General features: G+C 41.8%; 4 protein-coding genes across 6 annotated transcripts; 2 read left to right on the top strand and 2 right to left on the bottom strand.

Annotated features, from left to right (window-relative positions):
* Nucleotides 1–1,113: 1,113 nt before the first annotated feature.
* Nucleotides 1,114–4,874, bottom strand: ccnj (cyclin J). Its single transcript, XM_070977941.1, has 6 exons — nucleotides 4,745–4,874; nucleotides 4,439–4,530; nucleotides 3,542–3,752; nucleotides 3,162–3,461; nucleotides 2,161–2,320; nucleotides 1,114–1,907 (listed from the first exon to the last, which is right to left on the bottom strand). The coding sequence occupies exons 2-6, from the start codon at nucleotides 4,505–4,507 to the stop codon at nucleotides 1,526–1,528; spliced, it is 1,122 nt and encodes a 373-aa protein (XP_070834042.1). The 5' UTR covers nucleotides 4,508–4,530; nucleotides 4,745–4,874; the 3' UTR covers nucleotides 1,114–1,525.
* A 4,597-nt stretch (nucleotides 4,875–9,471) lies between these two features.
* LOC139341351 (uncharacterized) lies at nucleotides 9,472–15,352 on the top strand. The gene is made up of 3 exons (XM_070977847.1): nucleotides 9,472–9,754; nucleotides 10,678–12,915; nucleotides 13,072–15,352. The coding sequence occupies exons 2-3, from the start codon at nucleotides 10,692–10,694 to the stop codon at nucleotides 13,734–13,736; spliced, it is 2,889 nt and encodes a 962-aa protein (XP_070833948.1). The 5' UTR covers nucleotides 9,472–9,754; nucleotides 10,678–10,691; the 3' UTR covers nucleotides 13,737–15,352.
* On the bottom strand, nucleotides 15,335–34,191 carry blnk (B cell linker). 3 transcript variants are annotated; one of them, XM_070977849.1, is made up of 25 exons: nucleotides 33,868–34,056; nucleotides 33,522–33,584; nucleotides 28,232–28,287; nucleotides 26,748–26,794; nucleotides 24,193–24,258; nucleotides 23,592–23,638; nucleotides 22,473–22,501; nucleotides 22,275–22,392; nucleotides 21,862–21,965; nucleotides 21,625–21,697; nucleotides 21,431–21,514; nucleotides 19,312–19,337; nucleotides 19,193–19,221; nucleotides 19,010–19,066; nucleotides 18,829–18,856; nucleotides 18,666–18,717; nucleotides 18,443–18,503; nucleotides 18,319–18,346; nucleotides 18,123–18,153; nucleotides 17,681–17,756; nucleotides 17,505–17,533; nucleotides 17,308–17,363; nucleotides 17,120–17,203; nucleotides 16,876–17,031; nucleotides 15,335–15,661 (listed from the first exon to the last, which is right to left on the bottom strand). In XM_070977849.1, the coding sequence occupies exons 3-25, from the start codon at nucleotides 28,277–28,279 to the stop codon at nucleotides 15,545–15,547; spliced, it is 1,446 nt and encodes a 481-aa protein (XP_070833950.1). In that variant the 5' UTR covers nucleotides 28,280–28,287; nucleotides 33,522–33,584; nucleotides 33,868–34,056; the 3' UTR covers nucleotides 15,335–15,544. The 3 variants fall into 3 exon arrangements, with proteins under 3 accessions (XP_070833950.1, XP_070833949.1, XP_070833951.1); XM_070977848.1 differs by lacking the exon at nucleotides 28,232–28,287 and having other exon boundaries at nucleotides 33,868–34,191; XM_070977850.1 differs by lacking the exons at nucleotides 26,748–26,794; nucleotides 28,232–28,287; nucleotides 33,522–33,584; nucleotides 33,868–34,056 and adding an exon at nucleotides 24,647–24,775.
* A 6,783-nt stretch (nucleotides 34,192–40,974) lies between these two features.
* dntt (deoxynucleotidyltransferase, terminal) lies at nucleotides 40,975–120,211 on the top strand. The gene is made up of 11 exons (XM_070978067.1): nucleotides 40,975–41,168; nucleotides 46,825–46,999; nucleotides 49,647–49,757; nucleotides 61,900–62,070; nucleotides 65,597–65,668; nucleotides 65,866–65,989; nucleotides 68,582–68,714; nucleotides 79,014–79,116; nucleotides 89,608–89,856; nucleotides 90,312–90,395; nucleotides 120,117–120,211. The coding sequence occupies exons 1-11, from the start codon at nucleotides 40,975–40,977 to the stop codon at nucleotides 120,201–120,203; spliced, it is 1,503 nt and encodes a 500-aa protein (XP_070834168.1). The 3' UTR covers nucleotides 120,204–120,211.
* The last annotated feature ends 1,685 nt before the right edge of the window (nucleotides 120,212–121,896 follow it).

The following is a 121,896-nucleotide window of genomic DNA, read 5'->3' as shown; positions in this document are numbered from 1 at the left end:
ACAGCTCTGCCATAACATCTATCCTTATGAAGCTCAAAATCAGTTTTTGGGGACATTGGCAGCAATGTGTAAAGCTGACTTTGTTCCTTTCTGAGGAAAATAATGACGATGCTGTGCTGGGCTACATTATGTTTAGAGGTATTTCTATTTCTTTTGGTCCTTTCCATTTACATACATGAGTGTGACAGAATATTAGAAACACTGCTGAATATAATGTAGTCCAGTAGAACACCATCAAATATGAGCTCAGTGTGAAAATATAGAATTGAATGAATGTCTGTATGACAGCATAAACAACATTCATTGCAGGCATCACAAATGTAGATTTTAAGGCAGAACTGTTGTACTGGATTGCATTAGACTGCACATGTGTACTTAATAAAGTGAAAATTAGTGTAGTTAGTTGGTTGTGATCACAACAGTCATTCTACCAGCACTGAGACTGCACACTCGAGCAGTTACACTCCCCAGTGCAGCATGCACATTACAATATGGATATATGTTTGACTGGGAGGGAAAGAAAAACAGGCGATGTGCCTTTTGTGTCACTAACCTCTGGCATGTTCTTCGGTAAAAGTGAAGTTGGCTGGTTTTGCTGCTTTTCCCTCATTGTAAATAAGTGGCCAAAATCTCACAAAATCCAACTACATGCTGTCATTGTTGGGGTCTTTTGACCACATGGTAAAAATCAGTTTCCAGTATTTTGTTTCAGCTACAGTGCATGTTTGGTTATGTTGCACATCCAGTTTTCTAACTCAGACACTAAAACTAATTGATGACTTGAATTGATTTCAGTATGCAATTATATGACACTGTTTTAAAGCAGAACTGTCATTTTCAGGCAATATTAAAGGAGTCAACAGGACAAAAATCTCAGTTCAACTAATTTCTATTTTATTTAAAACATTCATCGTAGAAGTGCACAGCACTGACTGAAATCCTCTGTGTGCAGAAGAGCAACAATCTCTCTCTGCAAAGACATAGTGGCATCCGTGTTCTTTCTTAGTTTTACGAATGACACTCATCAAACAAAAAGCAAAAACAGAACACCAACACAAACTGTGCTCTCTTATCTCAACCACAGAGTCCCTTTTTGTGACTGCCCTTAGCACAGTAACAGTGATTAAAGGCTACGGTCACGAGGTATTTGTGTGTTCAATACTTATGAGGTAATTTGGCTCAAATTAACTCATTACTTTTGGTCTGTAGCTAAATTATACAGTTACACTCGCTCAGTAAAGAGGTGCAAACTCTGCCTTTTAGCCACCCCATTACAACATTCATATTTGAGATCTCAAACAAACAAACAAAACAAACAAACAAAAAAAATCCTCATGCTGGCTCTCCACAGAAACTTACAGCAGAGTATCCATATTGCACATTGCGTACGCTTCAAAGTGCTGTACCAATCTCATCAAGTCTATTCAAATTAAAAACACTACTTTTTCTTCAGTGTATTGCTATGTTCAAGAGAAAACACATCACATCTCTTAGTTTCCAAAAATGACTACATCCTGAACATCCCTCATCTGTCAAAGTACGGAGCAGAGCAGGTGTAGTGCATGCTGACTTGGTAAGCCCTGCTGGGAATGTTGGACTTTGGATCCAGTGAGGTAGTGATGGCCTGGGTGTTTCCGTGCTGGGGGCCGTTAGGAGCCTGCAGGCTGGTGGTGGAGTGGCTGAGGTAGGAGGCTGGCCTGTGGTTAGGGGCCAGGCCCGGCTGCGGAGCGTGCTGGGGATACTGCACGCCGGGCTGGTGCAGGTACTGGGCCACAGTGGCTGTCTGGCCTGAACTGTGGTACACTGTCTGACCCTGTTGCTGCTGCTGTTGTTGCTGCTGCTGCACAGGCTGCACAGGCTGCTGACACTTCTGCTTGCCGGCCTCTTTAACATCACTGTCATGTGCACTGGAAAAATAGAACAAAATTTGTGCTGTTGATTAGTGTGTCTCTTTGTGAATGTGTAGCATGAAATGTATGTTACAGGCTACTTGTACTGTTTGCTAAATCCTATGTTCTTTGTGTTATGTGTCAGCATGTACTGTGAGTTGTCAGTATCCCTCTGCATCTATGACACCGAGATGAATTCCTGTATGTTTAACCTGTCTTTGGTGACTACAGTCATTTAAACTGTCATGATCATTTACACACAGATACACACATGAGGAGTTTCTCTGCACATGGGACCAGGTTCTCCCATGTGTAGCCAGTCCGGCGCTGCAGTCGGGGTGGCCATGTAGGGGACAGGTGGAGAATGAGGCGGGAGGTGGCCACACATGCAGCTGCCACCAGTGAGGGGGCAAAACACAAATACACATGATCTGAGGGACGAAAGAAAACAGCAATGCATGAGCACAAGCAGCGATGGATTCTTCATTGGTCCAAATAGACTGAAGGCCAGAATCTAGCTAACTTTGTTGATTTGTTTTACCTGAGAAAATGTTATCATGCCACACACATTTGTGTGAAAACAGCACAGAAACTCTGCAGTAACTACAAAACAGGTGGAGCAGTCATTTACTCAGGTGCCATCACACTTACTGCCAATGCGACAGCTAAGAGTGCTACACTACAGCAAGTGACAGCTAGCTACTGAGATGGACACAGCTCGCCTTACCTCAGGCTAAATCTACATCCACTTATTGATTTCTAGCTATTTTGAGACATTTTGATGAACAAACATCTTGTTATTTCGGTTTGTTGTTCCACATAACACATCAACCCCTCTAAAATCAAACAATGATAGATACCAATACCAAGCTAAACTCCTGCTAAAGCTAACTAGCTTAGCAGAGCGGCGGTAACCACCGCATACAATATCAGCCTAAAGAGCCATAAAATGGAGGCATTTTGGATCTGAGCTGCTTGCCGGCCAGCTTGAAAACTTTCAACTCTTCTTAACTTGACAGCTTCTGCATTTAGTGCTCTCTTCCTATGCAGGGCAGTGTATTATTAGAGTAACTCAGCTGTTTGATTTCATCACAGTATGTTGAAATGTGAGTGGTGAGACTTAAATCTATGTCATTTGTTTTGTAACTGAACTTTTCTCCAAGTTTGGGACCCGTTTAAACTCCTTCAAGGACCCCTGTAGTTCTTTTAATGACACACTGAGGGTTATCTCTAAGACTAAGAAGTTTAAACATCTTATGAAATGCATCTTACCTTGCAAGGAAACCTCCAGGAAGTAATCAACATATTTGGCCATGTATAGTTTGGTCTTCTCCAGGCTGGTCATAGGCCAGCCATCGCGGAGGTCTCCCTCATGGACAGCAACAGACAGGCAGTAGTCTATGAAATGAGCAGCTGTGGGGAGGTACAGGTTCCACTGGAAGGTTTCCAGCAGCAGCAGCTCCATGTCAAGTAAGACCTGCTTGGTCAGGACTAGGTTCATGGAGCTCATGCAGCCCAGACTGTTCAGGGTCTCCAGCTTGGGGACCCGGTCTTCCCTTTCCTCAAACTTGCCTGCAATGAGGAGCAAAACATGACACCATGCAGAGGCGGAACAGCCACGCGCTGGAGTGTGAGGTCAGCTCCAAACTTACTGGCCAAAAGAAGACATGAGAGTGAGACCATGTGAAGCTGCTGCACCGTGAGGTCATAGCGGTCCATGAAGAGGTCCAGCAGGTAGACAGCCAGGTGTCTGGCTGCTGGACACAGCCTGAAGTGATTGCTGACGATGGCTATGAGGTCCGCAAAGTATTGTCTCAAGTTGAGCTGAGGGGACTGGCCTTTGTAGGAAGGCAGCTTGAGCTCCTGTTAGACAACATGTTGTTTGAGATCCCAGAGCACTCAGACCTGATGGTCACTAAAGTGCAGTTTTATTTGATTCTGCTTTCATGTACACACAACATACTTGCAAAAATAGACACGACACACACACACTCTCCAGCCAGATAAACTGTTCTGGTATGATATAAACTCATCACAGATACTGATCGTAAGTATGAAGACACTACAGCATAGAAAGAGGGGAAAGCAGAAACATGCCTGACATAATTCAGAAAGAGTTTCCATGACATAGTTTTGTCCCTCAGAGAGCAAACAGCAGTTCATTTTTAACTGCAGTATCTTTCTCATTACGTATTATGGGCACAATACTGAAAGAATAGCCTAAATAAAAAGGATTACCATTATCAAAAATGTTTATGTTATGCACTGATTTTAAAACTGACCAATACATCAACAGATTTTTAATCGACTTAATTGGCATCAGCCTAAAAATCCGGCATCAGTCGCTCTCACATACATGTACGCGCTCACACACACGCATGAAGACACGTATTCACTACAAAGAACACAAACTGGACAATGGCACATACAAATAAATACAAAGAAAGAGAGCACGAAACAAAGATAATGACACAAGACAGAAACAGTTAAAGGTCTCTTATTGATGTTCCACTTAGAAGCAGTGGCTGAAGTCACTGTGTCTCACTCACTTTGTATCGGAGCGACTGGTAAATATCTGCAGCGAGTTGTCCTTTCCACCATTGGTCCTCCAGCTCCATTTAACACGCTGCTTTGAAAACCTCTGAAAGGCAAATCATGTGAGAAGCAATCCATCAGTTCATACTTAATGCTGAAGATGTTTTGGACAAGGAAAAAAACAAGTATCAGATGCACCACCACACTTTGAAACTTGTCTACAGATCGGGAGAGGACACCGCCATCAGTCGCATGTCGCTCATTGTATTTTTCTACAGCAGGAAATAAAAGATGTTGATGGTTCAAAAGTGTAAACTCACCCGATGAGCGCATGTAGTGAAAGGACAGTTTCACCTAAGTCAACCTCTATTCAAACGAGCCGGACACGCTCGCTCACACTCATTGTTGTAATCAGAGGCTCTTTGGCTCAGCACGAGTTCAGCGAACGCTGCTGCTGCCTTCAAATGCTTCCGGAAACACGACGCCCTAGTTAAGAGCGCACAAACAACCAAAGTAAATGAAGCCGCGATTGCCAAAAGGCGATTTTGAGGGAAGAAAAACAAAACATTGGTAGTTAAATAGCTTAACATACCACACTTTTGCTATAAGGCCGCATTATTTAAAACATCGTATGTTTTTATCTTGCCTATTTCACTAATAAACCAACGCCTAAACACACGCTCAATTGATTGTTGACATAACCTTCTAAATGTTGGTGAAAGTGACTTTGAACAAGGAATATTCAAGTCCGAAATTGTCCTGTCCACCAGAGCGATTTTCTGAGGTATGTGGGAAATTTCCGGTTAGCACTTGAAAGCATCAATCCATTTTCAAGAGCGCGCCCGGTCTGGGATCGAGCACGTGCAGCAGAGCAAAGGCGACGGGTGAGGCTGATGATAAAGGCGAGCGTTGAATCAGCTGTCATACTTGTTTGAGTAAAACAATGTTATGTTCATATAAACATATGAATTGACCGTAAACAACAACAACAACAACAATAATAATAATGCAACACAGTACAAGTAGGTCGACTCACGCACAGGTACAAATCAGAAAAGGTTCTGGCATTAAGTGGCTGTGGGGTTGGATAGAAATAGATTTTTGACAATCTCACTCATTTTAAACACAACTACGTTAGCCAGTGTCAACTGCTGTTTATTATGTTTCTATTGCAAACACAACCTGTTTTAAATAATCTCTGTTTATTTATTTATTATTATTATTATTATTATTATTACTACTACAAGTCTAGCCCTAATAGACTATCGTGCAAATTTAACGTGTCCATATCAAGACATGGCAGACACTTCATGATTGAACCATCGTCTTAGCTCAATGCGGAAAATATGCATAATATTAATTCCCAAATAGCGCCATACTTACTTGTGATTGGCGGCGTCAACACATGCGGTATGAGTGTAAAGTTTTGCATCAAATATATTCAGCAAAAAGACACCAGGGAGAACTGGAACTGGTGTTGGTTATTCTTGCACCTTCTGTGAAGTAGAAGAAGAAACAATCCTTCTTCTGTTTTATGGCTGTATGTATGGCAGAATATTTTGGATTCAGCATTACAGAGGGACAACTGACCTCAGGATAAAGACCTTTTTATTTGTTGAAGGCAATGATTATTGATTGATTGAATATGATTGTTTTGTTTTTATTTGTGGAAAAATTCCACGTCCAGAAGAAGATTTTTTTTTAAATTTTCATCAAGAACTGCATCAATGTGACACTAGTTGTGTTTTTCCATTCATTCTTATGCACCAATGAGACACTATTTAGAATTCATATGACTTTTCCTTGTTTTTTCTCTGTAAACTTCATATATGCATCTCTGGTGTGGACAGATTTTTGAGTACATACTGTTCATGAACATGTTCTCTAAAGTAAAGACGAAAAACACCCCACCTCTTTCACATTGTCAACAAAATTATCAGTAGTAGTATAAAGTTGTAAATAACTTTCTTTATATACCTTTCTTCAAATTTGATGAGGCTGGCCTAGGCTGTGATTAAAAACATACATTGAAGTCTCAGTTACCAACATTGTTTTTATGCATCTGCTCTGCATGCTTCATCCTGGTGCTGCATTGCCACCATGTGACTGCAGTGATAATGGCACACAACGATACGGTCATCCAGGCAACAATGACACAGGTGTTTTCATTGGGCTGCACAGTAGCAGGCAGTAAACTGAGGGAAGCCTTCTCTGTGACCTACTGTGCTGAAGATAAGAAAAGATAATCCTTTTATTTATCCCCCAGAGGGAAAAATGTGGGTCAAAGACAGAAATGCAAATAAATAGAGAAACTCACCACTAAATAATAGGTATGTAAAAGAAAAAGAAAAAGAAAAGAAAAAAAAAAACTATACGAAAGCAGTTCAATTCAAATGACAGCTACTCACACAGTAGCTGTAACATTAAGTAAATATATTCTGAACACTGTATTTCCTTGCAAGACACAAAAATAAGAACTGATGTGTTCTAAGAGTTAACTTATCTGAGATGAGCCAGATCAACTTGACCCGGGAAATTTAGGGGCTTAAAATGTGGAAATAAAAACTAAAAGTACTTAACATATGCTCTCTTTCCAAGTCATGCAGTATATAATGATATTCATGGCTAATGACAGCCTTTTACCCAAAGCTAGACTGCACTTGAGAGGAAAGTGCCAATTATCATCTTTGATAAATAACCACTCTCATTAATACCTGGATTGTTAAATGACGGTTATCCTGAAAAGAAACTGAGACTGGGGTTTCATGTATTAGGCTACGGATATCCAATTTGTTTTGAGCTGATATTTTATGACAGTATGTAACATTTAGAGATGCCCATCTGCTCTGTTGTTCATTTTTCATAGTACGAATTCAAAATGGGTCACTTTGCCCCAGCAGCACACACAAGTCAATCTGACCCAGATAGGTTAAAACAACATCATTGTTTCACTGCGTCTGTCAGCGTCAGAGGACTAATCTTCACGCACTGTCCCCCGTTACCTGAACACCTCAATGGTGGTGATGATGCAGAGTGAAACTGATTATATACATCTGTCATTACAGACCTCAGCTGATGTTTTACTCAGGCTTTGTGCACTGAAGCAGCATGGGAGATTTTAGCTGGAGCTATGGAGGGATGTCGACCGCATTGAGCCAACCGTTCCAAGACAAACTGAGATTTCATTCATAATCCAACTCTGTTATAACCATCTATTGTCATGTACTAAAATCCAGAAACCATATATATAGATAATACTGTGTTATCTGCTAATTAAATATCATCATGTTAGCAGTTATACTGTGCTAGAAGCCATTCTTTTTATTTCTTTATGTGTTCTGTAGAGAGCCCTGGTGCAAATTCAATAAAAATTCACTGAAAAAGACATCATGGTGGTTCCATTTTGTGCTTAAGTCATTAAAAACGAGCAGTCCAGAGACTGTGGTTATGAGCAGGGGGTGAGGCTTAAGAGGACTGCTTGCTGCTCTGTGGTAGAAGCTGTTGAGGAGGTTTTAATGGACTGCATCTGTCTCCCAGAGGAAACAAATGGTGCCCTGGGTGGAGGGAGCTGGTAGCCATGCTTCCTCTGCTTGTCTTCGCCCCGGTGTCATGCAGGGCCAAGCTGGAGGGCAGCTGACATCCACTGACCTGTGAACAGCTCACTGCTGCTGTTTTTTCCCAACAGCTAGACAAAGATGCCAGAGAAGAGGATGTAAGCAGTCAGATATTGATCAGTACCAGCTGTGCGCTTCCTCAGAGGGGACGTCATGTTTTGGGTGCCTCACATATTCCGCTCAGGGGGAGTCACCAAAGATCTTGAATGACTCACAGGGTTTCTAAATCTGAACCATTGATTTTTGCTGTACTTCAGACATTCTTTGGTAGAACAAATGCTCTTTACCCAGTCTCCATTAAGGGAGGGCTCTGTTTCAAGTTGTTGGCAGCACAAAGGTCAATCCGCCCATAGACTCGTTCACATACGATTCAACGACAAACCAGCAAGTCATATGAGAATGATGGCGTGCATATGTGCAGTCATCTCTGACTAAGGTCACAATTAAAGTCAAAAGCTTACATATAAAGCCTACTTTAGGGCCACAGTGACGTGCTTATTCTGGACTACATGAAGTCACACATTAAAATGACTTGCTCCATGGCTCTAAAACAACCGTTAAGTGAATATACTGCATATATATTTTACACATTAATGTTAAAGAATCCCATTCAAGATCATTCAAAGGTCACTGGTGTGAATTAATCTCCAGCCTGTCATCCAGTTGCTCTTAAGTAGGCCATATTTACCAAACTTGGACCCTGTGGGCTATTTTCACTGCTGTTATTGAACCGTGAGGAGCAGCTCCATTGTGGTTTGTGAACTACTGGCCAGACACAAATGATGCCCGGCTTCAGTCAGAAGTAACCTACAGCCCTGAGTGCATTGAAAGATAATGGGCATTACATTAATGCTAGGGCACATACTGCGCTGAAGCACAAGCCAGCTGACCCTCAGCTGCCACACAGAAAGAATAATGAGTCATGGATGACCTCCATGACGTCAGATTACTGTGAGATCATGCTCTTATTGTTTGCTTGTTGAATAATTATAGCAATTGATATCATTTATTGTCATGAATTGAGTATCAAAATGTTTGCTTGTTTAAATTAGAATAAAAACAGAACACTGATGAGATACTGGTCAACTTTTGCTAACTTTAAATTATGCACACACTGCAGTTCATCTCAGTAGTTTTGCTGCACAGACGCCTTTGACCACCAAAGTCCTTGAACGTTTCAGTGTATTTTCAGGCTGTTGCAGCTAAAGATGTCATAGCTGACCTACAAACTGCGTGCCCGGCAGCCTTTATTTACAAGGACACGTTGTGTAAGCGCTTAATGAGTTGTCAGTGACACGTATGAACATTTCGGCCTAATTATTTCACGCGTCCATGCTGCACCGTCAGTGTCCTGCACAGGAGCCGAGTGCAGTTTTCAGTGCAAACAAACGCAGCTGACGGGTGTAGCTACCAGCTGAGTGTGCTTTGGTTGGAGAAAGTGCTTCATTAACGCTCGCCCGAAATGTTTTTACAGCATTTCGGGGCTGTTTTTGCCAAGTACGCCGACAGAAGCGAACTATCCCCACATGAATTAAACGCCCCATGAAAACCCGAGGAGCGACATTTGCATGAAGCAGCTCGGTGTCAGTGTGGAGCGGCAGGCCCGGGACAGGAGGAACCAGGCTAAAGGCTAAAGCAGCTCACAGGCTGTAATCCCCGTATGAAACCATCATGGCTGCCACTCGCTGAGCTGTCAAGCTCTCCACAAAAGAAAAGGTAAAAACCGAGACAACTCCGCACACAACTTGAGCTTTAAGAGTCTCCTCCAGCACCCGCTGGGTTTATCTGCACATTTCAGTCGACGTGAGTTTAAAAACTGCTCTGGCGTAACTTTGTAGCCACGTTTTTTAGTCTTCAAGTTTTGTCTTTGTAAGCTCTCGTCGCGTCGCGTTAATTCAAATCACCCAAACGCCGTTTCAGAAAGCGTTTCAACAGTTAGCCCACATGCTAAACTGCACCGTGTGTTTGCACACGAAAGGACATCGACTCTGATTGTTTCTCAGTGGGAGAGTTTTATCGTAACTTCGCAATTCCCGAGGCGGTCGCTGCTCGCTACAAAGGCAGGCTCATCACTTTGTTGTGGTCAAGTCAAAGTGCACAATGGCAGCAGGACTCACCGATTAGTATGCGACTAAGAAGCGCTCCCTTAAGCTAATATAGTCTTTTTATTGATGCACTTGTTAGTTTGGGGAGGTTTTTCGTTGCACATCCCTTCGTAGCGCCTTTCTTCGTGTTTTAAGCGTGAAGTTCAGAACTACTGTGTGAGCAGGTGAGCGCAGTTTCCTGCACCAGGTGGGTGGTTCGGATTGAAGTTCGTGTTGTACTCCTGATGTGAATGCAATGAATCCATATCCGTGCTGAGGCTTTCTGCAGCACAGCCAGCAACAGGTGGACTTTGTGAAGTCACATGCAGAGCAGGACCGTGAATGCAACGTAACGTTACTTTCTGTAACGTTATGAAACATCAGTCCCCCCCCACACACACACACACACACACACACACACACACACACACACACACACACACACACGAGCTGCTTCTTTTTCTAACAACAGCACACACATGTCAGAAAACACTCCTGAATTTATAGCATGTGACCTGAAGCTGAAGCTGTGATGTTGTTTCTGTTCACTTTCAGGAACCTGTGAAACCATGGATTCGGTGGATAGTAGCGCAGTTGCCTCCTCGGGAGGCAATAAACGGCGCGTCAACAAGAAGAATAGAGATTGGTGCAAACGGCTCCACCTCAGGAAGACTGCCGTTCAGCCCCCAACTATGCAGACTGAAGATAAGCAAGGACCAAAGAAGATAGCGGAGGAGTGGGAGCAAAGCACAGTGTGGCCTTCGTCAAAGCAGCCCCCCCAGGAAGCACAGCAGAGTCCGCAGAGGACAGATGACGGTGGAAATACACTCAGGTTCACTTGCTCTCAGTGTAGGGACAATGTGGAATATGTTCCCAAAGACTTAGTGAGACACTTTGAGGAAAAACACAGAGGGAGCCCACCAGTCTTTTCCTGTCGAGTGTGCACTTTTAGCACCCATGAGTTCTCCTACTTTCAGGTTCATCTATTAAGCCACAAGGACACTTTTTCTAGTTGCAGCATTTGTGATGACAATGTTCAGCGCACATGGCCTGAATTCAGTGCACACCTGACTATGTGTCACTGCCACAATGGCAAATATTCATGTGAAGTGTGTCAGAAATTCTCCACAGGCGACGTTATTGTATTTTTAGAGCACACGTTCGCACACAGTTTGGGCCTGGAAGGAGCGAACGATGATCTGCCGCCGCGCACAAAGTACACGAATAAGCTCGGCCCGACAGCGACCACTCAGACTTTGCGTTGTCAGCACTGTGGTTACGAGGCGTCCCAGAAACTGTTGATTGCTAAGCACATTAAAGCTGTCCACGTTTGCCCCAATGGGAATCAGAGGAAGAAGAAGAAGAAGGAGGTTCATTCCATAGCAATGAAACCAAATGACCCAATCCCGAAAATCAAACCTAGATTAACGAGAAGTGCAGTTAGGGAAATGTGCTGGCTGACTCAGGACTGCCTTTCTCTGCCAGGCAGGGAGTTCCTGGACAAATACTGCCATCTGCCAGATCCACAAACAACACTAGAGGAGACGCAGCAGTTTTTGATGAAATCTGTTTCCGGGGAAAGCGGCGATCAGAAATGGACCAAGGCTCTTAAAACCGTTCTGTCAAATGTCCCTCAAGATATGAATCTCCATCCGAAGTCCGAGAACGGCATCATGTCGAACACGTCGGATCTGACTGTCCTGACGGTCAAGAACAAGATAACTGTCGCTCAGAACGGCGCCACATACGCTAAAAAGCTGAAAATGATGACATCGTCGGATAAGGAAAGTGTTTTCCCAGAAAGTGCTGCCGATGATGCTCGTTGTGCGGCCGACCAAAATGCGTGTCAGTCTAATCTGAGTGATCACACACTTGCCCCACAGACCGAAGCCAAACTGAATAACGACGTCTCGACGCCAGCCCAGAACGAGCCGTCTGAGTGCGCTCAAATGCAGGAAAACCGAGAGAATCGGGAAGTAACAACCGATCAGGAACTCGAGGAACATGGTAAACACCATGAGGAGCCTATGCATGATGATGGGATTAACATCTCCAGCGAGCTGAAGGTGACAAATGAGAGCGAAGAGCAGACAACCATCCATAAAGTAGCACCAAAAAAGAGGAGACAAAAAAGAAAGGCCAGATCTAAAAATGCGGATAAGAGGTCAGCAGGAGTGGCCTTAAAGATAGTGTTGAAGAAGAATCCAGTGAAGGAGAAGCAGTGGGTGTCACAAAGCTCTCTATCAGGAGGTGGTCCGGCGGATGAATGTCACGGACTGCCGAGCCCTCATACGACACTGGAGGAAATGGCGCCGATTCTCCAGAGCACGCTGCTAACAGAAGACCACCAGAAGAAATTGACCAAAGCTTCCCACACTGACCTGGACGACCCCTCTGAGGCCGTCGCTTCCATTCCGCATTCAGAGCCACGAGAAGAACCAACCCCCACTTGTTCTGCAGAGCCAGCGGGGTCTAAGAATACAGACGGGAGCACACCTGTCACGCTCGAAGGCGTGCGGTCGACGCAAGAAGAAATGCAAGATGATGCAGAGAAGTCGCTGCCATTATTGGAAGCAGAAGTTAACCCGAGCGCTTCAGCTGGGACGGCCCAGTCAGCTGCGGTGGTGACTGAAGTAGAAGCGTGCCTCGAGAACGCACAGCTCCAAACATCAGGCGGTGGCGTGGACCGCCATGTGTCCGACAATGGGATGAATTCGGCTGCTGACGGAGTGACTCCTCACAGCAGTTACACCGAGGCTTCCCCTGTTTCCCAACCTCTTATTACACCACAGGGTAAGATGGCAAATTATAGTTGCTGCATAGGCATAATGGTTGAGTATTTAACATGCCGCAGCATTTTTTCTACATACATTTGAATGTTCAGTTTATGTTTACAATGGAGCAGAAGCAAACCTGCTGAAATAAGCATTTTCACCTTTTCTCTTGCAGGTAACATAAACTCTGAAGATTTAAGCCTCGCTCTCTCTTCAGAGCAGATTGTTGAGGGGGTGAGAGTGCCTGCAGACTGCACAGATCTCCTCAGCAACACCACCTTACCTGTAGTGAAAGCCATCCATCAGGAGCCCTCCCCTGCCTCTGAGCATCAGTGGCAGCCAGTCCCAAAAAACCTGGAGAGGACCCTCAAGTTAGTCGCCATAAGTCCATCGCAGTTGGTAAAACGTCCAGCGGGAGACCAGCCCGTTGTGGTGCTAAATCATCCAGACGCCGACATCCCGGAGGTCGCCCGGATCATGGAGGTCATCAACAGGTACAGAGGAGAGGTGCAGAAGGTCATACTGTCACGGAGAACTGCGATCGCACTCTCAGCCACGAACAGTGAGGCCCAGAGGACGAAGGACCCGACAGAAGCCCGATCTGCCTCTGCCGGGCATGCTAAAAACTCTGTGCAGGAGAGGTTTATGTTGAAACTGAAACTTCGTAGGTTGAGCAGGAAAAAGTACGAAGTGGTGGGCGGAGCCTCTCCCAGAAGGGACGCCGAGACGAAGTTTCGCTGCTGGTTTTGCGGCAGGGTCTTCACCTGCGAGGAGTCGTGGATGACCCATCGGCAGCGACATCTGATGGAGTGGAAAAGGCCAAACTGTGAAAACTCTTAAATGTCTCACACACTGGATGAAAAACAAAAAAAAACAGTCTGGATAAAACCGCTGACTTTGCAATACGACATAACAAGAATGGAAACGGTGATAGCCGGCCTCCCCAGCTGTTTTAGGTCTTAATTATGATTGGTTGGTTTTGAGGAGAACCACACGATTATCACACTTCCTGGAGGGTTCACATTCTCAGGGTAACTGAAACATTTACCTGTTGTCTCTCTCCCAGTTTGAGTAGCTCGATACAGACTCTTTGTATATGATTTGTAAAGCCACAAGGACGTGGCGTCGATCATTCAGTTCTTTGTATAGTTTGTATTTTGTCTACGCGGTATAGCTTTATTTAAGGTGATTTAAGTACACTGTCGTATGGAATCTTTTATAGAACACTGTAATATGTATATTTGCCATACCATCTGAACTTCATGAATCAGTTTATGTACGGGTAGGCTATGTAGCGTGGTAGCTATCATATTTATGTTTCTGGAATGGGATGCAGAGACCCACAAGTTACTCAGATATACCAAAACTGTGTGTTTAACAAAAAAGGACAATAAGCTGTTTTATTCAACATTTATTTATGACTTTTAGGTTTAGCCTTTATATGCTTTTCTGTATGCTTTTTGTTTTTTGGGCCGTTGGAAGAATCAGTTTGTTTGTGAAATGTTTGTATGAACTCCAAATTATGTTCAACGATAGTATTATCTGGAAGAGGTCTATTTTCATGCGTTCATTTAGTGGAGGCAGATATCCCTAAAGATATGGTTAATTTAAAAAAGAGTAAACCTGTGTTTGACAGTGGAATAATCATTTTTTAAAATCTGGATTCAAGAGGCCTAAATGATTTGATCATGTGGGTTTTCCCATTGAGATTCCTCTTTTGACTTGAAATGATAATCTTATCTTTTAATTGCACTATGAAAGGAGGATTTATATTTCCCGTTACCTCACCTTAGCAGGCCTAAGCCTTTGACAATCTCAGCCAGTGTCCTACTGCGGCTAAACATTTCCCTCTGCAGCCGTGATCCCTCAGTATTCTCAGCAAGGGAACAGTGGCTCCTGTGTGTGTGTGTGTATATGTGTGTGTGTGTGTGTTTGTGTTTGTCAAGGACCATTGGACAGATGCACCTGTCCTGTGTACTGATATTGTGCATGTATCCCTGTTTCTGGAGCCTGCACTTCAGTGTCACTGTGTATATCTACTTTTTTCATTTTAGATATGAGATTTCTAATTGTACATAGTCCAGATGGAGGTACTGTAAAATATTACCTGAGAATTTTCACCAAGTGCCTAGGAGTTTTTGTTATGCAACGAATGTGCATGAGTATATAGCATTACATGTTGACCACGAAATAAATGAACCAGCTGTCAGTTCCCGGTGGCGTTGTGTGATAACTGAAGATGTGAGCTGAGTTATGCAACAAAAGAAATGACTTTTATTAAAACAAAATATACAACCTTGTTTTTTTTTTTTTGGCTCCCCAAAGTATTGTTGTCATAAACAAACTGTCTGCCTGTGTCCTTCAACTACAGCGACGCTGTCCCCCCTTTCATTTTAATTCACTGTTTACTGACTGAGCATTAAAAAACATCTTAATAAAACATGAGTTAAAAAGTCTTCTGAGTCAGTGCTACTTCAGCCCCGCATGGCCAGCTATGCAGCCGAGCGCAGCACACGATCCCAGTGACAGGACGTCGAGTTTAAAGTGAAGGAGAGAAGCATCACACAGTGACTTCTGTAAACAATAGTCTGACAGTAAAGGGCGGGTGGGAATGCATTAGTCCACTGTTTGCCATCAGTGAGGGTCTTCTACGGCTTCATAGGGTAGCACAGCCTGGTGGCGTCCTTGGTGTTACTCTGGCTGTCAATCAACACCAGAGGATTCCTCTGGTGGTTCTCGATGATGTGGGAAACGCTGCTGAAATACTGAAACCGGGGAAAAAAACAAAAAACAAGAATGAAGTTAGAATGAGAAGTCAGATTGCAGTATTCCCACATTCAATGTGCTACCTTTGTTCAATGTGTTTGGCACAAAAACTGCAAAATTTTCCCTAAAAATAGAAGAAGTCACAAAATCCACTAATGAACAGATAGAATTGTTGGCTTAGCGTGCTGTTCACCCGAACAACTCCAGCAGCGCGTCGGATATGAACTCGCCGAAACAAATTGGATCCTGGCCTTTTGCAGACATGACATTTTGACATGCGCAGCTGTAAATGACAGAATGAGTGATGAATTCCTTTTTGCTGCTTTAGCTTCAGAGTCCTGGTATTGGTCATGCTTGCACTTATTTCATAGATGTGAAAATTACCGCTGTGCAACTGTAAAACTTTGAGTGATGACACAGTGCCCATGATTCATAAGTGTGCAGCCACAGTCACCCTGTCATAACTTACTGGGACGCTTAAATAGAGCAGAGCCATCGTTAATGTAATCAGTAACACCTGTGCTTCTCCTGCTGTGAACAGGGTGTTAGCCAGTCAGTGTGTGATGCAGGTGACGACAGGATTATAGATGATCAAACATGCAGTAAAACCACCGTCAGCCTGCCTGAAGGGGTGATAACACTGTAAAATGTACGTGTACAGTATGACTTTTGATGTCCTATGGTCGAGCTCCCAGGTAAAAAAACTACTACTTTTTGAAGAATGTACTAAGTACACTTTGTACTATTTTTGTCATCCTTCAAATATACTTAAATGTACTCACACAGTACCACTTGAGTAATCCTTCAGAGTAGTTAAAGTGTAAGAAGTTGCTAAATTGGCACAACCTTTTACAAACTAAGTGTACTGTATACTTCAATATACTTAAAATGAAGTGAAAATAAAGCACACTTTAATTTAGCATGCTCATAGTGTATAAGTACTTGAGAATAAGTATATTTTTCAGTACACTTTAATAGTAAGTGTTTGTAATTTAGTGAGGCACACTTAAGTACAATTTATAACATACTTAGAATAGTACACTTTTTATAAGTACTTTGAAATACCACTTTTTGGAGAATTATTGGAGTATTGGAGAATTACCAAGTAAGAACTTAATGACATGTATTTAGAAGTACACTTTTAAAAGTATATGTCAGACATACTTCCAGTCAAACACAGTTTTAAGAGAAAATGGAAAGTCCTCCACTGTACCTCCTCCCCTTTCTTCTCTCTTCCCAGAGCGTACTGCTGAGTTGCAGGTATGAAGCGGATTGGGATGTTGTACACTCTGCCTTTATAAAACACCACTAATGTGTAGGGCTGCTGTGCATCGTGACCGGAGCTCTTCCTCACCAGAAACGCCCCGTCCTGAAACACACAGCACTCACAGTCAAAGCCAGCAGGGGGTTATGGGATATAATCCACATGCTGCTCATTTGGATGACTGCGCTCTCACTTTGTTTGAGCGGACCAAGACGTCGTCAGCAGTCTTGCGGTCACATGCGCTGGCATACCAGGATTTATGATAGACGTCTGCGTCCTGAAGGAAAGCAAATGGAGAACAGAGTGATTTCACTGTGGATATACTGTATGAATATAGTTTATGTTAATCGTTCATCTTTACAATATAACATAGGAGCGCACCTTATCTTGGTCTGATGACCCATTTTCAGTAAAGAAGCTCCCTCTGTCAGCTGCTTCTGCACATCACAGACACAAACATCACAATAATGCTGATTTGTTCGATAATGTAGAGGCATCTTGTTCATGAGCTTCATGTTGCAGTAAAAAGTTATGCGGGTGTTGATCTGCTGTGGGACACGTGCAGGAGCTGTACTTACTGAGGGAGGTAAACTGCGGAAGAGGAATTCTGCAGGAGAGACCACAGACAGAGCCGACCACAGTAAATACACAGCACAAAGCTGCGATTAAAGGCAATTTTCCTTCATTTGCAAAGCATTAAAAATGCGTGTGCTCAGTATAAATGCATAGCATAAAGCCGTATGTTGTTTCTTACTTTGGCCGCTTCAAGTCCAGTGAAAAAGCTTTTGGTGGAGGCGTCTGCTCAGTGTGCATCACAGGCAGCATTCGGCCTGTATAAATCCAGACATATGGTAATCAGACTGCGTTTGCTGCTAAGTAGTAAGTAGAAATTGACAACAAATCCACAAAATGAATATGTAAATAGGTTTTTCAATTGCACATCTTTAACCTGCTGCATTCCTTTTGACTAGAACAGAAACCAGGAAACCTGTAATGACTTGTGTTTCAAATTAATCCTCCTCATCATCACTGTGTGCATCAATAGTTACTCTTATGTGTGTGCAGCACATGCATGTAATTAGATCATCACAGGACACTGAGCCACGTCATTGCCTTCACGTGGACAATTCATTCACAGACAACCCCGTGAGGAAATGAAAAGTGGAGGCAACATTTCAGAGGCAGTAAACACTTACTTTCAAATTCCCTCGGTTTCAGATCTGGCCTCTGCAAAAGAGTCACATTTCATGATTTTCAGAATCATAAGATAAGGCACATGCTGTAATGTGGACAAACATCAGCTGATCACACGATAAAGCGAAACACAGTAAAGTCATGATGATTTCATGTGTAATAAGGACAAAATATTCAGAGCATCTTTGATGTTCCTACCGGCTTTAAAGGTGGCTTTGGTGACCTCCTGAGAAAACAACAAAAACAGGATCAGACAGTCAGTTATTCCCTTCTTAAAGCTTAAACAGGTTACAGTGTATAAAATGATTGAGGTGATGCTTACTCTCTGGGCAAAGGTTTGGGTCGGAGTATAGGAGGACCCTCTGTGGGTTTCTCACTGGTACCTTGAGGAGCACACAATGCAATGATCCACCAGTTATTATGACTGTTGTTAGCTTGGGCAAATAGTCACGTGTTACTACTATGTTCATTTACTGTAGTGGAACATGTTTTCCTCCTTCCGCTGGCCATCCGCTAGATGGCGCAGCAATGGTTCTAATACTCACTATTATCTTGATCACAAACTTCATATTCATCGTCGTCTGTGGGCTCCTGGACCTGGAAAATCACAAAACCAACATGTCAGTGTCCTCCTGACTGTGCAGCGAACATTACATCTCTGCAAAACACCTCTTTCAAATGACGTCTTGCACATTCATCATCACTTACAGTCATAGGAGATCTTGACATATTCAGTCTGAGGAAGAAAAATGAAATGAAATGAAATAATGAAAATTATGTTGTGATTGGAAAGCAATGCATTAATTCTTAACGGACAGAACTGCACTTGCAAATAATGATGAATCATTCAGGCCTCTAAATGACACGTTGGCAGTGATGTCAGTCCTACCTGGGGCTGGGTTTCGGCGGTAAGGAATGGGACTGTGTTGTGGGGATTGGACACGGCCTGCAAGGTAAATGCAAGGACATGATTTGTCTCATGCTGCAGTCAGTTGTCCTTTCTAAAACACTGTATATTGTATGTCTGTATAATTACATGAATAAGGCAAAGTCAAGACAATCTGAAACTGACCTGCTTGCTGGAAGAGATAATGAGCTCTCCTGTAAAGAGGCCATAAAAAGAAACCACAATGAACTCCACATATCAATGTACCTTAAAAAATACTTGAAACTACTGTTACATGAGCCTACCTTTTGGTCCGGAACCTCATAAACATCTGAAAAATAACCAAAGACAAAATGAGGCACACGTGAGCCCACATGAGCCTCGTTCCAGTGCTGGATTGCATTATCTTCATTACAGTGTCTTCAGTTTAGAACAGTCCCTGCCCTCGGGGATTTCTTTGTGTTTCTACTAACTGCTTTAGACTGTCTCCCATTGTAGTGCATTTACAAAGACTTCCCATGCATTGCTCTATCAGATCTTCATTCAATACTGCAAACACAATGGAGGCCTCCTTTTTTCCCTGTTTAGCCACACAGCAGCCTCTAATGTTGGTCAGTCCACCACTTTGGTCCTGACTGAGATATCTCAACAGCTATTGACGTACTGCCATCCAATTAAGTTTCAACAGACTGAGATTATATACAGGCATTCATGCTCCTGAGAGGATAAATCCTAAAAATGATCCCTCAGCCAGTGAAATATCTCTAGTTCTGCTTGATGGGTTGAATGAAAACCTGTCCTGACATTTATTCTTCCTCCATGATCCACATGACTTTGATGACTTTTCCGCTATCGCCTGCATGAGGTTGACGTTTGTGATTTTGAGGGAATATGAAATGTGAAATTCTGTGCATGCATTCATAACCCCCTCAGGATGACTCACACTAACTTCGGTAATTCTTTAACTTTTCATGCAGCGCCTTCATCAGGTCAGAAGTTTAATTTGTCCAGTACTCTGTGTTATGGTGTGTCTGCAAAGCTATCTGTTAAATCAGGTTTCTCTGTAACAATGCTAAGTTCTGTCACCATGCTAACATGGTGAATTTCTTACACTGAGGGTTTGGTCAGGGCCTAACACATTAAATTTGGTCAGGGTCCATAGACCCCACTGACAAAGTAATAACTCCACTCTCTCAGTATTGTGTTTCAAAATTATTTGTCTGTTAGACGTCAGTGTATGAACTCGTCCAGTCTGAGTTCTTTCCCTCAATGCAAGGTATTCTGCAAGGTTCATGTTTGGGTTCTGTCCTCCTCAACATTTATATTAATGACATTGTCTCTTCATTGAATTGCTGTCAAGTCCATCTTTATGCTCATGACACCACTGTGTAACCCATTGCTGATCCAGTACAGCTCACCATTGAGAACCTCCAACATTCGTTTATCTCTCTACAGGATGTTTTTATTAATCTTAAACTGATTTTTAATGCAAGTAAAGCAAAATTCATTCTGTTTACTAGAGCTAGATATGTTGATAATATACTGATCAGCAAACTGCAGCAAAACAATTGGCTTCTTTTACAGAAACAGAATTCCCTGTGGTTAGTAGAAAGAGGATTGAGGGAGGTCATGGGGATCAGGGGGATGTAATTTATAGGAACCTCACCGTGAAACTCCTTCACACGCTCTATCATTCTGCCCTCTGATTTCTTACTGATGATAATTATGGTATGCATCGTTGTATCCTGTATGTTAAGGTGGGTTGGACTTCTCTGGCAGAGAGCCATGGCAAACAATGGTATTTGTTTATTTATAAAGGCCTTGTTTGAAAGCAACCACCTTGCATCTCAGTGACGCTGGATTGGACCAGTCAAACTCACTCAAATGACCCCGAGCATGTTCTGAATTTGGAAAGTCAGCCTTTTCTTTTATTGATCAAATTCTTACTCTTGAACGACCTTCAACACACACTGAAAATCAATACTCCACTGACCCATAAACAGCTTAAAATCATGATTGCAAACCTCCCTGCTGTTTTAACTGATTTGTTCTCATCTGTGTTTTGCCCTTTCTAGTAGGGCTGTAGATGGTTTTATTTGTGACAGACTGTAAAATATATCGACACTGACAAACTTTTTAGAAAAACGGACTGGTTTTAAACTAACTGACAATGCATTTAGTTTTTCAAATAATGAATTTCATCTTATCTTTCAACATGGTACAGTGGACAGCGACAAATTGAGAACTAATTAAATCTAATCAAACAGGAAGTGGGTTCATCATGAACAGTTTCAGATGGCGTGTTTAGCACAGGGTTTGACTGCACCAGAGTTGTGATGGGTACAGCTTCTTAGAGCCATAATTTTAGAGGCTGACTCCTTGTGAACTTGAGGTACAGCATGATAAATGTTGTTCAGAACCTACCAGGACTGGGTGGACACTCTGGTGAAGGTGTAGGCAACATGGGCAGGTCCCTCCCTGCTCTGTTCCGACCATGCATCACAGGATCTAAGGAGAGGCATGCAGATTATTATTATTAGATTTTCACAGTAGTAGTCCTTGCAGTGCTGGTATCCATACTGCCGTCTTTGTCCTCTGTAATTTGACATGTATCTTACTGGGAGATGGGTTCTCTGCAGGCTCTACATAGTTGTCATCATCGTTACTGCCGTCTGGATTGATGTAGTCTTCCTACAAAACAGCACAGACAACATATGTATTGTGAAAAAGTGGTTATGTCAGCTGTCCACATTCATTGGAAGGTGTCTGGAAACACACAGGACATGATGAAATGAACCAAGACCAAGTGTCAGCACCACGCAGGCCTGCAGTACACTATTTATAAGTTTCCTTACCTCATCGCTCTCCACGGGGCTGGGTTCAGGTGGGAGTTGTTTGGAGGCTTTGCTTGGGCGGAGGGGCTTCCTGGGTGGCCGGTGGGGTCGGTTACGGCAGTTGTCTTGAAAGGAGAAGCAGAAACAGAGAGAGCACATCAGTATTTGCATGAAGCATCATTTTGTGGCCTTGGCTCAACAGTGTCTAATGAACCAATGCAACTTCAGCACGAAGAGAGTGATCACAGCAAAGGAGAAGCTATGAACATATAGAAACTGTGTGAATCAAAGCTCAGGTGAATCTTCAATTTCATCATCAGGAGAGCGAATGATGTTACCATAAAAATCAACACTCAGCCATTTATGGTGAAAAATAAGGTTTTGAGTGTAGGTGCAGATATATATAGTTCTTCATGTGAAATGACTGCACTGACCAAGATACTCCCCCCTTGGGAAGGAAGCAGAGGGAGTTGTGGTGAAGACTCTGTGGCTAGGAGGCGGCTCGTAGCTGTCATCCTGGTCCTCACGTGGATCCTCATACATGTCATTATCCTGGGAACAATGTACTTGCAATATTTCCACAAATCAAAAACAGCTGAAATCACTCTCAGTTCACATTTTTCACAACTTACGTAATCAGGTTCAGACAGTTGGTCATCATCTGTGAACACAGACATCGAAAGGGTTTTCATTACAAAGAAGGCCCCAGACGGGTGTGGTGCTCACAACAACATCTGGAAAGAGGTGAAGTGATGTCTATTACCCAACTGATTTTACTATTGTACTTAAAGTATGTTTTGCTTATGTGGGTAAAAGTGATTTGTCATCATTCAAGAGACTTCATCTTGTTCGGTTTGGATAACACAAGAGAAATGGGCAGACTCCCCAACCACAGTGACAGACTTTACACTGTGAATATGCTGAGTATTATCACCCACATTGGTAAAATATAATACTGTGACATAGAAAAATGATTATACTTGTTATATATGTGCTGCTAAGTTGCAGTTAGACTGAGTGATAAAAACCCGAACTCCTCTGGTCTCTCCTCTGACTCATATGTACACTCACAGAGTTGCAGGCAGGGGTGCACATAACTGATATGCAGGTATGCATGCGTGACATAAATGAGAAATGCGTCATGTCAGTTCTTTGTGATGTGCCTTTGTACATGAATGTGGCACAAGCTATCACTAACAAACAAGCTAGTCAAGCTGGAAAGGGATGGCTGCTGGCTACCAGGGACTGGGAGGTGCATCTTCATCATCTACTGTAAAGGAGGCTGAAGTGGATGTTAAAAAGATTCCCTTGCAGCAGTAATACAAGTCCAGTGGAAGTGATGGGGGACAAAATCCACTGTTCTTGCTCAAAAATACATTCCAGAGTTGATCTGAAGTTAACGAGGTGTCACCAGTCTGATTTAGACAAATCAAATGAGCGTCTTCGTAACTTACACTGTAAAATGTAGAGAGAGACTATAACGTTGGAAGATACCCACCTGATTTTGGTAACTCAGACTCGCTGAACGAACTGTGAATTACTCAGATTTGAATTACATCCTAACCCTACCCTAAAAACGATTCCAGTGACCAGTAATTCCTTCAGTGTACATACTGGCATTTGAGTATTGCAATAAAACAGAGTAACTGCACATCTGTGCATCAAACACCTGTGTTTTCAGTATAATACACTGAAATAACTGAACAACCACCTGTCGCAGTGGCATCTACTGATAATGAGTCCATTCTTACCTCTGTAATCTCTCGCAGGTACTTTTGGAAGTGGTTTGCTTTTCAGTCTGCCATACAGAGAGATACTGACATCAACAGCGGGCAATCAATGACTTAACAGTGGTTTTACAGTGTGAACACATCCCCTTACTATTAATACAACATAGGAATTGAGATTTGAATCACAAGTGGAATTGTTTGACTAATAATACTTTGTTTTGCTGCAAGACACCTGTGCTGTAAATCTGTGAAAGGTCTGTATTTACATGAGCACAGCGAGCAGACTGATGTGCATATTTACCAGACAGTATGAGAATAAATGGCTTCTGTAACGCCAGTCATTGTGATATTTATCCTTATGTGCCTGAAGACGTCTCAATTCAGGAAAGGAAAGTGAGAGAACAGCCATCTGTTGAAGTTATTTTGGGTTTGTGGGTATCTCTCTTATTCCAACAGTTGCGAAAGAGGAATTGACCTTCTCCACTGATGCATATATTCACCAGAGACTCCTACTTAATGATACATATCACTTTAGACTGATATAGTTCTACTGCGTTTTTCATCTATAACATTAGCACGAGTCAAAAAGTGCAGTCAAGATGTTGAAATTCTCGCGACTGACCTTCTCAGTTTATTCAGTAAGCTGCCGTCATTTTTCTTGATGTCTTGAACGATCTTCTGAAGCTGCCTGGAGAACGCATGAAGTTTGCAGTATTATGAGCTGAACTAAACTAACAATAAAAATAAATGCTTACAACATTAACATAAACATATTAACATAAAGGGACGACAACACACTTTCTAGAAGAACCCCGTGTACCACAATGGTAAATAAATGAGCCTTGTACGATGCCTTTACTGACACTATACAGCAAACATGTAAGAAATTGAGGTTTCAAGTATTTGCAAATAGTGATATTGTGTCAACATCCGCTTCAAGTTCAAGTTCTTCATTTGTCATGTGTACAACAATCACACTGAAGGAGTCATTGGCAATGAAAGTCTTGCTCCTCGGGCCCCCTGAGGAAGGAGCAACGACGAAGAAGCAAAATGTCAAATGAAAATGAAGTTCTTACCGAATTTTTGCTGTAGCAGGAGCAGCGAGTTTACCTAACGTATCCATATTCATGTTTGGTCCAAGAGTTTACATTTTTGGGCCTCGTGCATTAAGTCCGTGCTGGCAGACTGTTGTCAGAAATGTAAATGAACGCTCTGTTTGGCAAACGTCTCGTCTTTGTCACAGAGGGGAGGGAATTCATTCTAGCCAGCCGCTGCAAGAAAAATCACTTCTCTTTTCCACTCCCCGTCTCTCACACACGTACCCAAAAAACACATTTCAGTCAACACATTTTCAACAAACCTCTTGCGTTACATTTCCATTCCATTTCCACACTGCCATTTTAACTGCTGCTGACAGTAGATCACCTGAATGAGGTCGCTGGAGGAGGCCTTCAAGCGAGAGGCATGCTGGAGCAGTTTTTCCTAAGCTCCACCATGTCAGCTTTAAAACAGGTCTGTGTGTAAGGTCATCCATGGTGCGTCATGGAAAGCACCGTGTTGTAATCCTAAGTGCCTTCTGTATTTTTAAGGGCAAATAAAAATGAGTGTGTTCCTGCAAGGCTGGAAGTCAACAATTAAAACAATTTAGATAGAATTTGGGATTTGAAGGAGCCAACTGTGTATGATTCATGATGAGAAAAAAAGCCTTTAGTGAAGATCTGATCAGTTTTGAAATGAATGCGAAAGTACTTATATGCTCATGGGAAACTCCTGCCACCTCACTAAGTGTTTTCCAGTTCTCTACATGGAGCTGTGCTGGACATTCGCGCTCTGTCACCGACTGTGTGAAGGAGTGGCAGAAAGTCTGTTTTATTCCTGGCTATGTGAGACAGAAGAAAATCTCTTACTGTGTATAATCACTGACCTACTGTATGTGATTATCACAAGTTTTTTGTTCAATTTTTTTTGTCTACATTTTAGACAGTTTGACTCTCTATGAAGACCAGTGGGTCTTGTCCATGTTGCAGCAATAACATGCCACTTTCAGGTAGACAGTTGACCACATAAAAACAGGAACTCAAAGGTCAAGTATGGAAGGCCAGGGCTACCAATACCACACTGAAATGAACTTTAACATATCCGTGCAGGGTGTACACCCAAACTGATGTTCAATTTTCACTTGCAACACTTTAGCACCATTAGTGCCAAAAAAACAAAAACAAAAAAAACAAAAAACAAAACAAAACAAAACAAAAAAAACTGAAGAAAACAGAATTTTTGCATTGGCAGAGAATAGGTTATCTTAAAAATGTATGTTAAATTGGGAGTTTGCCATTCAGTTTTGTAATGATTTAACACTTCTTTAATCATAAATGTAAGAAAGAAATTCAATATTTTTTTGTCCATAAAGATTTAATTTTCAGTTAGCTTTTAGCAGTAATGATGCATTTTCAAACACAAAGATGTAAATGTGATTTTTCATTTCATATTTGTGCAATTTTTAATTATTACAAATCTATAATTTACAAATATTAAATAAAAAGTAGAAATTAAAATGGGTACACTCACATTGCAAATTCAGTTTCAGTTTGCCCGACTGATTTCGCTTCAATATTGTATGACATTTATTTATGTGACACACACACATACACACACACACACACACACACACACACACACACACACATGGGGATACATGAACAGGAACATAACTCACAAACAAGAACAAACACATGCAGACAAATATGCAGGTGCAGCCACGCGCGCGCGCGCACACACACACACACACACACACACACACACACACACACACACACACACACACACACACACACACACACACACACACACACACACACACACACACACACACACACACACACACTCATATTAAACACATTGTAATTTTACTTTTGAGGCATCCTCTTTTTTTCTTCTTTCTTTTTTGTCTAAGTATGGAGCTTTTTAGATTTTATCAAGCATTATACTACTAAAAAAGGGGAAGAAGAGGAAAGGGAGGATGCTATTCTTTATGATTAACATCAGTGTTCTGAAATTACTCTCATGCAGTTGAAAAGGAGATCAGAACAGCAAAGAACGGGAGGAGGGATGTGGGGTGGCACGAAAGGAGGGTAAGGTTGAGGTATGTGATGACAGCGGTATAAAAGTGTTACTTACGGCTGGTGGATGAGACTAAACTTGCTCAATTCACTGTCAGACAGGTTCTGTGAAAGCATCAGAGAAATCAACTGTGAACACATGGCGACAAGTTAAGGAACACTTAGACACTACAGAGGTCACAAATGACTGATTCCTAATAGCAGAGATGATACTGTGAGTACGCCACCTTCACTTAACACATGCTTTTGAGCAGTCATTGCACAAGGGCTGCAGCACAAATCCATGTAGAGTCATGCATCACCTCTCAGCTAACAGGAGATGGCAGCATCTCACTAAGGGCCACTTCAACAGAGCATTTTGTTTCTCTCATGTAACCCTCATGTTATTTCTAAGCTACACCAAAGAAGAAGTGATATTGCTGTCTTAGCACAAACACATGCGATGGCTGGGGCAGAGATGGTTACAAACAGCACATAAATGCATAATAACACCTGGAACTGTCAGTATTGCTGTTCATATGCTGAACTCCATGGAGAAGCTACCTTTGAGAGCTCAAATATAGTATCATGCTGAGGGATGGGTGATTAAAATTGAATAATTTTAATGATGTAGTGTGTAGAACACAATTACTGCTGCAGTGTAATCAACAGTGATTTCCAAACACACCGGTGGTTCATGGGCTGGCATCATGAAGGACACAGAACTGATGAAGCCAGTAAAGATAAAACATAAAGCAAAGATAAGATATACTAGTTTCCCTTTTTTTTGTGAATTAACACTGGTGACCCTCAAGTCAAGAGTTCCCTCCTCTACGCACACAACACTGTTATTGTAACCACACACCACCGCCGTCTTACACAATTACAGCAATGGTCAGACATTTGAAAAAGTTGATCTGGCTGCCCACTGCACTGTCATTTTTGGCTGCATCTAATGTCTGCTTTGCAGTGAGGCAATTGGGATTCGTAAATGAAAGGAAATGATTACCATAAAATATGCAACAAATCCAGCTAAATTATGTATTTCCCTCTTCATTCATAATTCATTGCTCCAGGTCGTTCCGTGCTCTGTCTCTTCTCTCTTTTATATTTGTTATAATGTAATGAAGATCCATGACAACAAATGTTTGTGAAAGTTCGGGTGCTGTGCGTTTAAGTTTAGAAGACGTGTCAAATGAACAAACACGAGAGGCTTGTGATAAGAGGTTAATGTGTGAGGTATGAGTCTAGTATGGCTGGTTAATTCAGATATGAATAATGTATTGATGGCCCTTTATCAGCAGAGTGGTCTGTGAAAGTGTTATGATGTACTATTAAGCTGAAAACAGTTTATCAAAGCTGTTTATGATTTCTGAGATACTCCATAGGGAGGGGCTTGACAACACACCTCACATTACCTGAGTGTGTGTGAATATGGGAACCCTGGTGCAACAAAGGGATGTATTAGCTTTAGGAACAAGCCCATAGTACGCCTAAAGCAGAGCTGGTGATTTAAACATTTGTAAATCAGACAATAAGATCACTTAATATGAAAGGCTTTACCTCCTTCAAAGTGCTGAAGCTTGGCCTCATACAGACGCACTTGATCATCCCACTGGCTTACAGGAGGAAAAAAAAGGTATCGTATAAAATCAGACTTAGCCTTTTGACACAGAATAAAATATCAAATAGTCCGCCCCAGTGGATACTCCCGGGCACTGCTCCCACATTGAATTATTTATAGGAGTGTCTGTGCTTGTTCAAATGAGACACAACAGCTCAACAAGCTACAGCCTCTCCATTGTACAATAGACCATGACCTCTCACTAAAAACAGCACTCAATCACATCTTCATTTTCTACATTTTTAGAACTCATGTTCAGCACAGTTAGCATTCGCGAACTAAAGCTACTGTCTCCATGTTCCAGTGTTTTTGAGCTGAAGATTTTTTTGTATAATTGTTTTACTGGTACAATAGATATCAGTTTTCTATTTCCTTCAAAACCACCATATGTAGAACATTAGAATTTCTGACACTGGCACCATCTGGTGGGAGTATTAGCAAGACTACAAGTCTCCAGTGAAGCTGGCTGCTTCAATCTAAATGCTAACATGTTCTAACAATGCTCACGTGCTGTTCCTTCACAGGTATAATGGGTACCAGGTTCACCACCTTAGTTTAATGTCTCAACAAGTCAACATTTTTTAATTAGCACTTGGCACAAATTACAGCTAAGGCTACTGCAACTAGTTTTGCTTATATTTCAAAGCCAAAGTTTCGGACAAATTACAAATCTATTAAATTAAATGATGTGAATTTCTCCTGTGAAGGATCAATAAAGCATTATCTAAATTTCATCTACTGCTGGCACTGGATGAAAAATTAGGATCACACCAAAGTCATTCTTTGTGCAATTTCATGTCAATCAATCCAGTGATTGTCCATATATTTCAGTCTGGACTAAAGTGGTGGACCACTATGCTAGATTTATCTTCTTGAGGTTCAAAGAGGTCTTTGCTGTAGGACATGTCTGCAAAGATGAAGATGGCCAAAGGCACAAACACTCCAAAAGCTCTGGTTACAGCTGCCAAAGTTTAAAGCACATAACCCGGCAAGCACACAGAATTTAGCAAGAGTTCTTTGAAAGCTGAATTCTACCCAAAACAGGCACATGGATGAACACTTTTTATTTCTGTCCATGTGTGGATGTCTGTCCTGTTAGAGTGGCAAACAGCAAGAGGAGAAGAGGGTTTGACACATGGAGCATTTGTTTATGCATTCCTTTGAAAGGAGTTTCATTTCAGGACAGAGAGAAATGCTTTGCAGCTACATGTGCAAAAAAGTACCTGTGGTTCTTTCCCAGCAGCTGTGCAAGGTCCCATGACTGTCATTAGGTGAGACACTTTCCACATGTTCACAAATCCCCACGAAATGTTCCAAAATCACCAGTGGAACAAGCTAACTGTGGTTCAAGGTGTTTTCTCATTTAAGAAACTAATACTTTGCTCTGTATCGTTATTATCCATGACGAGGGGACTGTGTCAAAATTCAAATGAGACGGTGTGAGGCAAGAGTTGGACTTCATCAGCACCTAATCTCTGTTCAGAATTATGTTTGCTCTCTCTTTTAACTACAGCCTATATATATATTTACAAAGCTTTGTTAAGCACATGCCATTTGTATTTCACTCTTAATGTTTGATACCAACAACAAAGTGATATATATTGAAAATATGAATACATAGGCTGTCCTTTACTTTGAGTGGCCTTTGTTTGTAGTGTTGATGTCATCACACACAGTTGAAAGTGCCTCCCTCACACAACAGCCACACACAGGCAGCGTCACAAAGATAGAAGCTGACAGCTCATTTGATCTGCTATGTATCTCTTTTAACCCGTCTACCTGTGTGAGTGAACATGGCATCAAAAAGATGGAGATTACCTTTATCTACGATGTGCTGACTGGCTGTCATTCTCATCCACGCTGTAGTGTACAGCCACCCGTCACTCAGACAGAACCGCTCATTCTTACCACTATGATGAAGAGATGTAGTAGGTGTTAAGTGAAGAAGGTGCGTTCGAGGCAAAGCCCGATGTTGTCTTATTACAGTATTTTAGATCTGCGCTGCTTACTTATTTGAGGATCTTATGACCTTTGCACCACATCCTGTATAAACATCATATGAATTTGCAAAGTAAGCCAAAGGCAATGCTCAGCACATTCCCTTAATGACATTCAGAGTTCAGAGTACGGACCCTGTCCGGCCTTAGACACATGCTGAGTTACTGATGAGTCAAGCAGAACTTAACATAAACAATTATTTTCCCCTTTCTGCTACATTTCCGGCTAAGAGATAAATCTTAGGATCATGCACGCTTAATAAATTCTCGGTAATGTGTCCTAATAGTACTGGTGCAGAGACGTATTATGAATTTAAAAATTCCCTTCCAGACATGTTTTAAGACAGAAATATTGTCATTTAAATTAGATTTTATTTGATATGATCTTTCTAAAAAAAAAAAAAAAAGCTCAGTTGCAAGATGTCTGCTGCTTCACTCTCAGTGTACGTGCTCTGGAGGTTTCCACATGCTGCAAGTTCCTCACTGCATGATTGCATTACAAAGTAGTTGTGAAGTGACAAAATCATGCTTGCACATAGATGTCTTCAACTCTTCAAGGTAACCAAAGACATTTTTGAGTTGAAGGATTCTTGAAGTAAAACGAAACATGCAAATGAGCAGATAATTAAAAATTTGTTTTGTTTCACTCAAATTTCTAACGTAACTGTGATATCGAACCGACACTAAAACATCAAAGGTTACAGTTGCTGTTGTGAAATCCCCTTTCAACGGGAAGTGGCATTTCACTGCCAGATGCAACATGCAGCTTTGTCAAAAATAGAAGAGGAACTGGATAGATACAATAAGATACAACACTCCTAACTGAAGACTGCCACCTACTGGAACTGACTTCATCAACAGAACATCCAAGATTAAACGCTCCTCAAAGCTGACAAATGCCTCCAAAGTACAGATGTTTGCAGATTTGTTCTGTCTAACATGAAGTGCAGTGTGTGGTAAGAAAAATGCACAAGGACACACAAGGAGAAAGAGACAAATCACTCTTTATATAGACAGAAAGCTCTCTCATTGCTGTACACTGAGGAGGAAGGCGTCATCCATCAGCTAACTCAGTGGTTCTAAAGATTCTTCTGTCATGCCTCTCCTCAGAAGAAAAAAAATTCAACCCCCCTCCCCCAGCAGGAAATTCACTTGGTCAATCAGACCAATCAGACTAATAAAAGTTGAATTAGACTGAAATAAACCAAAGATTCAGGTTAGCAAGATAGCCTTGTTGGCAAAAGAGCACTTTAGTTTGTTTGGTCACCACATGAGTCAGGGGGCCGTCCCCCAGTTTAACAACACTGAGCCACTGAGCTTCTAACTAACTGTTGTTAAATTTACCTTCACCTTCTTAATCACTATAACACCCCATTAACTACCATGGCATGTCCTTCATTAGACATGCGCTGCCTAAATAAGGCCCAGTGGTGCTTTGAGCTAAATGCTGCCACGGGCATGCTAACATGCTAAACCAAAGTATTGGGAAAATATTAATTTTGGCTTGCGCTAGGGGAAAAGTTAAGAGATCAGAATAGTCACGACATTTGCGGAAGTTGTGGTAGTCCATACAGACGATAGTGAAGTACAGTATGACACTTAAGACCTAAAACTCTCAACCTGCTGGTGACACTAAATGAGAAGTCAGAGGTAGGTGTGTAAGCTTCACCGCCTGGGGACCACTGACATCTGTGCAAAATTTCACAGCAATCCATCAAAGAGCTGTTGAAATGTTCCAGTCTGGACAAAAATGGTAGACCCTCAGAATGATATAATTATAAAGCCACGCCACTTTCAAGTCAAATACAGCAAACAACTGTGCACACAACTAAGTGCGAATTTGAACTGATAGTCTACAACTGTGAATGTTTGCCAGACTCTGCAGCCTTGAAGCTGGTTAAATTGACGGTGTGTGAAGCCAGCGGTGCAGCCATGGTGAAATATTCTTGTTCAATACTGCATGGTTTACCTGACCTTAATAGATCCCAGGTGCGCCGGCTGGAGCTGTAGCTACGGGATTTATCAATCAATACACATACTGTATGTATATGTATTTTTCAGATCTGCACTGGTTATCTTTCACATCAAAGCCTCAAGCTATGAAACATTAATCATTTTGACTGATAAAAATCCACAGTGAGCATATTTTAAGGGAGATATGCCGGTCAAATATAGGGGAAATATTTCCATGATGCAATATCCTACCTAAATGGAGTCAGTTCAGGGTCAGTGAATAATGAATAGAAGAGCAGATTGTTACTCTCATTTGTCAGCAAGTGTTTTTAAGTGGCCACTACCAAGACGCATATAAATAAATGCTCGTAGAGGCATGCTAATGCACAGGAGGTATTATTAGGATCCGCAAAATAATATTAGGAAGTTATAAACCCATGCTTCAGTTATTTCATTGCACAAAATCCTCTTAAACACCCCACCCCCTTGATGACTGAAGCAGATTTATTGATACTCACTTAAATAAGTAGGGATCACAGCTTTATTGGCTCTAAGTCTCATTTCACAGTTCTTACTCTCTCCCAAACTGACACACAGGCAGTTTCACCTGCATCCGTTGTGTCAGCGTGCTACCCAGAAACACTGGGAGGCCCTCAGAGACAGAACACACAATGTGGCTGATTGAGATAAAGCAATGAGAGCGATTTCAAAGCAGAAGTTGCAGCTGATTTACACACTTCCACACTAGGAGGACTACTGGTTACACAGCAGAAGAGTGTGGGAAGTAATACATGCAAGTGAGTTTCCATGTTTCATATCCTGTAAACTCTCCTCTGTTTTTCAACTTTGGACAATTGCAGTGCCGCAGTACAACTCAAGATTCATAGTAAAACTTTATTCTTCAATTTATTCAGGAATATAATTTTAAAAGGTTTAGGATTCAGCTATATCTGAACAAGAAAAAACCCTCCAGCAATCACATTTGACTTTACAAAAGAGTGGAAACGTTTAGCATTATAAACTGGACGTTAACAGCGTTACAGCTGCACAAATAGCTCAAGGAAATGTAATTATTCTGCTGTTTTTAATACCATAATCAGAATAATAATTGCTAGGGAGGATTTGTCCATTTTGATGTAATTAGAATAACAAACTGAACACAACACTACCCTGATATGATGCTGAACCGATTAGTAGATTATAGAGCTGTGAGCGGGCCAGAGCCAGTATTTTCTGCAAAATTCAGGTGAAAGATGGAAAATGTGAGGCTTTAACTCACCAAGAGCCTCTGTCCATTAATTCCCAGTCTGTTCACAGTGGCAGCACATTCCTGCATTTTGTTCTGAGGGCAGTAAACACATATTGATTTAGTTTCCTGAATGTACCACACAGATTAACTGAATTTAATTCCATAATGCTTGTCTCCCCGTCCTGTTTATTCTAACCCCTGCCTGAGCTTTATATGCACAATATGTCTACAGAGAAATAGATTGCACACAGTCTACACACCCCCCTAAGCCAGAATGAACTTTTAAATGATGAGGAAATAGGTCAACATTAGCCTCCACTGATCCTCTGCTAGTGCCTTATTTTATGTCTACTTTCTCTATTTTTCTAGTACTCACCTTGCACATGAAGATGGCTACCTGTGCCTGGTCCCACCCCTCACACTCCTCTCTGGACGGCAGGTTCATTTTTTTCTCAACAGGGAACCTCTGAGCTGGAGTGTGCTTTTGGAGGTACAGTAATAGACTGACCCGTCACGCACCGCAGCTCCAGCAGGCCAGCCAGCTTCAGCAGGGAGAAGTACACACAGGGAGGTCACCTCATTAAAACCAACATATATTCTCCGTCTCCTTCATCCATAAGTAATGTGGCAATCCATGGTATTTTCAAAAAAATCTAAACTTGTCCCCGAGATTGCAGTAAGACATCCACAAAAGGGAAGCAGGGACTTCCTCAAAGTCATTCTATATAAAAGCCTTAAGAAACAAAAGTGTCCTAATAGACGGATTGCTTGATTTTCCCATCTTAGCTTGGTTCCACTTCATTTACAGTAAAGAGAGCGTGTAATTTATTCTACATTTAGTTTTCTTTTTTTTCAAGGGATAATTTTACTTAAGGTGCAACTGCAGTATTTTGTGAAAGGACTGCTGCACTACCTTTAATGAGAGCCATGTGCAGAGAGTGTGTTCGTTCAACTTTTGGAAGTTTTCATCATAACAGGAAATGGGGTGTTTATTTGTTGACTAGTATCTCTGATACAAGGAATATGACAGTGATCAGGCATGTCAGGTGAAAGAGATCCAAAAATATGATAGAAGACTTCACATTAATTTTTTCCCATCTTATCACACTGAGCCATTTAGTGTTGGAGATAACAAAGCCCTTCTGCCAATTTACTGGTCATTCAAAATATGAGAACTGATCAGTCAGACTGGATGTCTCAGGCTTAGAAGGGGCTGACAAATATGAAAAACATCTAATTTGTGATGGATATTAAAGGAATAGTGAAACATTTTGGGTAATATCTGTAGCACCCCATGGCTCTACAGTATGGCTAAAATGCTGTAAGCGACCTGAGGAGTAATTTTGGGTTTGTTTTACATGAAGGTTGTTACCCGGAAGGTTTACCTGTTTTAAGTGACCTGATATTAGTCAATATAGAACTTACACAGAAACTGTCCAGCCCACTTTAGACCTAATACACATGAATCATTGTAATTAACTGGACCCAGACAACGTCAATAGGGCAACAATATATATTTACTGAAACATTTTTGCACAAACACAACACAAACGATCTCCCAATGAAAACCAGCCCCCACAAAACACAAACTAGACCCCCTTTAAAATAGACAGCAGTGTAAATAAACAGAAAATTACTAAAAAACTAGACCCGTTTAAATTGGCTTTTCAAAAACACAGAAATAAAAAAAATGCTGTAAATATCTCTTAAAGCTTAACAAATTTCACATTACATACACCTAACAATCGTTATGTAACACTGTAATCACTCGCGTGCGCGCACACACACAAAGTGACGAAAGGGGAAAGTCGTTGCAGGCCTGTGTGATGCTCGGGTGCGGTGCGGCCGACAGAAATCCTCTTCTCTCACACAGAAGAGGCAAAGTGGATAAGACTCACAGTTCAGCGGACAGCAGTCCTCTCCTCGGCCGGTCTAACTCACAGCTCAGCGGAGGAACTCCTCGGCGGATGCCCATGAAGAACCCCACCAGCAGCAGCAGCAGCAGCAGCAGTGAACCTCCCCGTCAGGAAGTACACTCAGTCCTCGTCGGTCAGGCGAGCCGTCCTCTGACTTCTCACCTTTGCTCACAAATACACAAAACACCCACCCCCACACACTCGCCCCAATAAACTTAACGTTAAAGAGGAAACGTGTGGTCGACTTTTACTGCAGCTTCTTCAGGTTAGAAAAATATCCACAAGCACTTCTCACACGATGCCAGGCCTCCTCCTTCCCTCCTGGCTGCTTTTCATGATATCTAACTCATTTTTGCTTCCGCACTACCTGCCAATCACCACAGGTAGGTCAAAAGAGACCACCTGTCTTACCCAATCAATCAACACAACAACACTACAGGAACACTTAACTTGTAAATTTTAGCCTTAACACTATATTATACCACATAATTTTTGTTCTCTTAAATCTTATTTTATAACTGAAATATATTATTGGCTCTCAAATCTGTCTCTTAATTAAAACAAAGAAAACAACTTTATCATCACTTTATTTTGTAGGAGTTCACGTTGTTTCCAACCTTCCATAAAAGTAACTTTATTTCAATTTATTTTGTCATGGGGGCTATATCTATCTGTCTATATCTTTTTTGCAGGGAATACAAAGCTACTGCAGGTAGCCAGTTAGCTTAGCTTAGCATAGCTTAGCTTATTAGAACAACATTTTTTTAACATTTGCCTTCACTTAGCTTATCATTATAATGTTCTCAATGTAATATCAGAGCATCTCCATCATAGCTCTCTCCTTTTGGCCTCTGGGGGGCAGCGTACGCCAGCTGTGAACAGTGACATATTATCACATTTTAAGTTACTACTTGGAAAAAGTTGCCTATTTACATTTTCAGTTGACATGTTGACACTCCAAAAATAACACGACCATGTGTTGTGTTGTAACAGTTTGTTTTTAGTATAGGTTCAGCAAACATGGTCAAAGTACCAGCTCTTTAAAAGTGATCTTTTAAAGAGCTGGTATGTGGATTTTGTTAGCTTAGACAGAGCTTAGCTAGCTGTTTATATACAGACATGAGAGTTGGTATAAATCTTTGCATCTAAACTCTGGGCAAAAAGCAAATGAAGGTATCTCCTAAAATATCAAAGTATTCCATTACAGCAAAAAATATTTATGTTTTGCTGAGAATTAGATGGGAAGGCTTCCATGTCTGCATTAAATATGAGCTTAGCATAAAAACTGGACAGCAGGCGTAGACAGCTACTGTAGCTAGACATTGTACTTGGTTTGCTTACAGACAGTAAACTTAAAGCAAAAGTTGTGGTTTAAATAATTATTTTCAAGCATTTTAAGCCTTTATTTGATAGGAACAGATGAAGAGTAACTGTTTCTTTTTTAACAGTGGCTGGGCGCTGTGACCTCACATGAGTGAACAATCACCTCCTGGCTCCAGCTCTATACTTATTTATGATTATGATGAATAAAAGTATTTGTGATCTGAAACAGTGTTTATGTTAAAAAAAAGGGGGGGGGGGGGGTTATTGCCATTAGTTAATTTTCCACATTTTCCAATTATTTTCAGTAACATTGTGCATGTATTTAATCCTCTCATTATCCAACAGCAAATTGGAAACTTCACAGCCTCACACTTCCTTAACACATGCAGTGTTTTGTCATTAAAATCTATCTATTTGTCGATCTATCTTGCTGTTTTTCTCTTGTACCTTTAAAACTACACTAACCAATATTTATATTGATCTATATCAATACTGATTAGTGTAATAGAATCAAGCCAAATGGCTTTGTGGAATATGAAAGGGTCGGGCTTGTAGTGACAAACTAATTATTAAATGGATGGGATGGACAGTATAAATGAAGTCATTGGTGGAGCATGTTTCTGCACCTCATGGGCATCCTTGTGTTTGGCAGATTTGTCCCTTTTTCTTCCAGGGTTTTACAATGAGCATGACTGACTGACATTGCTCTTCATTAAGTACGGGTAAACCTCCTCCCATTTGTTTTGATACTTGTGCTAACCTTTAGCCTTTTCCACAGGCACTCCATCCCTGTCACATTCGTTAGAACCCAGTGTCTATATAAAGATGGTTATGAGTCAAGCGTCATAGACATCTCACTCCTGGGAGTCCCCCAAGGTTCAGTTTTGGCCCCTTCTTATTTTTCATTTTTAGAAATAACACTGGGAAGGACATGCAGGCTGTTAAAGTGCATCTTTATGCAGATTGCAATACAATTGTGTACTCAGCTGCTTCCTCTCTGATTCAGGCTGTTGCTGAGCTGACCGACTGCCTTTCAACAGTTGCAGGCCTCATTGTATGGTCTAAAGTTGGTTCTTAATGTTAGAAAACCAAATGTACAATCTTTTCCTGAGCTCCCTCACAGAGCTCAGATAATGATAACATTCATAGCAGGGGCTCAATTGAAAGATTATCATCCGTCAAGTACTTGAGTATTTGGGTGGATGACAGGCTGCCTTTTAGAGTAACTTATTTAGAAAGTAGTGAAGAAACCAAAGGCTATGCTGGGTGTTTAGAATTTAAATAGGGCCTGCTTTAATTTAGCAGAGAGGAAAACACCTGTACAAGCTCTGTTCTTTTATATCTTTTTATATCTAACTCATTATCCTGCACACATCACTGTGTATTTTATGATCTGGTTTCCTGGTCCTCATAACGCCTAAGGAGACAACAACAATGGTATATTTTTATTCAGAAAGCCATACTGGATAAACTCCCTTAATATCTTAATATCCTTAAAATATACCAACAGCTGCTGTGATTTTCACCCCTCTCGACGGCTGCTCTACCAGGTATGCAGGATTTGCTCAGATCTTGGTAGAGCAGCTTTCTCTTATGAACACCCTACAGCTTAATGGCTTTGCCTCCCTGGGAGTGTTCAAAGCTCTGATTAAAACAAACAAACCAAAAAATATATATATATAAATAAATGAATAAAGAACTGTGTAGCTGAAGAATGCAATTGCTACTCCTAAGATGGATTTTGCATTATGTGTCTGTTGTCCCTCATTTGTTTTTTAACATGCTTCATTTTAATCTAAAGGTTAAATAAAACCAACAGCTTCAGTTTGGCTGGGTTAAAGGGTTAAAGGCTAACCTTGTGTGTTGCGAGCCACATTTTGGCCTTTGTTGTGGCTCAAAACCTGACATCTCATAGAAAAGCTTGGTCTCATCTCCAACTGGAGCATCTTCAGATTAATTTCATACCTGACATGTTATGATCCACTAAAGTTACACAATATGAAATGAGTAAATTCCCATTTTTGGTATCTTCACTGCCATCGTCACTGTAGCCCTTATGGAGCTCTGCACTCCATTGAGTGCACTAGATTAAACTACCCTACAGTGTATGAATAAGGTATAAAATGTAATTTGTTCAACCTCAACCAACAACAACATTTAAGAACCACTTAATACACCAATAGTAATGATCCAGTAATGAATATTCGGTAACACTTTCTATGAAGACCACATCTACCATAAGTACATTCTTTTGCTAATATGCCTTTAAGTAAAATTTGAATACAGGACTTTTTATTGTACTTTCATAGTGTGGTGTTACTACTTTTATTTAAGTAAATGATTCACATACCTCTATCACCACTGAAGTTATATTTAGATTGACTGAACTAAGGACTTTGTGTTTTTATGGGTGCACAACTCCATCAAATGAAAATATTATAGGTGTTTTCAGTGGTGGAAGAAGTATTTAGACCCGTTACTTACAAGTAACAGTAAAACAAGAATAAAATTTCATTCTTCCATTTATAACTCCAGCTTTTGAAGTACATTAGAGTTATCAGTAAAACTTTACAAGTATCATTGGTAGAAGTAACCCACTCATGCACACTGGCCTCTTTCAGAATACTACATGATATGATGCTGGATAATTATTACTCACTAATGCAGCAGTAGTATTTTAATGTTGCAGCTGGTTGAGGCAGAGCTAACTGTAGCTACTCTATGCAGTGTTTGGTGTTTATGCTATAATAATAATAATAATAATTATATTTTATAAAATCAATATATGAACCATTTAATCTGAAATCTAACTAGTATCTGCTGTTTGGTTCACAATCTCACTTGCTGTCACATTGTCCTTTCTAAACAAATTTAACTGAATCCATTATAGACATGCTTTCATACATCCATAGAGCTACTGAAGAAATTTAAATGAGAAATTGGGTTCATTGCTCTTGTAGTGATTGCTGCTGGCAGTGTAAGAGCCATTTGTCTTAGTGTTGGTAGAATTTCATCGTCCTCACTTTGGATGGGGGCCAGCAACCTCATATAAAGCTGAGTGATTGGCTGGGGTAAATAGTGAAACAATTAGTCACGTCTGCCCTGTGACATCAGTTAACCCTCAGAACTCCAAGCTAATGAGAGCAGTGTAATAAATTCTGTCTAGCTGACAGAGGCAAGGTGTGCTTATTAAAGTGAAGAAATGAACAGAGGCTTTGGTAATTAGATGTAGAATCAAAGCCTGTAATGATCCCCCCCTCCCCTCCGCCAGAATCAACAAATCATACCTATTTGGTCTACTGAAGCAGATGCATTATTGTAGATAATTACAGCACAGTGACATTTAAAACGTTTCTTTCACACTGTTGACTGCTGTTGCACAGAAATCAAATCAAAATGAGATAATGGCTCATGTTGTAATTACTTCTCTGGAAACAAAAGGAATAGATGAGTTAAACAGATTAAATCCATTTTTAGTTTGCATTCCTGACCACTGCATGCAGCTCTTCTCCCTGGCTAAATGTTCATGGCTTGCTTATACAGTACCTGTGTGTGTGTAAAGGCCGTGTGTGAGCTTGTGGGATCTCAGGGGAAATGCCCACAAAGGCTCTCATTTTAGGCAGTAAGCTAATTAAATCGGTGGAGCAGATGGCGCAGACTTGGTCTGGACATAATGAGACGGTGAGTGGCGAGACGAACTGGACATGGCAGGACAGCTGTGAGGGGTTTGTGAGGTGACCAGAACTCAGGCGTCTCCCAGGGGTGAAGCTTTACTCCAGCCAAGAGAGTGGAATTACAACTGCATGAAAACTTTGGAGCTGCTTTTTGAGAAGCAACTGAATCTGGTGCTGTTTACGTCTTCCAAACGTGTTTGCAGAACAACTTTTACTGGAAGTGAATAATACCATGCCAACAGTGTGTTTTTATCTTTTTTTTGCCTCCCATCCTCAATCATTATAACTTGGCAGGTGGTTTTTGGTAAACACCGAATTCTCAACACCTGTTGCCAGAGCCTTTTCCTGTCAGCCAACTCTAACCAACCCTGCTCTAACTGACACATTCTCCCATGGTCGGGCAAATAAAAAAAAGGCATCTGCAACTGTGAAATAAACAACTGTGGCATTACCAAAGTTGGGGTTTTTCCTAGGTGGGAGTTAAGTGGCACACAACAGCAACAAACGCTCCAATAAAAGCAGAAATTCCTAGAGGTGCAGAAATACTTTGGACAGCTCACCTCAAAAGAGATGTTCCACACTCCTATTGCCCCTCGTGTGAGGAAAAGGTCGAGACCAGCGGATGCTGATGTCCCCAGGCGTGAGGAGGTGAAGTTTGAGGATGTCAGACTGTACCTGGTGGAGAGGAAAATGGGCCGCAGCAGGAGAAGTTTTCTGACCCAGCTGGCCAGGTCAAAGGGATTTATTGTGGAAGACGTCTTCAGGTTGGAAAAAGTTTGCCATTTTGTTTTTCGCTGACAGAACAGGGCTTGGCACCTAAAAGCTTTTCTGAAAGTGAAGCTCAATAGGACATGCTAATGGAGGGCAGAGAGGCAAGAGTCAAGTACCAGTCACACTGCTTTGACCTTGAGGCTCTTAAGGTCTTTATTAGACTAGTGAAATGGAAGGTCAGAATACTAATTACAGGCCCATTTACAACATGAAGACCTAATTGCACTCTTAAACATGTTCATTCATAGTCTGTGGAAGCTGTTAAAGTGATGTAGATAATGCAATGACCTGTAAAAGACAGTGGTCATTTAGAATTTGAACCTAAACACCAGATTTTGATAGAAAAGACAAATCTGTCTGTCAAACTGTTCAGGACATTATTGAAAAGAACACCTCTTCTGTGAGAATCATACTGTTGTGACATTTTCTTGAAACATACGCCTGTTTTAAGCAGTTTAGGTCCAATTCATTAGATAGCCACTATTTTCTCATGAATGCTAACTTAGGAAGGATTAGAGCATCCATCCTGTCTGCCACACCTTAGTGGATTTTCCCCCTGAGCCATAACTCACAGTTCCAACTTCAACGTTTAGAAAGAAGGAGAAATTGGCAAACCCATCTACATCTTGTTGACAGTGAGAAAACTAAAAGCATTGGAAGAAAGGTAACAGAGCAAACAGAAACTTTTTTAATGAGTCTGACCAAAGTTTTTTGTTAAGTCACACTTAAGGAGAGATGTTTTGTGAGCTCGTTCCTTGCGATGATGAATCATCTATTGTGCGGTAATTATCGAAGCAGCATGCCTCTTCATTTTTTCTGTCCCTAATTGAAAGTATCTTTTAAATCCCAAACTGTGAACACAGCAGAAGCTCTCTGCTTGACATCTGCAACGCTTCAGAGTCAGGTTCCTTTGAGGCTGGTGATACTGTTTATACAGCCTCCCATCCTGAAATGTCTGCCTTGTTTTGGGGGCTGGGCACCTCAAAGTCAGACTGTGAGCCCCTCTGGTGAGCAGGTGTGTGCAGACACGTATTACTCATGTTGTTGGGGACATACATTTGTTAACACAGTCACACTGTGAGGACTCGTCTTTCTTTTGGGGATAAATTAGAAAATAAATAAAATAAAGTCCCCAAAATGTAAGTCATTAAATTTCACTTAGGGTTAGGTTAAGGGTTAGGCAGTAGTGGCTATGGTAAGTCTCCAGGAAATGAATGTAGGTCAGTGTTCTGTCCTCTAAAGTGTGTGTGTGTGTGTGTGTGTGTGTGTGTGTGTGCGTGTGTGTGTGTTTGTCTACTTCTGACGTTGCAAGACTCAACTAGACTTTCAGAAATTCACAGTAATGGCAGTTTTTCTAAATCTAAGTTCCCTTAAGGTTAGAAAATGTTTGAAGTTTGCATGTGATTTAACGTTACAATAAAGCGTCCTCACAGGTATAGTCTAACCAACATGGGTGTGTGTTAGTGTTTATATGCGTGTCTAAGTGTGTATGCCAGCCGTGCGCCAGCTTGGCCATGGCAGCATTCCCAGAAACACAGCTTGAGCGCTCCTACGGTTACACTTGGCTTGATACAATTGTTTGAAACCAACGACAGGAAGTAGAGCATGCCTGCCTCAAACTGACATTAATTCTGCAAGCCGACAAAACTGATATCAGCTGCAGTTTGATAGCAACACCTCCAGTATGTAGTCCTCCACGAGTTATAGGCACTCTGCCTTGAGCATATGGTCAGACACACTGTGTGGATTCCTCTGTGCATGAAGGAATGCACACACACAGACACACACACACACACACACACACACACATGGATCCAAATATCGACATGTTTGTCCTGGCTGATTGATGACCTGCAATAAATGCTCTTTCACGAATGACTGCGTAGAAGTAAAGTTGGACATTCAGCCGACATTCCCTCTGGAACCGGTGGCGTCTTCTTGCTCAACAAGTCTTGGCAGAAGCTCCCAGCCCTCATATTTAACAGCTGGGGTCTGACTTAAGGGACCATCAACACATTACTGTTAAATAACACAATACCCGTCTTTTTTAAAAAGCTTCTTGCTGACTTGCCCATATATATTAGTCAAATTATGGTTAAATAGTTATCTTACATTAAAACACATATGATTATTAATTTGTCATTAATTAATTTCAGATAAATATTTTTTTAGCATAGCTTCCATATAATTGCGACCCACTGACTCCAAAAATAATTTCTACACAATAGGACACAACTTGTCATTATTGGATTTTAGTGCTGCTTATGTTGTATAACAATTTTTAGAGAAAATTGGTATTTTCAGTCCTTGATTTCAGACTGATAGACAAAAGCAGGCTTTTTATTTCTAGGCAGCAACCATTGATTTGCTGGCAGATGTTGTCAGCTGTAACTAGCTAGCAAATTGTGTCTCCAGCTGACTTTGTAGTGTTTTCAGTTGAAATCTGTAAGGCGGCCTTAAATATGCCCTTCATGACTAGATACATGATATCATGCTTAAAGAAAACTAAGGCTAATGCTGCATCTCCCAGGCAAAGAAGTCAGCACAGATTCATGGAAGATAAACGAATAGCATTGTTCTTGTATTACAGGGTAGAGTTAGTTAGTGTTAAGTCCTAGTATTACCAGGGGCCTCATGTAATTTAGAAATTACTGCAGTCCTCTCGCACTGCATAAGCAAAGTCTGTATTTTACTGAAATTTACTGACATTATCCCCCAGAAATGATGTCAAAGCTCTGTGTAACATAAATGTTTCAGAAGTGTCTGTTCTTAAGCAGCCATATTAATAATATAGTAGAGTTGTTTTGCCCACTTTCTGCATGTCTATAGAAGCATAAATACTCATTTGCAGCTCATTTAGATCAAGTAATTGATGCTTTGTGGCTTACAACCCTTTGTTGTTCCTAACCCTTTCTGTCATCACTCACTTTAAATGTCAATATGTAGCCGATCTCACAGCACAGCTGTTGACTGCTCAACATATTATGAGCTGCGATCAAGTTTCATGTGTGTTTAGTTGTCTGACAATAAACAACAGACAACCCCAAATGACTCAAATATCTATTTGCATGGGATGAATATTATCACATGACCTATGTGTTTGGCTAAATATGGTAGGATTCTTTACTGAACTAATTATGGACATGGAAGATTTGCATAGGATTAAGATCACAGACGACCTCCCCATTAATTACAAATTACTAAGTGTTTCCAGGTCAGACCAGGAAAAATGGAAGATCTGGCTGTTAAGATAACCCTGTTGGCTTTCCTATACAGCAGGGTATATGTATATCTGTCTGTATATGCATTCTACACAGTGGATGTGCTGGCTGTGAACAGGGCTTTTTGTAACAAAATAACATACAGTAATCTTCAGTTTATGTTAATCTTCTGCAGTTTATGTTAGAGCGACAGGGAAAGGGTAAAGAAAAAACGTTCACACCATCCAAACTCAAACTCAGAGTATCACTCTTACTACACCCCATACACACCACTTCAGCATGTCGGGATGCCTTGCTTAAGCTGTGATTGGACATCTCATGTTGTTTATCTGTGTTGAGACATCTTGGTTGATTAGGCATGGAAGCAGCTCTTCTCCAGTGAGTTTAATAAGAATTTCATGGAATTTAATTGAGATGTTTATTTATTGTGATTAATTTGCTGCTCACAATGATCCTGTATGTCTCAATGAAGACGTCTCACGGGAGCAGCTGTAAGAGGCAAATGGACGAACCCCTGCCATGGTGTAAAAATCTGTTCCGGACATACTCCGTCTTTGATCTGCTTGTTGGTTTTCACTGGAAGGAATAGGAGGGTAGCTGCCGACATGCACAGGGGCAGAGAGATGACTCGAGAGAGTTCTCCATATCAAAGCCCGTTGACTTTAGCCTGTCCTTGTGTCTGGGCTCAGTCCCACTGATTCTGGGGAGTACAATCTGGTGCTGGGTTTGCCATCTCGCTCATTTGCATGCCAATCTGCCGTTTTACATTCTGTGCAGCTACGTCTACGATAAGAATCCAAATTCAGGGGCTGGATTATATCTGGGTAAACATGGCACGAGGAGAAAGTGTTTTTTATTCTATGATCTTCAATCATAGCAGCTCAACCCCTTGTCATTTTAGAGGTAAATCAACCCAAGAGCCAAATCTCTATTACAGTGGTTAGACTGTTCACAGTAAGTGAGTTTAAGCTTTTGGAGATAATAGCTGTGTCCCTTAGATTCCTCAAATTGGTCTGTTCGAGTGGCTCTTTGTCCATGTCTTTGTGCTGGGAAGGATTTTTTTAAACATGGCCACCATCGGTGGCCGGACCAGTATGCCAAGCAGATAGAGGATTAGTTTCGCCAGTGATTCGGCCAATTAGGCCTCAGCCTGGGACATGTCTTGAGGAGTCCTTCCACCGATTTACCCATGCCAGGAGAGAGGAAGAGGAGGAGCGTGCTGAGGGTAATTATGCACGGCTGAGCGCCCTGATTGGGTATGGTAGTTAGACTCCGTGGCAGGAAGCAGAGGGGAGGGGGCCGTGATAAAAAGTCTGTTGAGAGAGTCTCGGTGGAGCTGTAGGAGGCACTGGTTGAGTGAATTCAGCTATCAAACAGTGGAGGGAGGCACTGAGGGTCTGTGCTGATTGTTGTTCACCAAGTGTTGATCCCCAAACAGCACGAATAAGACTGTGATGCTGGGATCTGAGCTGCATTTAAAAAGCTTCACTTGAGCCCCTGTGCTCTCTAAAGGCTGCTGAGTCCAAGACAGGAAAGTTATTTCTGTTAAATCAAGCAGTGAAGAAAGTATTTCAATCAAACAATTCAAGGTTTCCTGGAATCCTACTAATCCATAAACACGGCACCAAGGCTTTTGTCTGCTTATTTTATCACATTAAGAGAAATTCAATTACTTAATCAGCCTCTTACCATGAGCAGTTTGGCTGTACATGAACACACTATTGACAGTTTTGTTTCTTTCACAAGAGAGATTTCCGTCTTTGTGTTTCTCTGTGTTTGGAGTGGACTGGCCTTGGTGGGAAAAAGTGATGGTGATGTCACGTGCTTCCATCCACCAATCAGAAAATAGAAATTTTAATCAAAATCACAGGGGCTGTGTTGCGGCACCACTGTCAGTCAAATCTGATCAAACCATGCCCATATTGTATTCATGAAGATAATTAGTTGAGTTTTAAATACATAGCACATAAAGATCATCAAAACTTTAATTTCTCTTTATAGAGAAACACTTGAGACCAAGTTTCAGCAAGACTAGCTAGTGAACATAATGGAACATTATCAGCTAAAGACCCAGATATTTCCCTCAAAAGTAGGTGGAGACCAAAGCAGAGCAAAAAGTCAATAATTGGATTTAATTCATGTAGTCAAATGGATGCTCATGTTGCTCGCTAACTCCTGGATGTATTTATAGCATCTGTCTGCAAACAAGTTTTCCACATCCGAAGGTGATATCAGCTTTTTTCTGCTGCCTCAATGTTGCCAATAAAATCAGCTGTTACAGGTTTAATGCTTGAAGCTTGAATGGGAATTTGAGCTTGTTAGACTAAATAATGCTCACCTGCGTCACTGAGCTTTGACACAATGGAATAAAACCTGACAGTGAATTACTATGACCCCTCTGACAGCTTTTTTCCTTCTCCTTCTACAGTGATGAGGTCACTCATGTGGTGTCAGAGGACAGCGAGGCTTCATCCCTGTGGAAATGGCTAAAGGAAAGTGCCCCGAACAGTCTGCCCAACATGCATGTGTTGGACGTCAGCTGGTTCACTGACAGCATGAAGGAGGGGAGACCTGTTGCTGTGGAGACCAGACACCTCATTCAGGTTTGTGTGTGTCACAAATCAGACTAAAATATGCAGATAGATAAAAGATATACGGCCAGCACTAGATGGCACTATGAACCAAACAGGAAGCTTTTCACTGAGTATGTTACCACAAAAGAAATGACATGCACATGCAGTATTTGAGGAAACACAATAACGTCATACTCCTTCATACAGGAAATGCATATTCTGGAGGTATTTCGACCATGTTTAGGTACGCAGTGAGCTTCCTCCTCTCGCTTCCTGACAGGGAGCTCGCTCAAAGAGGACCTACCTAACTTCCCTCTGCTTTTCCTGCTTTCCTTACCACTCTTCAACTGACTGATAGCAGCAGAAACATCCCCCATATTGCGTGGGAGTGTCAAAAAAAACCCTTCAGCTGGACATCAGGACTAAGAGCTGCTCACTAACTGAAACACTCACACACACGCACACGGAAACATGCATATTTCCCTTTGTGAATGGCACAATGAGGGCTTGGCAGCATATGGATCCAAAATAAAGAAATATGTTGTCTTCTGTTCCTCCCACAGTGGAGAGAGAAAAACACTCAAGCACTGAAGTCACGTTTGCCAAACTCCATCTATGTTTTCTCCTAACAGCCTGTGACGGCGTTAATGGTCACAATGACATTCGCCGTGTTTGTGCCTTCCTGTGAAATATCCCCAGAAAAGGCTTTTGTCTTGTTCTAGCATTGTTTCCACATGGCCAAGTGAGTGTGGCACATCAGCTTCAAGTTGGCTGCATCATTAAGTGACAAGGCTAATGATGCCATGCTGACATTTATTGACCCATCTCCCCAGGTAACCGCAAGCTCACATCTCCTATTTTTTTGTGGTGTGAACGAGGTAACGCGCGGTGGCATTTATGTGTGCACCACTTCCAGTAGATTGTTTTTATGAGTCATAAATCTATTTAAGGAGCTACCACGTAGGGATGAAATATTCCCCAAACAGGCTACTTCTTGGCCACATTTGCCTGCGGCTCTTCTTGATAGTATGGAAATGCAATGTGTTTTACTATCAAAAAATATTCTACAGCAAGTCAGGGAGGAATTTTAAGTATCAAAGCCCACTAAAATATAATATATGTATTTAGAATGTAACATTGCTTCATGGCTGGCAGAGAGGCTGTTTAGCCCATTGAAGTGGAGAGGATGTAGGAACACACTGCTGCTTGAAAGGAACGTAAATGGAAGTGATTGAGATTCAGAGTCTGTATCTGGCTTATAACACGTGTCTGCTGTCACCCTCCCGCGAGGAGACAGGTGGGCAGTGCGTCAAGGGAGGGTGTTTGTTGGTTAGTGTGCAGGTGCGTGGGTGCGGGGGCAATGCTCCCTTAAGAGGTGGAACCTCGTTGACCTTTGCCCTGCTCAGTGGCCCGAGAGGATTTCACTAACCCACCTGAGTGCACTCTTCTGCCTGTGTGACGGGCATTAACATGGAGGCAGGGACAGAGTGTCTCTATGGTTTCCAGGAAGGTGCAGGAGTGGGCGAGGTCCTGCAACGCTTACTGTACCTTTTTATCTCAGCAGATGGTACATGGAAAAATGAAGCTGCAGCGTGGAGACTGCACACGTTAGCTTAGTTACATCTAAGCCATACAGCAAAGGTGGAGAGGACACTGGAGAGAAAGCCAGGAGGGGATATGCTTCCTCTGAGATCAGTCTGAGAGCTTTAACTTCCACAGAGTTACAGGCCTGTATAATAACCAAGCCCAGATGGGGAAAACCAACCTCTGCATGCTGATGCACAGACATTTGTCTCCATGGACCCACAATCCCATATTGGATTAAACAAACTGCAGCTGAGGTGGAAAAGTGATGGAGAACCCCCTGTTGTATTTAGGGGGAGTGCACTTAGGGAGTTTGTAAGACAGTTTTACTTTTGATTGGCAGAAAAATTGTGCCGTGAAATATATTTAAAGTTATTCTTTTTTTTTTTTGTATTTTTCATTTTTTGAGAACAGGAAAGGCTCCTGGCAGAGAATAAATGATGAACATTTTTTGAATCCCTTACTGATTGATTCAGCCCAGCAGTGTGAGAGGTAGTAGCTCTTTTCATTATCTTTTTGAGACACCCCTGTTCCTTCTGCAGCATCAGTACCAGTCAACACTGCGTGGTAACAATCCCTCCATCTTCCTCTCTCTCCTCTTCCACCCTTCTCTGTATCATTCTGCCACCCAATTCACGGGTAATTTTATGGAAACAACTTCCCTTTTGTGATATCTAATTGTCTGCAAGAATATTAATATTACATTGGTAATCCTTTTGACACATATATTACAAATGGGGAACCATTTCTTCATAGAATGAAAAGGCAATTTACAGGAGGCAAATTGGATGATGGCAAGCAGATTTGTAATGCCATGGGTTAGGTAGTGTAATGGATTTGGATGCCACCAGACTGTGAGATGAGTGTCATTAGCCTGTTGCCCTGGAGACACACAGTCATAAAAATAACTTCTCCAAGGCAAATGGCTACATTTTTATGTAATTCAATTTGAACTCCTGGCTCTGTGCTAGTCGGGAATAGCCTTACACACATTTACACATTTAGCCAGACAACAATTTGCAAGAGCTCAGAAATCAAGATGATCTATGACTGTATATGTATATGTGTGTTCATTGGTTATTTTTGTACATAGGACACATTGCCCACATTGCCAGAAGGCATGACACCCACCGCTGTGGCCACTGTTTCCCAATATGCCTGCCAGAGACGGACAACCACAGAAAACAATAACAAGATTTTCACAGTAAGAAACTGTTATTTAACCTCACTCTGGACACAACTGCACTTGTACCCATCAGTGGCTGTCGCTCTGACTTTGCAATGTAAAAAGTGCCTTAATCTGTTCTGCTCTAATTGGATAGCTGGCTTGCTTCACTCACCAGCGCTCTGACACAACTCTCCCCAAAATACATTAACCTGCAAATGAGTAGCATCTGCGGCACGTTGGAGGCGCAACAGCTGACATGCCCATGATCCCTGGCACAAGGGATGGCACGGACACGCCCTGAGGCTCCGCACGCTACGCCAAGATGGTCAACGGACGTGACACTCCTCACAAGCAATGATGGATCTGTCCCTCTGCCATCTGGCGGGAAGTGTGGGAGGGAGGGGTGTCACAGAGGCTGAGGAGGGGACGTTACGGTTCCCACACAGAATGGGGAAGTGGTTCATCGGCTGATTGGCCTAGGTGTTGATGAGTGTGAAGAAAAAGAGAAATGATGCATTGCTAATAATGTCAATGTAGCTGCAGGTGCAGAATGAGAAACCAGTCAAAAAATAGGAACAGGGCAGAGTCGACGTACAGTCAATGTATCAACCAAAACAAACAATGAGCCACTGTGCAAATAAGCTTTGTGAATAGTGCTGAAAAGACTAGTTAAGCTACATAAATTAAGCAATGTTTTTGATAATTGATCAATAATTAAACAACAATCCCAAACTGGCTTTTTTCCAGGTTCACAAATGTGAGACTTTGCTGCCTTTCTTTCTTAATTTAAAATCATTGTAAATGTAATAGCTTTGGATTTTAGAATGTTGGAAAAAAAAGTCACTTTGGGCTCAAACAGTGGAGATCATGATGGACATTTTTCACTTTTCATTATATAGACTAAACAATTAATCTAGGAAATAATGAATCATAAAATAATTGGCACATTAATTCAGAATGAAAACAGTAATTACTTGTAAGTTTAATAACACTGCTGTGACCTAATGGAACATTCAGAATCTCACTACAAGAAGAAGTGGAGAAAATATGCAATGGTGGTGTTCTCTCACTCTCATTTTGCTTTTTGTGATCTGTCTGGAAGCCACATTTGGCACAGAATATGAAATCAGAGGTCTGAGATATGCAATATCACAGTGAAGTGACTGGCAAACCTATGTGTGTGTTTGTGTGGGAGTGTGGAGACCCGCTGATGAGTTCCTCTAAGACCTATTAAGCACAGCTTACCGAGGGCCTGTGAGGCATCTGTTTCATAATGACTTTTTACCTGCCAGTGACGGTAAATGTACGTAATAGATGCACACACGTGTACCGAAATTCACCCACGTGTGCTAGTGTTCATGTGTCGTCCACATGGAGAAACACGTACAGATGTGCACACCCACACTCTCACCTGGGGAGGGCTGCCGTTCAATTCCTTATCCCCTGTTTCTTTCCACAGCATTAACTCTATAATTAGCAATCCCACTCAGTTTCCCTATCCCCATGATTAACTCATTATCCCCACATAAAGGCACATCAAAGAAGACTTTCTGATTAGAGAGAAAGGTTGTTCTAGATGTGGTGTTCAGAAAGCCACAGGTAAAACCCTCCGCAGAGGCAGATAAAATGCAGTTACTTGAAATATTTCAGTCACATAGAAATAAAAAAAAAAAGTGTTGCCTTGCTCTTTGACTGTAAGCCAAGTCTGTTTAGAAATGCGCAACAGCAAACCACTAGACACAGGATATGATCTACTATACACAAGACTGTGCAATGCAGTGTTAATGAGAGACAAGTTATTGATCCACAATGGTAAAGCTATCCTTGATCTGCCTGCTGTCTGCTTGATGCAAGGCGCAGCGGTGACGTAATCCCTGTGAATACATGTCAAGGTTCTGAGGCAACTGAGATACTCTAAAATAATACGCATGCACGATGTCTGTCTCTATCTTTCTAATTGTTATTGTGGGTATGCTGATAATGATGTCCTCCATTTCAGTGGCAAATCTTAACTGAGACGGACAAAAAAGTTGGAGAGACGCTGCAATTATACTGGCATTAGTTGTTTGGTGTCCTTGCTGTCAAATCACAGTGTTGGAAACAGGCCAAATATGGATTACTGCTGCTCCTTCATTAACGTTGTCAATAACATCTGCTTAAAACGTTCAGTCTCACTCCCTAGCAATCACATGCCAGCTGACAGCATTGCACGTTAGATTCAATTTTATAGTCATTGCACATAAAACATGGACTGAAACAACGAATGCAGTTTAGCATCTGACTAGAAGTGTGAAAAGCAGCGTGTAGAGTAATGGACATACGTATAGGGATATATTAATAACTGTGAGGGGTGTATATGAATACACTAAGATAAACACAGCATTTGGAGCAGTTACAGTTGGCATTTGTGGATATAAATGTACATACACAGAGCGGGTGTAACAATGAGTAATGCTAACAAGAAGATATTATATACAGAATACACAGTTCAATGTGAATACAGTGTATACACTGTATTGTACACTGCAGTGATGAGCAATGTCAGAGGAGAAAACATGTCTAAAGGCAGTGGTGATAAACACTGAGACACAATATACACTATAAAAATGCAATGACTTTCAGAACAAAAAGGATGTTTATACGCAGCAAAGACTCACAACAAAAGCACATTGTTAAACGCCCTCACTCCTATGGACAAACTGATGTTCAGTTGTTGTTAAGCTGCCATGCAGCTACATTATTCTCTGACTCCTTTCAGGCTGCTCATCTGTCTTGAAAATACAACAATGCAGTCAGTATATGGCCAAGCAATATCTTTTTGGTGCATGCACTGTTGTGTGTCATGGCTAGTCAGTGCTGATGTCACCCAGCAACAACAACCATGTGAGTTTGTCTTCACGTATTATTTGCACGAAACCCGTGATATTAAGAAAGCCGCAAGCAGCAATAGTGGAGAGCAGGCAATCAGCCTGGTTTGAGGTGGCTGAATGGGCAGAATGAATACAAATCTGCATAATGTCTTCAACGGGACCTTAAACTGTCCAGGACAATCATTTGTAAGAGGGATAATTATCTTTTCCATGATAAGAAATGTATTTATCTGGAGGAAAAAAAAGGTTGGTTAGTTAAATTGGAATTTCTCAGCTCATGCTAGCAATGCTAACAAAACACTGTTGGCGAACAACCTCGCATAACACTGAAAAGCAGCGGCTCTGTTTTCTGGTTTCAGAAGGGAACAAAAGGAACACAACCACCACCATAGGTGATGCCATTCATTCAGAGATGGTTTATAGCTGCCTGTAACAGACACTATTTCCCAGAAGCCTTAGACCACCACAGGTTAAACATCATAAGCTCCACAGAATGAGGCGAGTCAGCGAGACAACCACAGAGTCAATTTTCACTCTTTGTGTTGTGAATTCCTAAATATTTTATGTTTGTATAACTCCCAGTAAGGTGAGTGAGTAAAGTGCATCATGTCATCTCACTATAAAGACGACAGGCCATGTGGGAGTATGCAGGTGGAGCCAGACGGAGAAACACTAATGCGTATGTGTAAGAGGCTGCATGATGTGGAGGCAAACCTGGGAGCTAGGAAAACTTTTCAGCTGTGTGTGGTGACCAATTTCCACTGAAGTGAATGGGATTACATCCATTATGCATTAGAATACATCCTTAGTTGAGTGTCATGGCTTCTTCAAACATGGCTAATAACAGAGCAGAAATGGCTGAGACAGAAGAGAGCATTGGTAGATATAATGAATCTATTAGAAAGTTTCAACTTCTAATAACAAGTGCTGTAGTAGATACTAATTTATTTGTAGAATATGGATTGTAAACTCCGGGAACATGTTCCACTTGTTTGGAAAGGACGGTCAAAGAAACCCTCAGCGAGATACTTGAGTTCCGAAAGCTAGTGAAACAGCATGAAGTGGTGCTGGGAGTTTGTCTCTGCAGTAACTTTAAAAAAAGACATTTACAGCATATTGTGAAAAAAATTGAGTTGCTTTCTTAGTGAGGACTAGATGACAAGATTGATATCTTGTCATCTAGTCCTTAATTCTAATGCATTAAGCATTAGAATTAATGCTTAATGCATTAGAATTAAGTATTAATTCTAATGCATTAAGCATAGAATTAATGCTTAATTCTAATGCTCACTAATTAACATATTGTTGCTGCACCCAGCCACTGTCGGTCTCCTGTTTGTGTTTGACCAACTAAACCAATATGTTTGATAATAATGCAAACGGAGCCTTTAAAATGATGTGCATTCATGTGGATGTGCTGTGGTTTTGAGCATGTCTTTGCGTGAAGTGTATGCGTACATTGGACAGAGGAAGTGTTGGAGGAAACAACCTGAGATGATTTCAGGAAGGGGGGGGGGGGGAGGAGCATCCGGGGCCAGCAGGGTGTGCTGGTGAAGGAGGAGGAAGTAGGTGGTGCAGAGCAGTGTCAGGATCAGGAAGAGAGGATGAGCATCATCTCAGCAACAGCACCCCAGTGAGGTGTCAATCACTCGCTGGCAGCAAGCGGCCCTTCATTCCACAGCCATGCACTATTGATTTATTCATCCCTGCTTCCTCACCAGCTCTGCCTCACACTCTTTCACTCCTGTAGCACTTCTCTCTGCCCTTTTGTTATGCCCCCCTCCCCATTTACCCATTCTTACCGTGCTCTCTTTCACTCTTGTTGTCTCTTGCTGTCTTGCTCTTGCTGCGACTGGGAAATCCACACCGTCTTTGTGCTTGCACACACACCAGTCAAGCCTACACCCTCTCTCTTTTTATCTGCTTAGCCACGAGTCTTCTGCTGTCATAATTTCACCATAAGCCTGACATACGCCGACACAAAAATTGATTTGTGTCTTGGCTGATTGACGTGCAGCATCGGATGCCTTTTCTTTGATGGCAACACACAAACCAACATATACATATACACGCGCACAGTTTGCCAGTCTAATGGGGGGAGGGAAAGGAGGAGTGAGTGCAGAGAGAAAGGGCTGAAAATCCTGAATTTGCTTCCCTTCAGCACAGGGCCTCCAATGTATTGATAGGAGCAACGCCACGGATGAGAAGATGGGTGGAGGGGGTATGGGAGCACTGAACCTTGAATGCATCAGATTGATTCCCTCCAACCCTCACTGGAGTAACATTCACACTTTAAGAGCTAACAAACAAAAAGCTGTATGGATTAGGAATGGGTCAAACAGTGCTTGTTTAGTACTTGTTTGGATTTAGGTTTTTATTTCTTCCATGACATTATCTTGTTAGATTTCACATTAATCAAATCAACTTTCCTTTGAAGGCGTTTGTAGAAACAAAAGTTAAACTCCTTTTCCTCATCTGAGGTCAACCTTAAAATTACATGAAGGAAAAAAAATCAATCCAGAATTATGTCTACGACTTATTCATTAGATATGGGACGGATAAAATCCATCTCCTTGCTGTTAATGGTGTTAAAACTCTTCTCAGTGGGTTCTCTGACCTCCTTTCATGGTTTCTTTTTGTGCATGCAGAGAGGCGGGCTGCTGTGCGAACACGACTCGCAGGCATGTCCGTGATATCCGATGGTGGGGGGTAAATCGGCGTGCTATATCAACGTCCCTGCGCACTAAGTCCCCCTACCAGCCCGAACTCCTCATTAATTAGATGAACGCATATACGGAACAGGGTGGGCTTTTAGCCTGCCGCGCTGGCTCCATGCAGCTGCAATGACAACATGACAGTTGACAGACAGCTGCAGAGAGTGTGTGTCTGTGTGTCAGGTCTTAAAATTCAGTTTTCCTGCAGGTGAGATAATTTTAATTGGGTGTTCTGCTTGAGTGTGATTCGGCAACAATGAGCTATGACGTCACTCCACTCATATCAAGGAAATATAATCGAATTTAAAGACATACATCATCCTTTTGCTAGCAGGAGTTAAACTTGCAATGATAATTATTTGCCAGTTGGGGGCAGCACAAGAAACTGTAAGCACAATACTGACATGGCTGACAGTTAGCTATTTACACATCCTGCAGGCACAGAGCAACATTAGCATTCATTTAAAGACATGTTTCCGGGCCGCCAACAAATAAGTAAGTCCAGGGTTCACTCTCCTTGTTCTGTTTTGGTCTCCACTAACTCCTAAGGCTTAGCTAGCTTTTAAGCTAAATGCTCCACTATGATCACTTGCTGGACAGGAAGTGTACAGTGGGTCTGTTCAAGCTTTTTATTCTCTAAACAGCTGATGGCTGCATGCCACAGTCCTTGTGAAACAATTAGCAAAGATGACAAAACTCTACATAGAGCTGTGTTGAGTGATATTTCTCTGGGTTTATCACTACAAGCAGCTCCTTCCATTGACAGGTGACTGCATCGGGGCTGAGAGACAAGCATGTGACAGATGAGATCTGTAGGCTACTTGTTTTTTCTTATGTTGAGATGTGAGTCCCCTCTCTTCTGCTGCTCTGCTCAAGGACAGTGTAAGACACAATTTAACCATCATGTTGATGTTGGAGTAATCTGGATAGTTTACTCTTTGGCCTAAGTCATACACAGAGGATGTTGCCAAATGTTTTCCTGCCTGCTTTAAGAGCATCCATTCCTCACAGCAGAGTCTCAGTCAGGTTGTAAGGTGACGTTTGTGACGTCCTCCAATCCACCAAAGAACAGCCCCCAGACTGCAACTTTGCTCTTAACTCCCTACTGATAGTTTGTGCAACCCTTTACATTATGTGTTCCCTCTTTGTGTGAATAATATGCACCTCCGACATTCACTCCAAGCTGCTTCAATAAAGCAATATCCTCAAGATAACAAGACACAAGAGACGCCTGTTGAGCTTTATGAAATGCTCAGAGAACAACATCACACAGAGCTGGCACGTTCATTCAGCTCCTCTCACCCTGTAGCAAGTGGATGACTGGACTTTTCAGCTTGAGTAACTTGTTTGTTGGCGATAGCTTGAAGCATCTAGTTCAGCTCGAGCATATCTGCTCACCAAACGCACAAACCTCAGCTTGTTTTCTGTTTTGCTAGCTACTGTTTGCCTACACGACAATAGCAAGTGGTAATATAGGTGTAATTCTACATGGTCAAACTGGGACCTGATTCTGAAGTAGAACAATCCCAAAATTGTGTTTTCTCAGAATTATTATCATGACTATAACCATCATCTAATTCAGCAGTTCGGGTACCCCGTGCCACTGTCATGTTTTGTGACGCCTTTGGGCGTCAACGCCTTCTCAATCTGTCGGTGTAGCAATAATAAATTGCTGAGAAATGTTTCAGCCCCAGTTTCGCTAGGTTTAGGCAACAAAACTACTCGATTAAGTTTAGGAACAAAATCATGGTCTGGCTTAAAATAACTTCTTCTTTAAAACAATCATCATTGGTTTCATATGGGAATTGAAAGCTGGTCTTATATGTGAGGGTCATGTTTATGATCCACCACTACCCTGCCCTCCATCCTTAAGGAGACATTTGGCTCTTACTTGCTGTGTCCCCAGGATAAATGGATGGAACGTCAGGCTTCAATATAAGTTTTGACAAAATTCAACTGTTTCGTGTAACATTTTCAGAATAGCGCTCTGGAAAATGTCTACTGCAAACCTGCGTTATCTTGGAAGCTCAGCATTTCTGCTTTTGCAACTTTCCAACCAGAAACAGAACATGTCTCCTCCATTGCTTTGAAAACAGTGAAACTTAGCTACAGTGTAGCTACACCTGACTTCTTCTGACTTCTTAAACTACTACATGTCGTATTACGGACCTTTATCTTGTGCTTATTATTAGTGAGGCTTCCCAAACCAGCATAGAAAGAATACATCCAGACAAACTACTTGTCACACACTCTACACACTAAACACTTGCACAACAGAAGCGTGCCCTATCACCTATCCAATTACGAGTTTGCTTCTCCTCTTTGTTGCATGCTGCGAAGAGAGCCTAGCTGCATGTATGTGTGTGTGTGTGTGTGTGTTTGCTGGGATATAAAGAGTTGCTCCCTTTCCATGTGCTGTAGTAAACGGGTCAGTGCGTCTCCTGGGTGAGCTGAACTAAAGTCTGCTGCTCACTGACCTGAGGCTGCGTGTCTGCACAGGACTGCGGGTGGTGCAGTGACCTCAGATCGCGGTTTGGCTAGAGGAGAGAAAAGCACGAACACGGTCCTGAGCTTTGGTCACACTGGGCTGCGTCAAGTCCAGGTTCTGGATTTAGAAATCTTCAGCTTGAGTCCCTGTAGTGGCTTTGTGTATCCGTCCTTCAGGCACTGTGTACAGGCAGACTGTTTTCATCAGCTCCATGACATTTCACTGATATGCATTTCTATTATTGTCTTCTTCAACATAACCGATTCATGCATTACATAAAGGGCAGAGTAGGAGCACGCAAGAGGTAGTATAATATGAAATGCTGACCCAAATGTCATGAGGTATTACAGGCTAATTTCTGAGCTCCTTGTGCAATCTAAGGTTTAAGAGAAGATATTGCACACTCAGCTGCCTGTTTTCTTAAAGCCTCACTGAGATATAAACTAAGATATGCTCCAACAGATGCTCTTCTTGGATGGTTAACAGCTCTGAAACCCCATCCCCCACACCAAGCAACACCGCTGGACTTTAAGGATGGGTTGAATACATCAATTTCTGTTATGTCTGCAGCTGACAATCGTATCCTCTTCATGGCAGTGATGAACAAGGCCTTTTTTATGTGTATAGAAATGGGTGCAATGCTATAAATGCCTTGGAAGTGTGCAGTGTTATCTTCCACCTCTTACTATGACCAACTTGGATTTTCAAAAATGACAATACAGTAGCACGATTGTTCAAACTGAACTGACCATCTGTCCTGATGGGTGTCCCTTCATTTGGCTCATTTTGTTTGACTCTTTGTGGCGAGAACAGGCTCGCTTTTGAGTATTTAGACATGCGTTATGATGCTGCACAAAAACCATCATTTTATTTATGTATGAAGCAGCTTTGTACATGGTTTTAGTCACTGTTTGTCATTGTTGTTGTTACTGTATACAGACACAGACCAAACAGTCATGATATTCCACATCAAGACACAGAATTTGAATGAAGAAGGTAGAACAAAAGATGAAGGATTTGGTCTGCAATGATACAAGACAAAGGACAAGATAGCAGTATCTTCTTTGAAACTGATACTAAAATCTGTGGGTTGGAAAATTATTTTTGAGGAGGTGTACAGTGCAATAACACGCCAAATTAAAACTACATAGTGCGACAGCACATCAACAATTTGAAAAAAAGACAATGCAATTATCTCATTTCCCTCATTCAAATAAGCACATAACACAAAATGCGTAGGGGGTTTGGCAAGAAGAATCCTCTGAGGATTTTCAGCATTAGCATCAGCCTGTGGTGTTATGTGCTTCTATAAATGAGTGAAATGTGATAATTGTATGAAGTCCCTTTTCCAATAAATATTGTTTGTTTTTTAATATTGTTTTTCAGAACATTTATTGTTAGTGTCTTTTTTGGGTTTTTAAGCTGATGAAGAATCTTACACCTGGCTCTTTATTTCAGAGAATTTGCTCCACTTGCTTCAATAAAAACTAGCTCAATTTTTCAGGAACGTGCTGTGGGATGGGAGTTCTCATAATATTCTGCACAAAACCCACCTGCAGCTCTTTATTCCTCACTGCACCAACCTGCGCCATCTCAGACACACTCAGACAGGAATGCTATTTGAAATGTTTTGTCATAGCCCACATGAAAATATTACCTGTTTAGCTAATGAATGGCTATGCTGATGATCCAGCTCTCCTGTGGTGACATGTTTTCCTCCACTCGGTTCTGCAACAGTAGCTCATCACTTCAGCAGCAGCACAATCCATGAAGCGATCCAGATGAACACGGTGCCAAATGTTCAGCTGCATGCCAGTATTAGAACGTGTGACAGTGAAGTTGTTTACTGAAGTGCTTTTTCTCACTTCATTCTCTTGAAGTGCAATAACAATCCTTTTTATGTTCATCTAATAAAAGCAGTCAGTTCATACATTAGTTAGTAGGATATCTAGAAAGTGGCAGAGTTACAGGAGACATTAACATAATGAAGTGGACACTAAAGCTTTGGACCAAGAAATAACTGATTAGGGTCCACAGTTTGGTGAGGATAGCACCACCATGTGGCCATTTACAAAGCACTTTTCCCTGGAATCTTTGGTCAAACACACATTTTAACATACAGGTCAGACTATTTTCTACCTAAAATTTGGAATTTGTTTCAAAACATCTTTAAGCCATGGTTAAATGGTGAACATTGGTGCAATGGAACATGGTGAACCTGTTAAATAACATGTTAGCATTGGGGTTGTGGGCATGTTGCGCCTTCGCACAGCTGTGACTAAGCACAGCCTCACAAAGCCACCTGCATGGTTGTCTTTTTTAACTTCTCTTCATACGAATGTTCAATCCCATATTGATCAGGTTTGGACAACCCTGAAAAAAGTCATCCCTTTATTCAGCTTTTTCTGATGTACCATACTATGTAGGCTGGTAACTTGTGGTTATGGCTTATTTCATATAAATTGCCATTATTTTATATAATAATTAGTGAAAGCATTGAGAAATTATGTTTACATTTAAAGGACTTCAAATATCCACTCAAAGCAATAGTAAAATTGTAATGTAGGCATTAACGTTTGGCCACTTTGGAACAGTAAAAACAAGCTATACAACATTGAAATATCAGCTTAATGAGTTGATATAGAAACTTTTTATCAAAGAGTTGCCTGTTTGTACATCCAGCAGGCACAGAGCATGGTGGGCCTCTCACAGCATTTAACATTTTGACTTGAAGGAAATCACAGGGGTAAATAATGCAGTTAATGATGTCTCAGTGGTTTGGTGCATGCTTGCTCGCTGTCACACTGTCACTGTGTCTTGGCTTACTGGGAGACACAACAGAGCCACTGTTGATGTCATTGTCCTGTGAGAAGGCCTGTTAGCGGTCATGTTTCTGGCCACCAAACGTTAGTCCAATATTAACTCCCCTGTTGGCTCTGTTTGTCTCTGCTTCTTTAGCTGCTATTGTTCACTTGCTAGCTGCTGACTTTGTTTGTCAGCTATTTGGTGTTGGGCAGGTAGTGCACAGTGGGTTTTTACAGCTAAAGGCAGCTGTGCCTGGAAACAGTGCTGATGAGACCTGTGAGACTGAATGAAACCTGCACAGTCACGGCCATGTTAGGTAAAGCCAAAACAATGAGCTGAAAGACAGTAAAATGCTCCATGGGGGACTGTAGGGACATCTGTTGGCCCATCACGCTGCAAGCTGCTTTAAACGAACTTAGAAGCTGTCAGAGTTATGTGCTTGTTGTGTGCTCTCTAGTTCTTCTTTCATAATTGACAAAAAAGCACCCACTAACCTCTGGATTTTGCAGAGTGATGGAAACATGACGCCTGGGTGGACATGCACATTTTCACCCCTTTTCTGGCGTGATGAAGACGTGCCTATGTGCCTGATATCAGACCCAATTGTCAACTTGTACTACATTCTGATTCCATCTCATCATCAGCATCTCATAAAAGAAAAGCATGACCACTGTAATATTGTAATATTGGCCTCTGTGCTCCATTCCCCTGCTTTTCTGCGCTTTCTGTCGAACATGACACACCACGATAAAAACAGGCAGCTAAGAGCTAATTTTGGTGTAAAAGTCGTTTCACTGATTCCTGACGGATGATGCTCCTGACTGCAGCCTAGCTGAGCGTTTGAAGCTGTTGCCTTTGTGGAGAGAAAGCCATGGCTGCTGCCCGGGGGAGCCTGTTGTGAACAAGTGGAAAATGACAGGTTCCTGTCTGGTGTTCACCAGTCTCTAATGTCTCTGTGCGGTCAGCCAGAAGAAAAGCAACATGCAGCACGTCCTGCTCTACAGTGACAGGGACAGGGACAGAGACGGAGAGGAGTGATAAAGGAAGAAGGAAGGAACTGGAGGGAGTACTGGTTTCTTGTATGGGTCAGCGCATCTCATATGTGAATGAACACCTCACACATCTTTGCTTGGTCTCGCTTTCTTTCCTGAGTTTTCCCTTTAACCCTTTAAAGAAATGGTGATTCGTGCAGTCAGCCCATTTGATATACAATATTATACCCATAGAAGTTTGGATTTTTTCCATCTTTGTCTCTTTCTTCTTCTTCCTCCTTTCACTTTTGTGCCTGCCTCTCCCTCTAGGATGCTTTCGAAGTGCTGGCGGAGAACTATGAATTCAATGAGATCGAGGGTCCATGTCTGGCCTTCAGGAGAGCTGCATCTGTCCTGAAGAGTCTGCCCTGGGCGGTGAGGTGCATGGCCTCCACTCACAACCTGCCCTGCCTGGGGGAACACACAAAGGCAATCATGGACGTAAGGCTGCATGCAGAGTCTACACAGCTGACAGTCAATCCATCTGTATTACGTGTTGAGAATGTTGTCATGAAACATTAGTATTTAATTTGGGCAGCCACACTAAAAGGGACAGGACAGCAAACGTTTTGCTCAATTTTCATCTTCTGGATTTGATTTTCTGACGACATAGCTTGTGAACGCAAAGTTTTCAGGGGGCGACTGTCAAAGTTTCAAATTGTGAGAGTTTTCCAATCAGTCTGTGTGCGCAAATAATAAATAATGCAGTGTTTACTGTGATGGATTACCGCTCTCGCCACAAAACTTTCAGGTCTCTGGAACTTGATTTTCATACTGTTTTCATAATGATCAAAAAATCAGTGGCTGCCTTGACAGGAGAAAGTCAATCCAAACACCAGCATTGGAAAATGGTCAGCTGTAATACCAAGTACATGTGATGTGATGAATGAACTAAAACACTCAAAACTAACAGAACGGTTGTTTAAAGTAGCTATAAAGCATGGCCATTACTGAGCTTTATTAATAAGTGCAACAAAACTTGCTAACTCAGCATAAAATGATAATACTGGCCACTTTGTAGTGATAGTTTATGGGACAGTAAGATCCATTTGTATGTGTTTTTGTGACAAATTTTGCAGACAGGTTTTGATGTTAGTGGTTGTTCTAAATTAGTTTGTCAGCTCCAGTTTTTGTCTTTTGTCTTTTGACGTTTTGGTTTTCAGTTTCTTGGTCTTTGACAAAGGATAGCAGCGATGCACAACAAATACAAGAGTCGCAGTAAAATGTGTCAAAACATATCAAAATGTCCACAGAAACATATTCCATTTTCCCACTCTTAAATTCATGTTCATTATGTTGTACACCAGCAATTTCAAACCTTTTTTGCACCGTGAATTGTTTTTATAGTGCCAACGCTCTTGCAGGCTGGCTGACAGATTAGGCTGGGAGATGATATAAAGACAGATAATTATTATTCAGTGTTTGCTGAATTATGCAGTTTCTTGGTGGCCTGGTGGCAAATGCTCCATTGGCTGGTCTGTGTCTCAGGGCTTGGAAGAATCATCACCTCATCAGTAAATTATTGAACAGTAAGTCTGGTGATATTCAGTACTTTTTATGTCAACAAATCCCATGAAAAGACAAAAACTAGCAATTCATTGATTCTAAAGCCTGATATATTTTTTTCCTCTGTGCCACAGAGCTCCATTGTTGTCCATAAACTTTGGAAAACGCATCAATGAGCCATACTGTTGCACTAGGCGACATGTCCCTTCATTACCATGACCATGGGCACTGTAGTTTATTTTGAGTCAATCCCACATACACTACCCTGCTACTGTAAATACTCACTGATGCAAATGTGTATTAATTTGCTGAAAATAATCCCCAGCAAACACACTATTTACTCCTGTTTGAAGATGGTTTGTTAAAAACTACAGTGCCCGGCTGTCTAGGGAATTATTGTAAGAAAGAAATGTATTTTTGACTTGTTTTGAAAGGTTTATGTCCTTATTCAGACCCTGTGGGATCAGGGCTGAGTGCCACAGTCGGCATAAGGAAGTCAGAAAGTATTAAGAGATGATTTAGGTCTTTTCATGGAAAATATACAAAAAAATACAAAGCACAAGCCTTTTCTCTCAACACTACTGTACATGATAGCACATTCAGCTACGTTGGGAGAAACTACGGGTGTTTGGAACAGACTGACCAACAGCAGTTGTCTGACATATCATTAGAATTAACCTTTTGATATTATGAGAAATAAAAGAAAATAAGCTGCTGTCCTCTGCAAGGGAGTACAATACACAATTTTCTTCACTTCATGGAGTGTGTATATGCTTTTTGGTGGACTATCCCATAAAATTGTTTGCAGATTGTTTTAGTTTTAGGTGTCAAAAAGAATATTGCTGCATCTTTCTTCTTCTAACAATACCAATCTGCCCAAATATTCTTTCTGGAGGTGACACCAAAGTGGAATTTCATCTTGCACAACACATTTGCTGTAAGTTATTGAAGGCTGAAAAAAAAAAAAGTTCAATCTTTCAACATGATATCAAAAATAGCTTTGAAATTTCAAGTCCTAGACATACACGGTAACAAAACTGGTCTCACACATGAGCACACACACTGACAAACATCACACGAATCTCGTCTGGGAAAAAATTGTCTTATTGGGTCACTCGGCAATCATCCCCTCACCTACAGTCGTGCTCAGGACAGAAATCATGGCAAGTTGTCAGGGAAAGTGTCGAGAAATGTTTGCTTGGGGAGAACGGCGAGTCCCCGTAGGAGAACAAGGTGAGCTCTGCAGTCCAACTCTCTAACACATTAAACCTAACATACACACGGCGGGTCTCTGAGCAAGTTTCAAAATCTGTCAAATCTGTCAGCGCTGAGGCAGATTCATTAAACAAAATAACATAAATGTCCCAGGAGACCAAATTAGACTGCCAGTGAATGACCTCTCCCTGTTGTTGTTCTTACATGATTCAGACGTACACCCAGCGGTGAGGCTTTTTTTACCCACAAGGTTGTCTCTTTAAAAACAGATCGCGGCTCAAAACAGGAAAATGACATGACACGAAAAACAAAGTGAAACCAAACAGAGTAAAAACAAAATGCTTGATGTGCCTGTGAACATCGGAGTGACACTCTGTCAGCAGCGACTGAACCGCTCGCTGCTGACTGAACATCCAAAGTGGAGAAAAGATATAAACCTACTGACATGAAAATCTAGGAGCACTGAGGCAGAGTTGGCGAGGAATAGTCAGTGTGTGTTTTCTGCATGTGTGTGCATGTGCATGTGAAGATGTGTGTCTTCCCCAGAGCGGGGAGTGAGTTGAAGCATTATCCTTGCGTTTGAGGTTGGCCCTCGCTTGAGGGTTGAAAAGCAGAGGTGGACGGGTGGATGCATCGCTGAGCAGTGACGGCTGCTTTAAACTGCGCTGTACTCACAGTCTGGATCTTAGGTCCACTGTTTCAGTGACGCTAGATGTCATCCCTTCATGCACAAGCTTAAAATGCACACATACGTACTGTAAAACACAAATATATAGGCTCATTCTAAACACTAACAACTTTTACAATGTCCCCACGGAAGATTGCTGATATTAACCAGATAACTGCTGCCTGACTTTATGCCTCCGCATAATGAAGACAGTTAAAGCAGCTTATGTGACCAGCAAATTAGTGGTGCTCTGCTGAGAGCGGCAGACAATTAAACATGGAACAAAGTTGTTTCAGAGCAAACAGTAGAAACTGGAGAAAACATTACCTCAGGCTTTTTATGAATGCCATAAAAACTGTATTAATCCCAGGTTTCACAACAACAAAGTCGTTATTTCTTGAAAAGAAATGGAAATGAGGACACGAGGAGCACCTGATTTAAGTGGAAACTGTTTTCAAATGAGCAGCAATTTGGGGCCATTTGTTAATTGCTGATGGAACAGAAACCAGGGGAAAACATGCTGATGCTGACACCAACAGTGCTTTTCTTAATAATATCATCTACTTTTATGTTTTCCAGGAGATCCTTCAATCTGGCCATGCGTTTGATGTCGAGAAAATACTGTCTGATGAAAGGTATCAAACACTAAAGGTCAGTAGATGAAAAACAACTCGTTCGTTTGCTTTCTCCATTTTGCTGCTTTGAAATTGCCCTGAAAGTGATTTGCATTTGCGATCTCTTAAGGGCACAGAGCTCTTCAAAACTTTGAATGCTAACCCCTTCTGAGAAGAGGCCTGTCATTTCAGAGCATGTCTTCTTGATTACGTTCTCACCTCGTTTCCTGCCAGCTGTTCACAAGTGTGTTTGGGGTTGGACCTAAGACGGCTGAGAAGTGGTACCGCAGAGGGCTGCGCTCATTCAGCGACGTTCTGGCAGACCGCAGCATTCAGCTAAACCGGATGCAACAAAGTGGTACATCAACATCTCACAATCTCCAATCTGCCACTCCACAAATTATAGACTGGAAATTTCAACGCGAGTTTGCATCTAAGAAAGATTCAAAGACTGAAGTGTTACATTTCTCCAGGGGGCCCGTGTGTCATTTGGGATTTTTTTTGTCTATTTTGGTCCCATAGGAGGCTCCTTATGTGAGGCTGTAATGTGTTCTCCCTAAAGTGAGAGCAGCAGGGAGTTTACAGTGAAAACAATGGAAAAGTCAGCAGGGGTATTTTTAATAAAAATCAATGAATAGTGACTGTGAAACAGAACGCTCGCTGTGGAATTCCCATGAGCTCTCATCAATCAGCAGGGCAGAGAGGGCCATCAAAGCAAAGACAACGAGAGTTCGCTGACTTACAGAAGCAGAGTTCTGATTTATCTCACATTATTGGTATTTGTAAAGCAAGATTTTGGTTTACACTGCATTTCTGTGGGGAATTGTCCTTCATTGCTTTTGTAATATTGTTGTTTAGTTTAATCACAGATGGATTTTGGAGGGAGGTTTTGGACTCTTTCCAGAGCAGTAGTAAATTAATTAAAGAATCTGCAGCCACTCTTTATTCACGTCCCCATTAGCTTCCACAAAGTGGTTGCTAATCTACCTGGCTTCCGCACAAAACAATAACGACAAGAAGACAATAATCGTCACATAGTGTCAACAAAAAAGCATGATACAAGCCAAATAAAAAGATCAGGAGCTGCCTACAGTGGAAACACATCCCCGGCACCAAAACACACACACACAACAAAAAGTAGGTGAGAATCAACAATTCTGCTTGAGCTTCTTTTCAAACGAGGAGCAGTTTATAATCTAATCTGATGCTGGGAACATAATCTGGCAGAAGAATTTTCTATAAGGCACAGTTCTCAATGCAGTTTGCTGATGGGCTTGGATGACAGCACTCAATGGACGTGTCATATACCCATGACCAAAACCACTGTTTGCCAGCTGGTGTGCTGTGCCATTCCACATGACAGCCTGCATGAATAACAGAAGACTTAAATTCAATTCAGCCCCAAGAGTTAGCCAGGATAGTCTTTGGTGCATGTCACATACATGAGCATGGAAAGAACAACGCAGAGCCAATCGGTCAGCTCTGTTCTGTATGATTTGAGGGTAGTGTCAGTTCTGGGAACCTATGTCAGAGGGGTTTATCATGTTGTGAGCATGAAAGAGTTAAGAGAAGTGTGTGGCAGTATTACGTGGTTCGTGTGAGGATGGTGTAAGCAGAAAGGTCATTTTTTTGAGTCACTTGCGAGATTTTATGATATAATTTCTGGAGCTGGATGAGCAAACATGTAAAAAATAAGCCAGAGGGATGTAAGAAGCACTGTCTTTATTTTTAGCTGTGTTGGCGGCATGGCTCTGGGGACAGCGATGTCGGCTGGTCCACTACTTTGGTCTGGATGGAAATATCACAACAACTAATGAATGGATTGCCATAAAAGTTTATGAAGCCTATTGACCTTGATGATCTCCTGACTTTTCATGTAGCACCACCATTAGGTCAGAGTTCGTATTCATACAGTGAATCACATCAACTACAACAATCTACCTCATGGATTGTCACAAAATATTTCGACAGACGCTCATTGTGCCCACATGCTGTCTTCTAATGACTTCAATGATGCCCTGAATTTTCCTCTAGTGCCACCATGAGATTGAAATTTGTGCTTTTCACACTTCCAAATGAAGAAAGTGCAGTGGAAGAAGTTCGCAATGCTCAAATCTGAAAGAAATAGCTGAGTGCATGGAATACAGCTGTATAGGAGCATTCAAACTTGTAGATAACATCAGCCTCAATTGTTGTCAGTGATAGAAATCCCACAGAGCATTTAATGTACGTGGTTAAATTTCTCAAAGGGGAAAAGTGATACGAAGCTTTTCATTTGCCGGCATCATTTCTCTGCTTCTTCTGCTGCTGAGGATGTTGCTGGGTGAGTGCACTGCAGCACTGCATGAGGTGCTAATTCAAAACACTGTATTACACTGCTCGCAGGTTCCCATCCAATCTGAAACTCCATCTGATAATGTATTATGCTGACAGACATCTTCATCAAACTGGTCCTACTTCATCATTTGGAACACTGCACTCTCTGCTTCATGCAGAGAAGTAATGCAAGTTTTTGACGTGGAAAATGTGTTTGATCCCTGATCTCCCCACTGTGTTATGTAAATGTTGAAAGAGCGAATACACAACTTATGCAATTTATTCTATTGCAGTGCAGACAGAAATATCATGTAAGAGTTTGCAGTTACTTGGAGGTGTATCTCCGTCTGAATTAATGCTTTTTATGTCCCACAGAAAAATGGGAAAATACAAAGTGAGATGCATGAAATCTACAAGATACCCATCAATCATAATTTAGCTCAGTGTCCACAGTGGCTGTAATCCCCTTGTGTCTGCAGCAGGCGTGCACTGCTAGTCGCCTTGTATCAGCCTGCAGAACACATCACATTTTACCTTACTTTTAATTCACCCTGACTCTCCGCCTCCCCTGAGCAAATGGCTATGATTGATGGCAGGCTCCCAGACTAATAACCACGTGGTCTTTTCCCTGTAGGTTTTCTGCATTATGGAGACATCTCCAGGGCTGTCAGTAAAGCGGAGGCCCGAGCCCTGAGGAACATTATTGACGAAACTGTCCATGCGATCACACCGGACGCCGTACTTGCACTGACAGGTGGCTTTCGCAGGTACAAGACTTGTCTCCTCCTTTCAGTGTTGATATGGAAGTGGAAACAGAACAGCCATTTCTATCCTGCATTTTTTCTTTTCTATCCAACTATTGTTTAACTCATTTTAGTGACGCACAGGGGAATGCAGAGATTTGAAGAGTCTCTAGAGGTCTGCTTCAATCCTCATTCTTATTACTAACTGCTGTCACGCACAAGTCACAGTGTGTGTGAGGAGAAGCATTAGAGCTCCTGGTGCTGAAATACATCCTGCAGTTAATATGAATTAATATGTTGATTTGACAACACTACTCATGACAGCAGCTCACGATCTCTTTGTTCTTGATCATAAAACACTGAATCTTGAGTACATAGTATTGCATTTACATTAAGATGTTGAAAGGCTTTACATTGTCAATCTCAGAGTGCATGGTGAGTGCTTTTTGTAAAGCTACCTACTGAGTGCAACTATTTGCTCACAGCCAGCGCCTCCCTCTATTGGCACCTCTTTGTGCTGCTTTTTTTTTTATGTGCGGTGCTTTGTGCCCGGGTAAGCATGCAGCACTCTGCTCTGCGGTGTTGTAAAAATCCAGCCATAACCAGTGGTGTGTGCAGTAAATAATTCAAAAGCAGTCTGGCAGTAAGGACAGGCGCTTGCCTCTCAACAGGGGTGACAGAGCTGCCGCAGCTTTAGCTGATGGTCTTTAATAGTGCCCGGGCACAAACATTACATGTTGCCAGGGAGAATTTCCCTTTACTCTATTTATTGTCTTCTAAGATATTCAAGTTTGTCAAAGTTTTGGACAGAATGATCATAGACTGACTTTTAAAGTGAGACAAAGTGACTTTTGCTGAACTAGGCCTCATCAGGAAGTGCCAGTTAGTAATGATTTAGCAAAAGTTAAATACTAAACTTTTGTAGATGTAACACAGGTGGAAATTAATCATAAGCCGTGTCCCATTCTATTCTGTATACCAATTTAGTATTGCACAAAAACTATATACTATGTCATAACTTTTATAGCATTTTTTTTTGCAGTTAGCATACAACCCTGATTCCAAAAAAAGTCGCGTGAAATGTAAATAAAAACAAAATGCAGTCATTTGCAAGCCATATAGTAATACCCTTTAAACAGTCATGTGTTCACAAAGACGTGAACCTCGCTCTATCCTTGCTTGTGAATGACTGAGCCTTTCCAGGATGCCCCTTTCATACCCAATCATGATACTATCACCTGTTGCCAATGAACCTGTTCACAGGTGTTTCTAGAGCATTCCACAACTTTCCCAGTCTTTAGTTGCTCCTGTCCCAACATGAAATTCAGAATGAGCAGATATTTACAAAAATCAATGAAGCCGATGAGGTAAAACATTAAATATATTGTCTTTGTACTGTTTCCAGTCGAATATATGTCAAAAATGATTAGCAACCCAAGAAACTAAGAGTGTTATTGGTAAATGTAATTATTTAGAATTGTAATCCTTTACATTACTAATTACTGACTACTAAAACATTCAACGTATTATCAAGTAACGCATTACAGACACAGTTATAGTCACTCAGTCATGTACTTTATACAGCAGTATTAAAGTTTGGAAACATTTGCTAACGTTTAGCCGCTTTTAGATACTTGGTCACACCAGACCAAGTTAGGCTGTAGCAGTAAACTCTCTGACTGTATTGACTTGAGCCAATGTGCATTTTGCTGTTTATGAATTCAGCTTTTCATTTGAAAAAGGACGATTGTGTTATTTCTCCTTTGAAAAGTTACTGTCTGTCTTTAATGTCTGGATCGTGGTGTGTATTTAATTTGCTGCTGCTGCTACAGGTCCAGTACTTTCCTAAGTTAAGATGATATCAAATAAAACAAGAAAAGAATCTCTAATCTTGAAAAGGGTAAATGACAGCTGAAATGATATCTGATTATGTAAATAACTGCTCCTCAAGGGGAAAATGTGGTAAAGGAGATGAGGAAGGTGATTAGAGCATCATGGATAGTTAACATCAAGAATGAAGGGGAGGAACAGTGCAAGAATTATGGGCCAGGAGTCGGCAGCAAAGCGTAAAGGGGCCTGTGAGAGACCTTTTATGGCTTCAAACTCAGGGAGATGAAGCACACATTTACTTCATCTCATATTTGGTGCAGGCTTGGGGAGTATTATGTGAGACCTAATTGGAATCATGCAGAGCTATAATTGAAGAATGATGACTTGTACATTATCAGTCAGTAAGTAAGTAATTTACCTTTATCTTGTTGAAAAGGAAATTCTCCAGACATGGTTAAAACACAGCATGAGGCGTCGTAAGGCCTATTACACCAAATAGTTCATATGCTCTCTAAGATGCCATCAGCACCACTGCTGCACTAACTCTAATTCACTAAGACACTGATTCTCGTCAGTGTGACATATTTGAAAATGCTGCCTTATAAAGTCCTGTCAAAGCTCAATTTAATTACCTATAATTTCCAGCAAGAGTCTCTTATCAGCTTTCCAGCCGATAGCCCTAGTCACAAATAGAAATACACATATATTATATACCGCTTTCAATAAATACTGTGTACTCAGCTCTGGGAAATCTTTCATCTAGGGGTAACATACACAAAGAAACAACTAGGCTCCCAAAATTTTCAGGAAATAAGCACTGTGCACCAGTAAACTCAAGCTGTCATCCACTTCAGAGGGAAACAGCATGGCGAGGATTTGTTGATGCCACTGACATTAGCCTTATTGAAAGGACAGCTGTGGAAGGCGGGTGACAAGTCTTAAAGCGGTTTTGTTGGGTTGAGGATTAAAAATAGCTTAGGCTTGAAAATACAGCTTCTACCACCACTGTGTGTGAAAGGCTCATGCGGTGTCAGCCGAGCGCTGAATTTATTTCGGTGTGAAGCCAGGAAGTCCCCGCTGTGGATCTTATTTAACATCAGATTGTCTGAAATATGACTCAAAGTGACACTGATGAGGGGGCTAATGCTGTCTGCTTTCAAATCCTCACACACAGGGCCTGAGTCCCGCTGCATTGTTTCCCTTGAACAACAACAGAGATAAATAATCCTTATCAGTTTATTTCAGGGTGTCATGAGTTTTAAAACCAACTCTATTATCAACAGGGAAAAGAGCAAAACAAGCCGCCTGATCATGAGGTGAAGCCCACGAATGCTTTGCCCTTTTTCTTCTTTGTAGGAATATCTTGTGATTATCACCTTGTTTTTCTGTGTTAGCATGAAACTTAGCAAGTGAGATACAAGGTGGAATCGTGCATCACTATGCGCCAACCTGTTCTTCTTTTCCCAGACCAGCTACTTTTAACCGAACTCTCTTTCCTGCAGATGAATGCATTCTGTAAAATTTCCAGCAGTAGCAACACTTCCCACATCTGTATTATTTATACATGTCACCCTGTCGTCCACACAAATTTGTAAATAACCATGTATATTTTATAGGCTTTGTGCAGAAAGAATTAATAATTCAGCATTTTCCCTCACGCAATACAATAGTAGCCTGGCTAAATTCAACTGCTTTGCTGTGTGTTGCACTAAATTGAAAGAAACACTGGCGGCGTTACTCTGCACAGTGTGTTAACAGTCCATCAAAGCTAATATTTTCAGCAGAATGTTCCCAGCTAGGTCTCCCGCTGAGCAGGAGTGGATCCCTAATGCTAAATAAAAAAGGGTGTTCGAAGGTGCACCATTAGAGGCAAAGAAGAAGAAGAAGAAAAGAGCCTCTTTCCTGGGGAGAGTGTGCATGCCTTACGTGCTGTTGTCTACTTTTCTGCTGACTGGGGTTGAATTTGAGGAGGCGTATGCACAGACCCGACACGTACTAATGCACCGGTGCAATCAGGAAGGAGCTGGAAAGCGTAATGCCTCGCTGTCTTCTGTCCAAATAACCAGCAATTCCCATGTTAGCCCCTCACTCACACACACACACACACACACACACACACACACACACACACACACACACACACACACACACACACACACACACACACACACAGACTACCACGCTTCCATCAAATCAGGTTGTTTTTAAGCCCTGATTGGAGGTAAACTGAATTTATGCTGATGATCTCTCCGTCTCTCTCCCCATGCTGGTTTTCTGCTATTCATGGCACACATTTATGCAGTGCACTCGAGTGAGTTTTGCCAGCGCAGCAGAGGCTAGCAGTGAGATTCACTTAACAACTGTACAAGCTGGAAGTGTTGTGGAATCTCAGCGTTGCCAATTAAGGGTGTTGGAGGGTTCGGAAGAAAGTTGCTCGTTCAGCAGATGGAAATCTGTGATGCAGTCTCAAATAGCTGTGTCCTACCAGACAACTCATTAAAGCAGTGTCAACTTTTCACATAAAGGCCTACATAAATACCACTGAGTAGTATAAACACAAGTGTAAAAGTGAGTACTCCCACATCGTTTATTATTTTAGAGTGAGAATGAATTATATGCAGTCACAGTGCACGTTAAGTGACTTTGACTAAAGCAGCAGAGTGAACCTGTAAGCCAGGTACTCATTCTGTTAATGCCACAGGGGTACATGCTCTCTGCCACTACCGCTAACCATTAACATTATCGTGCCTTGTGGAGCTCTAATAGCTGTTTTCTAATACTTCCTTGCTCCCTGAATTAGCTATGGTGACCTTTGAAGCTTTCCCACAAGCTATTCACGGCCTCTCTCCATTGCTTTAATGTTCCTCTCTCTCGCTGCCGTCACTCAGGTGTTAGAAGTGGCGAAAAGACATCAAACACGGAGCCTCCTGGCAGCTGAGGTTTCTTCCAAGCCGCACTGCCCCCAACATTTCGCTTTGTTGTTAGCTGTGACACAGGCGCTTACGTCTGTATGATTTTATTGTTTAATAAAACGTTTGTGTGCGTGTGTGTGTGTGTGTGTGTGTGTGTGAGCGTGTGTTGGGTAATGATCGGTTTGAAATGATGCCTGGCCCTCTGGCAGGTAGCGCAAGCATGGGCCAAAGCTGAGGCAGCAGCCAACTTGAGCAGATCACCGCCTGGCAGGGGGAAGCGTCAGTCATTTGAGGGGCAACTCCGGTAATCGGGGAAGGTGTTTGTGGCGTGTTTGTGTCTGCATTGTTCTCACTTTCAAGACTGCTGAAACGCCTGCCATATGAGGCTGTTTACGCAGGTTGCTCTGATCACAGGAGCCGACTGTTTCTTTTCATCATTCTGTCTGACTGCTGTTTCAGTCATCCTGGAACCCGTCTCAACACGGACTGAGTGAAAGGCAGGGAAACACCTTAGACAGGTGGTCAGTCCAAACACATTCACTCTCATTACTTACACTTTGGAACACTTTCCAATTCAGCCGAAATTGTTGCTGTTATTTTAAGCCACCGTTTTCTTGTTGTCTTGCTCAAGTGCCAATGAGCAGACAACCTACAAATGAAGCCAATGAATCCTTGTAACTGGTGGATACAGATGTTTCTTTGATCATTTGGAGAGACTTTCTTAGGAAACTCAAAAAACTAAAGTCAACAAGCTTTACTATATTCGTGTGAATCTGGCCGTATGCAGGAACTCACACAAGAGCTCACAGTGTAGACACATGTGGGTGTAGCCAACTGGCTTTGTAATTGTGTTGACTGGAGATGCATACTGTATGCAACCCTGGCACAGCATGGACCAATCTGTAGAACTGGCTGGAGCAGGATGAATATTTTGTTGGTAGGAGGAATACATTATCAGTAGGTGGAAGTGGAGCAGGCTTCAGTAATAGCTGCTCAAATCAGCTCCTCTCATCACCTTCAAAGCACAAATAGAAAAATATAAATATTCTGCTGAGGACAGGTGATGCCACATGTGCACATGGTGTTTACTGAAGTCATGTTTCAGGAAACATTTAATTCCCTGCCACCATATGTTTGTGGAGGCTACAAGTAAGGATATTTTTGCAACTGAGCATTCATTGGTAAAATTGTAAAAGTGTTTCTGCCCCATCAGGAGAACCTCAATTAAAAAGAGGCTTAAAGAGTAATTAAGTTCACTCTCTGGCAAAGTGCACAATAGGAAGTTGAACACATATGAGAGGTCTCTTAATAATCAAAATAGTAATCTTCATTCTGTCTGTTAACTGATCCCAAAGTACCAGTCACATGATGCTTACTTAAGTTAAATTTTGAAAACAACAGAAAATATCATTAATCCTATGAGGACTGACATAGTCTTCTCTTCTTGACTCTTCTCGCAGGCTGGTTTAGAAAAGAACAGAAAATACCATTAATCCTGCTGTGCCAAAACATGACGAGTGAATTACTCTTGTGGCATAATCTTATCATACAGCGTGTTAGTAAATTGTCTATTTCTCTACTTCTGTCCTCACCTCACCTCCTCTCCTCTCCTCTCCTCTCCTCTCCTCTCCTCTCCTCTCCTCTCCTCTCCTCTCCTCTCCTCTCCTCTCCTCTCCTCTGATGGATGATTAATGATCTGAAAGCTTGTGCGTATTGTCAGTATCGCTCATCCTGTTTCTTTTTCTCTGCAGGTTTTGCCTCAAGTATATATGCTATCTTTCCTTGTCACTGTCAAATATCTCTTCTCTCTGTTCAACTTGTCTGTCTCAGTGCCTTGAAGGGGGAGCACAATTAAAAAATGACCTCAAATCTTTCTATAAGTTTCAGGTTTCGCTCCAAGTATAGGTATATATTATCCTTCTTTGTCACTGTCATGTCTCTCCACTTCCTCTTCCACGTATCTGTCTCAGGACTTTGAAGGGGGAAGCATCAGACTGTAGTGTCTTGGCTTAAGTCAAGTAAATCTATCAATGACCTCTCCATGGTCCAGACCAGCCTGTAGCTCCTTCTCAATGGACATTACAGCCAAGTGACTGAGCCGTTCCAGGTGCATTGCGCTCTAAAGCCAAGTATGCAGTCAGCACAAGGCAATGAAGGATCTTTCACAGCTGCAGCTGCTAACAAAAGCCACCTGAAAGATGGCCTTGAGGATGGGGAACATTTTATTATGTAGAAGGGAATGAACGCTTTCAATATTAGGGATTGTGTCTTTGTCAACCACAATCTTCTCTGGCAGGAGGTGAATGTTGGAATGTCTGGCAAGGTGTTTCAGCAACTCTTGGAGGGGAACTGTTCTGAGGCTAGATGACATGCCTGTACACCTGCCATAAGTCGTGCTTCGACCCCTGACAACCTGCTCTCAAGCTCTTGGAGCATTCTAATAAGGACTGGAAAAAACAATCTCTTCCTGAGCTGAAGTCTGAGCTTGTGTCATGAGATGAGTCAACTACATACATGTCCAGACTAGTACTATGTTCCTCAATACCAAGGCCATCACATGTGGCCTTTGTGCTGTCATCCATGTCCACAGCCATCTCTGAGGTGTGATGATCTTTGAGTGAACTTCTACTACTACTTCTTGGGCTAAGCCAACACTTTCTCTTTGCAAATAGTCGCTCAGGCCCTGTGTGACTGAAAACAGATTTTGGAACATCACTAGCATGTAGATGGTGGCAAATCTGCAAAACTTTTCCTGCAGTCCCAAGGGTGTTGAGATGTTCTGAAGGGTCTAGATCACAGCAGGGAGGTTTTCCAGGATGGCTTTGATAGACTCAACCTGGCATGCCCTGTGACTCATGGACAACTGGACAAGTTCTCCTTCCCAAGTGCCAAGCTGTTTCTTCAAAGCTCCCAATTTGTCATGACTGACTAGTGATGATGTTGAAGAAAGCATAGACACTCTGCAGCAGATCAAAGTCACATGCTTCAGGGACAGTTTTGCAAGTGTGGCAAAGGACCAGATTGAGTTCATGGGCTGAGCAATGGACATAAACTGCTTCAGGATATTTTTGTCTAAAACAAGCTTTATCCCCCCTACCCCCCTCATTCATAACAGAGGTGCCACCAAATGTGTGAGTAACATATATGAGATGTTACTATCCATGTTTGACAAGCTACTCCTCTATGGTTTCAGTGATGGTATTTGCATCAAGTGCATTAAGCTTGCAAATTCCAAGCAATCCCTTTATTATCCTCCTGATCCCTTGCTTCATCTGCTATGGTTAAATACATTTTTGCCGGCAGAGCAGCTTTGGATCATCTTGTTTTGGTGTGATGAGACATGGGTAGTATGTGATGGAGGTCTGAATGTTTGTAAAATGGATCAAAAGTTGCTGCATGCACTGCGCGCCTTGGTTATCATGATCTCATTGTGACCCTGAAAAGCAGTCCCCTGTTTCCCTTGTACGTTCATCCCTGCCACTATGCGTTGAAGAAATTCCCTTTGTTCAGCAGCTTAACTGATATTTGTGGCTTGTAGCTCCTCTGTTGGATTGCCATGGACTCTTCCAGGACATCACTGAGGCTAACATATACTGGAGCTCTCATACTTCATATTCATGAAGGAATCTTTTGCGTCTCTCACTTGTTGTGGTTTTGCATAGAGCCGGCACATCAAGCTAAATACTGCATTTATTATATATTCCATTTATTTATTATATATTATATATTATGTATTCCAGTCTCTCAAACCAGCTCTGTTGTAGGCCAAACTGACCATGTGGGAGACTATAATTCTTCACTTGCATTGGCCCTGTTTGTGGAGTCCCTAAGTCAAGTGCTTTGGCTACATGTCTGTCTGTACCTGACGCCCCCTGGCTCTTCTCTCCCTCATCTATCCTGCCTCTTTCCTCTCGCACTTCAGTTTCCTCTAGCAGCTCTCTCTCATCTCTCGTCTCTCCTTCCTCTGTGTTACCGGACTCATCTGTATTAGGAGGCAAAAAACGAGCGTTACCATCTACAACCAAGTTCATGAGCTCTCACACTGACAAATTATTGAAATAAATTATATGTGCAAACCTTGCATCCATGCATATCATTCTCAAATAGTGTCACACTACTACTATGAAATGATCTTATGTAGTTGCTCACTCACCCACCTCAACCTGTTTATCTCACATAGAATATCTTCTGTTTATATAATGGCTATGCTAACCAGCTGCTGGTGGACAGCTATCTTGCAAAGCAACAATGCCTATAGTATATTTACTGAGTGTAGAGTTAATTATCACGTGCTTGTAATAGGGATTGATACTCTTCTAACCACTTCTGCATCACTGTCGGCTTTCAACGTATCACCTGCTGCCACTGGCAACACAATGCTACTGTCAGCCTCTGCTGCTGCAACTTTCTAATGGAAGAAACCAATAGCATCAGCCTCTCAGAGCCTTGCAGCAATGCTGTCGCCGCTCATCAGACCTCAGAAGTCCCTGATTGCAATAATCAGAGCAGTGGCTTTTTTTTTTTTTTTTAAAGAAGGCATTGTAAGGTCTGACTGTCATCCCGGGCTGTCAGTGCTCTTTGCTGTCATGTTAGACAGCTGGGAACATATTAACAGTAGTCTCGATAGCTAGCTAACTATCTTGCTAACTGCTGCCGTTAGAAAGCCAGTTATTAATGGGACAATGATTTGCATGATTTATTCAAGAGGCGTCTGTGTACTGAGTCACATGAGTGTCTACAAACCATGTTTCTTTTGCGGAGCAGTTTCTACTCTGGCAGGAGGGACTGTGCAACATGTGTATGTGTGTTACACCGCAGGTTAGCTTATAACATATGCCACAGTATGAGGGTACAACAAGGTAGCACTAATCAACAGAACAAGCCCTCTGGTCCTTGGAAACTCACAGCCTCTAAAAATATGATGGGGTTTGGCAAATTCACACAGGGCTGAACATCCTTCATTTTACTCTGACAGTGTCGTCCTCAGCACATTGTCAGTAAGGACACAGTTGAACCAGAGAGCAGATGTTAGGCCTCCTCATTGTGACAAAACATATCTAAACCCTGAAACCACAAATCTGCTTTAATCGAGCCATATTTCTTACCACTGCGTGTGAAAGGGCTACAGAAATACAGTCAGACATCATTCATGTCTGGGGTTCTCTGCTGAGCTGTTCATGAATATGTTTTTGCCTGATAATCACTCGATAATCATTTCCAGTTCTGAAACATCCCTTGCCTGCAGTTGTGCTGATGAAGAAAATGCATTGTGTAAGCACAGTGAGGCTCCATATGGGTCTGCTTTATGACACTGATCCAAGTAGAAAATGATGATTCTCATAAAAGTTAAAGCTCTGACAGCTGAGGCAACAAAAAAGGGAGCTTTTACACTTAACAACTCAGGACAAATTACTTGTTTGAATAATGAAAAAAGTCAGTGCCATTAGTATGGCCTGTGCTTTTAATAGCTCCGCCTGCCACCTTCCCTCTTCATCAGTTAAGGGCTGTGACTAAAAGATAATTCTTTTCATTATTTCTTTGACACAGTGAGTGGGTAACAGTCCTATGTCTTTATCTCCAGGGGGAAGGAGTTTGGTCATGACGTAGACCTTATCGTGACTACACCTCAGCTGGGGAAGGAAGAGAGTCTGCTACCCAGCATTATTAATAGACTGAAAAAGCAAGTGAGTATGTTGTACTGTTTTTGGGAAGAAATCAGGATTATGTGGCTCAAAATCATTTGGGAATAGAATTTGTCCTTTTCCTACAATTTAATAGGTAGGCATTAGTGCTTTAAATACACATCACTTCATTTGAATGTACTTTGGAAAAACAAAAATTGATTAAAGGCTAAGTTAAACATGAAGGCGCAATATTGTGAGCGAAATGATAAACAGCACTGTAGCACTGTGCTGTACTTTTGTAGTGCTTCAGTGTTACATCACAATGAGTTCAGACCACTATTTGAACACTGCTTTGCATTTAAGGTTAAACTATTGAAATTGGTTTAGAATTTCACGGAACTAAAACTTAGGGGTCTTTCTGGCCATCTGTGTTCCCATATGCATAATCAAACACTTTTTAATTAAAGCTAACATATGTCCTATTGTTCTCCTTTAAAGAAAGATAAGAAGATACAGCAGACAGTGTACTGAAGGAGGACACAAGAACACATCAATGTTCAGTCTACAAAATAATGCAGTCCTGTACAACATAGCCTCAACTTCAGCCTTAAGAATTACCATGGAGTTGAAGTGACACCTCTTGATGTGGTCTCAAATCTAACATTTCAAACCTCATAAGTAGTGCTGTCAAAAATATTACGTTAACACAAAGCAATTTTAACAGCGTCGTTTTTTTTAATCCCAACATTAAAGCTCTTTGTGAACTTGGAGTTTTTTATAAGCTGTGGCCACTGCTAGTAACATTAGAAAAACTACAGGATCCAGTTGTAAACCAGAAACAAAACAATTGGCACGCCCCACGCACGTGTTTGGTCTTATCTGCTTGCTAGCTGTAAAAGAGTAGGCTAGTAGGTCTGTGCAGATGTCAAGCGCGAAGCACTGAATTGGATGTGAACAAGATTCTGAATGGAAAGTTTCAAAAAGTTGCCAGATGGGTCGACTGACAAGACCAAAGTTATCTGTGTGTATTGTCGGTGTGAACTAAATTATCACCGCAGCACATCCAGTCTGAAATACCACTTGATGGCCAAACACACGGCGAATGCTCCGCCGCATTCTTGTCAAAACCAGGTGACAATGGATGGCTTTCGACAGAGACATATGGATACCACAACTAAGAACAATCTTACTGCAGCCAAGTAATGTTCATTCTTTCTGGAGAGAAATAAGAGGCTGCGTTGATAAACCTCTGGTGAATAAATAGAAGAGCATCATAGTCTGACTGCCTGTATGTTGAAAGGAAACTTAAGAAAGGAAAGTTTAAGCCATGGTTCAACTGCACTATAGGCTGAGTCCTAGTTTACAATAATGTGCACTTTGTAACTTTATCTTGTATCACCCTGTTTTGATCCCTTAGAAAGGGTTGTTGAAGGGGCTTTTTTGTAACCAAGCATTTATTTTTTTTCTCATCTGTTTATTGACAGTGTTAAAATGTGTGAGATTTGATTCATTCAAATGTGAATGACTGCTCAAAATGAGAATGTTAGTGTGAAATAAAACACTACACATTGTTTTCAATAAAAAACATTTGCACAAAGCAAGCCTATCCACTTTGATAACAGTATTAAAATGATAATTAATGGGACAATTAGAATAGATAAAAATGTGTGATTGATTTGCAATTAATTGCGAGTTAACTATGACATTCATGAGATTAATCGCGATTAAATATTTTTATCGATTGACAGCACTACTCATAAGGTAATATTAATTGCAAGGCTATGATATTTGATTGCATTATACTACAGGAGTCGTTTGTATCAGCCATAAGAGTCAGGTCATGAAAATAAAAACTAAGGACTTTGAGCGGATAATTAACAACATGCATCACAGTTCTGATGAAAAAAAAATCAAATCACTCATTCCACATTATACAGGCTTTGTCCATGTTCTTTCGAAGGCTTTCTTCTGTGAAGTTGTTTCTAGAAACAAAAACAAAAAGCTCTGTCACTTATGTAACTAGGCTTTCAAGTGCTTTTAACTGACTAGCTTTCCACAAGTGCACATCTCCCTTCACAATATGCCACGGCAACATTAACTCAGAGCCCCTCGTCAATGGACAGCGAGCAGTGCCAATGGATGCTCTAAACTCTGTACTTAGACAGTGATACACATAGTGAACCCTACCAGTCCACACAGAAACATACACAGTGCACAGTGACAATGACACAGGAGGTTGTCTTTGACCCAAACAAAGAGGTGGTGTATTAAGGACATATCTCTGACTGCAGTGCCTGTAGATATTTTCAACAAAAAGGCATAAAGTTGATTTTTCAATTGTTCATATCGGTGTCCTTGGACACTTACAGCTGCCTTTATTTAAGTATAAAACTCTGACAGAAAGGTGGGCTCTGCCGGTTTCATTGCCTTAAATAGTAATAGATTGAGAAAAGGTGAATAAACCAGGTAAAAGAGAAATAGTACAATTTAGTAGGTTACTTTGAGAACTTTTAACTGGGCTTTCAAGGACCATTGGCAGCCCTGGAGTCTCCTTAATGGAAACTGGATCCTTTAATGGAAAATGGGAAAAAAAGAAGAGGTGAGTGAGAGGAGAAAAAAAAAAAGGAGAAAATGAATGTGGATGACAGATGAGACAGACAGATAGCGACTGATTGAAGCAGAGTGAAAGTGAGAAGAGAGAGAGAATAGAGAGAAAATGTGGGAGTGAGGGATAAAACATTCAGACAGACAATGTTAATGGCAGGCTGTGTTTACATACACTTAATGGTTTAATTATTGACTGCACTCAAATGATGACAATTATTTGCTGCTAATATCACAGTAATGTGACAAATATCAGTGCTCTCCAGAAGTGTCCAATTAAAACTCCGTGCATGTAAACAGATTTATCTAATTACATTAAACTGAGGTGTTAATCACTACAAACAGCAGTCCAGCATGTTGATATTTACACCTTCTGCTTTTACCTCAACCAGCTTTCTGGCTTCACGAGTTGATGTGAGAATGGAAATTTCAATAACACCTTTTACATGAAATGAAACTGAAAAAATCTGAGTTAGTATAAAATGATTTGCTGTGCGCATGCATAGATTCAGCCGCTGGGAGGGGGAGCTGCCAAGTCACTTTAATGTCTGCTAGTTCATTTACACAGACACTGATTGGATTTGCAGTTAGAGTGGCAAACATGAGTCAGAAGTGAATTATTTTTAATATAAAAATAGAAATGAAAATGGTTGTTTTTCATCCAGAAATAATGAGTTTGCCATTGAGATTCCTGAAGATCAGCAGACTTTAAAGCAGTAGTTCCTAAACGTCTTCTCTCCTGCCCTGCTTTGGCTGAAAGAAAGTCACACTACCATTCAATACATGTTTATCCCTTTTTTATTAACCTGTAACAGTTTTGAGGAAGCCATAGGAACTAAAAGAGTAGAATTTTATTAAAATTAATTTTTATTAAGAACAACATGAACTTTATATTTACATTTCCTTCTTATTCGTTTATGTTGTGCATATGAAAAATGCAAGTTCAATTTTGCCTAAACTGACACATTTTTACATTAAAAAACCCCCAAAAGCCCTTCTGCCATATTGAGAGCAACCTGGAGACCAATGTAAGCTTTTTTTTAGAGTGTGGTGCTTGATGTACATCACCAGTTTTTCTTTTGTGCCCTGTCAAAAATACACCTATTCTGGTCTTCACATTGTCAGGTTAACAGTTTTTCACAGCAGACATTCTGAATAGCCGCAGCTGGAAATGCACAGGTAGAACTAACTACAAAACCAAGGGCATTTGTTATGAATTATTGCAATTCAGCAGATAATACTGTACACTTAGGACTGACACGTCCAAACTCTGCTCTGAAGAAGGTCTCTTCAACTATAGTTTCACTCTATAATATGACAAGTTATCTTAAATGCACTAACTCAAAGCTGAAGGCTATATTTCTAAAAGGTTTTAGAGATGTGTGAAAAAGGCTGTGGATCAGTGTAATCATTCCTCCTCTCGGTACTGTCCATGATGCATGAACAAGATTGGCACTATGTAAGATAGGATCCTAAATCTACAATTATTTTGCTTTTGTCAAAGGTAGTATGAGACGTCAGCAGTCTGTTAGTCTGCAATGAAATGAAAGAAGCCCGTGTCCCAGTGCACAGGGCCTCTGCAAGAAACACACGATCATCTGCTCAGTAAGTCGAATCTGGCTCAGTCGAGTTTTGTTGAATTGCAGCGTGATGTCATCCAGTGTTGGCCAATCAGATACATGCACTTTCCTGGAAGATTACTTTGTAATATGAATTCCTTATTTCTACTGATCACCGAGTAGCATTGCAACAAAAGATAATAATTGTCACCATGATAACTTTCATGATAAATTTCATTGTCCCACTAACACAGCTTCTTGCATTCAAACAGCACTAAATACTAAAACAGAAGAAAATACATGAGAACCAGCTTGAATGGACAGCTGCACTGATTAAAATAGAAGCAAGATGGCTGTTCCTTCAGATGGATGACTGAAAGTTGCTGAAACTAACCCCCTTATGTTGAACTTTTAAAAGCATTTTGCACACTTCTTACAGTGAAGTCAAGCAACGAAGGGAGCACCTCATGGCCTCTATGGCCAGCAGGAGTTATTACAGTAACCAATAATTATATTTTCTGTCTAGATATGGCATGTTTATATTGTGTTTAGATATACAGTACTTACATCTTAAATATGAGTGCAGTGGCTCTTCTGTTGTCCACTGATGACACACCAGTCACTCCAATGAGATTAAGTCAGCCTTCAGAGCAGCTTTCCCACAGTAAAATGCCTATATATGTAAAGTCTTGTATAATTAGTGTCACACGGGGAAACTGAACGTGATGTCACAGCAAAACTGGATCTCAAAAGGCCAGTGCAAACACTTGGAGAACAGAGAATATTGAGTAGAAAAATGTGCGGTGTATGACATTCTGTGAAAAGAATGAGGATGTGGAAGGACTTTTCTTTGTCAACACGGTTTCCTCCGTCTGATAAATGCGTAGTTGGAGAGGGTCATGAGAGGAGACAAGTGTTTGATGAAGAGCAGGACAGCGCTGCCTCATCTGGCTGTCGGCTTCTTTTTTGTCATCACCAGGTTTAAAAATAAATCCCTCCGTCCACTCTTCCATCCACACCTCCACATGCCTCCACTCCTTCAGCGGCCCATCCTGACGATAATTACCTCCTACTTACTGTATGTTATCACGGGGAGCTCTCACCACTTGCAGCCACTTATGCTCGCTATAGGTAGAGGGAATGAGGTGAAGCTGTGAAAGTATGTGTGAATGTGCGGGGATGAGGAGGTAGAATGGACGTGAGACAGTGAATTGGGCGGGTTGGGCAGGTGTTAAAAAGGCTTTAGGAGCCTAAGTGGGGACAGTGTGATACTGGAAGCTTTCTTCTAAGCGGGCTGGGTGGAATAGGGATGCAGAGGGGACAGGTCTGCGGGGACGAGGACACAAGAGACAATGATTAAATGGGGGTAGCAGAGGTTGACTCTAAGTCGTGTAACCTTGTCATCTGCAATCAAGCCCCTGGGGGCCCACGTGTCTTCACTCAGGCCTAATATCATGGGCAGTCCTTGCACCCCCCTCGCATCCCTTCAGCACCCCTCCTCAGCCTGCAGGGAGTTAAAAATACATCTATCTGGAAACGTCCTTGTAAAAACGGGTTCATCATTTTTTTCTCCCCCCCCCTGTCGCCCCTGCTGATATTCTGAAAGCATAACTTGGGGGCAGAGGCAAGGTCAGCCACCAGCTCCTGTGGCAGATAGATGAGATTCAGCTTGGCCCTGGTAATAGCAACAGAGAGACGGAGAGGGCCGTGTTTCGTCCTCCATCCATCTATCATCTCTGTCTCTAAATACTGTATAAATGCTGCTTCCCGAAGGCCGTGCTCTCTATGCATTGCCACCATTATAATTCCATTCAGCTCAGGCTTTATTGTTCTGCATTTGGTCTGAGTCAATGTGGTTAAGGCTCGGAGAGCTTTCCCTTTGGCTGAGTAAGTGATTCAGGCAGAGTTGCCCATACAACTTAGCCTTGCCTTGCAGTCACAGAGAGATGTAACTAAAATGGGAGCGGTAAAGGCTATTTTGACTGACATTGAGAGGACACACATCCAGACACACAAACCAGCGCGCTTTAATTTCAGCAATCAGTCTCTTTCATTTTGGCAAAGCTCCATATCAAAGTCAAAGCGCAGTTGAAACGGTCCTGGCTAACTCACGCTAATCTGCGACTTGAATGCGACTTTTGAAGTCTCTTTCTGCAAGTCAGAGAGAATGTGAGATGAGATGAGAGCGCCTCGCGCCCCTGACAACATCACGCTCGTCCTTTGGATGCAGGTGGCCACGCTGGCTGCTGCGATCACTCATCTTGCTCTCTCAAGAAAAGGCCCTGAGTAAATAGTCAAATTGAAAAACTAAAAGCTTTTAGATCACAATTTCAAAAGCTGTGTTCTCTTGACTTTTTTTTTTTTTCCAGCGCTCAGGGGCGAAGCTTTGGGGGAAAGATTATCTTCCTGCTGTCCTCCTCTGTAATTCCCTCTGTAAACAGTTCTGGTGGAATAAGCTTACTCTCAGATGCTCGCTGACATTACCTGCTGCGTAGGAGATGATTACAGAGCACTATTGGGCTAAACAGCCCCCGGCCATGCTGAGACGGGGAACTTCATGACATCCTGTTTTTATGGTGGATTTGTGAGTGTATGTGTGAGAGAGACTGAGAGAAAGCAGAGCGACTGCAGTACATGTGCAGGCAGAAGGGCCAAAAACCTCATCGAACGAAGGGCGTCCATATCCAGGTACTTAATAGTCTGTGCAACTGTCATCATAAGTCATTGATACTTCTCTCTGAAGGCATCAAAATGATTCAGGGCTGAGAGGAATGCACTGCCAGGAGGGACTGAAATACCCGCCAGAATAAGAAGTGACCTACATTTGCGGCCTCGTGTATGAGATGGGTTGCAGCCCCTCTCCCACAACTTGTCTCAAGTGTGGCTCGCGGGGATTTTAATTTCAGATTAGTCAGTGTTTAAGTGCTTTTGATGCTGTCATTCTGGCCTCATTATCTAAGTGGGGACTGTCAGTGCCTTCAGCTAAGCTATTACTGAATGTAAAGGGAACTTTAAGAACCCCTCTCCCTGCCCATTACTGGAAGGTGAATGGTTACCTGTAATTGCAGAGGGAGAGCATTCCAGGGGTGCAGCAGAGGGCAACGTCAAGAATTTTTGCCTGCGATTGCACGACAAATGAGTCGACCCTTGAAGATAATTAGAGGAGGAAATGTGAGGAGGGCTGACTTCTTGGAGATCTGCTCCCTGTGTGTCCCTCAAGCTTTTCACCATCAGCGCCTTGGATTTCACACTAGCTGCTCTCTCGGTGCCATCTGGGAAGCACTGTCCTCGTCTGATTGTGCAGTTCGACGGTTGGGCAGTGCTGTTTATTCGAGCTGTGCTGACAAGGTGTTTAATGTTTTGTGATTAACCTCAGTCATTGGCTGGACAGACAGAGTAGCTGCTTGCTGCACTGGCTTCCCCAATTATTGCTCTTTAAGGAGAGTGCAGCAGATTTATGGCCAGTGAGAGCAGAGTAGTATCCCAACAATTACGCCGGGCGCAAGAATTAAATTGACAATTTGTAATCTTAATCGCCTTAACACTCCTGCATCCAGGGAGAAGCATAATCAGCCAGGCCTAGGCCCGGAGGAAATCAATTCAAAGACTCCCTGTCTTGTTCCCCTCTCTTCCTTTCTGTCTTCCTCTCTTTCTCCTCGTCCACCTACCTCTTACTTTTTCTTACAGGTTGAATGCTTTGGTCTCCTGCTCTCTCACACTCACTCCATTTCACTCTTCTCTCCACTTATGGCTTTGTTTCTCATCAGTGGCCCTCTCTCCCTCTCTCTCTCTCTCTCTCTCTCTCTCTCTCTCTCTCTCTCTCTCTTTCTCCAACACACTGACATCTTACTTGGCAGAGATTTCCATTGTCTAAGGAGTGGAACCATTTACCAGGGAATGAGCTTCAGCCATCTAGTATGGCTGACTGGAGGCTCGTCTCTCTATTGGATCTTACACTCAGCCATCTCCTTTTTTCACCACATTGGGCTCAAACTGGACTGATGTCAAGTCCAACCAGTTGTTCACATAGTGGTCCATGTCCTGTTATTGGCATCCATAGGCCTTAGAGCTACCTGTGGTCTCAGCCATGACAAAAGTTGCAGTTTTTTCTTCAAGCTTAATTGAACAAATTAAGTTGACTTTGCTCCTGATTTCGTCAATGAGTAGATTCCCTCAATGTATTCATGTTATAAGTATAAACATGACTGACTGCAATACTTCAGAGCCAGTATCAGTTTTTAAAAATATGAAAAATCATGTGCAGTGCAAATGTCGAATGAGTATTTCCAAAAAGCAGTGAAAATTTTGACGGAAACAAAGTGGAAACATGAGTCTACAGCAGGAGTCAGCAATTAGATTTAACTGTGGGTCACTTAGGCCAACATAGTTTTACAGGCTTGGTGGAGATGCAGCTCTACATGTTCTGTCTGTTTGGCTATAGACACAGCACTGTTTGAAACTACATGTCAGTGTCTCAATGACAATGTGAACATGGTGATTTGTAGTAGGTGTAATGTTTAGCACGTTCAACGACTCGCTAATTAGCACAAAGCACAGGTGAAGCTGATGGGAATGTCAGAAAATCAGATTTGTTCTAATTTATTCTGTGCAGAACAGAACGTCTGTACCAATTATAACGGCATTTCATCCACTCTTCACTACAAAAAAAAGAAAAAAGAAAAAAGAAGTCATAAATGTTCCACAAATTAGATCCACCGGACATCACCTATTCAAAATCCCACTCACTGTTTAAAGACGGCAGATATCCGGTGTATTTTAAAGAAGCATAACCTTAACTCAACCACTTTCAGCTTTTATGTCCAACATTATGGAGAATCCGGTTTTCAAGAAACCCAGAACATTTAGTAAGAAGTGGACAGCTTTCTGTCACAACCACAGCACTGAAACCGTGGGCTGAGATTTTAAACATACTATGATGAACCCAGAAACTGGGCAGTGCTCTGTGAAAGGGCTGCTGCATTAAATTACAGCTGATCCCAACGTTTTCACAAGGTTTCAAATAAAGGGCTGATTTTTTAGCAGCTGTACTCTCACTCTACCTGTCAAATAAAGGAAAAAGTGACTTTGGTGTACTTAAAGGCTCAGCTCTGGGTAAGACAGTGGGGGCAATAGTCTTCCTTGTCTGCCAGACTGGCAATATTCAGCCATTTTTTCCTCCCTTCTTCTACTCTCTTCCTTAAGTATACTAATGAAAATAACATCACTTTGTGGCAGATATACAGGCCTGAATGTCATCAAACCCTCTGCAGCCTATCTGTGGTAATAGAGAAGTTGTTTTGATTGCCTGGGCAAAAGTGACTCTAATGGTCTCAAATAACATCAGGCCGTGAATTGAAGCAATTTACCGTAATTGGGCTTTTTGATCCAAGTTCAAACCATGAGCAGTATTCCGGTAACTCAGTCTTTTAAACACAAATTAAAAAAATGGCTCCTGCCAGTCAGTGACACAGAGATAACCGTGCAGGCTTTTGATAGTCTCTCACAATCAAACACAAATTAAAAAAATGGCTCCTGCCAGTCAGTGACACAGAGATAACCGTGCAGGCTTTTGATAGTCTCTCATCTTAATCACCATAATGCAAACAAGGCATGACTCAAGTCTGGGAAAAGCCTCAGTGCTTTGGTCCAGGACTAAGAGACCACATTACTCTGAATATGGTGTCCTTACTTGGTGTCAGTTTGGGAATTGATGAGTTATTTGATGCAAATTAAAAAAATGGCTCCTGCCAGTCAGTGACACAGAGATAACCGTGCAGGCTTTTGATAGTCTCTCATCTTAATCACCATAATGCAAACAAGGCATGACTCAAGTCTGGGAAAAGCCTCAGTGCTTTGGTCCAGGACTAAGAGACCACATTACTCTGAATATGGTGTCCTTACTTGGTGTCAGTTTGGGAATTGATGAGTTATTTGATGCATTTAAGGCTGATCAGCACCTTGCCCACAGATTATACTCCACTACTTTTAACCTTCTTTGTGCCAGTGTGAAGGCTCTGATCCTCAGATCAGGCTCTTTTTGGCTGCTTGAAGTCTGGGCTAAAGATGAAAGGTGACCGGCTTATTGCTGACAGGGCCCCTGGGTGCCCACTTGAGAAAGATTGGAGTGGCTGTCCTCCTTAAAGTCACTTGCCAAGACTCATGCAAAATGGCTTTTTCAGAATTTCAGCTGCATTACTTATTTAATGATACTATTTAAGCTGTCATCATCAAGTGTAACCAAAATTCATTTATTAATAGTTACATGGGATATTTCTGGTGTATCTTTTGTATCTGAAAAGATCTACGTTTATAACATACAGTAAACCAGTAAAGATGATTAATTTCTACTGGTATCCATGCTGAAATACTTTGTTTTTCTCTTCCTCAGGGCATTCTGCTCTTCTGTGATTACCAGGCCTCCACCTTTGATATGTCAAAGCTTCCCAGCTGCAGGTTTGAGGCCATGGACCACTTTGCGAAGTGCTTCCTAATTCTACGGCTGGAGGGCAGCCAAGTGGAGGGGGGTCTCCACACTGCCGAGGGGGACAGCAGGGGCTGGAGGGCAGTGCGCGTGGACCTGGTGTCGCCACCTATGGATCGTTACGCCTTTGCTCTCCTGGGCTGGTCGGGCTCCCGGGTATGAAGGATTATACTGAGTGAATGACAGCGAGCAGTAGCTGCAGGTCAAATCCATGGGTTTAAAAAAAAAGACACTATTTCATGATGAATCATTCCACACATATGCCAAGACAATGTGATGTTTTGACACAAGTACAACATCAAGGTTGCCTGTATTTTGCTAAATAGGGGTTTAATTAATTTCTTAGATCAGGTTCTAAAGACACACACATTTACAACAGCCACTAACCTTCAAAATAAACTTGAAAGATATTAAAATGAATACAAAGTCATATGCAAGTAATACATGAAAATATGCATGATAAAACCTCTTCTTTTGAATGGAATGAAAAGGTTTTAAGTCTTTCAGGAAGAATGTAACGCATTCAGGCATCACAGTTTCCATTCAATGCCATAAAACAGACGAAGAAAGCAGATATTTGGTTTCAACCTATCGATTCTTCTCTTCCACAGCAGTTTGAGAGAGACCTGAGGAAGTTTGCTCGAGTGGAGCGGCAGATGCTTCTGGACAACCACTCCCTGTACGACAAAACCAAGGTACGAAGTGCAGCCTTAGATACACACGTCAGATAATAACTTGCAAAAAGGCAGTGAAGATGACCACATTAGTCACAACATTCCTCACCAAAACTGATCAAAGTCTTCGCTCCAGTGTTAAATATCTCAACACAGATTGATGGAATGTGGTTCAGTGTTTTCGTTGCAATATACTCAAAATCTTAACAAGCTTTCGCAGCAGAGAAAAAGTATCAAAACATCCACAGGAGAGGCTTCAGCACAGTCCACATCTCTGCTTTCCATCCATTTGCTCAATATGTTTCAAACTCTGATATTTTTTGCAGAAGATGCCGAAACCTCCAAAAAAGAAAACATAAACAGCCCACCACACAAGCTACAAATGGAGAGCTCATTAAAAATCTTCTGCTCAGAATACGTGTTTGGGATTTGATAGTGGATCTTAAGATGAGTATCACTTAAAGAGTATTTATACTGAACTGGAGCTTGCTCTGGCTACCAATGCTCGCACAAAGCATTTGCCAAATAACACATTTATTCAAACGGGTTGACAGAGGCATGTTATTTTGGAGAGCTATTACAGATTGTATTTTTCTCGAGCTTTAATTGGCCACTTCATTTCAATGTGAGAAGCTTTTCTGTCTGTGTGTTTTCACTACAATTAAGGCTAACCAGAGGCATTTTAGTTGGATGGCATTTCTTTTATTGCAAGTTCATTTTAAAATATAGGCCTGTGAATTTTTTTTTTTTTGCATATTTTTACACTTTTCTTAAAGTGGTGGGCTGAATAATACAGCATAGTATTTTGCTGTCTTGCTCACATTGTGCTGTTGTGCAGCTTTGTGATTATAGGCAACCAAATACAAACATCTAAAGTGGCTTTGAAATCAAAATGAACTGCCATGTCATGTCACTTCATTCTCTCAGCTGGACATTGTGTTCTTGTTAGCTGATTTCCTATTCTTTTGTTTTACCCTAACCAGCAATGAGAGACATATCCGCCCCACCGAACCCATTTTCAGTTGGTTTGGAAGTTCTGGTAATGGTGTAACATTAACGTTTTTCACATTCAAAGAGATGTTGTCAAGCAGAATAACAATAATTTTATTGCAACGGTCAAAAAAAAGTAAGAAAGGAGTAAGGACAGGTGTGTGGTTGGGTGGGGCAGTCAGTGACAGAGAAAGAACAAGTCTGAGGGTGTCTCGTGGATAAGTGCATCTGGATCTGGGAAAACAGAAATGTGGCTGGAGAGGAGGAACAGGAAGTTAGACTGTGACAGATGTGCAGATTATTTTTAGGACTTGCACAGCTGCATCAATCTCATCCAACTTATCTTATCTAATTTATTTTATGAAAGCTAAGCTAGGTAGCCAGCAATAGTGAGCTATTATATCTTAAGGTAAAACATCAAGCTATTGCGCCACACATATAAATGTATGGCACAATGCCTGTCTGTTACACCAACTAGATCACCACTGACAATGTCCTGGAAAAGGAAAAATAATGTGAACAGCCAAACAGAAAAAAAAAAATTGGATCTGAGCAATAAATGTGAGTTGAGCACTCAGGCTTGCAGTGTGAACGTAGCCTCAGTGTGTGCGCATCAATCTGGATTGTGGTTTATTGATCAAAGGTTTGGTCCTCAAAGGTTTTTTTGGAAAGATTAGGGCCACTGAGTTGGCCACGAAGCTTTGACAAACGATCTGAAATTATTTGGAGCTATACGTGCTCCCACTCTGAGCGAGCAGAAAGGTGATTCTGGAGCGAAAGCAACATTTTTAATTATAGCACAGCGCCTAATGGGAGGTGGGCAGGGTTTGGAGGGGTGGATCCAGCGCAGTGCTCCATCGCACACACTCACAAGTGAATGTGCCGCATATATGACTTCATCAGAGCAAGTTGAGCGAATAAAACACATCTTCATTTTTCAATATATGAAAGCACAAGCTTGTTAATGTAAATGTAATTACATTGGGGAGACATTTCCAAATTAAATAAGCGTAACCTTGCCGTACACAGTGGTGAAAAAAGGCACTCAGGAAAGGAATGAAAAACTATTTACAGCATAACTCTTGCATTTTAATCACTAATTAACTATTTGTTTGCCTGCAATGCAAGAGCTAATTAGGTTTTGTTCAGGAACATCTTGTCTTTGTTGGAACTATGTACTTAACTGGCTTCAGGAGGGATAAAACAGTGGGGAGGTGTGTTTTCATCCAGACGCTCAAAGACTCTTGTAGTGGTGGTAATATTACTATGTTAGGATGGGCTGTCATAATGGGTAACTTGTGACAAAGTCAGGCCTTGAGTTGTGCCACATGAGATATAGTTTGCCATGCAGGGAAGTCAGTTTCCACATGTGACAGTTTTGACAACAGGTGTGACAGGCGGGGGTGACAGGTGGCAGTAATTTTTACGTTTTCCATGCAGAGAGCAACACAGGGAGTAAGATTATCAGAAATTATAATCAGGGGAAAGCTGATTGATACTGAGAGTGGGAGGCCAAAAGAATGCACGTTTGTTTGAAATGTGCTGATCAATCAAAGGCACTATGGTTATTTATTTCTGCTTTACAATTTCATCTCGTCCTGAGCCAGTGAGTCAAATAGTGTGGTGGCAGAACATCATCATCAATCATTGAAGTCATTTATTCGTAATGACTGGAGTAACCACCACGAAGGGAAGTGTCTGAAACAAGAAGAGAGGTGCGGATTTCAGAATAAAACAAGAAACAAAGAATAAATGACGTGAGACAGAGCGAGGCATCTCATTATTAGGCAACGATTCATTCGTCTCATGCCTGCTTCTCAGATGAATGTGAAGCTCTGCTGCTGCAGTTTGATGTCGCTATAAATGTAGATCTCTGGGTTTTGGACTGTTGGTCAGACAAAGTAAGCATTTATTTAGCAGTTACTTTCTCTGGCATGTCGTAGTCTCAGTGATTCATTGATATTTTTAGCCATGCAGAGAAGTCTTTTTCCACCTGTGAAATCACTTTTGACAACATGTGTGATGAGCTGTAAGGCAGGGGTGACAGGTGGCAGACGTTTTCTCCATTTTCCACACAGAGCAACAAGTGAGGAGTTATGAATATCATGTCATATAATTCAGATTTAGCTAACTGAAACCAAACAAATGCAGGTTTGCTTGAAATGTGTTAATCACTGAACCACCTGCAGTCTTTGTATTAAATCATTTGCAGGTCGTACGTCAGATGGCTTTGCACAACCTCAGCTTCCTTTAATCCACTCGGCTCTCTGATTTACAGCTATCAGACAGTGAAATATACCCCTGAAAGCACAAGTGCGTGAGTGTAAACTTAAAAAAAGATTGACAGGACTCTTCAGCTGAAGGACTCAATTATTCAGCAGGGAAAAGTTTATAGTACTGACAAGATGACAGCAAAGATTCCAGGGAACCATCCATCTTTGTGACAGGCATCTCCGAGGCTCGTGTTTATCCTATCCTTGCGACTTTTCATTGCATCCTGTAAAGCAGCCCCGGCTCATTTCCAATGCATAAGGCAGAGTGTTTGAGTTGCGAGCGGAGCGGGACAAGGGTGTAAGGCGTATCAGCGCCCGGATCGACAGGGGAGACACCCTGTCACCGCCATGTCCCGTCAGCTGCTCCCTGGGGACAGAGGTCAGAGTCGGTGGGATCACTGGGTGGCAGCTTCCTGACAGATATTATACACAACCAGCCATCTCAGATGGTGTTTATTCAAATGCAAGGGCAGAACCAGGCTTGCTGACAGTGCAGCCATCCGTGCATTGGACTGGACAGGGGGAAATCTCACTCTCTCTCACACACACACACACACATACACACACACACTCACACACACACACACACAAGCACGCACGCACGCACTCATTCTTGCAGAAACCCTGCATTTGTTTGCTTGTGTTTGATGAAGTAAGAGGGTACGTCAAGCACTTTGAAGAAAAGTAAATTCTGGAAAGTGAGAAGGGTGAGGAAATGAGACCACAACAGGAGATTTACAGCAGACAACTATCAGCCCGTTAGAGATTTAAAAGTGCAGTGAGAGGCCAAACTATTTATGCACGCACACTCGCTCATTTAAGCAGCGCCATCACTTCCCAGGCTAGTTTCAAGGTCAGCAGAAAGCTTAACGGGGCACATTCAGACAGAATCACACAACAGCGTGACCCGTTTTTCATTCTACGCTCCACATCACAGCCGTAATTAACGTAATGAAGATCAATTAAGTGTCCCGGTGTCTGTCCTGTCACTGCCTGCACACAACGCTGGCTGTTCCCAGTGTTCGCCGTGGGCAGGAGAGGAGGAGCATCCCACCATTAATTGGTTCGACGTATGGCTGAGGACGATGTGATAATGGCGCTTTCATCTTTTTTGTGTCTCCTCTAATTGGCCAGTGGTTTTGGAGAGTTTCTCGTGTGACTCGTGTCAAAGAAACAGGGGAACGATGAGGACTGATGTCTGATTAAAGGGGTGTCATCCCAGCTAAGGACCAAAGGCGGTCATTTAGAGGACTTTAATCTTGTGGGCTTCAGAGAAGCTCTCAAAGGATACAAGCTGGTCTCTGTCTTATTATAAAATGCTTAAAAAAAGATTATAGGGCTATACTGAAGCTAATGATCTCCTCCCAATTAAGAACAGGCTCATGGGGAATCGCTGTGGGAGGGGACTTGTCAGCTGTCACACTGGGGCACGCTGACTTGGGGTTCACACCAAACATGTTTCCACTTTGAAGCGTTTACTGTGATTCAATTTGCTTGCACAGGTGAAAATGATGTCATTTGAACACAGGTGACACCAAAGGAGCAGCAGTGAAATGGCTGAAAGTGCAGGTTGTGCTCCATAGAGGGAACATTATCCAAACCAATTACAGGGAATGACCCCACAACACAAGGCTTTATGGGTATCAGGAGATGTGTGTTGACAGCTGCAGTTCCGCGTGCTCATAAAGCCTCGCATAACAAAATGAACAGACTATAACCTGTGTTGAGAGTATGGGCTCCTTGAAAGGAAACACAGCTGTATTGAGATGCTAAGCTACGTTCGTTTTTCCTCCACCATTTCCCTTACTGCTTTTCTTCTTGCTGCTAAATCTAGTAAACCGACAGAGTGACAGATTACAAACACTGTAGTCCTGACGGTCCAAGGAAATCAGGAGCCCCAAAAAGGAAGTAAATCACAAACTGAAAGTCCATTTTGCATTTTCACGTCATCAGAAGAACCATTAGGATTAGGCCATTTGTCAGAGGGGCAGTTTTCACACACAAAGACAGCAATGATGATAGGGACGGAGACTGAAAATACCAGGATGCTGGTTTCCAGTGAACCAACAACTGAGTGTATTAGGCTTGTTTCATTATTTCTGCTTTAACATCTGAAAATTCCCACGTAGTGCTGAAACACTCATTGAAATCCACTTTGCACTCTTCTTTTAGCTCTGTTGTTGTCTCTACCAACTCCTGAGGGAAATATCTAGCTCTTCAGCTGCTAAATGTTCTGCTATGTTCAACAGCTAGTTGCTAACAGCATTTGCCTGCTGTTTGGTGCAGAGCAGGAAGTGTACACTGAAAACAGCTGCCTGTTAGAGCAGAAAATGATAAAGTGTGATCCAAAATTTGTGAACAGTGAGCTGAAAGCTCATTATGGAGATCTGTAAAGCCACGGGGAGGCCGAAGATTCAGGTGATAATTATCTACAGGTTCATCACTTCAAGTGACGCCTCGCCTTACACATTATTTTCACATCGTCATTTTATCACGTATGCAATCACAATCTTATCACCGGTGAAAACAGTCGTTAGCTGCAGACCTATTTCCACCTCTAATCATACTGCAACCTGGTATCATGCAAAAGTGTGTTATACACACAACGGCCCACATTTTGCCTTGCACAGGTGAGAGAAGAGCACATGCTCATTTTGTGGTCAACTGAGCAATAATAACTACGCAACATCTGGATAGACTTTGGAAATATAGCTTGTGGAGAAACACGGCTTGGCATCAAAATGACTTTTAGGAATAGATCATAACTTGGGTTAAAATAACTATTTCCTTGAAGAAATAAAAAATGAAAAATAAAAACTCAGCATTGACTATTGATTTCACACAGAAAATGAACCCGGATGTCCCATCAAAACATTATGCTGGAGACCTTTGCTCCTGTCATTATCATCCCCTGCTGGTAGTGCACCGTCATTGCACTTGTGTTCTTTTCACATTGAAGTGAGACAAAACGTGACACTGACACGGTATCTTTGAGTGGATTGGCGGGTGTATCACATGTTGACGTGATACTGGGCCTCATACTGCATTAACTGAATGCTTTATGCAAGTTGACTAATACTTGCATACAACATTTTGACTCATCACAGTAAGAAAAGCACAGGTGTTGCAGATAACATTAACGATGGCTCTGTACAATTCAAGTGTCATAGTAAGCTATGACAGTGTGTGAGCGAGCCAGCCTGCACAATGCAAGGATCCTGAAGCTGAAAGAACTAAATGGAATTCAGCAGTCATTTGTTTTACTATTCACACCTATGCTTTTCATGTGAAAATGACCCCCATTGTCATAGTTTCTGGGTCATCTGAAAGCATCAACTCAAGACTTTTAATAGCTAGGACCTGAATTCAGATCTTGGTTAGTATGGTTTCCCTGGAAAAAATGCTGTTCTGGAAAATGACACTGAGTCATTTTGGGTTTACTTGCAATTGGTAATTGGTCACTTTTAACTGAAATGTACTAAACACCAAATTGCACCCCGCTGTGATCGATATGACTGCACCTCTACTGTCAGGTTTGGGTTAGGATACCCTGCTAGCGATAGCTGACATCTAGGCGTCCTCTGAAAATACTCTGCTGACTTGTAGTGCCACAGGCACTTACAACCAGCATCGGTATCTAGCCACCACAGCTGAATTTTAACTGAAGAGCTGGTCTGAGGGAGTGGTGTCTGCTGGGGGAGAGGGCCGAGGAAAGAGTGTGTGTGTGTGTGTGTGTGTGTGTGTGTGTGTGTGTGTGTGTGTGTGTGTGTGTGTGTGTGTGTGTGTGCGCGTCCTTTCCTGTACGTCTGAAGGTTTGTGATAATTAATATGTGTTGTGGGCTTGATGAATGAGGACAGGTGGAGGATTTCATCATGCCTAGACAGACTGACTCCCTCCCCGGGCAGGAGGGATCCATGACCTGCCCAACACCTCCAAAAAAACACACCCCTCTATGTGTGGCAGGATCTACCCTTGAAACTCTGTATGTGTATGTGTGCGTGTGTGTGAGTATTCAGCAGTGTGGCTCAGGTGTTCCCAAGCTGCAAACCAAAGTGCACCTGGTAAAAATGTGTTCATGTAAATGCAATTCACTGCACTTTGTTCTGCCTATTTATGCATACTTTCACATGCCCTGTGCATAAAGTGTGTTATATACCGCGAGTGGGAGTGTGTGTGTGTTTCAGTATGTGTCTTTCTCAGAAGGTAATTACTCTATGTCATCTGCAGGAGTGTGATTAATGAGCTTCTGGTCAAAAGGCTGTGAGCATAGTTGTCCTGGCTTTGGTCCCTAAAGCCAGTTGCTGATATGAGAGGACCATTCACATTCTCTGACACCCCTCTGGCTCTGCAACACATTCAGTAACCCAAAATACAGCATCTAATATCAGTTATGAACAATATGAAACTCTCACTGTAGAAAGTTTGACATCTTAAAATGCTAAAATCATCAGTAGACTTAGATAAAACTGTTTCTTCACCTTGTTTTATTACACTTAAACATTAGCTGTATAACACTATGCTACTAAACGAAGTTTGGAGTTGCCTGCTATAAAAGCTTGACTTTGTACAGTTGGCTGAAAGGACCACTCAATATTTTTGAATGGTCTTTCATGCTTTTAGGTTGTCGAAAGTCCTTGTTACAAAGAGATTTTATTTTGTATGACGGGTTTGTTAAAAAAAAAAAAAAAAAAAAAAGTTTTGTACTTAGAGAACAAAACATTGTGGAATGATTCAACCAGACTGACAGCTTAGAGGGCAGGAAGAGACAAAGATACCTCTGAGCAACAGTTACAATAAGTATATTAGAAATTACCAGTCATTGGCAAACAAATAGGAAGCTTAGCCTCAAAATCTGCGCAGATTTGAATGAGCCACTTCATATTTCAATGTCAGCAGCAGGTGTGTTTCTTTAGTAAATGTATTCTTAAAGCTTCACAATAGAAATGGAAGGTTAGTTGGGTTAGCGCATAGTATCACAGTTTAAACCTATTCAGTCCACCACGGAGCAGATTGCGGAGGACCCAAAGAAAACCGGTTCCCAAAATATGTAGAGCCCATTTGCACCGTTGGGGTTCAAATAATGATCTATGGTCACGAAAACTTTTCTGGACTGGAAACCAAATTCAAAATGAAAGGGTATTTGGAGGAAGAAATGGTTAGAACAGTGTTCTCCCATGTCATGCAACACTGCTGGGACATCGACTGCATGGAAGTTTTAATCACTGAATTATTCTATTTCAAACGTAAATAATGCATTTGGTATCTGAATTCTGCAGTTTTTATCTATGTTAAAACATCAATTATTACATGAAAGGAGAAATGTGGAAAAATAAATGATGTAACATTATATCAAATGTTTAAATAAAACACAGATAATCGGCTAAATACATCATGCTTCAGCTGAGATACTGTGCATTCATCATGACCTGTGATATTTTGTACAGTCACACTGATATATGTTTACTCACCTCTGTTTCCTGCTGCAGTCATAAGACCTGCTCTAAGCCAATGTGAGACACCTCTGCAGGCTGTCGCTCTGCAGGCACAGACCAAAACACATTTATATATCTAAAAATATTTATTTGAATGTATCAGAATTTATTCAGTATTTTTCACATCTAACGACCTCAAAATACTAAAATGAAAACCAATCAATAAACTCACAAACTCTGATGTAATATTTCATGTTTTTCCATCATAAGTTTCTGCATCTATCAGAAGATTTAAAACTTTTTACATCAAAAACGAATCCCGTCAGAAAAACGTCCAAGGTGCTGTAATATATAACATAAACAATCCAAACACAGTGGCTTTAAAGTGAAGTCAAACAGATCTTTTTGCTTGTACCAATATTAGATTCCTGCCGGACTGTCTTACTGTGTGAAAAGGAAAACTGTTGAAGCCTTTTTTCACAAATTTATGCACTAACAGCAGCATGAGGGTCCACAGGAGAGTCTCTTTTTAAAAATACATAACTAAATGAACATCATTCTGCAGACTGCCCCCCCCCCCCCCCCCCCCAACCCCCAATCTTCCTTGACAAAGACAGCATGTTTAATTTAAACGTGATCACAAAGTGAAGATAACTCTCCATTCTCAGAATATGCTCCACCACTACACCCTCTCTCTGTCTGTCCGCCGGGGTACCAGCAGAATTTAATACAAAGCTCACTGTCAAATTACGGTATCTGGGATGTAGAGTGCTCACAGCTCTTTCGACCCCCCACCCTCCTCCCCCCTCTGAGCAGTGGATGAGTGGACAATAACAGGGCAATTGCACTGGGCTTTGGGGAGCGGCGGTTTCGAACGCTCCCCCAGCAGGCTGGTGCTCACACAGCCAGTGTTTGCAGTGAGGATGGGAACTGCCTGAAAGGAGGCCCCTCTCAGCGAGTAGAGGAAGTGGGTGGGGGGAGGTTTAATTTAGCGGATGGTGGCACAGGGACCCTCAGGGCGTCACATAGTGTAAGACACGCACATACCTGAGCAGAAGTTGTGACAGACAAGTGAGCCAAGGAGGGTGGGGTCTCTGTCCTCTAAACATCCTGGTGGCAGGCTGGGAGAGCTGGGAAATTCGCTGCTTCTAAATGGAGCGATTTGTGGGGGGTGCAAACGTTTCTTCTCGACCTTGATGGCACGTCTGTTCTTATGAATTTTAATTAACAGAGGTAGATGAATAGACCTGGTGGAGCTGCGTTTGAAAGAGGAGGGTTACATTGTCATGGTTTTTCTTTTTCAAGGTCAGAAGTTGATCCTGTTCATTCAGTCCTCAGCGTGGCTATTAGCTTCCAACCCAAGTTAATCGATTTGTATTTGTTGCAATGGAGAAAGTATCTTTTTATTGGTAATGTGAAGAAGGGCTTCATGGTTTCTGTGCGCTTTGCTTCCCCCTGTGCACACACACAGATCTCACACATGGCCTCTAAACCACACGCACGCATTTGAACAGCTACAGTTATCTTCCTCTGGCTGTAATGTAGTGTCACCATTCTCCAGAATAAATGAGAATTACACATTCACACTGGAGGTATGTAGCATCCTATCCACCAGCCCCTTCTGCCTGTGACCATACAGTACAAGAACAAATACGATCCCATAGCAATCAAAAGAAAGCAATTTTATGCCCCTTATTCTTGTTTCTCTTTCTGTTATAAACCTTTAGCTGACAGCTTTAATCCAATTCTGCTTATTAATAAGTAAAAAAAGATTTCCTGCTCATTGCCCATATTTCAAGCAGCCAATAGCGAGAAGAGCGAGCATCAAATTGCTAAAATAAGACTTCCCATTTCTGCTATGTGTCCTCATAATATTCATAGAAAATGTAACTGAGGGGGGCCGAGTGAAGGTAAGGAAGCATGAGCCGGAGGGAAAGTTTATTTTTTCCTTTGCTTAACATGGCTACAAACAATATGTAGCATTTCATTAAGCACACTAAGTGGATTACAAGTTGAAGCATCGTCACTGTTTATTATTGTTGTGAAGTAGGGGTATTCCAGGAACATTACACTGGTAATTGCTACATTGGGTGTTCTATTTTCAGCAAGAGAAATTGATTTAAAGTTTTTTTTTCTTTCCTTCTTTCCTCTTGGCTTTCTCTAGTTTGTAGATAGTCTATTTTATTATAGGCGGCATGCAGTTTGTTAGTGGTTGATTTTGCTCTCAGTATTGGATTGTGCTCTCTTTTGCCCTTATTCCTAGTTTAGCTACATAAATTGGTGAACGACTTCGTGCAGTATGGAGTATAAAGGTTAGATAGAAAGAGCAAATGCATGTGGGAAAAATATCTCAAGCTCATTTATACCCTGTTACAAAATTTATTCTGTACCTGGCCAAGAAACTGTTTGTTAAAGGTGTGAATGCACACAGAAAACATTATCAATGAAATGTGTTCAGGCCTTGGCAGAGATCAGTGAGTCATGCAGTCAGATTCTTTGAGGGGGCACAGTTTCAAAGCATGGCATGAACAGTTTACCTCATCATGATGATTGTCAAAGATAACACCTAGAGCACCTAATGTTGATTGGACAGAATGCAGTGGTTTATTCTGTCTAAGCTTGTTTGTGTCACTTAAGAGAGAGAAATCAATGTCAGTTAGAAAGTTTCTCAACATGTAGCTCTTAATGTCCATCCCATTCTTTTTAGGAAGCATTTCCGTGCTGTCAGCTCGATCTCAAAATGATTGACCTGTAAGCAGGTTATCGCAACCCATATTTATGTTTACTGTTAGGCAGCAACCTCTAGTGGTCGAAGTAATTATGACTGGAGCAAGGGAGGAAGTCATGTGATGTAGTGAAGAGCAAAAAAGTATTTGGAGGAATGCGGGGTGGATGGATGGATGATTGGATGGATGGATGGATGGATGGATGGATGGATGGATGGATGGATGGATGGATGGATGGATGGATGGATGGGTCAAACCAACGCAGGACTCTTATGGAGTGCGTCCCCTGTGTGAAACCAACAGTCAGTGTTGACTTATTTTAACTTAGATAATGGACTTCAGATACATCACGGATGTAACAGCAATGTTCTTATTTTGAGCCCAACCATGATCTTTTTTTAAAGTTGAACAAGTAGTTTTGGCACCTAAACTTACGCAAACTGCGACCACGTCATAACATTAACCATGTGACGATGAAGGGTCGATATGAATATCGCTGGTATTCTGTAATGGTCATGTCATTTTGGGAGTCATTGGCAATCAACCTGTTCAGTGGTTTAGGTATGAGGACATGTTTGAAGTTGAGGGTTGTTAACAGCTAAAGACAACAAGATAAGACAAATTAGATGTGCATAATAACTAGTTAATGCAAATCAGGTATAATGTTCACCATGTTCACTGCTTTTAGTTTAGCACTTTAGCATGCTAATATTTGCTAATTAGCACCAAATACACAGAAGAGCCGAGTATGCTGGGAATATCATTAGTTTGACAGGGATTTAATCATAAAGCAAAGTATGTGACAATTTAAGAATTAGATCTGATGACAGCACTAGATGAAAAGCTATCACATATTACTCAGTTCATCCTGAGGGGGACATAAATGTCTGGACCACCATTTTATCGACCAATCCATGTAGCAGATGCTGAAATATTTAACAGAATAAAATAAAAATTTGACCTGCTGGTTGGACTGGAGGAGAGTCACGGATCACCTAAATTATTAGGATTCATCTTCTGGGGACCAGGACTGTCTGTACTAGATTTCATGGTGATACTGAGTTTGAAGCAAAGTGTTGGACCAACAGACCGGCCATGACATCCCTGAACTGCATGCTATACAGTACACTGACAGTGTGGTAGCATAGTACATGAATCCAAGGTGGATGGAAAAAAAAAAAAAAAATGGGGAAAAAGCAGAAAAATGAAAAAAGGATTTTCTGAAGCCATCACATCCAAAAAAATTTGATAAAGGCGGGACTCTGTTGGAGTCAGCTATATCAAAAAGCTATTCACAGTGTGTGTCAGCCAGTAAGCATCCATCACTGCTCAGAGGAGAAACGTAACACTGCAAGTTTAATTGTCATCACTGTTTGGGGAAATGCCATCATTTTTGCAAAAAAACTTCATTGATATGGGGAAATGTCATCATCATCATGGCTGGAATCATCCTCACTGTGGGTAGAATAGTTATCCCTGTGGGTGCAAACATTATCACTGCAGATAGAAATGTCATCACCATGGGTACCAATGTCATCACTACAGGTAGAAACGTCATCTCAGGTAATAACATACTCACTATGTCCCCTACATGTGGCCATATATCATAAAATGGGCGATTTCCATCCTTGGAGCCAACAAGGAACTCAAAAACAATCGACAGTGATGTGACAGCACTGTCCAGGAAAAATTGGGCAGTTACAAAAATAGACCAATATACTGCATGAAGACATCTTGGCGCGGAGCAGAGCTGGATGAAGTGTTGCTTCTTAAGCAGGGATCAGACTCCAGGATTTAAATAATCTCAACATATCTCATATTTACAGGCCGTCCGCTCCAGATTTCTCCCATAAAACCTTGTCGTACGTTCCAAGAGAAGCTCCCACCTAACTGTGAGATAAGGATGGAAAATTACAGATTACAAGATTCATTCGGATTTGGAAATAGGATTTGGAAAATTGGATCGTCTTGAATATTGCAAACATGTGCATTCTCACAATGTGTGGTGACAAACTCAAAACAAGCATGGAGCTAGGCCAGCAGTAAAATCTCTGCAGAAAATGCAGTGAGAAACTCGTGTGGATGAGAGAATGTCTGTACAAGTGTGGAAACCAGGAGCTTTTGGTTTTGCAGCAAGAGCTGTAAGCCCTCTTAGTATTAAGCTTTTCCTCTAAAGCTGGTGTTCACTGTTGTTGCTGTGACATTTCCTTTCACAACACTTTTACTACTCTCAAGGCTATGTATGTGTGGTATGCTTGAAACCAAATCTTGTTCAATCCTGTCCTCTACCATGAGGTTGACATTTGTGATTCTGAGTGAAACACAACTAGATGAAAAGCAATGAGATTAATATTAATTATCCAATAACTTGTTTTTTGACTAAATACTGGCATAAAATCACATCCTCAGCAGTACTTGTTTACTAGTTAGCAAATGTTAGCACGCTAGAATGCGATACACTTGCCAAGATAGCAGTTCCATTGGAACAATATCAGTGCTACTCTTCGGCAGACGCTCTTTTGCGTTCATTCATGTTCATACAATCCTTAAAAACATCGGAAACCTCTTGGTTTGATCAATTATTGCTGCACTTTGCCCTGCTCGTTATTTTTGCCTGATCTGTGAGCCTGTGTGCAGGTGCTATAATCAGGATCTCCTCTACATGTCTGGAATGTCTCTGCCGATTCTCTGCCCATGTTAATGCTGTAGCTATGCAACAGGTCTGAGTGTCTTCTTGCATTTATTCTGATTAAAACCCTGGTCTTCTATGAAGGAGCTGCCACTCAGCATTACAAAGACAGGAGTTTGCTGGTTTGCCATAAAAGCCTGCACATATTTCCCTTTTTTTCTTTTTTTCCCCTGCCAGTCAAAAGGGGTTCAAGGAATTTTTCACTTCAGGGATTTGCTTTGATCACACTGGCTTGGACGTTTTCTCTGCTATGTCCCTGAGTTGGTCTTGAAAGGCTCTGACTGTAAGACGGAAGCGGAGTGGAATGATTGCAGACAGGTAAATCAGCATGGATATATGATGGATTATACAGTGACAGCATTCATTGAGTGTAATGTGAATGTGTTTGCTGCAGTGACATCTAATTCCACTCCTGAGATTTTCTGACCAATCTCATCATGTGTGCTTTCCTGATGTTTTGACAAAAAATGCCATCCTAAACTCACTGCATGATGCTGGCAATGTATCCTTTGCCAGTCTGTTTTATGGAAAAGAACAGTATCTTATGTAACTTCAAGTAACATTCACCAAAGGACAAATAAAGGCTTTGAAATGTACTCAAATAATAATAATAATAATAATAATAATAATAATAATAATAATAATAATAATAATAATAAGCTGTTGTTGGCCACCAGAGGAGCTGGATATTTAAAATCACTTGTCCACATCTTTCCTTGTGATGACACTGTCATTGAAAAATCAAGATATTCATGAGCACAAATGTGTGAGAACCGTTTTCTTGCCCTTCCTCCCTTTGAACAAGGAGCCTGTTCACTACAACCACCCAAGTGATGAAGCCCTCATGACAGGTGAACAATGCAAACATGGACAATACATTTTAGGATACAGTTGCCATGTGACTGGCTCGTTCCGCATGGAGGTCAGAGAAACAATTAAGGGATGTTAATGGGAATGATTGGGGAGTGGGAGGGCTGCTGCAATAATGGAGCACTGTGATGGAGTACAGCCGAGTATTACACAGCCAGTTCATAAATGGTCCTCCAGCATTCAGTTTACATGTTGGTTTACTGGCGTGATGATAGTGCATCAATTTTTTCACTTTGAGTTTCATGTGAATTTTGATATATTTTTAGTACATTTAGCATTTTAAAATTGTGATTAAGAAGTTCTGAAGCTTTTATTTTCCATTTGTGTGTGTACCAAATTTTACGACAATCCATCCAATGGCTGTTGTGACATTTCATTCAAAATGACAAATGTCAACCTCTTATGCCGCATTTCCACTAGCGTGGCTCGACTCGACTCTACTCTACCTGGTTGTTTTGTGTTTCCATTAGGGATAGTACCTGGTACCTGATAGTATTTTCAGTACCTGCTCTGGCGAGGTTCCAAGCGAGTAGAAGTGATACTATGTGTGACGTCCACAGCCTGTCTGCCACTGATTGGCTGGAGAGTGTCGTCACTGGTCTGCGATGTCCAACACCAGACCAAACCAAGTAGAGTAGAGTAGAACCTAGTCGAGTAGAGCTGGAACTGTGTGATGGAAATGCGCCATTAGTTGCTCTCGGGGAAAAGTCAGGGATGGTTCAGGCATTCATGGTTCCCAGAGTACCATGTACCAGTCCAGCTGAAAGATGGTGAGATGTCATGGCAATCCATCCAAATGTTGAGATGCTTCACTTAACACCAACAATGTCAGCCTCTAGGTAGTTCTAGAGGAAAGGTTACAGGTCATCTTCTGGGGACCATGAACGTCTGTACAACACAGACTTCCATCTGGATGAAAGTGGTGGATGGACAATGACAACTAACAATGCTGTCCTAGAGCTGAACAAATTCACTGTTTGGGCCAATGGATGTTGTAAAAAAGTTAATAGTGAATAAAAAACATCTCATCTCATCTCATCTCATCTCATCTCATCTCATCTCATCTCATCTCATCTCATCTCATCTCATCTCATCTTCAACCGCTTATCCGGGATCGGGTTGCGGGGGCAACAGCTTCAGCAGGGGACCCCAAACTTCCCTTTCCTGGGCCACATTAACCAGCTCTGACTGGGGGATCCCAAGGCGTTCACAGGCCAGTGTGGAGATATAATCTCTCCACCTAGTCCTGGGTCTTTCCCGTGGTCTCCTCCCAGCTGGACGTGCCTGGAACACCTCCCTGGGGAGGCGCCCAGGGGGCATCCTTACCAGATGCCCGAACCACCTCAACTGGCTCCTTTCAACGCAAAGGAGCAGCGGCTCTACCCTGAGTCCCTCTCGGATGACTGAGCTTCTTACCCTAACCAGGTGTTTCTGGAAAACTGTTCGGAACCTCAGGAGGGGGAAACGGGGAACCATCCAAGCTGTGTACAGTAAGGATGGGACACTGTTGACCTCTACGGAGGAGGTAGTCGGGCGGTGGCAGGAGCACTTTGACAAACTCCTGCATCAGACCGATACGCCCTCTATTGTAGAGGCAGAGCTGGAAGCTGATGGGGGATCATCATCAATTACCCTGGTGGAAGTCACTGAGGTAGTTAAACAACTCCGCAGTGGCAAAGCCCAGGGGATTGATGAGATCCGTCCAGAAATGCTGAAGGCTCTGGGTGTTGAGGGGCTGTCTTGGATGACATGTCTCTTCAACACTGCGTGGAAGTGACAAATTGGGGTGGTGGTCCCCTAAAAAAGGGGACCAGAGAGTGCGTGCCAACTACAGGAACTACAAACAAAAAATAATGTCACCACAAAATACATAAAAATTACAAAAAATACAGACTAATAATAGTAAAGTTGTATTTTTGCATGCTACATGCCGGTTTTAAACTGCTTGAGATTCATATTAAATGTCATCAATAAACTGGTAGCATGTGATGCTTCATTGCAAATGATAACAAAGGGATGAAACAGGCAAAAAACAGGGCTGACTTCCACTTTCTGTGGAAAGAGTGCTTCCTACTGCTGTTTAGCAGATTCTTGACTCTTATGTTTCAATTCATCACCTTCTGTAGGCGGAGAAGATCTTGTTCATGCCTGACACCACATTTTCTCTGGGGCAAATAGGGCAAATCTACAACATCACGGGGGACATTTTTTTTAAGCCCCAATTGGTGATCTATGTCAACGGGACAAGTATACGTTTCCATAAAAATGTTGCCATGTGCAGCTTTAAGAGGCTGGTGTGTGGGGGAATGTGCTAAGGGATGGTAAACAGTCATGATAATAAAAGAGGGGGTAGATAGAGAAAGATAGATAGAGTGACACACGAAGACAAAGAGACAGGATGGTTTTGTTGGCATTCTCACAGACCGTTATCCCTGGCGGGGCTTTATCAGCAGGATGGTCATCTAATCAGCCTTCACAGTGGGACAACTACATCAGTTAACATCAATGATAAATCATATTGACAGCTATTGCCTGACAGAAGGGGGGTAATGATAGAGGAGGGAATGTGGAACTGTTGAAAAATAGACTGAAATTAAGGGGAATTGAGGGGGGAAAGAAGAGTGATGGACACATTTAAGGGAATAAAATTTTCTAAAAGAAAAGAGAAGCACATTTGGGATAATTACATGGATATTATCTGTTCACTTACTGTACTTGAATTCTACCACCCCCTCTTTCTCCCTGTCACCCATTTCATCATCGTCACCTCACCCACTGCACCTCTGCCTCCACTTCTCCAGCCTCCCATCCACCCACACTGTGCCTGTTACCGGTGCTTAATGGGTGAAAAAAAAGGATGGGAAGTATTTATAGATTCTATTGAGCCTGTGTTTTGCATGATTAAAAAAAAAAAAAACGGAATTCAACTGCAGGCTATTATCCCACCGGATCCTGCAACCTGCAATCTTTTTTAAATTTTTTTTTTTTTTTGTCTGGAATTACAAGAGAAGGAATAAGTTCACGGCTGCACTGTGGCGCAGCAGGTAGTGCGTGTGCCTCACAGCAACAAGGTTGCCGGTTTGATTCCCGGGTCGGGCCTTTCTGTGCATGCGTGGGTTCTCTCCGGGTACTCCGGCTTCCTCCCACAGAACAAAAACATGCTCATTAGGTTAACTAAATGACTCTAAATTGCCTCTAGGTGTGAGTGTGAATGGTTGTTTTTGTTATATATGCCCTACGATTGGCCTGCGATCAGCTGGCGACTGGTCCAAGGTGTACCCCGCCTCCCGCCCGTTGACAGCTGGGATAGGCTCCAGCCCCCCCGCGACCCCAAAAGGGATAAGCAGCATAGAAAATGGATGGATGGATGGATGGATGGATGGAATGAGTTCACCATAATGAAGGGGGGTGGGAATGTTGGAGGTGGGGGTGGACTGGGCTGAACCAGGGTGTCAGCTCACTCAGGAGACAGATCGTACTCCATTATTGATGAAAGTGAATGGCAGAAGGTTTCAGGAAGGGCCAGTGCTGGGCCGTGTCTGCTTGTCATGTAACATTAATTGACACAACCTCTGCGGTGGCACAGGAACCCACCCGTCCAGGGCTCCCGTTTCAGATTGCACCATAATTTATTTACAGGAACAGTCGATTGAACAATCACTGGGGTGGTTCAGGCCCATCCTGTGGTCTCTGTGCAGCCGTGCCCTCTTAAAGGCATGGCTGGTTTTGCTGTAGGATACCAGGAAAATGAGATCAGGTCATGTTGCAAGAGCTGTTCAGTACAGATTTAAAATCTTTAACATGGGCTCTTTAAAGTGACTGCACTGAATCATCACCGTGCTCCTCCTTTAGCTTTCCTGTGGGAGACTTCTGGGACTGTCTCCCATGCAGTGAGAAAAAGCAATCAAACCACACTGTCAGTGTGTACAAATCTTTGACCTGGACTGAAGAAAATATTCAAAGCAGCAAAATTATATATAATTTCCACTCTGAGTAGTAATCATGTTCTGTTTAGGTGCATCTGTGACGTATACAGCCTGCACTTTATTGACTTATTGAACTATAGCTGGACCCGGATTTAGTCAGGCTGACGGTATTTATTTATTTCTTTAAATATGTGACTGTTTCACAGGAAAATGACTGTTACACAATGCTGTCGTCAGTTGATGTCATCCGTTGATGATTTAGTCTGTACCCAGTTCATGAAAGGTTGAACATGAGCTATTCTGAACACTGTTGATCATAGCCCTCCTGCACAGAGGCGATGCATCTCCTGTTTGCAGAACCAACAACTGCGGCTTGTTTGGGCCAAATATGAGAGGGCAAAGCAAAGATAGGAGGCTGCATTTCATCCACAGCGATATTTCTGCAGGCGCACAGGATGTGGCAACTGATTTTTTGTCACCTTGTGGCCGATGTGACACTGTGCTGGATTCAAGGTGCGATTAGGAGGAATACATTAATAAGCCAGTGTGGACTGTGACATGAGTCATGACAAATCAGATCACTTCTTTTCTTGGCTTTTAAAAGCAGTCTGCTGTGAGTAACCGCACTCAGACAATTTAATGCTGGAGAGAGCAGTTCAGAGCAAAAATCCACCTCAAAAGATTCTCTGCCACAAAAGCCTCTCTCAATGGGACTCTGAAGTAAATATATGGTACCTGAAATTAAATTGCCATGAGAGGAGATAGCATTTGGCTATGTGTTCCTGGATCCTAGGAGAGCCATTTTGCAAAATAGGAAACTGTTCAGTGATATTGAAGAAGAAGGATGATATTTGCCAGCCTTTTAACTCTGTGCATCATGACACATGTTGGAAGTTCTGTGTTGGATGATAATCATTAAAAGCACAACCAGCAAGGATAAAGCTGAAAAAAAGTTTTGGGACCTCTTGATATGGCCACTACTTGGTTGCCATGAAAATAACAGAAAATGACTACTTCCTCTCTGTGTCCCTGTAAGCACACGTACCAGCCTGACACTGAAATTACCTACAGTCGGACTGCTCGGTTATTACTGACACCACTATATTGCACCTTTTGCTTTCCAATGTGACATTCACTATAACAGTGAGTTACCAAAATACAAAATGACTGCCATCAAGAAAAGACGTCTGTGCATCTGGTAAAAATGCCAGCACAAAGCCCACCAATGCTCTGTCACAAAAATAGAACCTTTGAGCCCTTTTAGATGGGTTTAGATGTGTTGTGCTCTCACCATCAAACTGAATGCATTCACTGACAGTGGGAGCACGGAGATTTGGGTTGATAACAGCCAGCGATCACCCCCTCTGACGACACGATGACATTCACCCATTTCAGTCAAGAAGTCTCTCAGTTTTGAACACTAGTTTGAAATCGGTTTTGAATGCTTCTGGGGTAGAAAACATTCACATTTTTTTCTGACCTCCTGAGGCTGGACGTGAAAGTTTTGTTTAGCCGGTATTACTTCTAACTGACTTCTGATTATAAATGACTTGCAGTCCATGATTTCTTGCATTGTAACTAAAAAGAATACATTATTTAACTAGGAGGGCACTCGGAGGATGCAGACCTCTGCCAAGGCCAGTAGTCCACTCTTTTATGATATGCAAATCTGCAAGCACAACCACTATATATGTCTGCATATATTTCCGAAACTATTAGAATTTTGTCAAAATTGTCAAAATATAGTTGTGCAAAGCTGAAGCCTCAACATCATCTCTGTGGATTTATTATGTACTTCTAAATTGGAGCTATTTCACATACTTAACATACTTGTGAAAACACTTTATTATCACGCACATATCAAATCAAATATCAAATAACATCATGAACATATATGTTCATGATGTTATTTCCATAACGGCTGCTCTCTGTATGAAGTTTGAGTTACTACATGTGTGGGCTACTTCAGAGGATTACTGGTACCTGCGAATGTGGTTTGTGATTTGATGTGGATTTATAGTGTTTCTACAATCGGCTATGTTTTGTCAGTATTGAACAACTGGATTTTAAGATTTATGGCATTTAATCCACCAATGCCAAATGGCTTGTCTTGCAGTGTTAACAAGCGAAAAATAATGTGTGTATCTGCCAAGTGATTGGGATGCGCTCCAAAATGTAATGGGTTCTTCCTTGGCCCGTGCTACACCCTTCCACCAAACTTCATGAAAATCAGGCCAGTAGTTTCTCTGTAATCCTGCTGACAAACAGACCAACAAAGTTCCTTGATGAAGGTCATAAAAATCTTGGAACAGAAATCTGAAACTGGAAAGTGGAATTTTGGCCAGGGAATATGCACAGTGTACTCTGCCCCAGCTAGGAAGAGATGAGCTGCACAGTGCAGGCGGACACCAAAAAAGTGGCCAAAAGCTTTTGGTCATTTACTGTTTTGTATCATTTCAACAGTATTTTGATGCTACTGCTACTAATATTACTCCCACTACCATTTTCAACATAAAACAGGTTCCACATGATCTATTGGTCATATTTATAGGCAAAGGCAATTAAAATCCTGACATATATTACAGTCTTGTGCAAGTTTAAAAGTGAGTTGCCACTACTGACAGCTTACTTCTAACTGACTTCTGGGTGTCAAAGGTGTCTCCAAAAATGGGAAAAACAACCTACTTAAACTCTTAGTCGTTAAGTTGCATGTTTTTGGTCACAGCCTGCATTTCTAATGTTCATGTTCACATGCTTCTCCAGTGGTGTGACCGGTCAAATGACTCAGAAGATCCTGGCTCATATCGGTTTTAAAATGTGTCATTAAAATAACCAAACAAAGCTCATATTCTGCCAATGTGCCATTTTAATTGAGCAGAATGAAAGGAGTGCTGAGGCAGCAGTATCCGATCACACTGTCTGGAGCAGGAAGCAAATTGGTCATGCAAAACCAGCCCCTCTTCAACAAACCAATTAATTATTTATGGGCTTCAGTGGAGCAGAGAAAGTTAATTTATTGTTATCATTATAAGAGTGCTCTGTTTGGGTCCATATGAGGAAGACTGAGGCTACAATTACAGGCTCCACAGATTAGAGAGAACTTCGTACGACTGTGGGACACATATACACAGATGCCTCAAAACTTCAGTGATTAACTTCAGGATGAAGATGGGCAAATGAATGCAAGGACACCAGTCCATGATGACACGCTGTATGTCAGGGGGAATAATAACACTAATTAATAAATAAACTTAAAGAGGATTCTTTTAATGCCTCTTTCACTAATCATCATTATATCTGTCTGTATTGTGGAGTTTGGAGAAGATATAGTAATGGTGGATTTATGTTGTTGGATTGATAGAAATGTTAATGTCATCAAACATCATCATTTCAGTAAATAACATATTTGTTGGCGTGTCAAACTGCAGTTGAGAATGTGCAGAAAGTCCATGATTAAGACATTATATATGATATTCAAACCCAAGTCAAACAGCCTTTTGTTGGTTGGGTGTGGTCAGACATTCTCTGTTGCACCCGTAACCACACCCAACAGTGTTGTCATGCTGGACTGACACACTCTGAGAGTGCATGTCTGCATCTCTACAGCACGGTGAGAAATTCAACAACTGGAGGTCAGCACAAAACAGAGTCTAAAAAGCTGCTGATAAAGTAACAATCTTGAAGATTTTCCTTTAAAATGTCTCACTATCACCAGATGAGTCACAATGGTGATTGAGCATATGGAGCACTGGTGAATGTTTTGAATATTTGCAGTATTCCAAACTGGATGTTGGTCTTGACATTCCTGGAAAAAATGCTGGATTAAGTTACTCATAATGCAAACTGAACACTTCCTGCTGCTGCAGCTTCACATTGAAAGCATTTGAGTTGAATTTTCTTATGAAGTAGTTGCAGGAAATGGCGTGTGTTTGTCAGTGAAATTTGTACTTCATCAAAAATGCATCTGCAAAACAAGACAATGTTAATTTTGTGCATTTTCTTATCGCCGGTCAGTTTGAACTATTGTTGGAGCAGCCACAGTGCGCTGTTAGATGAACACCTCCAACTTCTCAGAGACAAACTCCTTTCAGCCTCACTGTGCCCTGCTCTCTGTGGACTCCATGTGCAGCATAAAATCACACCAAGGTTGTTCACAGAATGATGGAAAAGGGAAGCTTATTGCCTGACTTCTTTATCCTCGATAATTTGTTTTGCTGCCTCATGATTATGCAACCTGTAATATTAACACACATTTGCTGTTACCCCCAGCAGCTAACGTTAGCCATAATAACATATTGGTGATACCAGACCAAGTAAGGCTGTTGCTGTAAAGGGTGTACAGAAATGAAGAACAGTGCATTCTGTTGCTTCTCCCCTTTCAGTGCAGTATGTAAGAGAATGAATGCTCTATTTCTCCTTTCAAACGATACATTTTTTGCTTTAATTAGAGGTAAAGTATTTTTAATTTGGAAAATGTCTGTCTTATCCATATAATATATCTGTATCGTACAGTTTTTTAATCTAATGACACTATAAGTGGCTACTTCGTCTCTTCTTCTTAATTAATTCAACTTGTGTGACATGACCTTATACCATGTAATGTATATAGTGCATACAGTATATCAGTGTTAACTATATGGAGCTGAGTGAGACACATACCAGAGAACATGGTATTCATGGCGAGCAAGAAGCCACAGCTCTAACAGGCACCATCACATACTAAAGAAATATGTCATCAATTGTCATGTCAATGTCAAAGTTTGGCAACTTTGGCAACAATATAAGCTGTTATGACACTTCTCTCAGACCCATTGCTGTATCTGTTCTTTATTTTTGGGCAGCCTAATCAACTAAATAACTTTGATTTGCAAATGTTTATTCCTCCACGGGAGCAAAGAACCATAACACGAGGGACGCCGAGCGAGGATGCCATTGTTTCTGATTAGGAATTTATTATTTGCAACCCGTCTGCCTCTCTGCCCAGTGCATGGGCTGATTAGCAAGCTGGGGAAGGATAGGTAATGACGATAACACTAAACTCAATAGCTGTTTTATAGGCAGCGGTGCTTTATGATGCTTGCACTAATTGCTGGTGTGATTAGTGAGGTGTCTGTGCCCTATCTGGTTGCTCCGGCTGTCCTGTGAACTGAGCTCTTGCAGACCTGAGCACAGGGGAAGTGTGGGTGTGCGGCAGATCATTGCAGGAGGAAGACACAGGGGCATAATCGACTTCCCACTTTTTCTGCCCCTGTCAGCCCTTTCCTGTGTGCTGCAATAAAGATAAATTAACTTAAAGGCAATCAGAGGATTTTTTCTTGATCTCTTGGCAATAAAGAAATCTATTTCTAACCGTCAGTGAGAAGAAGAAAGTCCAAATGAAAAAAGGAGACACAACATTAGCTGATCTGATAGCCTGACACTTACATTTCTTTCTGCCTTTGAGTGTGCCTGCTCTGATGGAGGTGTACTTTGGACTCTTTGTATAAAAGGCAGGTGTCCTCAGACATAAAATACTCTGAATATGTTCCTCTCGCCATTACAGCTGTGAAAATACAACATATTGAGGCTTCTGAAGGCTTTATGTGCATCTGCCATTCAGTCTGACCTCAATACTCGAGTGGCTGACACGCGGTCACCGCTCCTGTGGCCAAGCAGACAGTCACTTCTGAAAGTGAGATGACAGCACTCTTACCGAGGCTTTTGTTCAGGTACATTTTCCTACCAGAGGGTTCTGCGTAAGTGCATTTGCATGTATTTCAAGTTGTGTTTTGCATACTTCTCCACATGACCTTTAGCCTGGTTCTCTGAGCAGACTTCTGGCTTCTGTTGTCTCACTGTGTTGAAGACATTTCTTTCTGTTTAATACTTAAGTTTTTTGTGTTATATACAGTAAGATGATCCGTCACATAGCATAGCTTTGTTGCTTGTTAAGAATTTTAACTGATAATTTGATCTAGTGTTAAAATGAAAATCTCTATTAGAGAATTATTAAATTAGCTCAACTTAAAAACACACTTTGCTATTAAGCTGAATAGATTTATTCATTCAAAGTATGCAGGGTCAGTTCTGTACTGCTATATGACAACCTTTGAGCCTGTTTGCTATCAGTGATCTGCATTGGGTTGCAATGTTGGAAGAATTAATTCAAGGATCCAGGTTCTGCAATATGGAAGCCTTGAATGGCCATGCTTGCAATGATCTTTTATCTTGAGATCATGAGTTAATTATTTCGTTATCTCGTTTTCTCATGATAATGCGTTAATTTATCTTATCTCGGGAAAACAAAGGGCAGTTTTCCTGAGATGAGATAATTTATCACGGGAAAATGACTTTTGTTTTCTTGAGATCACAGGATAATTATGAAGAGCTTGGAAACGAGTGTTTGGTTCATTTGATGGCACAGCGGGGCTTAAATGACAAGAGTTCATCTGAATGTAATGCCATTTCTGCCTGTGTTAGACCACCATTGATGAACAGTCTGACGCACTGACACCTTGATTTGACATTTTAACTTGACATAGTTACCTTGTGATCTCCAGATAATGCCATTAAATGAAATAACTTCAAGCACAGCCATTCTTGGTTTCCTTACTGAGAGTATCAGTCCTATGTAAGTTTAACATAGTTTGCATTCTAATTGGAGAAAATAAGTGCGTCTTCACATGCATAGAGCGAGTTTCCTTTGTAGCTTTTGTTAGAAGACTCAGAAGACTCTGAGGAGGATGTTAACCAATATACAGTGAACGGGAACATGGGACATGTTACCACTCCCGACTCGTCATACACAACTTCAGTTACGTAACTTAACTTAAAAATAGATCAGTGTTCATTTATGGTTTCACACCAGACATGATTCTCGGTCTCCTGTGTGGAAGTTCTTTGTTTGACCCTTGCAACCACCCCCGCCTCTTCCATGTGTGGGCTTTTTTTGCTCTTTACACTGCATCACCTTCGATGGCACATCAAACAGAATCCTGGAGGGGTGCCAACAGCATCATAGTGTGAAGCGTAAGGCCACTGACCGGGCTGCCATATTTGACATGTTGGGGGTGAAAACAGGAAAATATGCTCAGTATGCTTCTTCAGTAAGTTCATTTGATGAGATTAGTGAACACTCAGCAGGACATTCATGTCACAAGACTTCATGTCAGACATAGCCAAAGATAAAAAACTTGACAACTTGAAGTACAAATCATATTCATAATAAAGGATACGTTGATTTCATTGTATTCCAGTATTATTTTTTATGATGTGTATATTCAGACATTGGGCCAATATGTTTTTGTTTTTTTGTTTTTCGGTGGTTCTGCTCATTTGGGTTGATATTGAGCTTCCACTGTGCTTCTGTCCTTCACATGTTTGCTGGCAGGGTAGCGCTGGACAGCTATCCAGGTTTTCCCTCTGTCTCCTTGTCTCTCTGTCTCCCTCTCTCTCTTTGATGTGTCAGTTGAGTCGGGCTGGAGCCGGGCAGGCAGCCATGTCCATCAGCTCCATCCATCAAGTGGTGGGCCGGGTGGCAGAGAGGATGACGGGCAGCAGAGAAGGGGCAGATGTTTTGGAGGAACTGATATGTGTTCATGTCCACGAGGGATGTCATTACGTGGCGGACAGAGAAACATGTAGCTGATTAGCAGCTTATTAAGTCAAGGACACTGGCTCGCAGTAACACACACGGCTTTCATTTTGGCTTGTGGTGCTGATGGCTTGCCAGTCACTGAGAACCTGAGTGTCTCAGACAGATAACCTCTCCTTCTAATTAACCGCTGCTCTGTTCTTTAACTCAAAGCTCCTTTTGAACGACTAAAAAGCTCTGGAATCTGTGCTGCTTTTGCCATTGCAGCCACAGTTTCCCTGTGTATGCCTAAAGGGAAGAACTCAGAGGTACATAAGTTTTGTGGATTTAGCTCTCAGAGAGGCCACACTGTGTTGTGCAAAGTAAATAAAGCAGCATCTCCCTGAGGGCATGTAAGGATTGTAGGAACTGAGGAAAGTGGACAGGGCAGCGGAGAGAGGGCTTTACCCTTGATCCAGGACAATGGTTAAATTGGTAATGTGAGAATCTCATCTGAACCCTGTGTTTTCTCCTTTAGTTGGATCTCCTGAGTTGTCCTCTGTTTCCTTTGAATAAGCCCTGCCATGTGTTCGTAGAAATGTGGATTTACTCCAAATCACATCAGCCTTATCCAGCAGGCTCTGTTCTTTGTTTTCTTTCCATGCTCCTCCATCCCTGCCTCCACTTTTTATCACCTGTATGTTTAATACAGCATAGCTTGCTGCATCATAAATTGCTGCGATGTGTGTGCCTTTCATGCGTTTTGAGGGGTTAGAGTAGTAAATGTGCTCAGGGTTATGAGCACAGTGAGAAACACAGGCAGTGGTGGACTACTTAATGGGGCTCTGGATAGTCTCAGTTAAATAGAATACCGTTTCACTAACACTCTTCTTTGTGAAAGAGTGATAATATTTCTCTGGACAGCTGATTAAATGTTTTTATGCACAAGAGAAAATGAGAGACAGAAACAGAACTGACCTCAGATATTCATCTCATCCCAGAGTCAACATATTTTCACAAGTGGACCTTGAAGGAAATAATGGGTTATTGCAACTGAGGTCTTATTTTTGTAGTCAGACTGTAAATACAGGTTTTACCCTCTGAACCTGATTTGCGCGGTTTGCATCAAAACGTGTACCCCGTCTTTTCAGAGTCATAACCCAGTCAAATTGAAACACAGACATATAATCAGCATGTTTTCATAAGTCAGTGTGTTTACTTGCACTCAAGTTAGCAGGTTACTCAGAGAAACCAGGTTACACAGGTAACCAGAGAATGTGTGTCACACTCTCTGTATACACTGCAGTAAAATGATTACTAATCTTGGTTAGGTTTAGGAAAAGATCATGATTTGGGTTCAAATAAGTACGGCAGTTATGCAAATTAAGCTACATATGTAAATTACGTTACATGCATGATGTAAGTTAAGTACGTTCTGTAAGTTAACTTTCCTACGTAAGTTAAAACAAGTCAGTGTTGACTTGCAGTTTCACACGGGACACGAACAACGGTCTCCTAGGGGAGGTCCTGTGCACGATCCATCCTTTCACCTTGACCTCGTCCCTGTGTGAAGTTTGTCACTCTTTATGCTACATCACTTGACTTTTCTCCCGTCATAACTAATACGGCCACTAGAGGTCATCTAACAATAAACAGAAATAGGTCGTAATAGCTGCTTGCAAGCACGATCTATACAACTGTGTTTTGGAGGAGGACAGTTCTGACTTCTACATAAACGTGTGTTAATGTAATGATCTCCCCTTTCATCCACTCTTTTGTCATGCTTGTGTACTTGCAAAAGGCCAAGGCAACCCAAGTTTCTATACGGCACAGCAACAGTCGGCATCCTCAAGGAGAAATCTACAGGGGAAACTAGGTTTTCTAATCCCATACTCAGATTACAGAAACCAGGGTTCCCATTTACATGATATTTAAGAAATCATGGTGAGGAGCCGACTGCAACACGATTACTTCATTGCATGTAGCAGAGTGTAAACAAAAACTGTTTTTGCAGCAATACTTTTTAGGGTGCAGACTTGCCAAATTGTAGAACACAAATGTAAGGCTATGTTAACTAATGTCTCCATGGCAACCTTATGCTTCCTGTTTATATTACACAATAACATCAAAAGATATGCATGTAAAATATATTAATTCCATAAAAATTAAAAATAACAAAATCCATAATACATCTTTGACAGCACTCCATCATCATAACACTAAAACCCTCCTCTATCCACTCATATGCAGGTATTTGTGGTGTGTTAGATTAGAGCTAAGACACCCCCGTGTAGCCAAGCTTATTTGGAAGCGAAAACAGAGGTGAAAACAGGATGACTTACTGCATTACCGTAGTGCACGCTGCTTTCCTGTGCAATGGATGATTTTTAAGACCCTTTCGAATGCACTTTCACTTTTAATTCCAGATAAAGAGGCTAAGATGATCTGGCAAAACAGTCGGCTTTGTTACCTTAACCAATAGAACTGGTGGCCAATAAAGAAATAAGTCCCAACTTATTTACTCCAAATTCGGCTAGAATGAGAATTAAAGAGGTGTGATATGAACAGAGCTTCATGCAGTGTGTACCCAAATCTCCCCACCGGCTAACCTGTCATTCGCATTATAAATAACAAGCCAGTAAGCTGGGAGACGTGCCTCGTAGTGTTTTCCCCTCTCCTGGCTGCCAACTAGTTGCTCTCAGTTATCTCTGCCTTTGGCTGGCAGTGGGAGTCGACGTACTCTTGGTTTTTCAGCCATCTCTTCGCAGCGTGTCAGGTCCAGTTTAGCACTTGAAGGCAGGATGTGTCAGAATCACAGCCCTCTCTCTCTCCAGGCTGTCTCGCTCCCAAGGTGAGTCAGGCCTCGTCACCGCTCTTATAGAGACATAGCCCATCACGTGGCGTTGGTAGACGGCCAGCAGTTAATAGCCCTGTCGTGATTTGTCAGGGAAAATACTCATCTACTGAAGAGTGCAATCACTTAGAGCAAGGTTAGTGTGTTTATGGGTTGGAAGGGAGGTAGACGGTCCAATGTAAATCTCCACAGTCTCAGCATGGTTGAGCCTTGGCATGGACTGGGTGAATACAATCCTAAATTGATATTGACAGCTTGCAGTAGAGAGAGGAGTCCAAATACAAGCACATTTAAGGCTCTGAGTACAAGACACAAACATTTTTAGGAGTAGTAAAGCTTAAAATTGAGAATTTATGGATTTGGACTGCTGTCACTGAGACAAATTCCTGCAAAAGTCACTGACTTTCTGTTTGTTTGTCCTCTCTCTAGAAAGAGTTCCTGGCAGCTACGACTGAAAGGGACATCTTTGCCCATCTGGGTCTCGAGTACATCGAGCCTTGGCAGAGAAATGCGTAGGTCTCCGCTCCTCCCTGACTGGATGATATCCTGTGCGTACATCAGTGTTTATCCCATCTGCTTGCCGTTCTGTGGCTCTACTGTGATTCACTTTCAAACAGCTTTTGATTTCCATACAGTTTTGTGTTGTCGCTGCTGTTATTGTTGTTGTCTGTATTCCACACTGGTGTATGATTCACAATTCTGCTTATTGTCTCCCAGCGAGTAAACACTCTCCCATACCATTCATGGCTCGCCTCTTAAGTGTTGTAATCATAGGCAGGTCACAAAGACAAATCAGTCAGAGTATGAATCACCTGGAGTGCCAGCGAGGTGCAGGAAGTTTGAAAGAAACACAGAGGGAAGGGGGTGACCACAGAGAGAAGACAGGAAGGGATGAGAAAGGCAAGGGGAAGGGAGCTTTTGTCAAGCAAAATGTTGTAATCACCCTCCTCCTGGCAGCAAAGTGTTCAGCATGAAGCTGAGCCAGGTCTCTGGGGAATTGAGAGGCGGGTAATGAGCTTCAGATAGAGGAGCGTTCAGCATCGCCATTTAGCCTCCATTTAAGCCTACGTCCACTGGAGATCATTTAGCTGGCACGCCGCTATCCAAAGACCCATAGTCTCCGCTCTTGTTCCACAATGACTCCCCTTCCCCAGATGCTCGGCTGAAATTAGAGGCAATCATCTACGCCGGGAAATCAGGAAGAATTCAGACGGAAGGTAAATGAGTCCAGTAACCACGTGGATGGAGCTTGGCATTCAAAGCAACTCATAAAACATCCATTATCTTACTGGCTGGACTTTGGCTGATGTTTTATGTATGATTGTTGCTTATCAAGATTTGTGTCCTTATTTGTCAGATGTACGGTGGCTCTGTGGGACAATGACCCACTAATGATGAAACTTTATTGATCCCTGAGGGACATCTGGGGAAGTCTGACTTGTTACTCTAGTGATAACATGACCTGCCCTGCTGTCCACACCCCAACCCACTTTCCCATGATGCTCAGCCCCCAGTTTATCCCATGGTGCCTCAATGAGAGCAGAGACAGATGAGTTCAAGGCATTCTAGTGAATCACCCTATTTAAAGATCTTTAAGTAGAACAGTCCTGCTCTTTGAGTACTCGACCCAGGCCTCCTCCCACCACCCTTTCTTCTGTCTCCCTCTTGGTCTCTGTCTTTCTTTCTCCCCCGCTGCGTTGCTCTCTCAACCTCGCTGACACAAAACAAACTTTAAAGCTTCTGAGTTGCAGTGTTAACCAGATGGAGCAAGCTGAGGCACCCTGGTCTCCTGGGTTATCTAATGTTTTCACTTTAAAGCGGGCATGAATTCTTACCAAAAAATAAGAGATCTCTCCAGAGGGAAGCAAACCAAGCTGACCTCATTGAATTTACATTTGTCCTGCTCTGTTTTTCTTAATTGTTTTTCAAGTGTGAATGGGCTCTCTCTCTCTACTTTCACATTAAATATTCATCAGTGTAAAGCGATTAAAAGGATGTAGCTCTCAATTTAAGAATTCACACATTGTTGTTTTGCTCTCAGAGAGTCTTAAAGTGTTTGTAAGCTGAAAAGCAAAGAATTAAGTGTAGTATGGTGACACTCTCTGCTCCATAGTCCCCCATTTAATTCTTATGGAGCAATACATTCATACATTATCACAATGAGACCATCTTTTCTCTTCGTTACTTAATCTGACTGTAATTTAGCAGA

The sequence above is a fragment of the Chaetodon trifascialis genome, chromosome 13, assembly GCF_039877785.1.
Source record: "Chaetodon trifascialis isolate fChaTrf1 chromosome 13, fChaTrf1.hap1, whole genome shotgun sequence".
Classification (NCBI taxonomy): Eukaryota; Metazoa; Chordata; class Actinopteri; order Chaetodontiformes; family Chaetodontidae; genus Chaetodon; species Chaetodon trifascialis.
This window is presented reverse-complemented; position numbering and strand designations above follow the sequence as displayed.

What these genes read in the sequence shown, in the direction of transcription:
- ccnj (XM_070977941.1), bottom strand. Translation starts at nt 4,507, where the DNA reads ATGGAGCTGGAGGACCAATGGTGGAAAGGACAACTCGCTGCAGATATT. An exon ending in ACCAGTCGCTCCGATACAAA is followed by an intron (nt 3,753 to 4,438) that starts GTGAGTGAGACA and finishes GTTGTCTAACAG; the next exon opens with GAGCTCAAGCTGCCTTCCTA. An exon ending in CTCATGTCTTCTTTTGGCCA is followed by an intron (nt 3,462 to 3,541) that starts GTAAGTTTGGAG and finishes TCCTCATTGCAG; the next exon opens with GCAAGTTTGAGGAAAGGGAA.
- blnk (XM_070977848.1), bottom strand. Translation starts at nt 33,936, where the DNA reads ATGAACCTGCCGTCCAGAGAGGAGTGTGAGGGGTGGGACCAGGCACAG. An exon ending in ACCTGCGAGAGATTACAGAG is followed by an intron (nt 22,502 to 23,591) that starts GTAAGAATGGAC and finishes CTGTGTTCACAG; the next exon opens with ATGATGACCAACTGTCTGAA. An exon ending in GAAACCGAGGGAATTTGAAA is followed by an intron (nt 17,757 to 18,122) that starts GTAAGTGTTTAC and finishes GGATTTATACAG; the next exon opens with GCCGAATGCTGCCTGTGATG.
- dntt (XM_070978067.1), top strand. Translation starts at nt 40,975, where the DNA reads ATGTTCCACACTCCTATTGCCCCTCGTGTGAGGAAAAGGTCGAGACCA. An exon ending in AGACCAGACACCTCATTCAG is followed by an intron (nt 47,000 to 49,646) that starts GTTTGTGTGTGT and finishes TTTTGTACATAG; the next exon opens with GACACATTGCCCACATTGCC. An exon ending in CTGACAGGTGGCTTTCGCAG is followed by an intron (nt 68,715 to 79,013) that starts GTACAAGACTTG and finishes CTTTATCTCCAG; the next exon opens with GGGGAAGGAGTTTGGTCATG.
- LOC139341351 (XM_070977847.1), top strand. Translation starts at nt 10,692, where the DNA reads ATGGATTCGGTGGATAGTAGCGCAGTTGCCTCCTCGGGAGGCAATAAA. An exon ending in ACCTCTTATTACACCACAGG is followed by an intron (nt 12,916 to 13,071) that starts GTAAGATGGCAA and finishes TTTCTCTTGCAG; the next exon opens with GTAACATAAACTCTGAAGAT.